Genomic DNA, 119,837 nt, shown 5'->3' on the forward strand with positions numbered 1-119,837 from the left:
ATCAGACTACCCAATAATGGTCATTGGTTCTGATTACACGTTACCTGGTTGCTGTATTCATTCTATTATTGATCAAATATATGATCATGTTCTTAAGCAGATTAATTATACATGTAACAAAGATTATACGTCCTTGATGTAACTTACACGTTTTAAATAGATGTTAAAATTGATTGACTAGCTTGTTCTTCGTAACCTTGGGCGAGCTTGTTTACAGAGTTATATGATACGATATATAGTAATCAAGGGGTAATCCATAGATTCCAGCTGTCACTGCTGTGTTTGCAGCTGTAAATTACACATATAGACCATTTGTACACGTTCAGTATTATACAACATACACCTGTAGTCGGTCATTAGAATATAAGAGGCTTTACGACATCAATGAAACAGTTACAGAAAAAAGATAGGATTTCTGCCTCACAGGTATGATATACGGTAGCCAGCTACATCTAGCTACTACATTTATACGTACACGTATACACTTGGATTCTCTTCAGTAGGCACGAGGTCAGAGGTCAAATTGCCAAAAGTTGTTTACAGCAAAAAGACTGCCGCCCGCCGGTGTGTATAATTAATTATCAGAGTAAACGGATGTACACGTAACTTCCAGGTAAGCGGAATTTAATTTGACCAATTCATGATTGATGATAATTATACCAGACATGTCGAAAGCTTTATATATGCAGGCGGCACCTACAGTCAAGTGTTATGCATGTTGAATTGGCATTGACCAAATTCTTAGTAACAGACAAGTACACACGAAGTAAGCTAAGTTTTGTCGGCACATACATACATAAAGATTTTATGTAGTTGACGTATTTTCCACTGATCCGCCATTAAGCCACGTGCATGTCAACAATTATGTATACGAAAAGCTGCACCACGTGTTATGCACGCTGCCGAGTGCGACACCTACACGTATGCGTGTTACTTGTATTTAATACAACCAGTTGTGTATCATTACACCAGAACACTTTCTAGTACACTTTGTTTAAAGTAGTAGTGCACTACAGATAAACTACAGGTAAACTACAGTAGTGCACTATACCCACAGGGACCTGGCACGAAAATTTTTAACCAACAGTGTACATATATATATTATAGTATCAAGGGTATGATACTATAATATGTATATATGTATACTGTTAGTTTAAATAAATCGTGCCAGGTCCCTGTGACTATACCCATAATTGTACATGTAAGTGATGATCAGACGACACCGTGTCATACCCCTATACAGTAATTGGCAGTACCCATTAATTAGCTGACGACATGACCTGTGATTTTCAGGTTTGGGTGTCGGGCAGCTAAATGTACCCAAAACATTTGATAAGCATCTTCAAACTTTGTTTTTATGGTAGCATAGTTTGATACTTTATTTTATCTAACTTCTTTTACAATATATGTTTGTCACTTTTGAGCATTTGAAAAAATATTAGCCTTAGAAATGTTTACTAGTTCAACTAGAATTTGGTTTTGCACATTCACTAACTTGTCATAGCAGAAGGCCTACTGTTAATCCCAATAATATTACACTGCGCTTACTGTTTACATTTATTGGTAAGTAGCTTTATGATTTACTTAAACATTGGTATAGTAGTACAGTTTACAATTTTTTTCTCCAGTTAGGACTATATATAAAAACTTTCTGTCAGCAGATTTTGTCATATGCATACATTGTATATATATACTGGTTCTTTAGGTTCAGTGTGATGTGAGAGGAAATCAGAATTTACATCAGAATAATTTTCTCCATCAAAGCTTCTAGTGAGTCATAGTGGCAGACATGTTTAGTTTGTCATAGATATATAATCATGATCATTTAAACTCTTTAGTACAGAAATACACAGAAATCTACTGGCTGCGATTGAGTTAAGCATTAATTTTTTTGATGTCACTATTTTTTAATTTCGTTGGGATATGAAAGAAATTTTGTTTGCAAGCTTTTGTGAGAATCCCCACAGCGGATTCACTCAGTATAAATTGTAGCATCAATGCTTATAATTAATTTTTCAGACTATTTGATAACATAAAACAATACGCAACCTTGACATCTCTATTGTGACGTCATGATAACGTCGGGTTTTCGTGCCATTCTCTGATTATTTTTTTTATATAGTATATGAAGAAAAGGTATCTGCCAATCAGAAAGTCGGATTTAGTATGAACGCAAATAAAAATTGATTATTATCTTGTATTCAATCAACAGAATCTTGATTTGTTAAAACTTCCGAGGGTTTGAGTTAGGTGTGTACTCGTAATATTGTAAAGTAGTGTCGTGGTCTCTCTAACGCACAAACCGAAGAAAGATCTTAGTGCTAAATAAGTTAAGTTAATGAACTTAAAATGTTATCAATATAAAAATATTTATTAAAAGGTTAGTCATAAACATTCAATAATCTTTGTATGATATAACTTCAATGACTAGTCACTTGTACAAATTGTATCGGACAGACAGATTACAGGAAATAATGACTGATGGTATATACATTTATAAATACAAATTATTCAACAGTTGATATACAAATTATCTATTAAACTTATTATATTGTACACTTGTTCACACTGGATAAGGTTACCTTGAGAATTTATCAATTTTAGGATTTGATTCTTAGACTCCAGAAGCCCGATAAATGAAGCATGATGGGTATCATCTGAATTTATCAAAATTTACTCTATATTTTTTCCAGGAACTTGTGTTGTGAATGTATGTCAGTAAAAATACATAGTATTGATTGATCACCACACATCAATCAAACTGACCATGACTTTGCATTTAGTATTGTGTATATATATCTGGTAAGATGTTTGTTTGACATTGATTATAGGTACATGTGTGTTTACAAGCTTGACACACTGCTTGGTGATCTGTGAATTATCCATGATAAAAAGCTGTCCTCACTGCCAACTTCCATTGGCCTCCTTATGTCTAAAGTTTCTAGTTCTCAAATGACTACTAATCAGTTGTTTAGTACGATGTTTGATAGAACATTATGCAAAATGAATGTAACCTAAACTGAGGGATTCAAAAAAAAAAGTCAAGTTGACGTTGATAAGTTGAAAATTATGACACATTGTTATTGCAGTTTACACTATGGTACAAAAGGGCTAATAATCCAGGGGTGCAGACCCTGCTCAATGATGCTTCACTTCAGTGCATGATCAAGATACTCAGTTGCGCATCCATAAAAACTTGCTGTTAGAACCTGCTGAAATGTTCTATTATATAGACACCTACAACTGGTAGTATGGACTGTGTAGATATAGCTCTATTCTATTATATAAACACCTACAACTGGTAGTATGGACTGTGTAGATATAGCTCTATTTATATAAACACCTACAACTGGTAGTATGGACTGTGTAGATATAGCTCTATTATATAAACACCTACAACTGGTAGTATGGACTGTGTAGATATAGCTCTATTATATATAACACCTACAACTGGTAGTATGGACTGTGTAGATATAGCTCTATTATATAAACAACCTACAACTGGTAGTATGGACTGTGTAGATATAGCTCTATTATATAAACACCTACAACTGGTAGTATGACTGTGTAGATATAGCTCTATTATATATAAACACCTACAACTGGTAGTATGGACTGTGTAGATATAGCTCTATTATATAAACACCTACAACTGGTAGTATGGACTGTGTAGATATAGCTCTATTATATATAGACACCTACAACTGGTAGTATGGACTGTGTAGATATGGCTCTATTATATATAGACACCTACAACTGGTAGTATGGACTGTGTAGATATAGCTCTATTTATATAAACACCTACAACTGGTAGTATGGACTGTGTAGATATAGCTCTATTATATAAACACCTACAACTGGTAGTATGGACTGTGTAGATATAGCTCTATTATATAAACACCTACAACTGGTAGTATGGACTGTGTAGATATAGCTCTATTATATAAACACCTACAACTGGTAGTATGGACTGTGTAGATATAGCTCTATTATATAAACACCTACAACTGGTAGTATGGACTGTGTAGATATAGCTCTATTATATAAACACCTACAACTGGTAGTATGGACTGTGTAGATATAGCTCTATTATATAAACACCTACAACTGGTAGTATGGACTGTGTAGATATAGCTCTATTATATAAACACCTACAACTGGTAGTATGGACTGTGTAGATATAGCTCTATTATATAAACACCTACAACTGGTAGTATGGACTGTGTAGATATAGCTCTATTATATAAACACCTACAACTGGTAGTATGGACTGTGTAGATATAGCTCTATTATATAAACACCTACAACTGGTAGTATGGACTGTGTAGATATAGCTCTATTATATAAACACCTACAACTGGTAGTATGGACTGTGTAGATAGACTGTATATGGCGTGAGATTAGCTCTATTATATAAACACCTACAACTGGTAGTATGGACTGTGTAGATAGATCTATTATGGCTACAATGGTAGTATGGATGTTATATATAAACACCTACAACTGGTAGTATGGACTGTGTAGATATAGCTCTATTATATAAACACCTACAACTGGTAGTATGGACTGTGTAGATATAGCTCTATTATATAAACACCTACAACTGGTAGTATGGACTGTGTAGATAAAGCTCTATTATATAAAACCTACAACTGGTAGTATGGACTGTGTAGATATGCTCTATTATATAAACACCTACAACTGGTAGTATGGACTGTGTAGATATAGCTCTATTATAATAAACACCTACAACTGGTAGTATGGACTGTGTATATATAGCTCTATTATATAAACACCTACAACTGGTAGTAAGGACTGTGTAGATATAGCTCACTATTATATAAACACCTACAACTGGTAGTATGGACTATGTAGATATAGCTATATTATATAAACACCTACAACTGGTAGTATGGACTATGTAGATATAGCTATATTATATAAACACCTACAACTTGTAGTATGGACTGTGTATAACTATAGTTACATTGTATATGAATGGTCTGATCTTGATTTTTTTTTTTCCTCGTTTGATAGTAGTATAGTCGCGTTACCTTCTACTATATACACAGTATAAACCTATTGTGTCCTGATCAGATATTCAGGTCACGTCTTCATGTCCTCTCTATAAGGATATTACCTTCGTTCAGCTCTAGTGACTGATCTGTTTTCAAATATCACTCTGAAAAACAACACGCAGGCTTTAATTTGGTTTTAAATGATAAGGATTACATCTACAATACTGTGAAATGGACTGAGGACTGCAAACTGGATCATATTGTAAGTGTATCTTTGTATGGTAAATTTAAATGTGGATGAGTAAAGGCAAGCAGATACATGTAGCTGAGAGTTCGTTTGAAAAAACATACTAACCGTGATAGACATTAGTTTTTAAGTTCATTTGACCCATATGATAAGTTTAAAGTTTAAGTTTATTGGGTGAACCAAATGACAGGTGAGGGCTTAAGACGGAAAGGGGGATCCTAGGCTATAGGGGGCTTAAGATTGAACTGACAGCCTAGATAAAAGGAGTCCTAGGTTATATATGGGGAGGGGGCTTACAGCGGAAGGGGGAGTCTAGGTTACAGGTGGGGGGGCTTAAGATGGAAGGGGGGATCCTAGGTTATAGGTGTGAGGGGCTTAAGATGGAAGGGAGATCCTAGGTTATAGGTGTGGGGGGGCTTAAGATGGAAGGGGGATCCTAGGTTATAGATGTGGGGGGGGCTTAAGATGGAAGGGGGATCCTAGGTTATAGGTGTGGCAGGGCTTAAGATGGAAGGGGGATCCTAGGTTTTAGGTGTGGGGGGGCTTAAGATGGAAGGGGGATCCTAGGTTATAGGTGTGGGGGGACTTAAGATGGAAGGGGGATCCTAGATTGCAGGTGGGGGGGCTTAAGGTGAAAGGGGGAGCCTAGGATACATATGGAGGAGGGGGTTAAGGTGGAACAGGAGTCCTAGGTTACATACTGGGGGGAGGCTTAATTAAGGTGGAATGGCAGCCTAGGTTACATGGGGAGGTAGGGGGGAGAGGGGAGTCCTAGAATTACAGGTAGTATGGGGCTTGTAAAGTGGAAATGGCAGCTAGAGATAAAGGAGTCCTAGGTTTTACAATGGGGAGGGGACTTACAGCGGAAGGGGGAGTCTAGGTTACAGCTGGGGGGCTTAAGATGGAAGGGGGATCCTAGGTTATAGGTGTGGGGGGGCTTAAGATTGGAAGGGGGATCCTAGGTTATAGGTGTATGGGGGGCTTAAATGGGAAAGGGGATCCTAGGTTATAGGTGTGGGGGGGCTTAAAGATGGAAGGGGTCCTAGGTTATAGGTGTGGGGGGGGGCTTAAATGGAAGGGGGATCCTAGTTATAAGGTGTGTGTGGGGGGACTTAAGATGGAAGGGGGATCCTAGGTTATAGGTAGGGTGAGGGGTGGGGCTTAAGATGGAAAGGGGGATCCTAGAGCAGGTGGGGGGCTTAAGGTGAAAGGGGGAGCCTAGGTTACATATGGAGGAGATGGTTAAGGTGGAACAGGAGTCCTAGGTTACATACTGGGGGGAGATTTAATTAAGGTGGAATGGCAGCCTAGGTTACATGGGGAGGTAGGGGGGAAGGGGAGTCCTAGATTACAGGTGGGGGCTTAAAGTGGAATGGCAGCCTAGGTTACATGGGGAGTTAGGGGGTAAGGGGAGGATTACAGGTGGGGGCTTAAAATTGGAATGGCAGTCTAGGTTACATGGGGAGTTTGGGGATGGCAGAGGTAGGGGGGGGGAAGGGAGTCCTAGATTACAGGTGGGGGCTTGTAAGTGGAATGGCAGCCTAGGTTACATAAAATGAGATATAGCCTAGATTACAGGTGCAACTGGGTGAAGTGGGGCAGCCTAGGCTGGAGAGGTAGGGGGGAAGGGGGAGTCCTAATTACAGGTGGGGGCTTAAATAGTGGAATGGCAGCCTAGTTTACATGGGGAGGTGGGGGGTAAAAGGCAGCCTTAAGGTAGTAGGGGGAAGGGGAGTCCAAGATTACATGTGGGGGCTTAAAGTGGAATGGCAGCCTAGGTTTACATGGGGAGGTAGGGGGGGGGGGGAGTCCTAGATTACAGGTGGGGGCTTAAAGTGGAATGGCAGGACATTACATGGAGGTAGGGGGGAATGGCAGCCTAGGTTACATGGGGAGGTAGGGGGGAAGGGGGAAGGTGGGGGGTGGGATGGCAGTTCTAGGTTACAAGATGGAAGGTGGGGGGGGAATGGGATTAGGGGGGGGGGGGAGTCCTAGATTACAGGTGGGGGGGCTTAAAAAGTGGAATGGCAGCCTAGGTTACATGGGGAGGTGGGGGGGGGGGCAGGGTTACATGGGTAGGTTGGGGGGGGGGATGGCAGCCTAGGTTACAGGGGAGGGGCTAGGGGGGAAGGGGAGTCCTAGGTTACAGGTGGGGGCTTAAGATGGAATGGCAGCCTAGGTTACATGGGGAGGTAGGGGGGGGGGGAGGGGGGGGAAAGTCCTAGATTACAGGTGGGGGGGCTTAAGAGTGGAATGGGGATCCTAGGTTACATGGGAAGGTAGGGGGGAAGGGGAGTCCTAGGGTGGGGGGCTTATGGAAGGGGGAGCCTAGGTTACATGGGGGAGGTAGGGGGGGGGGGGGAGTTAGATTACAGGTGGGGGCTTTAAAGAAGGCAGCCTAGGTTACATGGGGGAGGTAGGGGGGAAAACACCTACAAAGGGGGAGTCCTAGATTACAGGTGGGGGGCTTAAAGTGGAATGGGGAGCCTAGGATACATATGGAGGAGGGGGTTAAGGTGGAACAGGAGTCCTAGGTTACATACTGGGGGAGGCTTAATTAAGGTGGAATGACACCTAGGTTACATGGGGAGGTAGGGGGGGGGAGGGGAGTCCTAGATTACAGGTGGGGGCTTAAAGTGGAATGGCAGCCTAGGTTACATGGGGAGGTAGGGGGGAATGGCAGCCTAGGTTACATGGGGAGGTAGGGGGGGAAGGGGAGTCCTAGATTACAGGTGGGGGCTTAAAGTGGAATGGCAGCCTAGGTTACATGGGGAGGTAGGGGGGGGGGGAGGGGAGTCCTAGATTACAGGTGGGGGCTTAAAAGTGGAATGGCAGCCTGGGTTATGGGGGGGGGGGGGGGGAAGAGGGGGTCCTATTACAGATGGGGGGCTTAAAGTGGAATGGCAGCCTAGGTTACATGGGGGGTAGGGGGGGGGGGGGGGGGAAGGGAGTCCTAGATTACAGGTGGGGGCTTAAAGTGGAAATGGCAGCCTAGGTTACATGGGGAGGGTAGGGGGGAATGGCAGGGGGGGAGGGGGGGGGAAGGGGAGTCCTAGATTACAGGTGGGGGCTTAAAGTGGAATGGCAGCCTAGGTTACATGGGGAGGTAGGGGGGGGGGAAGGGGAGTCCTAGATTACAGGTGGGGGCTTAAAGTGGAATGGCAGCCTAGGTTACATGGGGAGGTAGGGGGGAAGGGGAAGGGGAGTCCTAGGGTGGGGGCTTAAAGGGAATGGCAGCCTAGGTTACATGGGGAGGTAGGGGGGGGTAGGGGGGTGGTAGCCTAGGTTACATAGGGGGGGGGGGGGTAGGTGGGGGGGGGGAGTCCTAGATTACAGGTGGGGGCTTAAAGTGGAATGGCAGCCTAGGTTACATGGGGGGGGGGGGGGGGGGGGGGGGGGGAGGGGGGGGGGGGGGAGGGGGTCCTAGATTACAGGGGGGGCTTAAAGTTGGAATGGCAGCCTAGGTTACATGGGGGGGGGGGAGGGGGGGGGGGGAATGGAGGGTTACATGGGGAGGTAGGGGGGGGGGGGGAGTCCTAGATTACAGGTGGGGGGGTGGAATGGCAGCCTAGGTTACATGGGGGGTAGGGGGGGGGGGGGGGGTCCTAGATTACAGGTGGGGGCTTAAGTGGAATGGCAGCCTAGGTTACATGGGGAGGTCCTAGGTTACAGGTTTAAAGGGAATGGCAGCCTAGGTTACAGATGGAAGGGGGTTAAGGTGGAACAGGAGTCCTAGGTTACATACTTTGGGGGAGGTTTACGGTGTGGAAGAGGGTTATTAGGGGGATGGGGGGGGGGAGGGGGGGGGGGAAAGATGGAAGGGGGATCCTAGGTTATAGGTTGGAGGCTTAAGATGGAAGGTGGAACCCCCTAAAAAAAAAAAGGGGTTAAAGGTTGTAGGCTTAATATGGAAGGGGGAACCTCGGTTACATATGGGGGGCTTAAAATGGACTCGCAAGCCTAGGTAACCTATCGGGTGGGGCTTTACGATAGAACAGGACTCCTAGGTTTCCACATGGGAGTGGGCTTTACGGTGACAGGAATAGTCTAGATACATTGGGGAGCTTAGGGTGGAAGGTGGATCCAAGGTTTAAAAGGAGGGGGGCTTAAGATGAAAGGGGGGGTTAGTTTACTTGAGGGGGGGGGGCCACATCGGAAGGTAACATATTTGGGAGAGCTTTAGGTGGATGGGGGAGCCTACTGTTACATATCGGGGCTTCATCTGAAGGGGGAGTGTAGGGTCTACAAGTTGAAGGGCTTTTAGGTGGACGTTAAATGCTATAGGATCTCAATTTGGACTGATAAATCGAAAGTGTGCGCGAGTTAATCAAGGGTTCACTGTATGTAACTAGTGGTATGTCTGTAACCATGTGTGGTTCACTGTATGTATATGGGTATGTCTGTAATGTCACATGTTCACTGATTGTAAATTGGGTATGTCGTAGAAACCCACAGTTTACTGCGCTCGAGAATGGTGTATTGTCTGTGTAACGCAGCAGGTTCTATATGTATGAATAATTGGGAATGTCCGTAACTACAATAGGATCGTCTACTGTATTGTAAATGGGTATGTCTGTATACTCACAGTGTTTCACTGTAAGTAAATGGTGTGTGTGTTCTTTACCACAGGTTACGCGGGTTTGAAAATGGTATGTCTGTTAACCACTATGTGTCACTGTGTGTAAATGGGGTATGTCTGATAACCACTGTGAGTGATTACTGTATAGTAAATGGGGTACTGTCTGTAACCACAGGTTCACTGAATGAAAAATGGGTATGGCCTATAACTCCACTGGTTCACTGTATGTCAAATGGGGTAATGTCTGTAACGGTTTTACTGTAATGTAAAATATGGCGCTATGGTGTGTAACCATCATGTTCACTGTATGTAAATAGGGTAATGTCTGTAACCACAGGTTACTGTATGTAAATGGGTATGACTTGTAACCCCAGGTATCACTGTATGAAAATGGGTTATCTTTAACCACAGTTCACTGTATGTGATATAGCGGTATGTGCATAGTATACCACAGGTTAAACATGTAAGTGTAAAAATCATGGTTGTTGTCTGATAAACCAACAGGTTGTATTGTATGTAAATGGGTATGTCCGTAACCACAGGTTTTACTGTATGTAAAAAGGGTATTGTCTTGTCACAACAGGTTTTACTGTATGTAACATGGGTATGTCTGTAACCAACAGGTTCACTGCTATGTAAAATGGGTGTGTTGTTACTGTAACCACATGTTTACTGTATGTAAATGGTAGGTCTGTAACCTCACATGTGTCCCGGATGATGTCGAATCATTGTATGAAAGTGGGTGATGTCTGTAGAACAGTAAGGTTCACATGTATGTGTATAAGGGTATGATCATGAAACCAGACATGTTCACTGTAGTGTGAATGGGTTATGTCTGTAACCACCAGGTGTACGGTAGTGTAAGAATGGGTAAAATCTGTAACCACCAGGGTTCATGTATGTAAATGGGTATGTCTGTAACCACAGGTTTACTGTATGTAAATGGGTATGTCTGTAACCACAGGTTCACTGTATGTAAATGGGTATGTCTGTAACCACAGGTTTACTGTATGTAAATGGGTATGTCTGTAACCACAGGTTCACTGTATGTAAATGGGTATGTCTGTAACCACAGGTTTACGGTATGTAAATGGGTATGTCTGTAACCACAGGTTTACTGTATGTAAATGGGTATGTCTGTAACCACAGGTTCACTGTATGTAAATGGGTATGTCTGTAACCACAGGTTTACTGTATGTAAATGGGTATGTCTGTAACCACAGGTTTACTGTATGTAAATGGGTATGTCTGTAACCACAGGTTTACTGTATGTAAATGGGTATGTCTGTAACCACAGGTTCACTGTATGTAAATGGGTATGTCTGTAACCACAGGTTCACTGTATGTAAATGGGTATGTCTGTAACCACAGGTTCACTGTATGTAAATGGGTATGTCTGTAACCACAGGTTTACTGATGTTAAATGGGTATGTCTTAACCACAGGTTCAATGTATGTACAATGGGTATGTCACTGTCAACCACAGGTTCTACTGTATTGTAAATGGGTATTCGTCTGTTAACACAAGGTTTACGTTTGTAATTGGGTATGGTCTGTAACCACAGGTTGCACTGAAGTAAATGGGTATGTCTGTAACCACAGGTTCACTTGTAAGTAGTAAATGGGTATGTCTGTAACCACAGGGTGTACTGTAATTGTAAATGGGTATGTCTGTAACGCACAGGTTTTACTGTATGGTACATTGGGTAATGGTCTGTAACCACAGGTTAACTGTGGTTGAAAAGATGGGTATGGCTGTAACCACAGGATTGTATTAATATGTTAAACAATGGCGCTTGTATCGTTGTGCCACAGGTGTTTTCGGTTGGTATATCATGGGTATGTCTGTAACCCCAGGTGTACTAGTATAAGTAAAATGATTGTTAGGTATGTCTCATTAATCGCCAGACATGTGTTCTGACTGTGATGTAAATGGGGTTAATATGTCTGTGTAACCACATGGTTCCACTGTATGTAAGTTGTGGTATGTCTTTAACCATCAGGTTTACAGTATGAAAAAAGGGAATGTCTTGGATAACCACAGGTTCACTGTATGTAAAACTGTGTGTAAATGTTTCATGTATTACTGCACAGTTTACTGTGATGTGAAATTGTTTTGTTATTGTCTGTTTAATACCATCAGTTCACTGTATTTGTTAAATTGTGGTATGTTCTGTTGTATGCCCATGCTATGTTTTCACTGTATGTTAAATGGTGTTATGTTCTGTAAGTTCACATGTTAGGTTGTTGCTGTAAAATGTGGTATGGTGACTGTAACCACAGGTGTTCCAACTGTGTGTATGTTGTAATGTCTGTTATGTCTGCTTTAAGTGCTACAGGTTTTTATGTCGTGTATTAAATGGGTATGTCCGCGTGAACCACCAGAAGAGTTTCACTGTATGATGTAAATGGGTATGTCTGTAACGACAGTTCGCACTGTATGTAAATGAGGATATGTCTGTAACCACAGGTTTAACTGTATGTAAATGGGTATGTCTGTAGAACGCCACAGGTTCACTGGTATGTAAATGGGTATGTCTGTAACCACAGGTTTACTGTATGTAAATGGGTATGTCTGTAACCACAGGTTTACTGTAATGTAAATGGTGTATGTCTGGTGTAACCACAGGTTTACTGTATGTAAATGGGTAAGTCTGAGTGGTTCCACTGTATGTAAAGTAGAGGTATGTCGTGTAAAAACCACAGGTTCACTGTATGTAATGTAAATGGGGTATGTCTGTAATCATTGTATGTAAATGGGTATGTCTGTAACCACACGGGTTCACTTGTATGTAAAATGGGTAGTGTCGTGTAACCACAGGTTTGACTGTATGTAAATGGGTATGTCTGTGAAACCACAGGTTTACGGTATGTAAATGGGTATGTCTGTAACCACAGGTTCCACTGTATGTTAAATGTAGTATGTCTGTAAACTCCCCACAGGTAAGTCACTGTAAGTGAAAATGGGTATGTCTGTAACCACAGGTTACAACAGATGTATGTAAATGATGGGTATGTCTTGTAACCACAGGTTTACAAGAGTATGTAAAAATGGGTATGTCTGTAACCAGTTCAGGTATGTAACTGGGTATGTTTTAACAAATGGTAAATATGTAAATGGTATTGTCTGTAACCACAGGTTCACTGTATGTAAATGGGGTATGTCTGTAACCACAGGTTTACTGTATGGTAAAATGGGTATGTCTGTAAACCACAGGTTTACTGTATGTAAATGGGTATGTCTGTATAACCACAGGTTCACTGTATGTAAATGGGTATGTCTGTAAACCACAGGTTTTACTGTATGTAAATGGGTATGTCTGTAACCACAGGTTCCACTGTATGTAAATGGGTATGTCTGTAACCACAGGTTTACTGTATGTAACATGGGTATGTCTGGTATAACCACAGGTTCACAGGTATGTAAATGGGTATGTCTGTAACCACAGGTTCACTGTATGTAAATGGGTATGTCTGTAAACAGGTTCACATTTGGGTATGTCTGTAACCACTGCGTTTTCAAGGTATGTAAACTGGGTGTCTGTAACCACAGGGTTCACTGTACAGGTTAGATGGGTATGTCTCGTAACCATCATGTTCACTGTATGTAAATGGGTATGTCTGTAACCACCAGGTATTACTGTATGTAATGGGATTGTCCTGTAACAAATTGGTTCACTGTATGTAAATGGGTATCGTCTGTATAACCACAGGTTGACGGCTTTGTAACTTGGGTATGTCTGTAACCACAGGTTTTACCGTAATGTAAATGGGTAATGTTCCTGTAAGCCATCAGGTTCCACTTGTATGTAAATGGTATTCCTAGTTACACACAGGTTTACTATGTATGTAAATGGGTAATGTCTGATCAACCACAGGTATACTGACGGACGGTATGGTAAAAATGGTATGTCCTGTCACCACAGTTTTACTGTATGTAAAAGGGTATGTCTGTAACCACCAATGTTTCTACGTATTTAAATTTGTAAGTCTGTAACCGACAGGTTTTACGGTAATGTAAATTGGTTATGTCTGTAACCACAGGTTGGGACTGTAAGTAAATTGGGTATGTCTGTAACCCACAGGTATACTGTTAATGTAAAGTGGTAATGTCTGTATCCACAGAGTTCTCTGTATGTAAAAGGGTAAGTCTGTAACCCCAAACGGAGTTTCCACGGTTGGGTAAGTGGTAATGTCATGAATACCAACAGGTATTCACTGTATGTAAAAGGGAATTTCTGTCACCCACAAGGTTTACGGTATGTAAATGGGTTATGTCTGTAACCACAAGGTTTAACGGTTTGTGAAAAGGGTAAGTCTGAAACCCACATAATCACCTGAATGATAAAAGGGGTCTGTCTGTAAACCCAGACAGGTTACAACGGTATGTAAATGTTTATGTTCTGTAACAAACCACAGGTATTCACCGGTTGTAAATGGTAATGTCAGAAACCCCCACAGGTTTTCACGGTATGTAAAAAAGGGTATGTTCTGTTAAACCACATGTTAGATCATTGTGTATTAAATGGGTATGTCTGTAACACAGGTGTTCACATGTATGTAAATGGGGTATGACTGTAACCACAGGTTCACTGTATGTAAATGGGTTGTGTCTGTAACCACAGGTTCACTGTATGTAAATGGGTATGTTCTGTAACCACCCAGGTTACGCTGTATGTAAAATGGGTACGTCTGTAAACCACAGGTTTACGCTATGTAAATGGGTATGTTCTGTTAACCACAGTGTATACCTGTATGTAAATGGGTATTTCTGTAACACTCCACAGGTTTACTGTATGTTAAATGGGTATGTCTGTAACCCACATGTTCACTGTAAATGTAAATGGGTAGGTCTGTAACACCACATCGGTTGTAACTGGGTAAGTAAAATGGGAATACAGTATGTCCCTGTAACCACAGGTTCACTGTATGTAAATTGGGTATGTCTGTAACCACCAAGGTTTACTGTATGTAAATGGGAAAGTACTGTCATTAACCCCACAACAGTATTTACGGTATGTAAATGGGTATGTCTGTAACCACAGGTTACGGGTAATGTACAAATGGGGTCTGTTTATGTACCGAACAGGATTATATTTTTCATTGTATGTAAATGCGGTATGTCTGTAACCACAGGTATCACTGTTATTGTAAATGGGTAAAGTGTCTGTAACCATAGGTTTACGGCTACCTGTAAATGGGTTGTCGTAACACAGGTTTACTGTCCTGTAAATGGGTACTGTCTGTAACCACAGGTCACTGTGAAATGTAGATATGGGTATGATACCTGTAACACAACAGGTTCAACCTTGTATGTAAAATGGGGGGGGGTATGGTCTGGGGATGGGCTGGCCTGTAACCACAGGTGTCACACTGTAATGTAAATAAGGTTTGTCTGTAACCAACAGGTTTCCACTGTATGTAAATGGGTATGTTTGTAACCACTGGTTTCACTGTAATGTAAATAAATGGGTATGTCTGTAACACAGGGTATCACTGTATGTAAATGGGTATGTCTGTAAACCACAGGTTTATTGTAACGTAAATGGGTATGTCTGTAACCACATGTTCACTGTATGTAAATGGGTATGTCTGTAACCACAGGTTTACTGTATGTAAATGGGTATGTCTGTAACCACAGGTTCACTGTATGTAAATGGGTATGTCTGTAACCACAGGTTCGTTCTACTTGTATGTAAATGGGTATGTCTGTAACCACAGGTTTCACTGTATGTAAATGGGTATGTCTGTAACCACAGGTTTACTGTAGAAAATGGGTATGTCTGTAACCATTGTTCAGGTTCACTGTATGTAAATGGGTATGTCTGTAACCACAGGTTTACTGTATGTAAATGGGTATGTCTGTAACCACAGGTTCTACTGTATGTAAATGGGTATGTCTGTAACCACAGGTTCACTGTATGTAAATGGGTATGTCTGTAACCACAGGTTTACTGTATGTAAATGGGTATGTCTGTAACCACAGGTTTACTGTATGTAAATGGGTATGTCTGTAATCCACAGGTTCACTGTATGTAAATGGGTATGTCTGTAACCACAGGTTTACTGTATGTAAATGGGTATGTCTGTAACCACAGGTTTACTGTATGTAAATGGGTATGTCTGTAACCACAGGTTTCACTGTATGTAAATGGGTATGTCTGTAACCACAGGTTTACTGTATGTAAATGGGTATGTCTGTAACCACAGGTTCATTGTATGTAAATGGGTATGTCTGTAACCACAGGTTCGATCATTGTATGTAAATGGGTATGTCTGTAACCACAGGTTCACTGTATGTAAATGGGTATGTCTGTAACCACAGGTTTCACTGTATGTAAATGGGTATGTCTGTAACCACAGGTTTACGGTATGTAAATGGGTATGTCTGTAACCACAGGTTTACTGTATGTAAATGGGTATGTCTGTAACCACAGGTTTACTGTATGTAAAATGGGTATGTCTGTAACCACAGGTTTACTGTATGTAAATGGGTATGTCTGTAACCACAGGTTTACTGTATGTAAATGGGTATGTCTGTAACCACAGGTTCACTGTATGTAAATGGGTATGTCTGTAACCACAGGTTTACTGTATGTAAATGGGTATGTCTGTAACCACAGGTTTACTGTATGTAAATGGGTATGTCTGTAACCACAGGTTTACTGTATGTAAATGGGTATGTCTGTAACCACAGGTTTACTGTATGTAAATGGGTATGTCTGTAACCACAGGTTCACTGTATGTAAATGGGTATGTCTGTAACCACAGGTTTACTGTATGTAAATGGGTATGTCTGTAACCACAGGTTCACTGTATGTAAATGGGTATGTCTGTAACCACAGGTTTACTGTATGTAAATGGGTATGTCTGTAACCACAGGTTCACTGTATGTAAATGGGTATGTCTGTAACCACAGGTTTACTGTATGTAAATGGGTATGTCTGTAACCACAGGTTTACTGTATGTAAATGGGTATGTCTGTAACCACAGGTTCACTGTATGTAAATGGGTATGTCTGTAACCACAGGTTCACTGTATGTAAATGGGTATGTCTGTAACCACAGGTTACTGTATGTAAATGGGTATGTCTGTAACCACAGGTTTACTGTATGTAAATGGGTATGTCTGTAACCACAGGTTTACGTATGTAAATGGGTACTGTAACCACATGTAAATGGGTATGGGTATGTCTGTAACCACAGGTTTACTGTATGTAAATGGGTATGTCTGTAACCACAGGTTCACTGTATGTAAATGGGTATGTCTGTAACCACAGGTTTACTGTATGTAAATGGGTATGTCTGTAACCACAGGTTCACTGTATGTAAATGGGTATGTCTGTAACCACAGGTTCACTGTATGTAAATGGGTATGTCTGTAACCACAGGTTTACGGTATGTAAATGGGTATGTCTGTAACCACAGGTTCACTGTATGTAAATGGGTATGTCTGTAACCACAGGTTTCACTGTATGTAAATGGGTATGTCTGTAACCACAGGTTCACTGTATGTAAATGGGTATGTCTGTAACCACAGGTTCACTGTATGTAAATGGGTATGTCTGTAACCACAGGTTTACTGTATGTAAATGGGTATGTCTGTAACCACAGGTTTACTGTATGTAAATGGGTATGTCTGTAACCACCACAGGTTTACTGTATGTAAATGGGTATGTCTGTAACCACAGGTTTACTGTATGTAAATGGGTATGTCTGTAACCACAGGTTCACTGTATGTAAATGGGTATGTCTGTAACCACAGGTTTACGGTATGTAAATGGGTATGTCTGTAACCACAGGTTTACTGTATGTAAATGGGTATGTCTGTAACCACAGGTTTACTGTATGTAAATGGGTATGTCTGTAACCACAGGTTCACTGTATGTAAATGGGTATGTCTGTAACCACAGGTTTACTGTATGTAAATGGGTATGTCTGTAAACCACAGGTTTACTGTATGTAAATGGGTATGTCTGTAACCACATGTTCACTGTATGTAAATGGGTATGTCTGTAACCACAGGTTACGGTATGTAAATGGGTATGTCTGTAACCACAGGTTCACTGTATGTAAATGGGTATGTCTGTAACCACAGGTTTACTGTATGTAAATGGGTATGTCTGTAACCACAGGTTCACTGTATGTAAATGGGTATGTCTGTAACCACAGGTTTACTGTATGTAAATGGGTATGTCTGTAACCCACAGGTTTACTGTATGTAAATGGGTATGTCTGTAACCACAGGTTCACTGTATGTAAATGGGTATGTCTGTAACCACAGGTTTACTGTATGTAAATGGGTATGTCTGTAACCACAGGTTTACTGTATGTAAATGGGTATGTCTGTAACCACAGGTTTACTGTATGTAAATGGGTATGTCTGTAACCACAGGTTTACTGTATGTAAATGGGTATGTCTGTAACCACAGGTTTACTGTATGTAAATGGGTATGTCTGTAACCACAGGTTCATTGTATGTAAATGGGTATGTCTGTAACCACAGGTTTACTGTATGTAAATGGGTATGTCTGTAACCACAGGTTCACTGTATGTAAATGGGGTATGTCTGTAACCACAGGTTCACTGTATGTAAATGGGTATGTCTGTAACCACAGGTTTACGGTATGTAAATGGGTATGTCTGTAACCACAGGTTTACGGTATGTAAATGGGTATGTCTGTAACCACAGGTTTACTGTATGTAAATGGGTATGTCTGTAACCACAGGTTTACTGTATGTAAATGGGTATGTCTGTAACCACAGGTTCACTGTATGTAAATGGGTATGTCTGTAACCACAGGTTTACGGTATGTAAATGGGTATGTCTGTAACCACAGGTTCACTGTATGTAAATGGGTATGTTCTGTAACCACAGGTTTCACTGTATGTAAATGGGTATGTCCACAGGTTCACTGTATGTAAATGGGTATGTCTGTAACCACAGGTTTACTGTATGTAAATGGGTATGTCTGTAACCACAGGTTTACGGTATGTAAATGGGTATGTCTGTAACCACAGGTTCACTGTAAGTAAATGGGTATGTCTGTAACCACAGGTTTACTGTATGTAAATGGGTATGTCTGTAACCACAGGTTCACTGTAAGTGAGTGGGTAAAACGGTAATATTACCAGTCATATACAACTAAATCAGAGGGCTTATAAATGAATATATATGGTTTACACTTTTCTTAAATGAGAGATTTTGATATAGATGTCTTAAAATATGCTTCCAGCAATATTTTATCGTTGAGCATGTGTATCTTATTAGGTTGATAGCAGATCTGTATGTGGCTGTTAACGATTCAATCTATACATGTATACCATAACCAGTAGGACCTGGGGGAAGTTATAATGGATATTGATCTCTTTATTATACAATCAATTCTCAATATCTACATTTTAGGTATTGATAAAGTAAATTGTATGTCAAATTTAATGTATTTATTATGAGGTTTTCACTAACATCAAACATTTTTGTGACCATGATTGTTTTAAGGATCACAATTATGATTTACAAAATATAAATTGTATCACGTGTTAAAGTATATAAAAGGATGCTTCAAAGAGTGATTTTATACCAATCTATCTGATATCAAGGATTTAATTGTTTTTTTACTAAAAGCATTGCCTACATTGATGAGGTATGATTTAGCACACCAGTCACCCAGAAAACTAAACATGTGATGATACTCTTTGTAATTCAACCTCAGTACACAGCTTACAGGGAATATTGTCTTACATATTTTCCTCAAATGTCAGAATAGTTTGAATTGTTAGATTAGTTTTAATTGTCAGCTTAATATGAATTGTCATGCTGGCGGTATGAATTGTCAGAATAGTATCAAATGTCAGAATAGTATAAATTGTCAAGATAGTATGAATTGTCAGAATAGTATGAATTGTCAGAATAGTATCAAATGTCAGAATAGTATAAATTGTCAGGATAGTATCAATTGTCAGGATAGTATGAATTGTCAGAATAGTATCAAATGTCAGAATAGTATAAATTGTCAGGATAGTATGAATTGTCAGAATAGTATCAAATGTCAGAATAGTATAAATTGTCAGGATAGTATGAATTGTCAGAATAGTATCAAATGTCAGAATAGTATAAATTGTCAGGATAGTATGAATTGTCAGAATAGTATCAAATGTCAGAATAGTACAAATTGTCAGGATAGTATGAATTGTCAGAATAGTATCAAATGTCAGAATAGTATAAATTATCAGGATAGTATAAATTGTCAGGCTGGTATGAATTTTCAGAATATAAAAATTGTATATTCAGTATATAAATTGTCAGAAAAGTATAATTATCAGCATAGTATGAATATTGTCTGGGTAATATGAATTATCAGAATAGTATGGATGGTCAGGATAGTATGAATTGTCAGCTTAATATGAACTGTCAGGCTGGTATGAATTGTCAGAATAGTATAAATTGTCAAAATAGTATGAATTGTCAGAAGAGTGTGAATTGTCAGGATAGTAGGAATTGTTTGGCTAGTATGAATTTTCAAGATAGTGTGAATTGTCAAAATAATATGACTTGTCAGAATAGTATAAAATGTCAGAATAGTATGAAATATCAAAAGAGTATGAATTGACTGGATGGTTTGAATTGTCAGGATAGTTTGAATTATCAGGATAGTATGAATTGACAGGATAGTTTGAATTGTCAGGATAGTATAAATTGTCAGGATAGTATAAATTGTCAGGCTAGTATGAATTGTCTGGCATGTATGAATTGTCAGGCTGTTATTTGTCAAGAAAGTATGAATTGTTGGAATATGTTTACACTAAGATTTTGATGATCCTGCTATGAAATGGGTGAGTGGAGGTGTATTGTATGTTGTCCCATCTTCTTAAGCAGGTAGTCTTTGAACAGAGTTAGTCACTTTACAGCTTTTACTACTGGACATACCTGCTTGGTTGTAAAGCTACTGGTATATGAATTGTGAGAATATGTGAGAATAAAAATATAAAAAGCACAATTTTTATGACAAACACTCATTTTAAAACACTTAAAAGTTTTAGCTAGGTCATGTAACCACAGCTACTTAGGGGTGACATTGTTTTTAAGTAGGTCACATCCTACAGCCACCGAATTACCATATATAGTGATGATACATAAGCCTGCCATCTTCACCCGTCATCATTAGAAAATGAGTTTTTATTCACACATACGGTAGATAGTGTTGTACACGTCTATACTGGTAATGAACACCTATAAATTATTGTTACTCATTTTCAGCGAAAAAACAGTGCATAACAGTTAAAAAAAGTTTTGGTTCTCTTGATGGTATTTAAAAAAAGTAAGCATGATCTGATAAGAAAATCCACATGAAGTATAGACTAAATGTAAGAGATTCATATTTAACTAGATGTTAAAGGAAAATAACAAGCCTATTCTTCAAAATTATTGGTATCAGTCAATCAGATAAAAATGGAAGCCATTGAATAGAAGGGTACTCTATATTGTACTATATATATATATTGCAGCTTTTGCTAACTTTGTCAACAAAGTGTATTAAATATATAAAAACCTGCCTTGGCGACTGCCGCTGTTGAAAACCACCTGTTTAATAAGGCCACTTTTCTAGGGTCCCAAATAACCCAATTTCAACACAACTCGACCTGTGTATAATGTCCTCTTGATTACAAAGTCCCGATCCCTTAGCTGGTGTTTGTAGACAGATTGACTGTAAATAGATATTATTTGTGTCAAGAATGACAAAGAAAATTGTTTATGTTAATTAACAAAGCTAGACCTATGCTAGACCTATGTCTATCACATTTAATAACTATGATATTTCTATAACAATGAAATAAAATTGCCTTCATTAAAAAATGTTTTAGATCGTATTAAATGTTATTTTTTTCATAATAACTTATTTATCTGCTTCAGAATAATGGCTGCTACAGAGACACCAATAATGTCAGTTGAGGACGTGGAACTCGTTTCGTAAGTAACATTCTGCCATTAGGACTTTTTATCATTTGGACATTCTTCCGAAAAGTTCAACAGTCAAAAGTTGGCAATCTGGAAACCTCAGCCAACCCTTCACAAACAGAAAATCTCAGTTTGTCAACCCTTCTCAAACTGGTAATCTCAGTTTGTCAACCATTCTGAAACTGGAAATCTCAGTTTGTCAACCATTCTCAAAGTGGAAATCTCAGTTTGTCAACCTTCTCAAACTGGAAATCTCAGTTTGTCAACCCTTCTCAAAATGGAAATCTCAGTTTGTCAACCATTATAAAACTAAAAATCTCAGTTTGCCAACCTTTCAGAAACTGGAAATCTAAGTTTGCCAACCCTTCTCAAACTGGAAATCTCAGTTTGTCAACCATTCTCAAACTGGAAATCTCAGTTTGTCAGCCCTTCTCAAACTTGAAATCTCAGTTTGCCAACCCTTCAGAAACTGGAAATCTCAGTTTGTCAACTCTTCTCAAACTAGCAATCTCAGTTTGCCAGCCCTTCTCAAACTACAAATCTCAGTTTGCCAATCCTTTTCAAACTGAAAATCTCAGTTTGCCAACCCTTCACAAACCGGAAATCTCAGTTTGTCAACCATTATAAAACTAAAAATCTCAGTTTGCCAACCCTTCTCTAACTAGAAATCTAAGTTTGCCATTCCTTCTCAAACTGCAAATCTCAGTTTGTCAGCCCTTCTCAAACTACAAATCTCAGTTTGCCAACCCTTCAGAAACTGGAAATCTCAGTTTGCCAGCCCTTCTCAAACTACAAATCTCAGTTTGCCAATCCTTTTCAAACTGAAAATCTCAGTTTGCCAACCCTTCACAAACCGGAAATCTCAGTTTGTCAACCATTATAAAACTAAAAATCTCAGTTTGCCAACCCTTCTCTAACTAGAAATCTAAGTTTGCCAACCCTTCTCAAACTGCAAATCTCAGTTTGTCAGCCCTTCTCAAACTGAAAATCTCAGTTTGCCAACCCTTCAGAAACTGGAAATCTCAGTTTGCCAACCATTATAAAAATAAAAATCTCAGTTTGCCAACCCTTCAGAAACTGGAAATCTCAGTTTGCCAACCCTTCTCAAACTGGTAATCTCAGTTTGTCAACCCTTCTCAAACTGGAAATCTCAGTTTTCAACCCTTCCCAAACTGGAAATCTCAGTTTGTCAACCCTTCTCAAACTGGAAATCTCAGTTTGTCAACTCTTTTCAAACTGGAAATATCAGTTTTCCGACCCTTCTCAAACTGGAAATCTCAGTTTGCCAACCCTTCTCAAACTGAAAATCTCAGTTTGTCAGCCTGTCTCAAACTGGAAATCTCAGTTTTGTCAACCCTTCAATATGGAATATATTACACACTGTCAGGAACACCTGATATCTGAAGTCTTTCTTGAATTAAAAAAGTTCATCATGTACTAAGCTCATGTACTATGCACTTAAAAACAAAATCTGGTCTACGTGTTGGGGAACGCTATTTAAAGCTTAAAATGTGAATTTTGTGGGTGGGAAGTTAAGAGATAACTTAGTAAAATACTTTAAAGCTAAATGAAGATTTAATTTTCCATTTCCTTAGAAATCTTAGATTCTTACTGACATGGTTATAGCTAAGTAAATGTGATCCCTCTCCACGTAGATATACTGTATATATACAGGTGATATATTCCTATTCTCACAATTCTAATTGCTCACTATGACGTAATACAGTATTTATATTTGTAGATGGCACTATGCCATGATTCTGTCTTGTGTATATATGTATAAACTTTATTATAATTCAATAAATAGAGAATACATGGTTAGTATCTTACAATACAAGGTTTATTTTGGTGCGAGACTTAGGAAAGCCGAGATGACGAGGTTTTGCCGAGTCATCTCGGCTTTCCGTGTCAAGCACCAAAATAAAACTTGTATTGTAAGATACTAATCGTGTATTCTGTTTATCCTGCAACTATTATGGCATTCAAAACGAAAGCAAATTGACAGTTATTTACTTGGTTTCGCTCGAAGCATGACGCTTCTTTGATGCGGAGGTAAATATTCATTCACTAAACCGAATGAGAGTGTACTCCTTTTTACTGCCGTGGGAAATAAATAAGCGCATTCACAAACACCATCCGTAAATCCATTCAGTGTAATATATCACTGAAACAATATGAAAATACTCAAAAAACAATATATACCCGTTTAAAAATTACTTTGCAATACATACCTTTGCCATGAGCCAAGAAAAAAACCACACCGCCATACGAGATTTTGGATACCGTAAAAATGACGTCATTCCGATGAATGTGACGTCACATTTTAGCGGGACTGAATGTCGTTTCATTCACTGGAAGGTTCAAGTTCTGGGTCAAGTTAGAAAAAGTTCCGTCAGATATGGAACAAATTCATGTGATCGTATTGACGGATAAAGCCTTTCGTATTGACGGATAAAGCACAAGTTTATCCGGCAGTAGTTATCGGTCAGTATGTGGGACAGTTGCAGGATAAAGATTTATAACTGGCTAAAGATATTATATACAGTAAAACCTGTCCTGGACCACCTGGCTTTTTAAAGTCCTCTGCCTCTTGGAAGGTCTTTATAGACAGGTTAGCCTTGTGTATAAAGACTACTTAGCTATGAAGACAATTTTCCTCAGGTTAGACTGTCTTACAGCTATAATGAACCTCTGGGAACCACAACAAGCACTTCGTTATAAGCATTGTTTCTTATACAAATTTTATAGATATATTATAGTTATAACCATGAATTTGTTGTAAGCGTGGCCGTTATACGCATGTTTTACTTTATACAGGTAGAGATCTTGTATTTGGGTGCAACTATATAGAGAATACATGGTTAGTATCTTACAATACAAGGTTAATTTTGGTGCGAGACTTAGGAAAGCCGAGATGACGAGGCTTTGCCGAGTCATCCCGGCTTTCCGTGTCGAGCACCAAAATAAATCTTGTATTGTAAGATACTAACCGTGTATTCTGTTTATTCTGCAACCATTATTGCATTCAAAACGAAAGCAAATTGACAGTTCCTTACTTTGTTTTGCTCGAAGCGTGACGCTTCTTTGATGCGGAGGTAAAGAATCATTCACTTAACCGAATGAGAGTGCACTCCTTTTTACTGCCGTGGGAAATAAATAAGCGCATTCACAAACAGTAACCGTAATTCTATTCAGTGTGATATATCACTGAAAGGAAATGAAAATACTCAAATAACAATAAATACCCATTAAAGAATTACTTAACAATACATACCTTTGTCATGAGCCAAGAAAAAGACGACACCGCCATACGAGATTTTCGATATCGTAAAAATGACGTCATTTCGGTGAATGTGACGTCACGTTTTAGCGGGACTGAATGACGTTTCATTCACCAGAAGGTTCAAGTTCTGGGTCAAGTTAGAAAAAGTTCCGTCAGATATGGAACAAATTCACGTGATCGTATTGACGGATAAAGCATATCGTATTGACGGATAAAGCACAAGTTTATCCGGCAGTAGTTAATAGAGTTAATAAGATTAATAGGTATAATATATTATTTTTATTTTGTTCTTTCCATTTCATGTTTTTGTAACCCATTCCCCACTCCAATATACTGTTATTAGCTTCATTCAAAACAATAGCCTTCTAAGTAATTAATGGCAGTACAATTAATTCTTAGTTCTATATTTCTTTTATTGAACTTTTGGAGAAAATGTAATTGCCAGACCATATTTGAACCTGTGCCCTTGTGAGCACATGAGGAATGCTCCACTGTTGAAGCTACCTTGTCACGGATGATTGACTCTGTTCTACCTCACAGCTCTTACATAGCATTCCGTATAACTTTCTACCCTTGCTGTGTGGAAAAATACAGAAAATCTACAAGGACAGTGTGTCTTAGTCAGACAAATTCAACATGCTATGGAAACTGACACTTTAAAAATGTTCTGCCTGGCTGGACCAGAAAGGTGTACATTAGTTATATCTGTATGATTTACCTGTATGATGGAGCTACCAAGATTTCTAACTATGTGTTTAACAATTTAAAAACAAGCCTTTTCCAGAGATGATGTAATATGAAGTATATTATGTGATATGTTGTAGTCAACAAACTAAACAGATCATAAATTGGTTTTACTGGGGACACTACACTATTAAAGTCAAGTCAGCAAGCATACATAATCAAAGTACTGAAAGTACTCATAGTCAGGCATGCCTAGCGATATAGGTCATATATACACGTAGCATTAATAGGTAATGTACTACGGTAATACTTTTAATTTCCTCATGCTTTTATCAATGTAGTCAGAACAAGTCAACAAAATTATTCAATAGTGTTCTTTTCACATTTGATTATCTTATACTAAAACAATATGCCGAGTGTTGATAAAATATCTTTGATATCATTCAATATCAAATACGGGGTACTGTTCATTTAATATCCTTTACAAATTAAAATTCCCATAGGCACAGTAATAGCTGATGGAGAATTAGAGATTTTCATTGCTGTTTTTATATCAGGTCATGTGGTTGTCAAAATTTGTTGACAATAAGGGTTAACTTCTTGTATTAATCACACAATGTTTCATTATATATTGTAGCATTTACTGCAGTTGTGATAGAGGTAACTTTATGGAAAGTACATGCAAGTATTTAATGAACAATTAACACTATTATTTACACTAATAGTTTTATTACAAAATTTGAAAAAGATACTGTATTGTCGTGGAACATTTAAGCAGATTATCATCATGAAACACATTTGTATAATGTAATACAAAATGAATTTTAAGATTTCACTGTTATTGCTGAATCATCTTGCGATGAAATAAAATCATTAAAGCTTAGAAAAAAGTTCAACATACATTTTGTTATCATGTCAGTGAGGCTATTTTACATGTTCATTGGAATGTTATTGCCAACACATTGCTAGTTATGTTAAATTGAGGTAACAATTGCAAATAAAAAAAAGATCTGTAAATTCCTACAGCTCAAGAGAGTGCGGTGATGCAAAAATTGGGTATGTTCCAGCTTTTTGAGAACAATGAAAATTTTTAAAAATGTATATTTTTTCTGCCATTCAACAGAAGTTTATTATCCAGTGATTAATATATGTTTTACTTGTAATTTTACAAATTGAAAATAACACAAAAATCTTATTTTGCATAAGGAGAAACCATATCTGTTTAACTGTAAAATTCTATTAAATGTTAAACATAACAATGCATCTCTGATATACTAGTTACTACACATGCAGTATCCATTTTAAATCATCTATCGATTTCAACACTGATATTATCTATATTATAAATCATGTACTGACTTCAATACTTGTAGTATCCAACATCTAATGATTTCTTACGCATTATTTGTCCAACAAAAATCATCTACTGATTGATTTCAACACTTTCTTCTATTAACTTCTATACTAACATAAATCATCTACTGATTTCTACACTAGAAGTATTCATCATAAATCATCTGCTGATTTCTACACTAGAAGTATCCATCATAAATCATCTACTGATTTCTACACTAGAAGTATCCATCATAAATCATCTACTGATTTCTACACTAGAAGTATCCATCATAAATCATCTACTGATTTCTACACTAGAAGTATCCATCATAAATCATCTACTGATTTCTACACTAGAAGTATTCATCATAAATCATCTGCTGATTTCTACACTAGAAGTATCCATCATAAATCATCTGCTGATTTCTACACTAGAAGTATCCATCATAAATCATCTACTGATTTCTACACATTAAGAATCCATCATAAATCATCTACTGATTTCTACACATAAATTGTCCACAATAAATCATCTACTGATTTCTTCACATTAAGTATCCATCATAAATCATCTACTGATTTCTACACTTGAAGTATCCATCATAAATCATCTACTGATTTCTACACATAAATTGTCCACAATAAATCATCTACTGATTTCTACACATTAAGAATCCATCAATAAATCATCTACTGATTTCTACACATTAAGAATCCATCATAAATCATCTACTGATTTCTACACATTAAGAATCCATCATAAATCATCTACTGATTTCTACACATTAAGTATCCATCATAAATCATCTACTGATTTCTACACTAGAAGTATCCATCATAAATCATCTACTGATTTCTACACTAGAAGTATCCATCATAAAATCATCTACTGATTTCTACACTAGAAGTAATCCATCATAAATCATCTACTGATTTCTACACTAGAAGAATCCATCATAAATCATCTTCTGATTTCTACACTAGAAGTATTCATCATAAATCATCTGCTGATTTCTACACTAGAAGTATCCATCATAAATCATCTGCTGATTTCTACACTAGAAGTATCCATCATAAATCATCTTCTGATTTCTACACATAAATTGACCATAATAAATCATCTACTTATTCTACACTAGAAGTATCCATAATAAATCATCTACTGATTCATCCTAGATGTCAATTCTTATTGTTTTTCACAATATTTAGGAAAGTAGGTCACACTGATCTAATTTTACAAAATTCATGTTCGGTATGTTTTGGTCATCCCAGATATCAATTCTTATTGTTCTATAACAATATATAGAAAATTAGGTCACACTGACCTAATTTTGCAAAATTCCCCTTCACCATCTATTGGTCACCCTAAATGTCAATTTTCATTGTCCTGTGGTAATTTTTAAAAAAGTAGGTCACACTGACCTAATTTTACAAATTCATGTTCGTTGTGTTTTGGTCATCCCAGTTTATCAATTCTTATTGTTCTAATCACAATATGTAGAAAAGTAGGTCACACTGACCTAATTTTACAAAATTCATGTTCGATGTGTTTTGGTCATCCCAGATATCAATTCTTATTGTTCTATCACAATATGTAGAAAAGTAGGTCACACTGACCTAATTTTACCAAATTCATGTTCGGTGTGTTTTGTTCATCCCAGATATCAATTCTTATTGTTCTATTACAATATGTAGAAAAGTAGGTCACACTGACCTAATTTTGAAAATTCAAAAATGCAAGATCAGTAAGTGTCGCACTCATCTCAAATATCAATTTCTTTGGTCCTATGATAATATTTAAATATTAAGTATTATTTAAATTTAATGTACTAACAATGACCATATTTTGTTTGTTGTTTCTCCTGAATGTCGTTTTTAGGTCACCTGAGACGAAGTCTCAGTTGACCTATTCTTGTCGTCTGTTGTCCGTCGTCGTGCGTCAAAATATTACAAGGAGTCAACTTATTTTAGGTGTATAGGTTCCATAATAATTGGATCAATATATAAATTGCCACAAGATGAATTTGCCCTTGCTTTCTCACCTTTCAGTGTGCTAGTTTCATATGGCGGCGGGGAGTTTATGTCTTAGATATTTTCTATTTTTTTTTTTGCACTTTGTTCTTTATTTATGCATCAGAACTCAGGTGACCGGTAAGGCCCTTGGGCCTCTTGTTATTGTTATGCGACAATTTCAGAAAAATAGGTCACACTCATGAGTCATGATTATAGACGTCTTTCTGTGTTATAACTATTTTTATCTATTGATCATTCAAAGATTCAAAGTAATGTCAATCAAACCAAACATAAATTCATTACAGGTTTTATATTTTGAAATTTTAAAATTTGTTAACATTTACTACACTTATGCTAAAAAATGTGCTAGGCCTCATGTTGTCTACAAAGTCTGAAAAAGACATTTGTCACCAACCAAATTTTATCAGTAACTTAAAGCTCCAGGAATGTTAAAACTGGATAGGAACCAGTGTAAACATGTACACCGGAATAAGTAAAACAATACACACAAGCATGTGCGTTTGTCACTTGGCCTCCAAATGTAACAGTACACGAGACGCATTAATCTGAAGCCGTTGTCTAAGCTATTCACAGGCTCCATTCAGCGGAAAACAATTACCAGTAATATGGGTTTTATTTCAGGGAGGGAAATTGATCAGCCATTTCTTATCTGAAAAAGCACGGATATTTGGCATATCTTTGACAAGACAAATCAAAGAAAAAATGACTTCTACCTAAAACTTTCATTTGATTTTCATACATTTTTCTTCCGCATTGTCTGACTATAAGATACCAGCTTCGAAATCACTGAAAAGCCAGGGACTATCTTCAGCAGCGCATTGATTTCACTGAAGGTAGTAAAAGGCAGTGAAAGTATTTTTCTCAAATGGTCGCTATGCCTATATTCAGGCAATGCCTAAGGCATGCCTGACTAAAAATGAGAATTTGTTACCACAGTAAAACTCATTCCCTTACATTCCCCTACTTCCTTTATAATGGATGGTATCAGTTTAGTCTGTCTTCTTGTCGTTAACCAAGATCAGGCCTATAGAGGCCTGATATTACCTGGGTCATAAATAGAAATTCTTATTAACCATCAAAGCACATGTCATAAGGCAAGTATGCACGGTGATTTCCAGGTAGTAAATGAGAGATTCGGACTCATTGGGTTCTTGTCATATTAGATATGATTATTACTTAAAATGTTTGCTATGTGCTAAATAATATAGAAATACATGGAAAATGGCTCAACTACATCATCTCTCATAACACAATGCCTGGGAATGGGGATATCACAACCGCAATATTGACTTGAAAGGGATGTGTTGATATGCTAAATATCACCTCCATTGAAGCAAGAGTCCATATGAATTCCTTGAGTTTACTGGTTGTATATACTGAGATGTGACTATCATGATTATCTGGCGGTGACATTGACCACTTTATACCCATTTATATGTCTGTACAAAATGATTTTGGCAATAAAAATGGTATCTTTTAATCTACTCATAAACATGACACGATTCTCAAAGAAATTTCTAGTTTGTATTAATCTCCACTTAATAAAGTCTTGACTGATAGCCATATATAACATAAGTTCTGGGTTTGGGTATGGGTTTAACATCCTATCATTTAGCCATGGTCATTTAAGTATATACCTGGTTTGAGGGATGTAGGAAATCCAGAGCACCTGGTGAAAAACTACCAACCTACAGTTATAGCCACTGCTCCACAGAGAGGTGGAGGACTAGAGTGGTAAGGTATGGAGATGCCTTAACCACCATAACCACAGCCTCCATTCTGTAGTCTCTCAAACATAAAATAAGATTGATCCAATGGTTAGTCCCATCTTACTGCTACCCAATCCCTTAGGATGGTGGCCAATTCTCCACCTTGTAACATCTGACTGGGAGATCAGTTTCGGCATTTTCTGTCTTTTAAAATAATTCAGCTGGGTTTGAATGGCTATATACGATGAACATGAATCCAACAAGTACTTTTGTTTGTAATGTTTGTCGGCACAAGATATCAGCTGAAAACTGAGACATGAAAACTACCAGGCTTTTCGCGGAATAAGCATTTTCCTCATGGATAAGTCTAATGTTCCGTGGCGCACATGTTTATTTAACAAGTCATCTGAAATTAAGGAAAAATCCCAAAACAAAAATGAACATTCCTAAAATTGTGTGTACCGCATACACCCGTTGATTTAAACATGAAAATAATGTCATTGTAAAAAATCAAGGAAACGACATCGTGTGACACCCCTAGGAAAAAACATTTGCTGAATGGGATGTGTTTGACAGATACGTGACCTAAATAAACTAATAAATGTTTGAACTTTCCTTATATGAATTCAAAATTCTTATCATGTCTACACATTTATTAATCAAATCAAATTTAGGAGGTGTACCATTTTGGGTACTAGACAAAACTCTCTATATATAAATGAATGAAAATTTCTGAATCATCATTTGTATGCCCACAATGCTTGATTGAAATCATCATGAACTCTCCATTGGTTGTGCACTAGACCATTCAAAGTTTGATCTTTGTAGAGAGCAGCAGAAATAGATTTTACAATTGCGTGTATATTATAAGTAATGGCAATGCACATAATGTGATAATTATATTTAGGAAATCGTGCTGGGAAAAGGAAATTCTATACATATAGTTGTTCTTTATTACTGTTTACTGGTGTATAAACTGCATTTGAAACAGATTGGAATCAGACTTTCACATTTAATACTAGAGTATTAGTTGCAGTTTTACATAATACTAGATTTTATTTTTGTGAATAATAAAATCAGTGGAGTCTCAGCTTGTTGTACAAGTAAATATGAAACCAAAATGCCATATTTGCTATGATAGTTGCTCCTCCTATAAGTATCTAGTAGCTGTTTGTGCAGGAATTGAAGTGGTTTGAAAGCAGGTATTTTCAACAGATATATCACATCCAAATAAAGTTTGGTTTTGGTGTGAACATTTTATAAAACTTTTGTATTCTGAATGTCCATAGAATTTTGTTTTGACATATTCTTGATATTGGCTTTATAGAAAAAATTTCACCCAAGGACCTGATTTGTTATCCTTGTGTCCCACTGATATCAACCCTTAGGTGCTTAATAAGGAGAATACATATTGTAATAATATCTTGTAAAAGTTACCATTACTTTGAACTACAATCTTAATCTAACAAAAATATGATACTTTTTACCCTAAGCTCATGATCAATATCCAGCTGGGACTAGAGCAATTACAAGTATAATCACAAAAAATACTTTAATTAAGTATGTGTACCTTCCTTTGATGGTTTGTGTTTTTTGGAACTGAATCTGAGAAACAGGCGGGACTGTGCTGATGTCGTTGAAAATCCTTAGAACATAGCTTGTTACTCTGTCAGTGGATAGCCTCACCATATGTTGGCTAGTGTGACGGCCTTCTCCATAGGAATGATCTTGAATTTAAATCTCTTTGCAATACAAATTTATCAAAATGAAGAAAGTCAGAGGTTTGTGCCATCAAGTTTTGTTCCACAAACATTTCAGCTGACTTGAAGTTTTTATCAGTAAAGTTGTAACTTAGACCTGTGTTTGTTAATGTGGCTTTCTATTGGTTTTGTCCTAAATACTTTCATTGGCCTGAATATATTTACAGAGATGACCAGAATGCTGCTCCTAATGGTGGAGACATTTCTGCCAATAACAACACAGAACAGAAACAGGGTGCTGGGGATAGCATGGCTAATAACAACAAGGAAGAGGGATCTCAGGCACAAAGAAGTAGGTATTCTGTTACAGTAAGGGTGCAACTTTTATAATGTCATCACATCATTTGTCACTATCGCATTTAGATTCAATTTATATTAGGTACAAAATACAGATTATATACTAGACAGCATTCGGAATTAACGCCTGTCTGTCTGCCCATGACAGACAACTTTATAGTCGGGCAGACAGTTTATTCCATGTAGCTGGTCCTTTGACCTGCAAGTTTTGGTCAAGATAGAGGATATATATACAAAACAAAAAAATAGCAGTTAAATTGTAGAAAGATTGAGGATCAAACTGTACCAAACTAATTTTTCGTAATATTCAGGTGTTCAGTCAACTTTATTGAGAGCGCACGATACTAATGCAGATATACTTCGCTAGTTTACTTTTGTAATTATATAAACTACAAGGATGAAGGATGAATTGCAACTTTGTAAGGACCAGTAATTTTCAGTCAGGACTAGTAACTTTTAGGGTCAGCCAGTCCTTATGACCAGCAGTAAAAAATCCTTTAGGTAGAACACTGACGACCTACAGTCTATGTTTCATTATGATCCTTTCTTAATTATAAACAGAAATTGATGAATGTCTGCCTGCGGACAGCCTGTGGACCAGTGACCCAGCTGTCCCAGTAAAGCTGAGACTTGGTGACAAACCTCCCACTACAGATGTTCCTGTTACAGTCATGACTGTGTTCGAAAATACAGTGAAAAAGATTCCAAACAACACAGCATGTGGTAGGTTGTATAGTCTGAGAGACAGTAAAGTAACTGTCAATGACATAGCTAATGGTATGTTGTATAGTCTAGGAGACAGTAAAGTAACTGTCCAATGACATAGCTAATGGTATGTTGTATAGTCTGGGAGACAGTAAAGTAACTGTCCAATGACATAGCTAATGGTATGTTGTATAGTCTGGGAGACAGTAAAGTAACTGTCCAATGACATAGCTAATGGTATAGTTGTATAGTCTGGGAGACAGTAAAGTAAACTGTCCAATGACATAGCTAATGGTATGTTGTATAGTCTGGGAGACAGTACAGAAACTGTCCAATGACATAGCTAATGGTATGTTGTATAGTCTGGGAGACAGTAAAGTAACTGTCCAATGACATAGCTAATGGTATGTTGTATAGTCTGGGAGACAGTAAAGTAACTGTCCAATGACATAGCTAATGGTAAGTTGTATAGTCTGGGAGACAGTACAGAAACTGTCCAATGACATAGCTAATGGTATGTTGTATAGTCTGGGAGACAGTAAAGTAACTGTCCAATGACATAGCTAATGGTATGTTGTATAGTCTGGGAGACAGTAAAGAAACTGTCCAATGACATAGCTAATGGTATGTAATGTAGTTGTATAGTCTGGGAGACAGTAAAGAAAACTGTCCAATGACATAGCTAATGGTATGTTGTATAGTCTGGGAGACAGTAAAGTAACTGTCCAATGACATAGCTAATGGTATGTTGTATAGTCTGGGAGACAGTACAGAAACTGTCCAATGACATAGCTAATGGTATGTTGTATAGTCTGGGAGACAGTACAGAAACTGTCCAATGACATAGCTAATGGTATGTTGTATAGTCTGGGAGACAGTACAGATAACTGTCCAATGACATAGCTAATGGTATGTTGTATAGTCTGGGAGACAGTAAAGTAACTGTCAATGACATAGCTAATGGTATGTTGTATAGTCTGGGAGACAGTACAGAAACTGACCAATGACATAGCTAATGGTATGTTGTATAGTCTGGGAGAGTACAGTACAGAAACTGTCCAATGACATAGCATAATGGTATGTTGTATAGTCTGGGAGACAGTACAGAAACTGTCCAATGACATAGCTAATGGTATGTTGTATAGTCTGGGAGACAGTAAAGTAACTGACAATGATATATAATGGATGTTGTATATGGGAGACAGTAAAGCTAATGACATAGTAATGGTATGTTGTATAGTCTGGGAGACAGTAAAGAAACTGTCCAATGACATAGCTAATGGTATGTTGTATAGTCTGGGAGACAGTAAAGAAACTGTCCAATGACATAGCTAATGGTATGTTGTATAGTCTGGGAGACAGTAAAGTAACTGTCCAATGACATAGCTAATGGTATGTTGTATAGTCTGGGAGACAGTAAAGAAACTGTCCAATGACATAGCTAATGGTATGTTGTATCATTTATAGTCTGGGAGACAGTACAGAAAACTGTCCAATGACATAGCTAATGGTATGTTGTATAGTCTGGGAGACAGTAAAGTAAACTGTCCAATGACATAGCTAATGGTATGTTGTATAGTCTGGGAGACAGTAAAGAGTAACTGTCCAATGACATAGCTAATGGTATGTTGTATAGTCTGGGAGACAGTACAGAAACTGTCCAATGACATAGCTAATGGTATGTTGTATAGTCTGGGAGACATACAGTATGTTGTATAGTAACTGAAACCAATGACATAGCTAATGGTAAGTTGTATAGTCTGGGAGACAGTAAAGTAACTGACTCAATGACATAGCTAATGGTATGTTGTATAGTCTGGGAGACAGTACAGAAACTGTCCAATGACATAGCTAATGGTAAGTTGTATAGTCTGGGAGACAGTCAAGAAACTGTCCAATGACATAGCTAATGGTAAGTTGTATAGTCTGGGAGACAGTAAAGTAACTGTCCAATGACATAGCTAATGGTAAGTTGTATAGTCTGGGAGACAGTAAAGTAACTGTCCAATGACATAGCTAATGGTAAGTTGTATAGTCTGGGAGACAGTAAAGTAACTGTCCAATGACATAGCTAATGGTAAGTTGTATAGTCTGGGAGACAGTCAAGTAACTGTCCAATGACATAGCTAATGGTAAGTTGTATAGTCTGGGAGACAGTCAAGTAACTGTCCAATGACATAGCTAATGGTATGGAGAACAGTCAGGGTTCCTAGATTAATATTAGTTTACATGTAATAGGGCTGGAAGGTTTAAATCTTCACCATTGAGGTATCAGATGTAATTCTTTATTATTTGCCTACTGGTATTTAATCACATTTTGAACTTTTTTGTCCATTGTGTTTTTTTGTACTTTTTACATTGTTTTGTACATTTTATATACCTTAGGAAATATTTATGCACAAAACTTTTCCATAACCTTGATAGATAATAGCTTAATTATTCTGTTGTGTAATAGGATACTATTAATAGAATCAAATCTTTTAAATCAGGTGTCTGATGGGTGACAATGTAATTTCATAGTCTGTATACCCTCGTTAAAAGTCTAGGTGTAGCTAGGTCATTTATGTTGTGTTAAAAGTAGGAGAATCAGATAACTACCAGATATATAACGCTATGAAAACACCATAAACAAGGGTCAGCCCTGAAAATCCAAGAAATTATGAAAAGGATTGTCGTTCAACAAAATACATATAAACCCAAGTGATAAAGTAAAGCTTTGAATATCGCGAAGCTAACTTTAATATCCTAGTGGTCTGTATACACATGTCAAATTGTATTGAGATTTGTCATTTGGGTGGGACTTCAAGATATGGTCTCTTTATGCAGGTTGTTGTTATACACAGGTGGTTATAGAGAGATGGTTGTTATACAGAGGTGGTTGTTATACAGAGATGGTTGTTATACAGAGGTGGTAGTTATTACAGTAGTGGTTGTTTATGCAGAGGTGGTGGTTATACAGATTTGGTTGTTTTTCAGAGATGGTTTGTTAGTATACACCACGTTGTTATACAGAGGTGGTTGTTATACAGAGGTGGTTATACAGAGATGGTTGTTATACAGATGGTTGTTAATACAGAGGTGGTTGTTATACAGAGATGGTTGTTATACAGAGGTGGTTGTTATACACAGGTGGTTATACAGAGGTGGTTGTTATACAGAGGTGGTTGTTATACAGAGGTGGTTGTTATACAGAGGTGGTTGTTATACAGAGGTGGTTGTTATACACAGGTGGTTGTTATACAGAGGTGGTTGTTATACAGAGGTGGTTGTTATACAGAGATGGTTGTTATACAGAGGTGGTTGTTATACAGAGGTGGTTGTTATACAGAGGTGGTCTGTTATACAGAGGTGGTTGTTATACCAGAGGTGGTTGTTATACAGAGGTGTGGTTTAATGTTATACAGAGGTGGTTGTTATACAGAGGTGGTTGTTATACACAGGTGGTTGTTATACAGAGGTGGTTGTTATACACAGGTGGTTGTTATACAGAGGTGGTTGTTATACAGAGGTGGTTGTTATACACAGGTGGTTATACAGAGGTGGTCGTTATACAGAGGTGGTTGTTATACAGAGGTGGTTGTTATACAGAGGTGGTTATACAGAGGTGGTTGTTATACAGAGGTGGTTGTTATACAGACATGGTGGTTATACAGAGGTGGTTGTTATACAGAGGTGGTTGTTATACACAGGTGGTTGTTATACAGAGGTGGTTGTTATACACAGGTGGTTATACAGAGATGGTTGTTATACAGAGGTGGTTGTTATACAGAGGTGGTTGTTATACAGAGGTGGTGGTTATACAGAGGTGGTTGTTATACAGAGGTGGTGGTTATACAGAGGTGGTTGTTATACAGAGGTGGTTGTTATACAGAGGTGGTGGTTATACAGAGATGGTTGTTATACAGAGATGGTTGTTATACACTGGTGGTTATACAGAGATGGTTGTTATACACTGGTGGTTATACAGAGATGGTTGTTATACAGAGGTGGTTGTTATACAGAGGTGGTTGTTATACAGAGGTGGTTATACAGAGGTGGTTGTTATACAGAGGTGGTTGTTATACAGAGGTGGTTGTTATACAGAGATGGTTGTTATACAGAGGTGGTTGTTATACAGAGGTGGTTGTTATACAGAGGTGGTTGTTATACAGAGGTGGTTGTTATACAGAGGTGGTTGTTATACAGAGGTGGTTGTTATACAGAGGTGGTTGTTATACACAGGTGGTTGTTATACACAGGTGGTTGTTATACAGAGGTGGTTGTTATACAGAGGTGGTTGTTATACAGAGGTGGTTGTTATACAGAGGTGGTTGTTATACACAGGTGGTGGTGGTTATACAGAGGTGGTCGTTATACAGAGGTGGTTGTTATACAGAGGTGGTTGTTATACAGAGGTGGTTGTTATACACAGGTGGTTATACAGAGGTGGTGGTTATACAGAGGCGGTTGTTATACACATGTGGTTATACAGAGATGGTTGTTATAACAACAGGTAGGTTATACAGAGATGGTCAATTATACAGAAGTTGGTTGTTATATACAGAGGTGGTTGTTATACACAGGTGGTTATACAGAGGTTGTTGTTATACACAGGTGGTTATCAGAGATGGTCGTTATACAGAGGTGGTTGTTATACAGAGATGGTTGTTACACGAGGTGGTTGAGTTGTTATACACAGGTGGTTATACAGAGATGGTTGTTTTAAAGAGTGATGGTCATTATACAGAGGTGGTTGTTATACAGAAGGTGGTTGTTATACACAGGTGGTTGTTATTACACAGGTTGTTATACAGAGGGTGGTTGTTATACAGAGGTGGATTCTTACAGAATATGGTCGTTATACAGAGGTGGTGTGTATATACAGAGTGGTTGTTATACAGAGGTGGTCGTTATACAGAGGTGGTTGTTATACAGAGGTGTGGATGTTAGGCAGAGTTGGTCGTTATACAGAGGTGTACATTGTTTATCAAGTTGGGGTTGTTAACAGAGATGGTTGAATTATATACAGAGCGTGGTTGGCTTGCTAGTTCTTCTGATGCTTGCTGTTATAAATTGCAATTGTTGTTGATATCTTTGGTTGTTCTACACAGTTGGTTGTATTACACAGATGTTGAATATGTTGAGAGGTGGTGTTATCCCCGGTTGTTTAATTGACTTGTGGATTCATTGGTTGTTATCCCCAGTTGGTTATATTGACTTGTGGTTGTTATGTACCCAGGTGGTTAAACACAGACTTGTTGTGTATACTTGTGTTTGTTATTAGTTGTTTTAAATGACTTGTTTATTCTTGTGTTGTTCCCCAGTTGTTTATTTGTTTTGTTTAATTGGCTTGTTGATTCTGATGAGTTGGCTGTTAATTGTTTAGTTTATTGACATTATTCATTCTTGTGTTGTCCCCAGTTGTTTACAAAGGTGGTTGTTGATTCTTGTGTTTTCCTTATTAGTTTTAATTGACATTTTCATTCTTGTGTTGTACCACAGTTGTTTAATTGGCTTGTTTAATTGGCTTGTTATTACAGAGATTGTTAGTTGTTTAATTGAGCTTGTTGATTTTGTGTTGTCCCAGTTGTTTGTTGTACTACGTGATTCTTGTGTTACACTTAGTTGTTTAATTGACTTGAACGTTATTCTTGTGGTTGTCCCCAGTTGTTTAATACACAGGACTTGTGTTATACGTTGTGTTGTATACAGTTGTTTATTGACTTGTTGATTCTTAGTGTTACCAGTTGTTTAATTGACATGTTGATTGTTGTGTTATCCCCAGGTGTTTAATTGACTTGTTGATTGTTGTGTTTAATACATGGTGGTTTAATTGGTTGTTGATTCTTGTGTTTTTCCCCAGTTGTTTAATTGACTTGTTGATTCTTGTGTTGTCCCCAGTTGTTTAATTGACTTGTTGATTCTTGTGTTGTACCCAGTTTGTTTAATTGACAGTTGTTGATTCTTGTGTTGTTCCCAGTTTGTTTATGCATTGACTTGTTGATTCTTGTGTTTTTCCCCAGTTGTTTAATTTGTGGTTTCTAGGTATTTTCCCACTTGGTTTAATTGGCTTGTTGATTCTTGTGTTTCCCCAGTTGTTTAATTGACTTGTTGATCTTGTGTGTGTTGTCCCAGTTGTTTAATTGACTTGTTGATTCTTGTGTTGTCCTTCCTAGCTAGTTTGTTTAATTGACTTGTTGATTCTTGTGTTGTCCCCAGTTGTTTAATTGACTTGTTGATTCTTTGTGTTGTCCTCAGTTGTTTAATTGACTTGGTTGATTCTTGTGTTGTCCCCAGTTGTTTAATTGACTTGTTGATTCTTGTGTTGTCCCCAGTTGTTTAATTGACTTGTTGATTCTTGTGTTGTCCTTAGTTGTTTAATTGACTTGTTGATTCTTGTGTTGTCCCCAGTTGTTTAATTGACTTGTTGATTCTTGTGTTGTACTTAGTTGTTTAATTGACTTGTTGATTCTTGTGTTGTCCCCAGTTGTTTAATTGACTTGTTGATTCTTGTGTTGTCCCCAGTTGTTTAATTGACTTGTTGATTCTTGTGTTGTCCCCAGTTGTTTAATTGACTTGTTGATTCTTGTGTTGTCCCCAGTTGTTTAATTGACTTGTTGATTCTTGTGTTGTCCCCAGTTGTTTAATTGACTTGTTGAAATTGTGTGTTTGTACTTAGTTGTATAATTGACTTCATTGATTTCTTGTGTTGTCCCCTGTTGTTTAATTGGCTTGTTGATTCTTGTGTTTTCCCCAGTTGTTTAATTGACTTGTTGATTCTTGTGTTGTCCCCAGTTGTTTAATTGACTTGTTGATTCTTGTGTTTTCCCCAGTTGTTTAATTGACTTGTTGATTCTTGTGTTTTCCCCAGTTGTTTAATTGACTTGTTGATTCTTGTTGTTGTCCCCAGTTGTTTAATTGACTTGTGGATTCTTGTGTTGTCCCCAGTTGTTTAATTGACTTGTTGATTCTTGTGTTTTCCCCAGTTGTTTAATTGACTTGTTGATTCTTGTGTTTTCCCCAGTTGTTTAATTGACTTGTTGATTCTTGTGTTTTCCCAGTTGTTTAATTGACTTGTTGATTCTTGTGTTGTCCCCAGTTGTTTAATTGACTTGTTGATTCTTGTGTTGTCCTTAGTTGTTTAATTGACTTGTTGATTCTTGTGTTGTCCCCAGTTGTTTAATTGACTTGTTGATTCTTGTGTTGTCCTTAGTTGTTTAATTGACTTGTTGATTCTTGTGTTGTCCCCAGTTGTTTAATTGACTTGTTGATTCTTGTGTTTTCCCCAGTTGTTTAATTGACTTGTTGATTCTTGTGTTGTCCCCAGTTGTTTAATTGACTTGTTGATTCTTGTGTTGTCCCCAGTTGTTTAATTGACTTGTTGATTCTTGTGTTGTCCTTAGTTGTTTAATTGACTTGTTGATTCTTGTGTTGTCCCCAGTTGTTTAATTGACTTGTTGATTCTTGTGTTGTCCTTAGTTGTTTAATTGACATTTTCATTCTGGTGTTGTCACCAGCTGTCTAATTAACTTGATGTTTCTTCTGCTCTCTCACCAGCTCTTTAATTAACTTGATGTTTCTTCTGTTCTCTCACCAGCTGTTTAATTAACTTGATGTTTCTTCTGTTCTCTCACCAGCTGTTTAATTAACTTGATGTTTCTTCTGTTCTCTCACCAGCTGTGAAGCGGGATGGAGTCTGGAAGAAGTGGAGCTATCAGGAATATTATGATGATGTCCGCATGGCAGCCAAAGCTTTTATTAAGGTTTGTTGGCCACAATTATGTCTTTATGATTAAAACAGCATACTGGGTTACACGTTTTGAAATGTGTCCATAGAAAATAAAGCAGTCAATCACAGTGTCCCTGTATGCTGGATTAGTTTCCACTTGGTATTGATAAAAAATTATTGCTTAGCATAGAAAGATTGATTATTATAATTAACAAAGTCTTTATTAAATCTTTATTTGTTCAGCATCAAAATTTGTTTTAATTGGAGAATAATATCACATTTTCTTTTTTCCAGCTTGGTTTAGAGCCGTATCATGCTGTCAGCATTTTAGGATTTAATTCGCCTGAGTGGGCAATGGCAGACCTGGGTGCTATATTTGCTGGGTAAGTGTAGGTAAAACACATGAAAGGTTTTTAAGGTATTGAGTACAAAGTCTACCAGTTATCTAATGTTGAAATCTTTATTGGATAATTACAAAATCATTTAATATTCTAAAGCGTGATGCATGTCAAGGCCGGGTTTTCCAGCATTTTATAATCTAGAATATCACTCATATCCTCACAAAAAAGTTTAGTATTGAAAAAAAATTAAGAATCACCTAACATCTATCCCACTATTTGTGTACTTTATAGCAGTAAAACTTCCATATTTCTGAGAATTAATTGCAATTATACCTGGGGAGACACCAAATTTGTGATCCATAATGTTGACCAGAGAGACACTCATTTTGAGATCCATAATGTTGACCAGGGAGACACTCATTTTGAGATCCATAATGTTGACCAGGGAGACACTCATTTTGAGATCCATAATGTTGACCAGGGAGACACTCATTTTGAGATCCATAATGTTGACCAGGGAGACATCCATTTTGAGATCCATAATGTTGACCAGGGAGACACTCATTTTGAGATCCATAATGTTGACCAGGGAGACACTCATTTTGAGATCCATAATGTTGACCAGGGAGACACTTATTTTGAGATCCATAATGTTGACCAGGGAGACACTCATTTTGAGATCCATAATGTTGACCAGAGAGACACTCATTTTGAGATCCATAATGTTGACCACAGGAGACACTCATTTTGAGATCCATAATGTTGACCAGGGAGACACTCATTTTGAGATCCATAATGTTGACCAGGGAGACACTCATTTTGAGATCCATAATGTTGACCAGGGAGACACTCATTTTGAGATCCATAATGTTGACCAGGAGACACTCATTTTGAGATCCATAATGTTGACCAGGGAGACACTCATTTTGAGATCCATAATGTTGACCAGGGAGACACTCATTTTGAGATCCATTAATGTTGACCAGGGAGACACTCATTTTGAGATCCATAATGTTGACCAGGGAGACACTCATTTTGAGATCCATAATGTTGACCAGGGAGACACTCATTTTGAGATCCATAATGTTGACCAGGGAGACACTCATTTTGAGATCCATAATGTTGACCAGGAGACACTCCACTCATTTTGAGATCCATAATGTTGACCAGGGAGACACTCATTTTGAGATCCATAATGTTGACCAGGGAGACACTCATTTTGAGATCCATAATGTTGACCAGGGAGACACTCATTTTGAGATCCATAATGTTGACCAGGGAGACACTCATTTTGAGATCCATAATGTTGACCAGGGAGACACTCATTTTGAGATCCATAATGTTGACCAGGGAGACACTCATTTTGAGATCCATAATGTTGACCAGGGAGACACTCATTTTGAGATCCATAATGTTGACCAGAGAGACACTCATTTTGAGATCCATAATGTTGACCAGAGAGACACTCATTTTGAGATCCATAATGTTGACCAGAGAGACACTCATTTTGAGATCCATAATGTTGACCAGGGAGACACTCATTTTGAGATCCATAATGTTGACCAGGGAGACACTCATTTTGAGATCCATAATGTTGACCAGGGAGACACTCATTTTGAGATCCATAATGTTGACCAGGGAGACACTCATTTTGAGATCCATAATGTTGACCAGGGAGACACTCATTTTGAGATCCATAATGTTGACCAGGGAGACACTAATTTTGATCCCATGAGATCCATTATGTTGACCAGGGAGACACTCATTTTGAGATCCATAATGTTGACCAGGGAGACACTCATTTTGAGATCCATAATGTTGACCAGAGAGACACTCATTTTGAGATCCATAATGTTGACCAGGAGAGACACTCATTTTGAGATCCATAAATGTTGACCAGGGAGACACTCATTTTGAGATTAATGTTGACCAGGGAGACACTCATTTTGATGATCCCATAATGTTGCGTTTGTAGAGACATGGTTTTTATGATTCATTGAATTCAACCTTAAACGTATTGAAACAGGTACCACTCATTTATAGGGAATACATTCCTGAAAAACTAAGTGAAAATTAAGACACTCATATAACAGTGATTTGCTCCTTGTTTAACGTGCCTAGCTACACTCGTTTTGGGTCCCATGACCACTAAAATCCCATCACCGCAAGCCTGTTATTTAACAGTGATTTACTCCTTGTTTCAGTGGCCTAGCTACGGGGGTTACACACTTAAACATTGCCCAAGCCTGTATATAACAGTGATTTACTCCATGTTTTAGTGGTCTGGCATTGTACACCACCTTCACACCCCAAGCCTGTTATATAACAGTGATTTACTCCTTTTTACTAACGGGGTGTTAACAATTAGACAATATAACAGTGATTTACTCCTTGTTTAGTTCTAGCTACGGGGGTACACCACCTAGCTGTTATATAACAGTGATTTACTCCTTGTTTTAGTGGTCTAGCTACGGGGTGTACACCACCTACACACCCCAAGCCTGTTATATAACAGTGATTTACTCCTTGTTTTAGTGGTCTAGCTACGGGGGTGTACACCACCTACACACCCCAAGCTGTTATATAACAGTGATTTACTCCTTGTTTTAGTGGTCTAGCTACGGGGGTGTACACCACCTACACACCCCAAGCCTGTTATATAACAGTGATTTACTCCTTGTTTTAGTGGTCTAGCTACGGGGGTGTACACCACCTACACACCCCAAGCCTGTTATATAACAGTGATTTACTCCTTGTTTTAGTGGTCTAGCTACGGGGTGTACACCACCTACACACCCCAAGCCTGTTATATAACAGTGATTTACTCCTTGTTTTAGTGGTCTAGCTACGGGGGTGTACACCACTACACACCCCAAGCCTGTTATATAACAGTGATTTACTCCTTGTTTTAGTGGTCTAGCTACGGGGGTGTACACCACCTACTTGTTTAGTGGCTAGCACACCCCAAGCCTGTTATATAACAGTGATTTACTCCTTGTTTTAGTGGTCTAGCTACGGGGGTGTACACCACCTACACACCCCAAGCCTGTTATATAACAGTGATTTACTCCTTGTTTTAGTGGTCTAGCTACGGGGGTGTACACCACCTACACACCCCAAGCCTGTTATATAACAGTGATTTACTCCTTGTTTTAGTGGTCTAGCTACGGGGGTGTACACCACTACACACCCCAAGCCTGTTATATAACAGTGATTTACTCCTTGTTTTAGTGGTCTAGCTACGGGGGTGTACACCACCTACACACCCCAAGCCTGTTATATAACAGTGATTTACTCCTTGTTTTAGTGGTCTAGCTACGGGGGTGTACACCACCTACACACCCCAAGCCTGTTATATAACAGTGATTTACTCCTTGTTTTAGTGGTCTAGCTACGGGGGTGTACACCACTAACACACCCCAAGCCTGTTATATAACAGTGATTTACTCCTTGTTTTAGTGGTCTAGCTACGGGGGTGTACACCACTAACACACCCCAAGCCTGTTATATAACAGTGATTTACTCCTTGTTTTAGTGGTCTAGCTACGGGGGTGTACACCACCTACACACCCCAAGCCTGTTATATAACAGTGATTTACTCCTTGTTTTAGTGGTCTAGCTACGGGGGTGTACACACGGGGGTGTACACCACTAACACACCCCAAGCCTGTTATATAACAGTGATTTACTCCTTGTTTTAGTGGTCTAGCTACGGGGGTGTACACCACCTACACACCCCAAGCCTGTTATATAACAGTGATTTACTCCTTGTTTTAGTGGTCTAGCTACGGGGGTGTACACCACTAACACACCCCAAGCCTGTTATATAACAGTGATTTACTCCTTGTTTTAGTGGTCTAGCTACGGGGGTGTACACCACCTACACACCCCAAGCCTGTTATATAACAGTGATTTACTCCTTGTTTTAGTGGTCTAGCTACGGGGGTGTACACCACTAACACACCCCAAGCCTGTTATATAACAGTGATTTACTCCTTGTTTTAGTGGTCTAGCTACGGGGGTGTACACCACCTACACACCCCAAGCCTGTTATATAACAGTGATTTACTCCTTGTTTTAGTGGTCTAGCTACGGGGGTGTACACCACCTACACACCCCAAGCCTGTTATATAACAGTGATTTACTCCTTGTTTTAGTGGTCTAGCTACGGGGATGTACACCACCTACACACCCCAAGCCTGTTATATAACAGTGATTTACTCCTTGTTTTAGTGGTCTAGCTACGGGGGTGTACACCACTAACACACCCCAAGCCTGTTATATAACAGTGATTTACTCCTTGTTTTAGTGGTCTAGCTACGGGGGTGTACACCACCTACACACCCCAAGCCTGTTATATAACAGTGATTTACTCCTTGTTTTAGTGGTCTAGCTACGGGGGTGTACACCACTAACACACCCCAAGCCTGTTATATAACAGTGATTTACTCCTTGTTTTAGTGGTCTAGCTACGGGGGTGTACACCACCTACACACCCCAAGCCTGTTATATAACAGTGATTTACTCCTTGTTTTAGTGGTCTAGCTACGGGGGTGTACACCACTAACACACCCCAAGCCTGTTATATAACAGTGATTTACTCCTTGTTTTAGTGGTCTAGCTACGGGGGTGTACACCACCTACACACCCCAAGCCTGTTATATAACAGTGATTTACTCCTTGTTTTAGTGGTCTAGCTACGGGGGTGTACACCACTAACACACCCCAAGCCTGTTATATAACAGTGATTTACTCCTTGTTTTAGTGGTCTGGCTACAGGGGTGTACACCACCTACACAGCCCAAGCCTGTTATATAACAGTGATTTACTCCTTGTTTTAGTGGTCTAGCTACGGGGATGTACACCACTAACACACCCCAAGCCTGTTATATAACAGTGATTTACTCCTTGTTTTAGTGGTCTAGCTACAGGGGTGTACACCACTAACACACCCCAAGCCTGTTATATAACAGTGATTTACTCCTTGTTTTAGTGGTCTAGCTACGGGGGTGTACACCACTACACACCCCAAGCCTGTTATATAACAGTGATTTACTCCTTGTTTTAGTGGTCTGGCTACGGGGGTGTACACCACTAACACACCCCAAGCCTGTTATATAACATTGATTTACTCCTTGTTTTAGTGGTCTAGCTACGGGGGTGTACAACCACCTACACACCCCAAGCCTGTTATATAACAGTGATTTACTCCTTGTTTTAGTGGTCTGGCTACGGGGGTGTACACCACCTACACACCCCAAACCTGTTATATAACAGTGATTTACTCCTTGTTTAGTGGTCTGCTACGGGGATGTACACCACTAACACTGTTATATAACAGTAATTTATCTGGTCTAGCTACGGGGGTGTACACCACTAACACACCCCAAACCTGTTATATTAATAGTGATTTACTCCTTGTTTTAGTGGTCTAGCTACGGGGGTGTACACCACTAACACACCCCAAGCCTGTTATATAACAGTGATTTACTCCTTGTTTTAGTGGTCTGGCTACGGGGGTGTACATATAACACACCCCAAGCCTTTATATAACATTGATTTATCCTTGTTTTAGTGGTCTAGCTACGGGGATGTACACCACTAACACACCCCAAGCCTGTTATATAACATTGATTTACTCCTTGTTTTAGTGGTCTGGCTACGGGGGTGTACACCACCTACACACACCCCAAACCTGTTATATAACATTGATTTACTCCTTGTTTTAGTGGTCTAGCTACGGGGGTGTACATCACCTACACACCCCAAGCCTGTTATATAACAGTGATTTACTCCTGTTTTAGTGGTCTAGCTACAGGGATGTACACCACCTACACACCCCAAGCCTGTTTATATAACAGTGATTTACTCCTTGTTTTAGTGGTCTAGCTACAGGGGTATACACCACTAACACACCCCAAGCCTGTAAGTTTATCCTCACGGACTCCTGGACCAATATTGCTGTAGTGGAAAATGACATACAGCTCCAGAAAGTCCTCAAGATCTGGGATTGAACTTCCACATCTCAAGGCTATCGTACAGTATACCGGTGACATCAAGGAGCCAAGGGAAAATGTTTATACGGTAGATATTCAAATGAATGTCCTTGACATCAGGCTTACAATTGTTTTACTGAATTAACATCAGAATTTTCTGCAAGAATTATTTTCACTTCCTAAGATGTAAATTTTCTTGTGAAATGAGTTATGGAAATTTCTAATAATATATCGATCCATATAATTGATTTATGTAGACATAGTTTACAGCCATTATAATATAAGATTGATTTATGTAGACACATTACAGCCAATATAATATAAGATTGATTTATGTAGACTCACATATAAGCCAATATTGATTGATTTATGTAGACATATTACAGCCAATATAATATAAGATTGATTTATGTAGACACATTACAGCCAATATAATATATGATTGATGTTATTTATGTAGACATATTACAGCCAATATAATATAAGATTGATTTATGTAGACATATTACAGCCAATATAATATAAGATTGATTTATGTAGACACATTACAGCCAATATAATATAAGATTGATTTATGTAGACATATTACAGCCAATATAATATAAGATTGATTTATGTAGACACATTACAGCCAATATAAGATTATAAGATTGCCAATATACTATTTATGTAGACACATTACAGCCAATATAATATAAGATTGATTTATGTAGACACATTACAGCCAATATAATATAAGATTGATTTATGTAGACACATTACAGCCAATATAATATAAGATTGATTTATGTAGACATATTACAGCCAATATAATATAAGATTGATTTATGTAGACATATTACAGCCAATATAATATAAGATTGATTTATGTAGACATATTACAGCCAATATAATATAAGATTGATTTATGTAGACATATTACAGCCAATATAATATAAGATTGATTTATGTAGACACATTACAGCCAATATAATATAAGATTGATTTATGTAGACACATTACAGCCAATATAATATAAGATTGATTTATGTAGACACATTACAGCCAATATAATATAATATTGATTTATGTAGACACATTACAGCCAATATAATATAAGATTGATTTATGTAGACATATTACAGCCAATATAATATAAGATTGATTTAAGTAGACATATTACAGCCAATATAATATAAGATTGATTTATGTAGACATATTACAGCCAATATAATATAAGATTGATTTATGTAGACACATTACAGTCAATATAATATAAGATTGATTTATGTAGACACATTACAGCCAATATAATATAAGATTGATTTATGTAGACATATTACAGCCAATATAATATAAGATTGATTTATGTAGACACATTACAGCCAATATAATATAAGATTGATTTATGTAGACACATTACGTGTAATGCCAGTGCTTATCAACTGTATTTAACCAAACATTTCTTGGTATTCAGAAACTCCTTATCTTCTGCTTTTACATTCAAATCTTTATTATACATTTTTCTCCTTTTATTGAATTAGATTCGAAGTCTTATTGTTGATATTAGCTCTTTCTGACGATTTCTTCCTGTGTTTTAGTCAGGAACAACAGGTAACCCTAAAGGTGTGATGCTGAGTCATGACAATGTAAGTATCTCATTTACCATCATTTGGTTTATGTAGATTTAGTCAGGCTTCAGTTTATACATTGAGGTCAAATGTTGACTTAAGGTTGTATTCTTCTGAGGTTTCAGTCCCGTTGAAGTCTTGTTTCGACAAAGATCAAAGAAGTTATGAGATTTTCAAACACAATTTATCAATACCTGTAGCAAGTTGCCGGTTTCAAATTTTGTCAAAAAATTACATTTCTAACTTCAGCAGATTTTTTTATACGGGGATTTTAAGAAATGGCCCATTTGGCGGCCATTTTGAAATTGTGTCTTTTTTCGCTTTGAGTAGAGCCAAAGTTTTACCATTTTTTACTGAAATTGTTTTTACTTAAATCATCACTGCACCAGCATTTTTAGCTGTATCGAGCTAATTTTTGCTGTAAATCTTTACTTGGTTCGTGATAATTAAAATATTGAGCATTAATGTATGAAATGATTCACTTTTTTACTTTATTTTTACATTTAATGGTAATTTGAGCACTTTTATTTTTTACTCTAAAATACTGAAAAATAACAAATATTCAAGTGGGGCACACGGACCCCCCATTTTTCTGCCTGATTCTGAAAGAACAACCCTTTCCCTATTGATATGCAAAATATTAAACAAAAGTTTAATACCAGAACTTTTTCTATAAAGGGTTAGATTTGGCAAAAATGGCTGAAAATGGTGCATTTTGTAGTTCAAAATTAAGGGGTAGGGGTAGCATATGTTGTTATTATGAGAAAAAAATATTAGTCTTTTTGATCAAAACTGGTATATTTTAAAAGAAGACTACTGGATAATAAATTCTACAAACATAAATACATATCAATCACCTCATTAGGAAATTATAGCTTTAAAATCTTGTGCATATGGTCAAAACGGCAAAATTCCCATAAACAGTAGCTCAAAAACGAGCACACGGACATATGTTTTTTCTTTCATTTTCTTTCATGGTATGAACTCCTCTTTCCAATAATTTTTATGAGAAAAAAAAGTTTAATACAAGAAAATTTTGACTTCTCAGAGGAGTACATCCTTAAAAGTCTCTATTGTGAAAAGCTAAAGCAGAAAAATATTTATTTACTTACCTGTCAAACCTCTGTTAGGCAAAGAACTGAATGGTCTGCAAACCTCCAAATGGCCTACATTTTATACATAAAAAAACCCAAAAAATATATTAAATATATATATTATAAAGATAATCTAGGTAAAGTATTGTAAGTACTTGTATTAGAAATTGTTCTCTTTGTGTTATTCCAGATTACCTGGATTTGCCAACAGCATGGAACCAATGTAAATTTTAAGTTTGGTGTTGAAGTCGCTGTGAGTTATCTCCCCCTGAGTCACATTGCCGGTCAACTCATGGATATCCACATTCCTTTGTTATTTGGTGGCAACGTCTTCTATGCTCAACCAGACGCACTTAAGGTATGGAAAATGTCATCACACAATGCATTATCAAAATACACCTTGATCTAATTTCATCTTCAAATTTTTTATAGCTTTTTATCAGCATTTGTTGCTATCAATCTAATCACTAGCATTTTTGAACTGATTACAGGGAACATTGAAGGATACACTGAAAGAGGCTAGACCCACTGCTTTCTTTGGTGTCCCTCGTGTGTGGGAAAAGTTTATGGAGAAAATGGTAGAAAAGGGGAAAGCTGTGACAGGTGTGAAGAAAATGATCGGCACCAAGGCTAAGGAAATCGGCCTTAAAGGTGTCTACGCAAAAATGAACAAGTAAGGATCAGGCAATTCTGTAAAAGATATTGTACCATTAATATTTTGTCAAAACTATTTTCAGTGTTATATTCATTTTGAGGTATTTCCCTTTGTGACTTATTTACAGACAGTGGATGCCCTTTGGATGGACGCTGGCCAATGTTTTAGTGTTTAGCAAGGTCAAGGCCGAGCTCGGACTAGATAGGTGTACCATAACTTACACCGGAGCCGCTCCAATTTCTAAGGAAACCATTGAGTACTTCTATAGTCTAAACATTCCCCTGCTGTCCGTGTTTGGACTTAGTGAGTCAACAGGTAGGTCACACTGGTATAGCGATCAAGTCAACAGGTAGGTCACACTGGTATAGCAAGTCGACAGGTAGGTCACACTGGTATAGCAAGTCGACAGGTAGGTCACACTGGTATAGCAAGTCGACAGGTAGGTCACACTGGTATAGGGAGTCAACAGGTAGGTCACACTGGTATAGGGAGTCAACAGGTAGGTCACACTGGTATAGGGAGTCAACAGGTAGGTCACACTGGTATAGCAAGTCGACAGGTAGGTCACACTGGTATAGCAAGTCGACAGGTAGGTCACACTGGTATAGGGAGTCAACAGGTAGGTCACACTGGTATAGGGAGTCAACAGGTAGGTCACACTGGTATAGGGAGTCAACAGGTAGGTCACACTGGTATAGGGAGTCGACAGGTAGGTCACATTGTTATAGGGAGTCAACAGGTAGGTCACACTGGTATAGGGAGTCGACAGGTAGGTCACACTGGTATAGCAAGTCGACAGGTAGGTCACACTGGTATAGGGAGTCGACAGGTAGGTCAAACTGGTATAGGGAGTCGACAGGTAGGTCACGCTGGTATAGGGAGTCAACAGGTAGGTCACACTGGTATAGCAAGTCGACAGGTAGGTCACACTGGTATAGGGAGTCAACAGGTAGGTCAAACTGGTATAGGGAGTCGACAGGTAGGTCACGCTGGTATAGGGAGTCAACAGGTAGGTCACACTGGTATAGGGAGTCAACAGGTAGGTCACACTGGTATAGCAAGTCGACAGGTAGGTCACACTGGTATAGGGAGTCAACAGGTAGGTCAAACTGGTATAGGGAGTCAACAGGTAGGTCAAACTGGTATAGGGAGTCAACTGGTAGGTCACACTGGTATAGGGAGTCAACAGGTAGGTCACACTGGTATAGGGAGTCAACAGGTAGGTCACACTGGTAAAGGGAGTCAACAGGTAGGTCACACTGGTATAGGGAGTCAACAGGTAGGTCACACTGGTATAGCAAGTCGACAGGTAGGTCACACTTGCATAGGGAGTCAACAGGTAGGTCACACTGGTATAGGGAGTCGACAGGTAGGTCACGCTGGTATAGGGAGTCAACAGGTAGGTCACACTGGTATAGCAAGTCGACAGGTAGGTCACACTGGTATAGCAAGTCGACAGGTAGGTCACACTGGTATAGGGAGTCAACAGGTAGGTCAAACTGGTATAGGGAGTCAACAGGTAGGTCAAATTGGTATAGGGAGTCAACTGGTAGGTCACACTGGTATAGGGAGTCAACAGGTAGGTCACACTGGTATAGGGAGTCAACAGGTAGGTCACACTGGTATAGGGAGTCAACAGGTAGGTCACACTGGTATAGGGAGTCAACAGGTAGGTCACACTGGTATAGCAAGTCAACAGGTAGGTCACGCTGGTATAGGGAGTCAACAGGTAGGTCACACTGGTATAGGGAGTCAACAGGTAGGTCACACTGGTATAGGGAGTCAACAGGTAGGTCACACTGGTATAGGGAGTCAACAGGTAGGTCACACTGGTATAGGGAGTCAACAGGTAGGTCACACTGGTATAGGGAGTCAACAGGTAGGTCACACTGGTATAGTAAGTCAACAGGTAGGTCACACTGGTATAGGGAGTCAACAGGTAGGTCACACTGGTATAGCAAGTCGACAGGTAGGTCACACTGGTATAGCAAGTCGACAGGTAGGTCACACTGGTATAGGGAGTCAACAGGTAGGTCACACTGGTATAGGGGAGTCAACAGGTAGGTCACACTGGTATAGCAAGTCGACAGGTAGGTCACACTTGCATAGGGAGTCAACAGGTAGGTCAAACTGGTATAGGGAGTCGACAGGTAGGTCACGCTGGTATAGGGAGTCAACAGGTAGGTCACACTGGTATAGCAAGTCGACAGGTAGGTCACACTGGTATAGCAAGTCGACAGGTAGGTCACACTGGTATAGGGAGTCAACAGGTAGGTCAAACTGGTATAGGGAGTCAACAGGTAGGTCAAATTGGTATAGGGAGTCAACTGGTAGGTCACACTGGTATAGGGAGTCAACAGGTAGGTCACACTGGTAAAGGGAGTCAACAGGTAGGTCACACTGGTATAGGGAGTCAACAGGTAGGTCACACTGGTATAGGGAGTCAACAGGTAGGTCACACTGGTATAGGGAGTCGACAGGTAGGTCACACTGGTATAGGGAGTCAACAGGTAGGTCACACTGGTATAGGGAGTCAACAGGTAGGTCACACTGGTATAGTAAGTCAACAGGTAGGTCACACTGGTATAGGGAGTCAACAGGTAGGTCACACTGGTATAGCAAGTCGACAGGTAGGTCACACTGGTATAGCAAGTCGACAGGTAGGTCACACTGGTATAGGGAGTCAACAGGTAGGTCACACTGGTATAGGGAGTCAACAGGTAGGTCAAACTGGTATAGGGAGTCAACAGGTAGGTCACACTGGTATAGGGAGTCAACAGGTAGGTCACACTGGTATAGGGAGTCAACAGGTAGGTCACACTGGTATAGTAAGTCAACAGGTAGGTCACACTGGTATAGAGAGTCAACAGGTAGGTCACACTGGTATAGCAAGTCTACAGGTAGGTCACACTGGTATAGGGAGTCAACAGGTAGGTCACACTGGTATAGGGAGTCAACAGGTAGGTCACACTGGTATAGCAAGTCAACAGGTAGGTCACACTGGTATAGCAAGTCGACAGGTAGGTCACACTGGTATAGGGAGTCAACAGGTAGGTCACACTGGTATAGGGAGTCAACAGGTAGGTCACACTGGTATAGGGAGTCAACAGGTAGGTCACACTGGTATAGGGAGTCAACAGGTAGGTCACACTGGTATAGGGAGTCAACAGGTAGGTCACACTGGTATAGGGAGTCAACAGGTAGGTCACACTGGTATAGGGAGTCAACAGGTAGGTCACACTGGTATAGTAAGTCAACAGGTAGGTCACACTGGTATAGGGAGTCAACAGGTAGGTCACACTGGTATAGTAAGTCAACAGGTAGGTCACACTGGTATAGGGAGTCAACAGGTAGGTCACACTGGTATAGTAAGTCAACAGGTAGGTCACACTGGTATAGGGAGTCAACAGGTAGGTCACACTGGTATAGCAAGTCAACAGGTAGGTCACACTGGTATAGGGAGTCAACAGGTAGGTCAAACTGGTATAGGGAGTCAACAGGTAGGTCACACTGGTATAGGGAGTCAACAGGTAGGTCACACTGGTATAGCAAGTCAACAGGTAGGTCACACTGGTATAGGGAGTCAACAGGTAGGTCACACTGGTATAGGGAGTCAACAGGTAGGTAACACTGGTATAGTAAGTCGACAGGTAGGTCACACTGGTATAGGGAGTCAACAGGTAGGTCACACTGGTATAGGGAGTCAACAGGTAGGTCACACTGGTATAGGGAGTCAACAGGTAGGTCACACTGGTATAGGGAGTCAACAGGTAGGTCACACTGGTATAGGGAGTCAACAGGTAGGTCACACTGGTATAGGGAGTCAACAGGTAGGTCACACTGGTATAGTAAGTCAACAGGTAGGTCACACTGGTATAGTAAGTCAACAGGTAGGTCACACTGGTATAGGGAGTCAACAGGTAGGTCACACTGGTATAGGGAGTCAACAGGTAGGTCACACTGGTATAGTAAGTCAACAGGTAGGTCACACTGGTATAGGGAGTCAACAGGTAGGTCACACTGGTATAGGGAGTCAACAGGTAGGTCACACTGGTATAGGGAGTCAACAGGTAGGTCACACTGGTATAGGGAGTCAACAGGTAGGTCACACTGGTATAGGGAGTCAAAGATAAAGAATATAACAGGTTCATAATATGATTCTTTCTTGAACCACATCAACCATCTGCAAAATTAGTATAAAAATTTAGCTATCAAAGAAAGTTAGCTGCAAAGGATGGGATAACAACTGTGTTCCCCTCCACTTCTCATTGTACATCAATAACCATTACTATCACTTCTTTGATAATAAGAAGTTAGTATAATTATGTTGCAGGTCCACACACGGTCGACACTGAGAAGGAGTTCAGGATCAACAGTGTCGGTAAAGAAACTCCGGGTTGTAGTACAAAGATAGATAGTCCAGATGAGGATGGAAACGGAGAAGTAAGAATTGAGATGTTTTAATGGCATTTTCTTTGGTTTTACTTGCCCTAGAGTCAGTTACCAATCAGTCCTCCCCCTCTAGGTCACAAGTTCAAATCTCACAGGAGAAGGTTGCCAGACATTTTCCTCCACCTCTTAGAGTAATCTGGCAAGTCTGTGAATCACCCTGGCTTTTAATAGGGGTATTGGGTATGGGCAACGAAGAAACAACAGTATTTTGATAGCTTAAAGAAAGCCAAAAGACCAAATCTAATGGGTTAAGGTTTTGATGCAAACTAACATTGATTTAGGCAATCATTTCTTGGGAGAAAACACTATTGTAAGAATTTTAAGGAAGACATATAGGAAAAAATGTAATGTTATAAAAGTGCTTGTCAGTAAAAGTTGTAATAGGCAAGCTTTTTCTGTTCTATAAATGCTCTTGTATGTTATTTCATTTTAGCACTATTGTTTAGAAAAAATTATTGAACCCTAGGTGCTGTGCTAGTAATAAATATATACTTATACAGATCTGCATGTGGGGCCGACATGTTTTCATGGGCTACATAAGGAATGACACGAAGACAGCAGAGACATTTGATAAGGACGGCTGGCTAAAGTCCGGAGACATCGGCAGGAAAGACAACGACGGATTCCTCTTTGTAACTGGCAGAATCAAAGGTCTGAGAAATTACTGATTATATAATTTGGTTTCTTTTAAAATGAAAAAAATATTTAATTGGTGAACAAATCAGAGAGATTTTGTGCCCAAAAAACTATAACATTTCTATTATTTTTATGTAAATTGCAGTTCTAAACAAAAATGTAAATGTAAATCAGTAGAGTGTAACCTGTCAAAATCGATCCATGTCTAACCAAGACCCCTCTCAACTTAATAACATTGTATTTACCTTATTAATCATCATAATTAAAACTTGTATAATCTGGAAACCTGTCTATAGTCAACTTAATAACATTGTATTTACCTTTTCAATCATCATAATTAAAACTTGTATAATCTGGAAACCTGTCTATAGTCAACTTAATAACATTGTATTTACCTTTTCAATCATCATAATTAAAACTTGTATAATCTGGAAACCTGTCTATAGTCAACTTAATAACATTGTATTTACCTTTTCAATCATCATAATTAAAACTTGTATAATCTGGAAACCTGTCTATAGTCAACTTAATAACATTGTATTTACCTTTTCAATCATCATAATTAAAACTTGTATAATCTGGAAACCTGTCTATAGTCAACTTAATAACATTGTATTACCTTTTCAATCATCATAATTAAAACTTGTATAATCTGGAAACCTGTCTATATCAGCCATATTATTGATCCTGATCTTGAATTAGAAAATAAAAATGATCAATAAATTGCACTCACTGGACATAAGGTGACAGGTAAACTCTACACATGAAGTGATAAAATCTTATTAAATGTGAAGTCAATGAAGTACTGAATGTACAATAACCCATGTGATGTGTTAACAGAGTTGATTATCACGGCTGGAGGAGAGAATGTGGCCCCAGTACCCATAGAGGACAACGTAAAGGAAGCCCTCCACTGTGTGTCCAACTGTATGTTGGTCGGGGACCAGAAAAAGTTCCTCACCATGCTGATTACACTTAAGGTCGGTAGTAATATATTAACTCAGTCATCTACCTAACAGTTGCCTTTTATGATACAATGACCTTTCTCCAAGGTTACAAGAGTGAAAAATTAAAGGCTGGCACTTCAGCAGCAAAGAGACAATTCAGGCCAATTGAACCTTTTATAAGTATTTATTGTTTGTTTAGTGCAGTATTATAATTATAATTGAAAAGTCAACAGGGTGTTTAAGTATTTGTGATGACAAGATGTGTAATTTTCTTGTCAGCAATGGTTATTTTCTTCAAGGTACTAAAAATACATCAGCAGTTCCTTCTATACTACGTTCAAGGTAACTTAATTTGGCTGTATGGCCTAGAGCTGTTTGCTGTATGTATGAGAAGACATGATGACAATGTTTGCCTGACGACTGTAACCTGTATGTAGGAGAATTCTGAGATGACAATGTTTGTCTTACGACTGTAAACTGTACGTAGGAGAATTCAGAGATGACAATGTTTGTCTTACGACTGTAACCTGTATGTAGGAGAATTCTGAGATGACAATGTTTGTCTTACGACTGTAACCTGTACGTAGGAGAATTCAGAGATGACAATGTTTGTCTTACGACTGTAACCTGTATGTAGGAGAATTCTGAGATGACAATGTTTGTCTTACGACTGTAAACTGTACGTAGGAGAATTCTGAGATGACAATGTTTGTCTTACGACTGTAAACTGTATGTAGGAGAATTCTGAGATGACAATGTTTGTCTTACGACTGTAAACTGTACGTAGGAGAATTCAGAGATGACAATGTTTGCCTGACGACTGTAACCTGTATGAAGGAGAATTCCAAGATGACAATGTTTGTCTTACGACTGTAAACTGTACGTAGGAGAATTCAGAGATGACAATGTTTGTCTTACGACTGTAACCTGTATGTAGGAGAATTCTGAGATGACAATGTTTGTCTTACGACTTTAAACTGTACGTAGGAGAATTCAGAGATGACAATGTTTGCCTGACGACTGTAACCTGTATGAAGGAGAATTCCAAGATGACAATGTTTGTCTTACGACTGTAAACTGTACGTAGGAGAATTCAGAGATGACAATGTTTGTCTTACGACTGTAACCTTTATGTAGGAGAATTCTGAAATGACAATGTTTGTCTTACGACTGTAAACTGTATGTTAACTAGGTTGAAATGAACCCAGACACAGGTGCCCCGACAGATAACCTGACACAGGAGGCCAGGGACTGGTGTAAATCCATTGGCAGTAACGCCACAACGATGGCCGACGTTCTGGACAACAAGGATAAAGAGGTGCTGAAGGCCATTCAGGCGGGGATTGACCAAGCTAATACTAAAACTACGTCCAGGGCCACAAAGATACAGAAGTGGTCGTTACTACCTACAGATTTCTCTATCCCGGGCGGAGAACTGGGTTAGTATGTGTGTGATTCGTAGAGTTGTCTACCCTTCTTGTATAGCGGAATACGAGATATAGATTTATCTACTCTTTAGGACTTCATACAAACTCAAAATATACTAATTTTAAAAAGTCAGCATTCCGAAACAAAGAAAGATTTTATCTGGGTACACAACAAAGTAATACAAGTCTCTGAAGGATATTCAAATGATGGTTTCTAAAATGAAAGTGGTTTGAGAGCTCCTGTCAACTCATAAAGATATTAGATACTGTATTACTGGTCCAGTTTATTTTCACTCTTTCCCAGAACATTGCAATGATCATGAAAATTAGATCCACGAAATATACAAGTATTGAGAAATGGTTGAACCATGAATGCCAAATCGTGAAAATTTTAAACTGCTAAAATTTGATTTCTTTGATTTCAGTTAATGTTAATTCTTTTTACCCATATAAGTAACCAGATAAACAGTATCAAATGAAACTGGAGAAATGTTGACGCCGTCTGAATACTGATGTTTTTGTTGCAGGACCAACTCTGAAGACAATGAGGCCAAAGATTATGAAGAAATATGCAGAAACAATTGAAGCTTTTTATACTGAATCATAGCTGGGGATTACTGCAAGGTTTTACAGGGACGGAATGTTACTGTATGGCTTGGATATAAAGATTTTTATAGAGACAAAATGTTACTGTATGGCTGGGATATAAAGATGTTTATAGAGACAAAATGTTACTGAATGAATTATAGCTTGGGGATTCTACAAGGAAGAAATATTATAAACAACTGTGGGAACAAAGCACTTAAAGCCTTGGGAGGCAAAATATTATTTTTTGACTATACAATAGCAACCAAATGTCTGAAAGCAGAGGAAGTGTAACATTTCCTATTTAGCAGTAAACTACTGAATCCGATAAAAGAAATTTTCACGATACAGGGAAAGAAATCTTTTAGAAAAACATCTACAATATCTACTCTTATGATGTCTTCATTTGATGGAGCTGGTTTTAGAAAATATTGCTTTCATCAAGACCAGAATTTCCTTGGAAAACTTTGTTGAAAAATGTATAAATCTTGTTATTATGTTTGTTTAACCTAATTATTCATTACGTGTTGACACAATGAAATGGTTCTATATACAGTGTGAGTTAAAACAATAATCTATGCAAGAGATTTATTAAAATCAATAAAAAATGTATTATGTATTAAGATATTATGTAATTACTATTTAGAATGAGATTAATGCACTTAAAAATTTATATATATCATATACTCGAAGGTTCTAAGACCTTTATCTATATACAAAAAACTATTTTTGTTCTATGTTTCATTACTTTTTTAATATATGTGCATAATATTTGTTGAGTGTACATTTTGTGAGGGTTAAGTTTGACAATTATTTGACTTTTGTTATCGCTTAAGAATGAAGTTTTATGTAATGTTTGCTGCACCATATATATATTTACAAATTATCAGGAAAATCTCGCACCATTTTGGTTGAAGTTGTGAAATGTGTTTGTGAGAGTGATCAATGCCCAGACAATTGTCATTACGAATCTCAGACCTTCCAGTTTTGGTAACCTCCTCTATAAGTGCCCAGACCTTATCACTTTTGTGAGTTTCCCTTGATCATTATGCTAGAAATTTAGATATTTCATACTTCCAATTTTATACTAAAGACTTATATTTGTTTTGAGAGTGCTACCGGTAAAAGTATTGGCATATGAGAATTATCTGCCCTTGGGTGTAGGTATCAATTGTGATGTCATATGTTTGTGACCTATAAATCATATGTTTGTGACCTATAAATCATATGTTAGTGACCTATAAATCATATATTTGTGACCTATAAATCATATGTTTGTGACCTAAAAATCATGTTTGTGACCTATAAATCATATGTTTGTGACCTACAAATCATATGTTTGTGACCTATAAATCATGTCTGTGACCTATAAATCATATGTTTGTGACCTATAAATCATATGTTTGTGACCTATAAATCATATGTTGTGACCTATAAATCATATGTTTGTGACCTATAAATCATATGTTGTGACCTATAAATCATATGTTTGTGACCTGTAAATCATATTTTTCAGAAAAAATGATTCAAATTTCTCTCACAAAACAATGACATCACAACTTATACCGACCCACAACTAACTCACAGATGTTAGGTTAGGGTAAAGAGAGAATGTTTATAAAACAAGTGCAACATGTACTTATAGAAAATGACAATGAAAATCAAGGATATTCATGATATAATGATAATCAGGGAAAACAGATATTTAATGTGTTACATGACAGTATGTCGGTGAGCCTGTATTTCCTACTAGAGTTATCGGAATCATTTAGTTTTCTTACAGATAATTAATCATCAACAGTGTGGTTCTATGATAATTTTAATTAATTACATGTATGTAAGGTTTATTGAATGGACAGCAAATAGAAAAGTTTACACTTGTTTTGGCCTAGCCATTATTGATTAATGTGGTCCATAGTCCAGTTGTGTGAAGTTGTTGACAGGTCTGTATGATCTATATTCACATTGATTGTAAAACAAGAGTGAGAGAGAGATTACGTACATAATCCGGCAAGTGACCCCTGACCTTTACACATTTGTGCCATGGAAACAGGTGGGATATATTTTACATATCAATATATTACCTATCTACATTATCCTTTGTAAATTTTGCCCTACTGTTAGTACTCTATTTTACCCAATAAGAGCCCAAGACACTTAAAGACTGAACAAAATGATGAGATGCTTATTAATAGGATCAAATATGGACCAACTATTCTAAAAAGTAAGCCATACACAGCAATTTACATCCGTTAACATTACTTGTTACCGCTATTTCTCAGAAAGTACAGAAGGGAGCTTTCTCAAATTTCACATGTAGGTTTCCCCTAGGGCCCTAGTTGTGCATATTGCATTTTGGGACTCAATCGGTCAACAAGATGGCCGACTGGCGGCCATCTTGGATTTTGATAGTTAAAGTTTGTTCTATTTCTCTCAGAAAAGTTTTTGAAGGATCTTTTCTCAAATTTCACATGTAGGTTTCCCCTAGGGCCCCTAGTTGTGTGCATTATTGCTTATTTTGGGACCAATCGGTCAAACAGATGGCCGACTGGCGCCATCTTGGATTTTAGATTCAGAGTTTGTTACCGCTATTTCTCAGAATACCTAAGGAAGTCTCAGATTTCAATGTAGGTTCCCTAGGCCCTAGTTGTGCATATGCATTTTGGGACCAACGTCAAGCAAATTTGCCGACTATTTTTGCATAATGCATTTTGGGACCAATTCGGTCAACAATGATGGACCGGACTTGGCGGCCATTTCTTGTGGATTTTGATAGTTAGTAGTTTGTTACCGCTGCTATTTCTCAGGAAAAGTATTGAAAGGGATCTTCTCAAATTTTCATTATATAGGTTCCCCTATGGCCCTTATTGTTGCTCCATGTTGCATTTTGGGACCAATCAGTCAACAAGATGGCGAACGACTGTACGGCCATCTTGGTGTTCTGATAGTTAAAGTTTGTTACCCGCTATTTCTCAGATGTAGTTACTGAAGGGATTTCTGTCTTCAAATTTGTGTCACATGTAGGTTCCCCTAGTGGCCCTAGTTGTTTGTCATATTGCATTTTTTTGGGATCGAGAAGTCGATCAACAAAATGGTCGTACTGGCAGGCCAGATTCTTGGATGGTGTGTATAGGGTGAAAGGTTTGTTACCGGCTATTTCTCAGAAAGTTTTGAAGGGATCTTTTTCTCAATTTCATCATGTTTGGTTCCGTATATAATTTAAGAGAAGTGAAATTGGGGCCTCAAAAAGAGAAAGGGGCACTTATAGGGATCAAAAAGGGGTTATTGGTTATTGGGTTGAATATGGTATGTAATATAAGTAATATAGTACAATACTCAATACAATATTCTTGTTGACTTCATAAAACTTTTTTATGTTCAGAACTTTTTGTGACCCCTATAAGGTAAAATATTTAGATTCACTTGTCACTTCTATTATACAAACTAACCAAGGCAATATGGCGTATATGATAGTATAACTGACACCCGAAACGTTATGATGTCACTAATGTTGAAGTGGTGACTTCAACTGATCACGGTCAAAAGGGCTGTTCCATCTTGTGGACTAAATCGTCATTGATTAACAGTTTTCCAGGGCCGTTTTCGATTATACGGTTTGACTGGTTGGACCTAGTTGTTCGTTTATTAATTAAAGATGGACCTAGTGATTTTATATTGTTTTCAGGCGAGCCTAGCTTGGCAAAGCCCTCACAGGCCTGTATCAAAAACTGCAGATCCGTCAGGTTTTATACTTGAAATAATGACTTTAACCAACGGTCGAACCGGTTGTTCCGAATAAACGAAAACGGCCCTTGTCTAGCTTAAACAATGTTAATGCAGAGACCCTAAAATGAGTTGATAATGTTAATATAAGCATTAAACTATCTTCTTATGGCATCTATGGTCTAAATTGATGCCAGAGCTTTGCAGACAATCATCTCATAATCACAAGTGCACATTATTAAGATTGTCTGCAAAGCTCTGGCATCTATATAGACCATAGATGCCATAGGAAGATAGTTTAATGCTTAAATATACCACACTTTCAGCACTCACTTTAGCAAATACATTGCCTATAAAGCTATTGAATCTAGAATGCACATTTTATCTTTACTGTTTGTCGAAGATAAAAAGAAAATTTATGAAGCATATCTATGATATTTTAGTTTGAAATTTACTCACATACTAATATCATAATTATACACTACATTATGAGAATTTTTATCTATGCCTACCATGGTACAGTAAGATGGACTGTCGTAAAAGATCTTTATGCAATATAAATGTATTTACATGTATATTATATATGAAAATCAAATATTTTTGTAAGAAAAATAAAACCTTGAATGTCATTCAATTGTCTTTGTCGTTTCATTCAGAGAAATCAGTAAGTAGATTTGTAAGGTTCCCAGGTATAGCCTAACAATGATTAGATTTGTCAGTGTGAAATAAAAGATCAGATTAATGTTTAGGAGATATGATAGAGTGCTAATTAATCAGGTGTTAGGATTGAAAAGTTTAACTTAACTTCACATAAGCTTCTGCAGTTAGACATCAATTTACGACAGTGACCTTAAGTGACCACAATGGATAATTGATAGTTTGTTTTGTTTTATATAGTTTAGTATTATATCAACTTACAATGGTTCTGTTCTAGCAACCTACAAGTCTTGAACCGACAATGTTATTCAGACTCATTTTGTCCTTTCCTGTCCGTGATCTGTTGTACGTGTGTCATAAGTGCTGGTAGCTGGAGTTTTGAGAGTATGCAGCATGTTTTGGGAGCCTGTAGTATGTTTTGGGAGCCTGTAGGAAATTTTGGGAAGAGTCTGCAGTATGTTTTGGATGAGTCTGCAGTATGTTTTGGGAGGAGTCTGCAGTATGTTTTGAGAGGAGTCTGCAGTATGTTTTGGGAGGCGTCTATAGTGTGTTTTGGGAGGCGCCTATATTGTGTTTTTGGAGGAGTCTGCAGTATGTTTTAGGAGGAGTCTGCAGTATATTTTGGGAGGTGTCTGCAGTATGTTTTGGGAGGAGTCTTCAGTATGTTTAGGAGGAGTCTGAAGTATGTTTTAGGAGGAATCTGCAATATGTTTTGGGAAGAGTCTGCAGTTCGTTTTAGGAGGAGTCTGCAGTATGTTTTAGGAGGAGTCTGCAGTATGTTTAAGGAGGAGTCTGCAGTATTGTTTAGGAGGAGTCTGCAGTATGTTTAAGGAGGAGTCTGCAGTATGTTTAAGGAGGAGTCTGCAGTATGTTTTAAGAGGAGTCTGCAGTGTCTTTGCAGTGTGTTTAAGAAGGAGTCTAAAGCATGTTTTGGAAAGAGTCTACAGTATTATTTGGAAGGAGTCTGCAGTATGTTTTGGGAGGTGTCTGCAGTATGTTTTTGGAGCCTGCAGTATGTTAGGGCAAAATCACCTTATTATTGCTCTTCCCATATTTAGGTCATCTGACCCAAAGGGTCATCATGCACTGTCCGTCGTCGTGCGCTGTGCGTAAACTTTTCATTCAAACAACTTCCTATGATTTACCGTAAAGCCTTAATTACTCATATTTGTCCTGAAGCATACTGGGATGAAGGGCTACCAAAGTTGTGAAAATGAATGACCTTGACCTATTATCAAGGTCACAGGGGTCAAATAGGCTAAAATCTTTGAACAACTTCTTCTAACTAACCAAATGGTCCATATAACTCCTATTTGGCCTGCGGTATGCCGGGATGAAGGGCTACAAAAGTTGTAAAAATGAATTACCTTGACCTACTTTCAAGGTCACAGTGGGCCAAATAGGCTAAAATCTTTGAACGACTTCTTCTAACTTACCAAAAGGTCCAGAGTACTCATATTTGGCCTGTGGTATGCATCGATAAAGGGCGACCAAAGTTCTGAAAATGAATGACCTTGACCTAATTTCAAGGTCACATGGGTCAAGTAGACTAAAATCTTTGAACGACATCTTACTTACCGAAAGGTCCAGGGTACTCATATTTTGCCTGTGGCATGATGGGATGGAGGACTAGCAAAGTTGTAAAAATGAATGACCTTGACCTACTTTCAAGGTCACAGGGGGCCAAATAGGCTAAAATCTTTTAATGACTTCTTCTAACTAACCGAAAGGTCCAGAGTACTCATATTTGGCCTGTGGTATGCTTGGATAAAGGGCTACCAAAGTTGTGAAAATTAATGACCTTGACATACTTTCAAGGTCACATGGGTCAAATAGGCTAATAGCTGTCAAGGTCTACTTTCAAGGTCACATGGGTCAAATAGGCCAAAATCTTTGCATGTACCATATCTAATTTCCAATATGGTTATTGCCAAGGTAGTCAAATGACCGTTAAGGCCCTTAGGCCTCTTGTATAGTGCTGTCTCAGGGATGTGTACTGTCAAAGAACTGTCTGCCCCATCCTGCCAATAGTAAGCTAGTTGTCCCACTCCTTATACTGATCGAGTATGTATGTTCTCCAACTGACCATTAGTTATGTAGAATGTTTCACACCAATTAAAAAGGAACCGAACCAATGGGACTTTACCTCCAAACCAATAGTATGTGACCCAAGTTAAATACAAGAGGCCCATGGGCCTTAACGGTCATCTGACTATTAGTACAATACAACATAGTCGTTTAAAGATTTTAGCCTATTTGACCTCTGTGACCTTGATTGAAGGTCAAGGTAATTCATTTGAACAAACTTTGTAGCCCTTCATCCCAGCATGCTACATGCTCAATATCAGTACCCTGAGCCTTCTGGTTCTTGAGAAGAAGTCATTTAAAGATTTTAGTCTATTTGCCGCCCGTGACCTTAAATGAAGATCAAGGTCATTCATTTGAATAAACTTGATAGCCCTTCATCCAAGCATGCTACATGCCCAATATCAGTACCATGTGCCTTCTAGGTCTTGAAAAGAAGTTGTTTAAAGATTTTAGCCTTTTTGACCCCCATGACCTTGAATGAAGATCAAGGCCATTCATTTGAACAAATTTGATAGCCCTTCATCCAAGCATGTCAAAGGCCCAATATCAGGTCTCTAGGCCTCTTAGTTATTCACAAGAAGTTGTTTAAAGGATTTTAGCCTATTTGACCCCTGTGACCTTATATGAAGGTCAAGGTCCTTCATTCGAACAAACTTGGTAGCCCTTCATCCCAGCATGCTACATGCCCAATATGAGTATCCTGGGCCTTCTGGTTCTTGAGAAGAAGTCATTTAAAGATTTTAGCCTATTTGACCCCCGTGACCTTGAATGAAGATCAAGGTCATTCATTGGAACAAACTTGGTAGCCCTTCATCCAAGCATGCCACAGGCCCAATATCAGGTCTCTAAACCTCTTCATTATTCACAAGATGTTGTTTAAATCATTATAGCCTATTTGACCCTTGTAACCTTGAATGAAGGTCAAGGTCATTTATTTGAACAAACTTGGTAGCCTTTCATCCCAGCATCCTACGGGCCCAATATCAGTACCCTGGGCTGTCTGGTTCTTGAGAAGAAGTCGTTTAAAGATTTTAGTTTAAAATATTTTTGACCCCTGTGACCTTGAATGAAGGTTAAGGTAATTCATTTGAACAAACTTGGTAGACCTTCATCCCAGCATGCTACATTCCCAATATCAGTACCCTGGGTCTTCTGGTTCTTGAGAAGAAGTCATTTAAAGATTTTAGCCTATTTGACCCCAATGACCTTGAATGAAGATCAAGGCCATTCATTTGAACAAACTTGGTAGCCCTTCATCCCAGCATGCCACAGGCCTAATATCAGGTCTCTAGGCCTCTTAGTTATTCACAAGAAGTTGTTTGAAGGATTTTAGCCTTTTTGACCCCTGTGACCTTGAATCAAGGTCAAGGTCATTTATTTGAATAAACTTGGTAGCCCTTCATCCCAGCATCATACAGGCCAAATATCAGTCTCCTGGGCCTTCTGGTTCTTGAGAAGAAGTCATTTAAAGATTTAGCCTATTTGACCCTCGTGACCTTGAATGAAGGTCAAGGTAATTCATTTGAACAAACTTAGTAGCTCTTCATCCGAGCCTCCTACAGGGCAAATATAAGTACCCTGGGCCTTCTGGTTCTTGAGAAGAAGTCGTTTAAAGATTTTAGCCTTTTTGACCCCTGTGACCTTGAATGAAGGTCAAGGTCATTCATTTGAACAAACTTGGTAGCCCTCCATCCCAGCAACCTACAGGCCAAATATGAGTACCCTGGGCCTTCCGGTTATTGAGAAGAAGTCGTTTGAATGAAAAGTTTACGCACGGCGGACGGCGGACGGCGCACGAGGACGGACGGTGCATGATGACAATAGGTCATCCTGACCCTTCGGGTCAGATGACCTAAAAACCCTGATGATTGTTAACAAATATAAAACCCTGATGATTGTTAACAAATATAAAACCCTGATGATTGTTAACAAATGTATATATTTTTATTCTTCCATAAAGTTTATTAATGTACATAAATGTTAAAAAAAATATAATATATATGTAGATTATATTTACTGCAACATTAAAATAAAACATGATTACAGTTCATATCCCAAAATACTTTAAAGTACAAATTTATATGAAAATAAACGTATAAAGTTTGTGACTATTCCTTCTCATAACCACTGATAGCCAGTATTGTGAATGTTACTTTTGTTAATAGTTAAAATTGTGTAACCCCACACATTTAAAGTTGTTATGCCAGCCAGTAAAAACAGCATGTTTACTGATATGGTAACAAAACCAAGTTTTCTGTAGAAATCTGGGCATCTTGTCTGTGGAAACATAATTTCTACCAAAACTGTGTATCTAAAACATTAAGTCTGTAAACAATAAAATCTATACCAACATCATTACATCAAGGTATAATTTCATTAAACCCATATAAAAATAGATCTTTAGATATCATGCCCACATTTTCCCACTGTAATACAGTAGACACATGTGATATTTGGTATAATTAGAAGAAAATAATATGTGTATAGCGTATATAGATGTGTAAGCTGAAAACTCACTAATACATTTTATTATAAATTCTAAACTTCATATTAAAAATTTGAACAAAAAAAACAGTACTGGAATGAGTCTTCTTGCTGGGCTTTTTCAATGTTTCTTTTCCTCTGTTTCTCTCCAAAAGGGCTCAACAAAATACATTTCAATGCCATATAATATCTATCATGTAATTGATTAATTACTGTTGAACATTTTACTGTAAAACTGAAAATTTAGAAATTTTGGAATTGCTGCTTTTTATTTCCTAAAAAAAGTTTGGGGATAGGGTCTTGAAGTATTACCCAAACCCATTCTGTCCAGTCTAGCTATGTTCCAGTTGATATGAATATAAGAAATGAACTTTTCTACTTATGGCACAAAAGAGCTTTTGATTGAACCTAAATATCCTTAAGTATTACAACAGAATATCAACACTGACACAGGTATACAGAATCTCCCCTGGGGTCTTGTTCATCCATTAATTCTGAACATTACAAACCCTGCTATTCACAGCTGCCTTAATATAGGTCTACATAATAATCAAAAATGTATATCATAAAAACTGTCCTTTCTTTCTAAACTTGGATCTTTACAATGATGATATTGTGGTTAAAACAGGGTTCAACCACACTATTAGGGAAATAACATAGAACAATAAACAGATATTGAGATTTCTAGGATACCGTAGTCAGAGTTAGACATAAGATCTGTGTACAGAGTAACCTGTCAAATCCGGCCAGCATCTAGTCCATATCTCTGTCTATTAAAATGTGTCATTTTCCTTCTTAATCATTAGTAATTACAATCTGTATAATCCAGAATCAACCAAAAAAGCTGGTCCCGATGACATTTAGTTTAGATAAATTATGCTGTATTTAGTTTATGTATTAAGAAAACAAATCCTCATTGTGGTACAAATTTTCACACTTTAGAGCAAATAGAAACAGGAGCTGAACACAGCAACTGAATTTCCTTCACTGTATGATTAAATAGTTGGTGTTCTGTCCTTTATTTCACATCATCAAGGTTTTTATTAGTTTTTTTCCGGAGATTCACGTTTCTCCATAGAAAGCTTTAATCGTCTTGTCGTACATCTTTACTACGATTGGACGCCTCAGCTTCAGAGTGGGACCTACAAAATTAAAATAATCATGATAGCAATGAAGTCTTTAAGACAACCATTTGTTTTACTGTTGAAGTTAAATAAAAGGTTATAAATTACTAGATCACCAGGGAGCATATTTACCTGTCACATCTACCCACAATAATCATTAATGCCAAATTAAGTATACTGTACACAAAAATGTATAAATTATTTGACCTGATAAGCACCCCCTAGCCTTACAAATGCATACTGAAAATATCATAACTGTGTAGTTTTTTAATTATATCTATTTACCAATTGGGTAAAATAAAATATGATTATCAAAGTGTGGAATGTCTTTGTTCAACTGTACTATTATACTTCCATGTTTCATTCAAACCATAACATGGCTTTAATTTTAAACTACGAAATTGCATTTGCAGAGGTAAAATGAAGCCTAAACCATTTCTGCGGAGGTAAAATGAAGCCTTAACCATTTCATTTTTACACCAAAAAATATTTGTTTCTATAAAATGAATATCTAAATATGAATCTGTTTTAAAGAGAGGCAAACTTTTTTTGTATCAAATGAATATATTACTATAAATTTGTAAGAGAAGCTCACCTAACTCGCCACCGGGAATGGAGAAATCTCGCGGGAGTAATGACCATTTCTGGACCTTGGATGCCCGTGAGATGGCTCGGTCATTAGCCTTGTCTATCCCAGTCTGTATGGCTTTGAAGAGGTTTTGATTCTTCTCTTGTAGTACCTGTGACATAGTTGTGTAGTTACACCCCAGCGACTGGCACCACTCCCGTACCTCGGCTGTCAGCTCATCTGTAGGTTCTCCTGTATCTATGTCTATTTCAACCTGGAAAAATTGTATTGTTTTATTATATTGTTGTATAGAGAAACTCTTTAGCAACATTACAATGACGTAAACAAATTTTAGACAGTCCTTGTAAATTAAATATTTATTATTAAGTTATTTATTGGCTGAATATTTTCCTGGGTGAATGAATTACAACTGGACGTGATTGGATAGCTACATAACGTTTGGTTTGGTTTGTTTAGTTTTACGTCCTATTAACAGCCAGGGTCATGTAAGGACGTGCCAGGTTTGTTGGTGGAGGAAAGCCGGAGTACCCGGAGAAAAACCACCGGTCAGCGGTCAGTACCTGGCAACTGCCCCACATGGGATTCGAACCCGCATCCCAGAGGTGGAGGGCTTGTGGTAATATGTCGGGACATAGAGTAAAACTACAGGTTATATGTTTATCACCATTTCAACATATTAAAGGGTTTACCTTGAATGTGATGAGCATACTGAGGAATTTCATTTTGTCCCCGATCAGCATACAGTTGGAGACGACATGTAGTTCCTCCTTTACATTGTCCTCTATTGGGATTGGGGCTATGTTTTCACCGCCTGCTGTGATCAGCAACTCTGAGGAACAGAATGAAAATTGTTATTTTGAAATCATTTTTGCTTGAAAGATGATTGTGCATCTCTGATGCATTTTGATCAATCTATGAATGAAAACTGTACACAATTACACCGGAAACCATCCTTAAACTTAACACTAAAGTTACCATAGAAATGAAAAGGCAATGTGTAAGATGATCACTGTAATAGCTAGGAAATATCGGGAAAACCCCAGTTCTAATGGAAATTAGATCAGTCGGTTTTACTGTGATATGCCTGAAAATCCATGGTGGTGACATGTGTGTGAAATGTTCAAACTTGCTCGCTGTCTGCCATTACACATTGTGGTCGAACTTCTTGTATGCCGAACCCTGTCCCTTGCTTGTAGAGTAATGCAACTTTTGTCTAGAACTGCTCAAATCGCTCTGACAGTAGTGTATTTACCTTATTAGGTGAATTGTCTTGCATAAAAATAATTTCATCACCTTCTCAGTGGTTATGTAGTTCATTTGTTTAACGTGCGTGACTTTGGCTCGGGTATGGGTACAGCGTCTACATTCTACCTGCTTAATCGTATTGATCAACGATTTGATATTTCAACGATATTAATTAAAATACTTAACAATGTCTTGGAATTTGTCAATGTTTTACGTTATATGTTTCATAAGAAATGTAGAACAATACATTTATACCATATTTTGCTTCATGGTTATGTAAAAGAATTAGCCTGAGTGAATTGTCCATTTAATAATATTTTAACTTAATTTAATTTTGTCTATCCTACTTCACTACAATGCTTTACCTTTGATTCTGCCTGTGATGTATAGGAATCCGTTACTGTCGTGTTTACCGATGTCACCGGAGTGAAGCCAGCCATCGTCATCTAGAGCTTCTGTTGTCTTTTCTTCGTTATTCAGGTAGCCCATGAAGACATTCCGGCCCCACATACACACCTAAAGAGGCATGAACATTAGTCAATAAAGACCAAGTATACTGTAAAAAAATTGTGCACAAGTGAAAACACATAAAAATGGGTTCTCTCGACATTGCAATAAATTTTCATTCTCAACCAACATTTTGTTTTATTTATCACTAAGTCTGGGGTAGAACATACTGGTTCAATATAACATGACTAAGATTAAAGTATTTAAAGAGCTAGTTTACACATCACAATTTTTGTTTCAAGCATAAAGTCTTCATGCTAATAGTAAAATATGAAGTGTTAGCTCTCAAGTATATAACTGAAAAAATGACAAATACAAAACTTTAGATCGCTAAGTTAAAATAAAATCTTCTATGTTGCTCCCTGCAGACCATCGGATGGTCTATGGGAAGCGGCAGTTAAGATTTTAACTAGATCGACTAAGTTGATGACTATATTACAATCTGCTGGTTGATGTATACCTCTCCACTTCCGTTAAGATTTTAACTAGATTGACTAAGTTGATGACTATATTACAATCTGCTGGTTGATGTATACCTCTCCACTTCCGTTAAGATTTTAACTAGATTGACTAAGTTGATGACTATATTACAATCTGCTGGTTGATGTATACCTCTCCACTTCCGTTAAGATTTTAACTAGATTGACTAAGTTGATGACTATATTACAATCTGCTGGTTGATGTATACCTCTCCACTTCCGTTAAGATTTTAACTAGATCGACTAAGTTGATGACTATATTATAATCTGCTGGTTGATGTATACCTCTCCACTTCCGTTAAGATTTTAACTAGATTGACTAAGTTGATGACTATATTACAATCTGCTGGTTGATGTATACCTCTCCACTTCCGTTAAGATTTTAACTAGATTGACTAAGTTGATGACTATATTACAATCTGCTGGTTGATGTATACCTCTCCACTTCCGTTAAGATTTTAACTAGATTGACTAAGTTGATGACTATATTACAATCTGCTGGTTGATGTATACCTCTCCACTTCCGTTAAGATTTTAACTAGATTGACTAAGTTGATGACTATATTACAATCTGCTGGTTGATGTATACCTCTCCACTTCCGTTAAGATTTTAACTAGATTGACTAAGTTGATGACTATATTACAATCTGCTGGTTGATGTAAATACCTCTCCACTTCCGTTAAGATTTTAACTAGATTGACTAAGTTGATGACTATATTATAATCTGCTGGTTGATGTATACCTCTCCACTTCCGTCCTTCTCTGAGTTTCGGCCTCCACTAACTTTGTAGTAACTCCAGCAATGTCACAGCCCACACTCCCGATTCGGAAGTTCTCTGGCTTCTCTGAGATGTGAGGACCTAAAATAACACAGTATTTATGAACTTCAATGACTATGATAAAACTATGATATTTACTTTTTATACATTTCCCATTAAATAAGTTTACTACTATCATTTAGTGTCTAAGTGACCATTACAAGTAAGACTGTTCCGACATTATACTACCACAGTGGTCTGTATAGTGTTTCTCTGTGTACTCTGACTTTCCCCCTGCTCCTATATCAGGCAAGTCCTTAAATGGTGGTGTGTGACAGGATTGGATATAAAACTGAATCATGTTTTATGATGGAGTTTTAACACTGACAGTTTTGTTTTGTTCAGTCTAACAGACTTACCTGTACTCTCACTCATTCCGTACACTTTATCACTAACAGTTTTGTTTTGTTCAGTCTAACAGACTTACCTGTACTCTCGCTCATTCCGTACACTTTATCACTAACAGTTTTGTTTTGTTCAGTCAGCAGACTTACCTGTAATCTGGCTCATTCCGTACACTTTATCACTAACAGTTTTGTTTTGTTCAGTCTAACAGACTTACCTGTACTCTCGCTCATTCCGTACACTTTATCACTAACAGTTTTGTTTTGTTCAGTCTCTAACAGACTTACCTGTACTCTCACTCATTCCGTACACTTTATCACTAACAGTTTTGTTTTGTTCAGTCTAACAGACTTACCTGTACTCTCACTCATTCCGTACACTTTATCACTAACAGTTTTGTTTTGTTCAGTCTAACAGACTTACCTGTACTCTCACTCATTCCGTACACTTTATCACTAACAGTTTTGTTTTGTTCAGTCTAACAGACTTACCTGTACTCTCCATCATTCCGTACACTTTATCACTAACAGTTTTGTTTTGTTCAGTCTAACAGACTTACCTGTACTCTCCATCATTCCGTACACTTTATCACTAACAGTTTTGTTTTGTTCAGTCTAGCAGACTTACCTTTACTCTCACTCATTCCGTACACTTTATCACTAACAGTTTTGTTTTGTTCATTCTAACAGACTTACCTGTACTCTCCCTCATTCCGTACACTTTATCATAAGCAGTTTTGTATTGTTCAGTCTAGCAGTCTTACCTGTACTCTCACTCATTCCGTACACTTTATCACTAACAGTTTTGTTTTGTTCAGTCTAACAGACTTACCTGTACTCTCCATCATTCCGTACACTTTATCACTAACAGTTTTGTTTTGTTCAGTCTAACAGACTTACCTGTACTCTCACTCATTCCGTACACTTTATCACTAACAGTTTTGTTTTGTTCAGTCTAACAGACTTACCTGTACTCTCTCTCATTCCGTACACTTTATCACTAACAGTTTTGTTTTGTTCAGTCTAACAGGACTTACCTGTACTCTCCATCATTCCGTACACTTTATCACTAACAGTTTTGTTTTGTTCAGTCTAGCAGACTTACCTGTACTCTCCATCATTCCGTACACTTTATCACTAACAGTTTTGTTTTGTTCAGTCTAACAGACTTACCTGTACTCTCGCTCATTCCGTACACTTTATCACTAACAGTTTTGTTTTGTTCAGTCTAACAGACTTACCTGTACTCTCACTCATTCCGTACACTTTATCACTAACAGTTTTGTTTTGTTCAGTCTAGCAGACTTACCTGTACTCTCCATCATTCCGTACACTTTATCACTAACAGTTTTGTTTTGTTCAGTCTAACTGACTTACCTGTACTCTCCATCATTCCGTACACTTTATCACTAACAGTTTTGTTTTGTTCAGTCTAACAGACTTACCTGTACTCTCACTCATTCCGTACACTTTATCACTAACAGTTTTGTTTTGTTCAGTCTAACAGACTTACCTGTACTCTCCACTCATTCCGTACACTTTATCACTAACAGTTCAGTTTTGTTCAGTCTAACAGACTTACCTGTACTCTCACTCATTCCGTACACTTTATCACTAACAGTTTTGTTTTGTTCAGTCTAACAGACTTACCTGTACTCTCTCTCATTCCGTACACTTTATCACTAACAGTTTTGTTTTGTTCAGTCTAACAGACTTACCTGTACTCTCACTCATTCCGTACACTTTATCACTAACAGTTTTGTTTTGTTCAGTCTAACAGACTTACCTGTACTCTCACTCATTCCGTACACTTTATCACTAACAGTTTTGTTTTGTTCAGTCTAACAGACTTACCTGTACTCTCACTCATTCCGTACACTTTATCACTAACAGTTTTGTTTTGTTCAGTCTAACAGACTTACCTGTACTCTCACTCATTCCGTACACTTTATCACTAACAGTTTTGTTTTGTTCAGTCTAACAGACTTACCTGTACTCTCACTCATTCCGTACACTTTATCACTAACAGTTTTGTTTTGTTCAGTCTAACAGACTTACCTGTACTCTCACTCATTCCGTACACTTTATCACTAACAGTTTTGTTTTGTTCAGTCTAACAGACTTACCTGTACTCTCACTCATTCCGTACACTTTATCACTAACAGTTTTGTTTTGTTCAGTCTAACAGACTTACCTGTACTCTCACTCATTCCGTACACTTTATCACTAACAGTTTTGTTTTGTTCAGTCTAACAGACTTACCTGTACTCTCTCTCATTCCGTACACTTTATCACTAACAGTTTTGTTTTGTTCAGTCTAACAGACTTACCTGTACTCTCACTCATTCCGTACACTTTATCACTAACAGTTTTGTTTTGTTCAGTCTAACAGACTTACCTGTACTCTCACTTCATCATTCCGTACACTTTATCACTAACAGTTTTGTTTTGTTCAGTCTAAACAGACTTACCTGTACTCTCCATCATTCCGTACACTTTATCACTAACAGTTTTGTTTTGTTCAGTCTAACAGACTTACCTGTACTCTCCATCATTCCGTACACTTTATCACTAACAGTTTTGTTTTGTTCAGTCTAGCAGACTTACCTGTACTCTCCATCATTCCGTACACTTTATCACTAACAGTTTTGTTTTGTTCAGTCTAACTGACTTACCTGTACTCTCCATCATTCTGTACACTTTATCACTAACAGTTTTGTTTTGTTCAGTCTAACAGACTTACCTGTACTCTCACTCATTCCGTACACTTTATCACTAACAGTTTTGTTTTGTTCAGTCTAACAGACTTACCTGTACTCTCACTCATTCCGTACACTTTATCACTAACAGTTTTGTTTTGTTCAGTCTAACAGACTTACCTGTACTCTCGCTCATTCCGTACACTTTATCACTAACAGTTTTGTTTTGTTCAGTCTAACAGACTTACCTGTACTCTCGCTCATTCCGTACACTTTATCACTAACAGTTTTGTTTTGTTCAGTCTAACAGACTTACCTGTACTCTCACTCATTCCGTACACTTTATCACTAACAGTTTTGTTTTGTTCAGTCTAACAGACTTACCTGTACTCTCCATCATTCCGTACACTTTATCACTAACAGTTTTGTTTTGTTCAGTCTAACAGACTTACCTGTACTCTCCCTCATTCCGTACACTTTATCACTAACAGTTTTGTTTTGTTCAGTCTAACAGACTTACCTGTACTCTCACTCATTCCGTACACTTTATCACTAACAGTTTTGTTTTGTTCAGTCTAACAGACTTACCTGTACTCTCTCTCATTCCGTACACTTTATCACTAACAGTTTTGTTTTGTTCAGTCTAGCAGACTTACCTGTAATCTGGCTCATTCCGTACACTTTATCACTAACAGTTTGTTTTGTTCAGTCTAACAGACTTACCTGTACTCTCACTCATTCCGTACACTTTATCACTAACAGTTTTGTTTTGTTCAGTCTACAGACTTACCTGTAATCTGGCTCATTCCGTACACTTTATCACTAACAGTTTTGTTTTGTTCAGTCTAACAGACTTACCTGTACTCTCACTCATTCCGTACACTTTATCACTAACAGTTTTGTTTTGTTCAGTCTAGCAGACTTACCTGTACTCTCACTCATTCCGTACACTTTATCACTAACAGTTTTGTTTTGTTCAGTCTAACAGACTTACCTGTATCTCTACACTTATCACATTCCGTACACTTTATCACTCACTAACAGTTTTGTTTTGTTCAGTCTAACAGACTTACCTGTACTCTCACTCATTCCGTACACTTTATCACTAACAGTTTTGTTTTGTTCAGTCTAACAGACTTACCTGTACTCTCACTCATTCCGTACACTTTATCACTAACAGTTTTGTTTTGTTCAGTCTAACAGGCTTACCTGTACTCTCCATCATTCCGTACACTTTATCACTAACAGTTTTGTTTTGTTCAGTCTACAGACTTACCTGTACTCTCCATCATTCCGTACACTTTATCACTAACAGTTTTGTTTTGTTCAGTCTAACAGACTTACCTGTACTCTCCATCATTCCGTACACTTTATCACTAACAGTTTTGTTTTGTTCAGTCTAACAGACTTACCTGTACTCTCACTCATTCCGTACACTTTATCACTAACAGTTTTGTTTTGTTCAGTCTAACAGACTTACCTGTACTCTCACTCATTCCGTACACTTTATCACTAACAGTTTTGTTTTGTTCAGTCTAACAGACTTACCTGTACTCTCACTCATTCCGTACACTTTATCACTAACAGTTTTGTTTTGTTCAGTCTAACAGACTTACCTGTACTCTCACTCATTCCGTACACAGACAGGATGTTGATATTAAAACAGTAGAAGTATTCGATGGTTTCCTTGGTGATGGGAGCAGCCCCTGTGATGTGTAAATGACATCGGTCGAGACCGAGGGTCTTTTTTACCTTGTTAAACACTAAGGACTGAGCAACACTCCATCCTCTTGGTTTGTGTTGACTGGATAAAGAGAAAAACTTGGAAATTAGAAACTTTAAATCCATTTTTTGTTGTTTTAATATTAGTAAAATGGTTTTATACCATTTCATCTTTTAGTAATGTTTTTGTTCAAATTTGCTCCCATAGGAGGTACAGAATGAGGATAGCATATCAATAACTTCTACTACAACAAGCATGGTAAACAGACATTCGTTTCTTTTCTAATGCCAATGCAGGACCAAGAAGATGAATACGAGATACTGTGCTATAATTACTAGTTATCAATGTCTACATTTCCTATAAACCTGAATTTACTATCAATGATGAAAATTGCCCAATAATATCAAAAGCCTGACATGCCCTCTGATTCATAACTGAACAGGTTTTTTTTCCCTATAAGGGTTTTGGCTGACTCTCTCTTCTGTGAAACCTTTGAATTTGAAATGAAACTGATGACTACTCCAATGTGTTGATTCTGTAATTTTTTTCTCTATTGAATAATTCACAGAATAATGAGTTGACAACTTATCAACAAATCAAAAGATCATCCTATCATTGTTTGAGTCTTACTGTTTCATTGTAGCATAGACTCCTTTTAATCCCAACTTCTTCGCCTTAACACCAATCGTCTTTTTCAGCCCAGTAACAGAACGAGCTGTCTCCTGCATCTTCTCCGCAAACTTCTCCCAGACTCTTGGTACGCCCAGGAATATGGTAGGACGACACTCCACAAGGGTGTTCTTCAGGGTCCCCTAACATTACACACATTATAGATTACATAACAACAGATTCTATCCACAAATGCTGAGATCACACCAGTCAGTGTGAGCATTTATCATTTGCAGTGGTGATATTTTCACTATTGCACGGGTCATCTACTATTGCACGGGTCATCTTCATTGCTGCAAAAATTTCATTGATGAAAAATCATGAAATGGTTGAAATATATGTTATTATTAATTTAAACTATGAAATTTTGATACACTAGGACTTAATTTTGATCCACTGAAATAACCAGCTTTACAATAGTCTGATTTTGAAAAACATTGTAATAACAATGTCTCTATACCTTCAAAGCATCAGGTTGTGCAAAATAGACGCAGGCTCCACAGAAATAGGGCAGGTGAATGTCAAGCAACATCCCCGCACTATGACTCAGGGGCAGATAACTCACGACCACTTCCTCTCCTTGCCTTAAGTTATACACACTCAATCCTGACCGGCACACAAAAGTTAGCTGTAGAATAAAATATGTCAGAACTCTTACAAGATCGCAGTCTGAAATGGGGCAATTTTGAAATTATTGATTTTTTTTGTAATGGTGGCCTAGTTTTCACAGCACAATGTTGACTTGTTCAAAATTCTGTCTATTTCTATTTATAGTAATGGTAACCTAGTTTTTGGCTGAACACAATCTGATGTCTAGATACTTTTTGATGGTACAAAATATTATTATATAAATAATTTAAAATGTTTATCATCTTACTTAGCAAATTAGATTACCATAAAGATTACATTTACAAGATACATGTCCTTTAAACCAATACAATTTTCATCCTGTAATCACTGTGTTAACAGTACACTCTATAGTAATACTCACACTGTCATGACTCTGCATCACTCCTTTTGGGTTTCCTGTTGTTCCAGACTATTCAAGATAAAAAAAATGTTATCATATATTTATCTCATGTATATACATATCCATGTAAATGTCATTAACAATGCACCATTTTTCCATATTCATTTTTTTTCTTTTGCTGAATGATCAAAACTTTTTTAACATAATTTTTTCCATACAAAGAAATATGTTTTCAAACAATCCCGTCCCAGTTTAAATTCCTTTCCCCAAAAAGCCTTCCCCATACCTATCTGCTAGTCCTAATACTCATCTGATACTCCTCTTTACAAAGCCCTGCCCTTGTTAGCACATACCGTCTTTTATCACTGATGTAGCCTTCTTCTCTTTACTTAGTCCTCTTTTCTCCCCCTCTCTTTGTCTCCTGAAAGCCCTACCTAATCCCTTTACCTTTCTCTTTCCTAAACCCATTTCTCCTTCTTCCCTTAGCCTCCTTACCCTTTTCTCTCCCTCTCTTAGTCCCCTGAAAGCCCTACCTAATCCCTTTACCCCTTCTCTTTCCTAAACCCATTTCTCCTTCTTCCCTCTAGCCTCCTCACCCTTTCTATATTCTCATTTTCATAAAATTCCTCAGTCTGCTCTTTTCTATATCTTAACAAGTCACCCTTCACTTCCTGTAAAAAACTCCCAACTCCTTCTTTCCTTCCCTCACCCTCCTGCATCCCCCATCCCAGCTCACAGTTCCCTGATCTCCCTCCATAACCCTTTTTCTTCCACCATCTAGCATTACTGTCCCTCCTTGCTACCTGTCCTGACCCCTTAACCTTAATTCTCCCAACCTTGCCCCCCATAATCCAATATCCCCTATATGACACTTAGCATACTCCCATCCATTTTCCCTATAAAACACCCATGTCTTCTCTTTGCCCCTATTCTGTATTTACACATAGAGTTATCTGGTAGATATTAATTGTTAGGTCATGTTTTTGTGGATGTTAGATCACATCTTCCAGGCAAAATGACGAAAATGATGACATCACAATGGAGACCTCCTCACAAGGGCAGATCACTCTGTATTATGTAAAGCTGGAACAACCAATTATTCCCTATGTCCTGGCTTACAATGATCCTGACTTACGGTATATACAAGTGTACAGCAGTAGTTTGGTGCTTGGTTCTTCAGACGTTCACTCAGCACAGAGTTGGGTACATCATTGGACAGATTCATAAACTCTTCCCACTGAAACACATAAGTTATGTAATTGATACAAAATCAGTAATCGGTCTACCCTCTTCATGCTGCAGAAAGTTATGATTTTATTTCATCACAGAAGGGAAAAACAATCTGGCTCTGATCTCCTGAAACAAAAGTGCAGAATTAGGTCAAAACTTGAGGTTTTCTCCTTACAAACTTATTTAAAAAATTCTGATATAAGACAGTTTTTGTTTGCTTCTAGAAATTGGCGCCGAGTAACTTTCACCACTCAACAGCAGAATCCATTCATCATTGAACCTAACCTTTATTATGTATTTACATTCAATGTGTGTATACTAAAACTTATATACTTACTGTGTATATGTTATCTTTGCGTACGGCCACCTCTCCTGTATACTGTATAACCGCCTTTAAATGAGGAAGATTGTCCCAAACTGCCACGATCTTCTGTAGCTGAGCGTTATTTTCGACCACGACGATATTACTTTGCGAGTCCTCCAGTACGTACTGACACGCCTCGGCTGTGTTGGTTGTGTATATACCAGTACCCAAACCACTGCAAACAGCAAAACATTGAAAACTCAAAAATTATTTATTATAAGACAGACATATAAAAATTTTGAAAGAACATTATAATTATTGTCAGAGCATTACAACTACTTTCTTAACAACATAACATAAAAGTTGATAAAGAGATAATTACGCTTATGGATCATCTACTACAGCCATTTTGTTGTAAAAACTAAATGCAAAAAGGATGTCGTACCCAGCATATATGCTACCTAGGTAGGATATGTGCCATTCTGGAGCGTTGAATCCCAAGATCCCAACACCATGGAAGGGCTGCAGACCCAACTGTTAAATAAAACAGGAACATTATTGATGTTCTGTCTTTCCAGCAAACATAAATTTCAAATATTTTAGTTTGATAAAAGACTTTTGAACATTCGTTATCAACCTACTCTTGTTTTGCCTTAAAAAACAACTTTTGCGGCCCTCTGTTTTTATCAATTATTTACAATGATAAAAAACTTCCCGACCCCGTATATCTACATATTTTTTAACCATTCCGCCTGTGAAGGCATGCAGATAGGCCTTAAACAAAGTCTTGTTTTTTTTTTTTTTTTATATATATACCTTTGCAAGGAAGCGTTGATTTTTTATTATATATTTTTGTCTTGATAGACTTACTGCATTTATTTCAATTTTACCTAGACCAATGATTTTGCTGAGTTCTTTATTTATTTATTTTTACCTTGATGAAGGACTTAGCAGCCCGCTGTACATCTGTATAGTACTGCTGGTAGGTCCACCTCTTCCACTGTCCACCACGTTTTACACCTGTAACATAACACAATAGTCTCTATTACACATCATAGACCATTTACTACAGTAAACCAATGTGTAACATAACACAATAGTCTCCTTTACACATCATAGACCATTTACTACAGTAAACCAATGTGTAACATAACACAATATTCTCTATTACACATCATAGACCATTTACTACAGTAAACCAATGTGTAACATAACACAATAGTCTCTATTACACATCATAGACCATTTACTACAGTAAACCAATGTGTAACATAACACAATATTCTCTATTACACATCATAGACCATTTTACTACAGTAAACCAATGTGTAACATAACACAATATTCTCTATTACACATCATAGACCATTTACTACAGTAAACCAATGTGTAACATAACACAATAGTCTCTATTACACATCATAGACCATTTACTACAGTAAACCAATGTGTAACATAACACAATATTCTCTATATTACACATCATAGACCATTTACTACAGTAAACCAATATACATTTACATACAATAAACCAATGTGTAACATAACACAATATTCTCTATTACACATCATAGACCATTTACTACAGTAAACCAATGTGTAACATAACACAATATTCTATATTACACATCATAGACCATTTACTACAGTAAACCAAATTGTTTGTGTGTGTAACATAACACAATACTCTTGTTTATACGTCATAGACCATGGTTTTACTTCAGTTAACCAAATTATTTTTGTGTGTGATATAAATTATGAAACAAGAGATCCCAGAGGGATCTTGGCGTCCACTAAAGAATGATCTTTGTCTGACATATGACAGAGGATCTTTTCTCTACTTTTTAAACTTTAAAACTATCAAAATTCAAGATGGCTGCCAGTCGGCCATCTTGTTGAGTGATCAGTCTTAAAATGTGATATGCACAACTAAGGCCCTAGAGGAACCTACAGATGAAATTTGAAAAAGATCTCTTTAGTACTTTCTCAGAAATAGTGGTACCAAACTTAACTACGAAAATCTAAGATGGCGGTCGGTCGGCCATCTTGTTAACCTAATGGTCCAAAAATGCAATATGCACAACTAGGGTCCTAGAGGAACCTACATGTGAAATTTGAGAAAGATCCCTTAGGTATTTTCTGAGAAATAGCGATAACAAGAATTGTTAATTGACGGACGGACGGACAGACAGATGGACGGGCCACGGACGAAAGGCAATTTGAATAGCCCACCATCTGATGATGGTGGGCTTAAAAGAAAACAAAAATTATTTCATGTTGACGACATTGCAGAATTTTAAATAGCAATAAAATGGAATCCTCTTAATATCATATTCTATCTGTGAGGTTAAAAGTGTTATAAAGAGGATGTTACATTTACAGTTGAAAGTATTCATGGAAAGTTGCATATAAATGAAGGTTGTTTTGAATAAGAAAAACTTTCATCCTCCCTTCCTGTAGTTACATGTATCGGCCAGCATATGTACCAGTTGTAGGATGAACCATGACCTTACACTACGGTGACCTACCGAGGGCTGTATGATTGGGCAGTTTCTGGACAGTACGTTCGAAGGCCGTCGGAATTGTTATAGGTGGTGCTGAGTCTATACCCTTCCCGGTGCCCATCCGCAGCTTCACAGGCTCAAATGGTTTGGTTGTCCATAGATTTGTGGCAGGGACGGGTGTGTCACGAGCTTAATGGAAATTCATAGAACACGAGTTGGAAAAATTCTGCTATAGACACATGTTGAAGTTTTCATTAGTACTTATAATTACACTTAGTAAATGTATGTAATTCTTCCCAAATGTCCGTGGTCAAAGGAAAATTCTAACTTAACCAAATCAGCCATTTTTTTATCCTATTTCAAAAGCTTTTCTTCAAGTTACAATTATCAGTTCACTATAAATAATAGGAAACAGATATTTAATTTTGGCTTTAAACAGACAGTTTCATTAACACTTTTTGAAAAATGAATTAAAAGTTGATGAAGTTTATAGAATAATCTACAGTTGTAGGAGGCGGCTTACATCTCTGTGCTGAGCCATTCTGTGGGGCTCCTGTCTTCGGAGGAAGGTCTGCATCCACCGGCCTGAAACATGGAGGTTAATGGTTAATTGGTGGTGTGATATATCAGTCACAATAATTACTTACTTTACAATAATATCATAATTGAAAAGTTCGAGCTTCAATATTTTACTTCAATACAAAATGTTTAAATAATAATTGCATCCCGAAAAATATCCTTGATACTACGTCCTATATGGAATGAAGTATTGATTGTGCAGGCAGCAAAAGCAAAACAAATTATTTTATATGTATTTTTGTGTTAATTAGACATATATATATATATGATAAAACATCAATTATTGTCCCAATGATACATATCATTCAATGACATGCTCTTTCGGCGATGGAGCATCTTTAATAAGAGAAAATATCACAGGAAAGAGCTCCTGAAAAGAAAGAATGTATACAGCACCTTTCCAGTTTAATCATACGAATGCATCTCTTACCCTGAATTTAAAGCTGATATCTCCATTTTCCAGAGAAATTAATTTCTGTTCCCAATATCAGCAGATAGTTCTAAAAAACAGCAACGAAATATTGCATGTAAAATTCAGCACAACAGCCAAATGGCAGATTTTAAGTTTTATCAATAAAAGTAACACAATGTGCAATAAGATATGAAAAATGACATGAAACAGTTTTATTTCAGAGTCAAAAATTGCTCTGAAGGCAAGTTTGATTGTACATGTATTCATACCTGTATGCCCTCACTATTAATACAGTGTGTATGAACAAAGTCACACAAAAATGCAATTTTACCTTGTTATCAAAGACAACAACTAAGTGTGAGGATATACTGTTACATTAAATTGATACAGGTATATATATGAATGTAGCACAGTAATGGAGACAAAAGAAGGATATCAAATATAATCTATAGAAAGAACATAAGCAATACATGGAGGAATCACACATCATCTTCAAGGTCTTGTATATAACGATGTCATTTCATTTCAGAAATATTTTATTAACAATACAAATATAAAGAAAATTACAAGGTATTGTTAAAAGAATTAGACAACAGGCGCAATGCCTATATCAGTCTTCTTCTATTACTTCCGGTTAGGCTTGGTAGAAAGATATTATGTATCAATTGATTATTTCTACAGAAATTGTATATCATAACATGTAAAGTACATCTAATTTATTATGGATTAAGGAGTATTATATATTCATCATGAAATTAAATAGAATAGGTGATATTATTTTAGAGATAACTACTATTCAAACTTACTTAGAAAAAAGAAAACAAAAATATTATTTGATGAAAGTGTAGACACAACATAAAACAAAAAATAACCCAAAAGTTTGACATATTCATTTGACATATTCAAACTAAAAAATGAGGTCATATGACTGTGGGCAAATGGGCAAAGTGAAAATAGAATTACTAATCTAAAAATCAGAAGGAAAATAATGTAGAGAAAAAACTGCCATAATCAAATAATTTGTTTTGCAAGTTTGTTTATAACTAATTATCCTTTAATTTCTTTTCTGCATTTTTTTAAAGTTCATGAATTATTTAATGTATATGAAACAAAATCAAACAAAATTTATAAATTATAACATGAATATGTTCACATCAATACCTCGGCATCAATAAGTATTAGACCCAATATGCTCCCAGTGCGCTAAATGATAAAACCAAATTTGGACAACTTTTTTGGAAATTTAAAGTGAACCATACAGTAATATACAAAGGAAATTAAATAAAGAAACTGTTATATAACTGTGGCTTTCTTTTTACTTGAAAATCAGGCACGAGGCTTAATATCCAAATAAAGTTTTCATATTTTCAGTTTGATTTTAATTTTAGGTAGGCAAGTGAGACGGAGTTCTTATAGGGGTGGGACCCTTATTAGTATTGAGTCAAATACAGTATTCAATAATAGATTTATAATTTACCATTAAGATAGATCTAACCCCTGTTTACAGCAGTGTAACATGTACGAGTTAGGTCAGACTTTTATTGATGTTTATCACTACCGTCATCAACAAACTTTTATGTCGTGTTTATTACAAAGGAACAACATGTTATAACCACAGGGTTAAATGTGGCCACAAACATATGAGTAAGTCGTGGTCCACATCCTATACCCATATTCTTCCTTTATGACCAAGGGTCAAGACAATCCCTTATACAGAGACTTACTTACATTGATGCTATAGAATGAACTGCCAGTTCAAAGGTCATGTTAAATATGTATTGTTTTTAAACAATTCAAATAAGAAAGCTACCTTAAAGAAAGTTCTTATAGAATGGATCCATACAGCAAGTCATTTTAAAGTGCGATCCCACTGAACTGTCAGGGACATACAAATGTATTCAAAAATTACTGGCACACCAGCAAAACGGACCTGGCTCCGATTGCTCAAAATACACTTTGGTAAAAAAGACTTTTATGATGTTAGTTACACTTTGGTAAAAAAGACTTTTATGATGTTAGTTATATAGAAAAATGAGCTTAGTCTTAACACTTTTATGATGTTAGTTACACTTTGGTAAAAAAGACTTTTATGATGTTAGTTACACTTTGGTAAAAAAGACTTTTATGATGTTAGTTACATTTTGGTAAAAAAGACTTTTATGATGTTAGTTACACTTTGGTAAAAAAGACTTTTATGATGTTAGTTACACTTTGGTAAAAAAAGACTTTTATGATGTTAGTTACACTTTGGTAAAAAAGACTTTTATGATGTTAGTTACACTTTGGTAAAAAAGACTTTTATGATGTTAGTTACACTTTGGTAAAAAAGACTTTTATGATGTTAGTTACACTTTGGTAAAAAAAGACTTTTATGATGTTAGTTACACTTTGGTAAAAAAAGACTTTTATGATGTTAGTTACACTTTGGTAAAAAAGACTTTTATGATGTTAGTTACACTTTGGTAAAAAAGACTTTTATGATGTTAGTTACACTCTGGTAAAAAAGACTTTTATGATGTTAGTTACACTTTGGTAAAAAAGACTTTTATGATGTTAGTTACACTTTGGTAAAAAAGACTTTTATGATGTTAGTTACACTTTGGTAAAAAAGACTTATGATGTTAGTTACACTTTGGTAAAAAAGACTTTTATGATGTTAGTTATATAGAAAAATGAGCTTAGTCTTAGGTCAACAATTTTTGTTTTGAAAACTGATGACCTGGTTCTTTCTGTAATCATTCCTTGACCTCTTGACCCATCTTTTTCCTATTTCAGTATGTATCTAATTTGAGGGAAGTGAAATTAAAGCCACAAAAAGGGTGGATAGGGGCATTTATTGGGTAGAGTTCTGTATACTGACTGTACGGTATAAGTGGACAAAGTTCAACATTACAAATGAATGAATATGGGATAAGAACATAATGAAACAGACATACATTGTATGCTAGGGGCTCTGCAGTATTGACACATCTATAATAACACAATGGTTTAAGGATTCCAAGATAAGATTGTAAAAAGATACAGGATCATATATGGATCGTCCAAGAAGGTTCACAACAGATTGAATTTCTAGTTTTATCAGATTTCTAGGTTAATTGTCTTCTTTGGACATATTACATGGGGACTTTTATTAGCTGGTGGCTACTTCATTGAACAATAAATAGAAGAAAAAGCTGCCATCTAAAATGTTTGAGCGAAATGAAAATTGTTGTTTATACACTAATTGTACTAGGAGGAAATTAACTACATGTGTTGTAGATATTAGGGCCCCACCCACCACATCTATGTATACTAAACTGACTGATTGATACATATGTCTGTGTTGCCATTATATGTTAACAGGCAAAAACCACTTCATCAATTACAAAATCCATCACCACATACTTGTAAGGTTAAAAGATTTCAACACCACTGAGGTATAACTAGGATTTTAGCAGGTATGCGTGACGAGGGGTCAAATAGCCTTTAATGGTGGTGTTTATATCTAAGTAAACAGTCCATGGGAAACATCTTATAACCATTACTTATGTCTGTGTTATAGTATTACACGAGTTATTGAACACTCTATTGGTACATCATACAAGCAGCGTTTGAAATTAACGCCTGTTCGTCTACCCATGACTGACAACTTTATAGTCGGGTAGACAATTTTTACCATGTACATTGTAGCTGGTCCTGTGACTGACAACTTTATAGTCGGGTAGACAATTTTTACCATGTAGCTGGTCCTTTGACTGACAACTTCCAGATAGAAGATATACAAAACAAAGATGGCAGTAGAATTGTAGAAAATCGAAATTCAAATTGTACAAAACAAATTTTCGTAATATTCTGGCTTTCATTCAACTTGGTTGAGAGCCTATGATACTAATCTGGATATTTTTGTTAGTAAAACTATTACTTTGCTAGTAATATGAATTGTAACTTCGTAAGGACCAGTAACTTTCAGTCAGGACTAGTAACTTTTAGGGTCAGCCAGTCCTTATGACCAGCAGGAAAAAATCCTTAAGAGAGAACACTGCGTGTAAGTAGAAGTATTTGAAAGTTACAGAAAATTTCATTTCAGTGATTCAGCAACAGCATCAAATAGAGTGGGCGAAATAAAAAACACTTCTACTAAAGGGCCAATAAATTAGTTTAACATCCTATAAACAGTAAGGTCATGTAAGGATGTGCCAGGTTTGTTGGTGGAGGAAAACAGTGTACCTAGTGAAAAGCCAACGACTAGCAGTCAGTTCCTGGCCACTGCCCCATATGGATTCAAACTCACGACCCAGAGGTAGAGAGCTTGTGGTAATATGTCGAGACATCTTAACCACTCAGCCACTGTGGCCCCCATTTGACCGAGAAACTAGAGGTTGATCCTGTATATAATATATTAATAAACCTCCCCAATAAAAGCTTAAAAGTAAAGGGCCAATAACAACACCTTACCAGTTACCTAAGAATGCTTGATATTCTTCTTCCCTACTGACCTTTGGTTTTTGCCGAAATGACCTAATCGCATTGCAATGAGTCATCTCTATGTAATTCGGTTATATTAAATCTTTCATCCATTTAATTACCACATATTTTAAATGCTTAAACAGCAAAATCAATTGTGGACAGTTAATTGTTTTTATCCGCAAAATTTGCAGGAAGCCAAGGGAAGACAATTCTACCAAGGAGACAATTCTACCAAGGAAAGACAATTCTATTGACCAAGGAAAGACAATTCTATCAAGTGAAGACAATTCTACCAAGAGGAGACAATTCTATTGACTAAGGGAAGACAATTCTACCAAGGGAAGACAATTCTACCGAGAGGAGACAATTCTACCAAGAGGAGACCATTCTATTGACTAAGGGAAGACAATTCTACCAAGGGAAGACAATTCTACCAAGAGAAGACAATTCTATTGACTAAGGGAAGACAATTCTACCAAAGGAAGACAATTCTACCAAGAGGAGACAATTCTATTGACAAAGGAAAGACAATTCTACCAAGGGAAGACAATGCTATTGACCAATTAGGGAAGACAATTTTTCCAAGGGAAGACAATTCTATTGACTAATTAGGAAAGACAATTCTACCAAGTGAAGAAAATTCTATTGACTAAGGGAGACAATTCTACTGACTAAGGAAGACAATTCTACCAAGGGAAGACAATTCTATTAAATAAGGGAGACAATTCTACCAAGGAGAGACAATTCTATTGACTAAGGAAGACAATTCTACCAAGGAGAGACAATTCTATTGACTAAGGAAGACAATTCTACCAAGGGAAGACAATTCTATTGACCAAGGAAGACAATTCTACAAAGGGAAGACAATTCTATTGACATTAAACCAAGGAAGGACAATTCTCTTGACATAAAATAATTGGGAGACAAATTTATTGAAAAAAAAGGGACTTCAATTCTTATGGACTTTGTTACGAAAACTTTAAAAGGAGTGCTTATGACTATGTATGTGTGTATACACTTATTCTCCCTATTATAGTAAAAAAAAGAGTTTAAGATTACAGTAATGACAACATTTAACATTGACACAGATAACACTGGCACTGCTCCAACCAAGTAAAATAGTTATAGCATTGTAACCAGACTTTGGTTCAATGTCAGACTGGTACACAAAACTGTGGCACTACAGTTCTACCACAAATATGTGTCAGGTATTTCCTTTTGTATAACAGGCAGATCTATCCATAAACAGACTTTGAACCCTGTATATACATCTGTATAAGTCTATACCAGAGACCAGAGGTACCATGCAATAAGTACTAATTTAAAAGGTAAAATTAGGATAATATACCCTTTTTACACCTGTGCTTCTGCAAATCCCACCTACGTAATCATACTGCATGTATATGATGGTATGGTTTAGAGAATAATGTACATATTATTAAATGTGGTATTGAATAAGTAGGTTGAAAAATTCAGTGTGATTGCATATTTAAACATATAGTATGCCAGAAATATTCTACAGGCAATACATCAATGTATATAGACAGCTGTAATACACATCAAATCGCTAAAGAATACTGACACAAACACACCAGGTTCTTTTGTATTATTATATATAAACACACTAGGTTCTTTCATATATTATATATAAACACACTAGGTTCTTTCATATATATATATAAACACACTAGGTTCTTTCATATATTATATATAAACACACTAGGTTCTTTCATATATTATATATAAACACACTAGGTTCTTTCATATATTATATATAAACACACCAGGTTCTTTCATATATTATATATAAACACACCAGGTTCTTTCATATATTATATATAAATGTTAGTGATATTCCAGTTGATCACTTTCATAATGCTAGGTAATAGTCAGATACAAGTCAATATGATATTCCAGTTGATCACTTTCATAATGCTAGGTAATAGTCAGATACAAGTCAATATGATATTCAAGTTGATCACTTTCATAAGGCTAGGTAATAGTCAAATACAAGTCAATACACCAACTACACTTGACGGCCCTGTCAAACCTGATCTTTCCAAGCTATATTTAGGTATTTTCACCTGTCAGAATAAGTGAGAGTAAATTACCTACTGTGATTGCTCAGACTTAACAATTATGTGCTCTTTTCCTTCACAACAAAACAATTAAGAGCCAAGTTTACAATGATGACATATTAGTTACACTGTAAGCTGCTATGTTTTAATATCCAGAAACCTGTTTATCTGTTTTTATGCCAAGAAAAAACAACATATATCAATGTTATTACAGACATTGTATTATTCATAGTCAGACATAGGGATGTACAGACATTATGAAGCATATGAAATCTGAGGCATGTTCAGGATGGCGAGCGCTCACGCGACAAGACATTTTCTGAACGACAGCAGGTGCTCAGGTGCGCATTCAATATGGTGGTCTCTTGTGCACTTGCTTTGGCACTATTATCAGAATCAATATGTATTTTAAAAAAATCCCTAAACAGGGCTCTGTTCATGTCCATTTAGAAGCAAGCGCCCGCTAACGCTCACGAGCGCTTGCCATCCTGAACACGCCTCAGGATATGATAGGACAGGATGGGACATACTAGTATTTGACATCCCTTTTTTCTTTCTCACTTAATAGGAGCAAGAGTAGCACTATGGGTCAATGTACCCACTGCAGTCTGAACTAAAGAGACAAAACCCCCAGCGTGAAGGCGACCAAATCACTAAGTACACTGATAGTATCTACACTGAAATCTGCTCAAAATTCATGGTCACCTGTATATAAATCAACTACATATAATAAATGTGAAATCAGTATTTACTACAGGAACCCATAGACTTCATATAAATTACATGTATGAGCATTAACATTTGAAGTATCTAATAAAAAAAAATCTTTATTAAGAGTCAGTTGAACACGAAAAAATAAATTGAAAAAAATAAACCCCAAAGAACTATCACATTTTTTTCTATTTAAATCAGCTCTTTTCACACAGTTGCTGGAAAACAGCTATGATAGTATGACATCCAAATTTTCTTTAGAAATGCAAAACATGGCCTAGTTTAAGATATTTGCATAAGGTACCTGGTACTTTAAAATTCACCAGCGAGATGGCACCTAAACACAATAAGAGGTAGATGGATAGGATAATACCGGTTATACCATACACGACTATAAATTAGGGAACATTAAATGCTAGCCAAGAACAGCCAGAAACACTTAGTTTTCAAGAGTATACCAAGGGAAACCTATGAGGCCAAGTAGGTGACCACATTGTGGTGTGCCTTATATCACATTCGATCACATTAGAATCAAACCATGGCTGTCTTGGTGAAGGAGCCACAGTGGCCGAGTGGTTAAGATGTCTCTATACATATTACCACAAGCCCTCCATCTCTGGGTTTGTTACTGACCGTAGTCTGGTGGTCCTCTGACTTTCCTCCACCCTTAAATGACCTTGTAAATGTCCAATCAAACAAAGTCTAGGTAAAGTGCATTACCACTGCATCACCTGTCACTAACCATTCTCAAGCTTACAGTAAATACAGTCAATATCACTGCATCACCTGTCACTAACCATTCTCAAGCTTACAGTAAATACAGTCATTACCACTGCATCACCTGTCACTAACCATTCTCAAGCTTACAGTAAATACAGTCAATATCACTTGTCCTTCTTCATTTTTAAATTATAGCTACAATGATGATGCATCTAAACTAAATAAATGCAAGATCAAGTAACAAAGAATTCACATTCTGAAATACATGTACAAACTGTTTTAACTGTTTAGGGAAGAATTCCTTGTCATTTACATATGTGTAGAATGTGTGTCTGGTATGTACCAGTTGGAGTACTGTTTTGGCCACAGATGTATTCTCAGTAGATATATTTTATCCTTGCTACACTTTAATGCCATAACAGCCTTGAATAGGTACATTGATATTAATTGAAAGGCTTCCATCTATTCTTTCCACATATCTTGTCAAAATTTACAAAAAGCTCAACATTTAAGTGACAGAAAGACAGTAATAAGACCTATGGTTATCCTTGATGTAAACATACTTCTGATCAAGTTAATTCTGTGCACTAGAGAAATGATTGACATACGAAATAACACTACATTTACCTTAAAAGTACTTTATAGTTTTTTCAAACCTTCTCACCTGCTCAGCTTGTATCACTATAAGTTCTGACAATATTAGGTTTTGTAACTGGGGTACACCGACCAAGCATAAGACAGTTTTATAGTCTGGGTAAAATGGTGTACACGGAAAATGGTGTAACTGGGGTACACTGACCAAGCATGAGACAGTTTTATAGTCAGGGTAAAATGGTGTTATATTTCTTTTTAGTGACTGTTATGGGTGAGGTCAGGTAATTTCACACCTTCATATAAAAATATTTGTCCCAAATAGCACGATAAAGTGGACTCTCACACATTCCAAATACAGATGTATACGAAATTCGCTCAAAAGAAAACTCAATGTCAATGTCTTGTATCAAAGTAATGCTGACAATTTTGTTTTCAAATTGAACAAAAAACAAACAAAACAAAAAAAGACAGAAAAAACACCTAACCTACTGTATAATGACTCGATTTAAAGAAAATTTAACTAATTAACTCCAAGCAGAATAAATCATTAATGTATTTCAAGTATCTCTATGAATACCTGTAGATACAAATTTAAAGGCCCACTACCTAATGGCTCTAATGTTTATAAAAAAAGAAATGTAAAACAAGATTGATCATTTTTTAGAGCCGAGAAAGTTATTATCTTACCGTTAACACAGTAATAACATTTGTTATCACCTTCTGAACAATTTAATTAAAATAGATTAAATGGTATCTTACGTTTCCCGCTGTCACCCTAACTACTACCCATTGCTTGACTATCACTGCACCAGACGGCAAAATTAATCTTCACTGTCAACATAGATTACGGAGGGAATCTTGCATTTATCTGGTATTGTAACCTCATCTTCAGCCATAAATATACATTTTTTATGTTATTGTTGTTTTTAAGAAACTTTAAATTTTGTTTCGGATAGGTAGTGGGCCATTAAAGTCAAAATTTATGAATTTTTATGAGATAATTTAAAGATACAGGTTTATGCTTTTATTTCATTTTAATAACAAATCACATAAGAATGACATATGCAATACATAGAAGTTGTACTAATAGGAAATTGTTCATCCTAAAACAATCATATTTAGACAAGTCGGGCCAGCTTATTTATTATTCATTCTGACAGGGGTGAAAAAGTACACCACATGATAACATATACATGTTCTGTACATATAGCTATAATTAATTATTGTCAACCTGTTTCTATTTATGATAGACTACAACCATATACTGATTTATAATTATAGACGTCATTAAGTTTTATGATTGGTCGTGTCTGGTAGTCATAATTTCTTACACAAATATGTATAATGTTATACAAATAAATCGTAAGGAGAGGTATAGGATTGGTGTGTTAGTCAAGTAAGACTCACAGAATGTCTAGACCGATTTCTACTATACAAATTAGGCAATCAGTGACTAAGCCAAACCCGATGTATATTAATTCACTTATATACAACATTACAGACTTTAACACTTACAAGATAAGTTTCCAGACTTCAACACTTATAAACACAAGTTTTCAGACTTTAACACTTACAAGACTCAGACTAAATCTATAATCCCTGCCAAGGTTATCCAGCCATACATTCATCATATCCAGCAAAGCAACTCTTTATCTCTGACATTGAAATGCAGTTACTCGGGATAAAAGAATACAAAAAGAAGTTGTCTGTCATATGGTTACAAGATGTACCACGGAATTTAAGACAATTCCCATCCTAAGATATGCTGACATTTATGGATATTAGAAATATACATGTGTGTATACTGGGCACTAGAGTCCATACAAAACACCATAATTATATATGACGGACATGAGTACATGTACACAGATCAAATCATCAACAGAGGTACACATGGTGACCAACAGCTTTGAGACGAAAAATTAGACGAGTTGTACATGATTTATGATAATCTTAATCTTAAAGGTGATAAACTTTTATAGGTTCTTTCTTTACAACATTTGCCTACTAAGCTTCATTTTGCATTATTCAGAAATTCTTTGAGACTAAGAAAATAATACATTTTGCAAATTTAAACTGGATGAAGGTTTTTAAGGGGATCATTTACTCATGTAAGATTGTTCTTTAATGACATTTCCTTAGCTTAATTAAACATTCTTCAGAAATTCTTCTGCTGTGGGCATTGGAATGACAAAGTGACATTCTTCAGAAATTCTTCTGCTGTGGACATTGGAATGGCAAAGTGACATTCTTCAGAAATCTTCTGCTGTGAGCCATGGAATGGCAAAGTGACCAACTTAATTACATGGTCAAGGTCGTGTGGCACCTTGAGCGCACTCTTATTATTAAGACATTCAACTAACCATGAGTGCTTACATCAATTCATTTATATATATTTGTTGTAATTATCATTTAATACCTGCATTATTTTATTTGTAGGAGCATTTTTGTCAGTGAGTGTCATTCACAATCATACAAATGACTAAAATCTCCTCTGCTATGAGTAAGAGATACTACAGTGTTTTTATGTCTCTGATCACTCTCTGAGGAATGTTATTACGAGAGTTTGTACAACTTGAGGCAGAAGACTTTATTGTCCCAGTTGTAAAGACTTATAAACCATGACTATAGATAAACATGTCTGCCCCCTAGGTACTGTGATCATCACTTTATATCACTTACACTAGTAGGAAAAATAACCTGCTAGGTCTCCTTCAATACCTGATTGATCATCACCATTCATAACACAACATAATTGAGGAGTTTAGTCAAAAGTGGGTGGGACGGGGTACACACTGAGCTAAATACAGCGTTACCGAGGCCATAGAACCTATGTTTATCACAAAATATAATCCAGATTACAAATAGTACATCTCCGTAAATTACCCTTCTTCCACGATTTTAGCTGATTTTTCTGGCAATAAATAGTTATGCAATGAATATGAATTCAAATACTTGAGTCAAATATTAGATGCATAGTGAAGGAAATCATTTGAAACTCAGAGTAGGTCCAACAGGTAAGAGAACTTTTTATAGCCATAAGGGGATACTAGTACTAAGTGAAATATCTGTAATATGTATTGTAAGTGCAAATATGCAGTAAACATAGTTATATTTGAATAATTTCTATGTTTGACAAATTATTGCATTAATTTTTTTTCTATTGACTGGGGTACCACCATGTAATCATATTAAAATTTAAATTTCAAAATGGCCCCAGCGTTAATGGTAGCCATATTAGAGTCAGGATTTGACTGGATAGATTTATAAAGCCTTAGTTAAACCTAATTAATCTAGCTGCCAGTTTTATATATAAACAGAACACATGCAATACACATACATTTCCTACACATAACAAACATGTCTGCAGACTTCATATACAAACTGTGGTATATAACGCTTAATATTCCTTATTATAGCCAAATGCATGCAATTATTCTAATGAAATGAAGATGTCTCTGAAAAACAAGAGATTCATTAGCATTATTTGTACCTGTGGAGTAAGAGATAAACATGTATACTCACCGCTGGCCCTTAGCTTTACAATCCTCTACCTCTCATTTACTACCACCATAACACAATCCGTAGGCAGAATACCTGTACAGGTATGGGATGTCAAGGTTCACCGACCACACATAGGACGTATACCTGTAACGCTTGAGTGACTCCCATTGATGGACGAGTCCCTTACATTGAGAGGACGACACCTGGCAACTTAGCTTCCAATGCCTGCAAAACTTAAATCATTGTTTCTTGTCGTCTGCTACTCAACTGTTACCAGTGTACAGGTGTCGTCGGCTAGCAGGACATGTTTACCATTCCTGATTCCAACTCAAAACACCAGATTTATTGATACAAAGTCTTGTATACAGTTCCACCAAGGGTAGTCCTTTCAGACCTGGAGTCATCAATTATTTCTTTCTTTTAGATTCATGGGTATCTGAACTCAAAAATAAAATTGCATTCTATATAACAATATTTTTAAAATTCTGTGCCAAGTAATGTTTACACTCTTTTTTTTTTATTAGTGGTAAATTTGGTTGTTTTAAAAAAGACAGTTTTCTGGAATCAAAGATCATATTTGTTACCACTGTATCTGTCTGTAAGAATTAGAATTCTCTACTTTCATATATATAACGAAACAGGACGGAATAGGACAGCTAGGGCAAGACAGACATGGGTATGCCCCTGTATTTTCATGATGAATATTTAATAAGCTGAACAAAACTGAATAAGTTTTGAACCTGACATAATCAAACAAAGCCTCTGTACCTTAACAAGTTCAATGACACAGGTATTTGTAGACAGTCAACATCTTACACCCATACTTGAGCCATAATTAAGTAGGCCATTCTAACCCCCCACCCTACCTGGGTCATGATTTAAGTAGGCCATTCAGACTGACTCTTGACAAAAGATCACATAAAGTTGAAGGTCGAGTAACAAGTAGAATTCCTTACCATAATACTATTCAGTTCCACATAAACAGCTCATAGCATTAAGTGTTACAATCTATACCAGTGAACCGAGTATGTTCAAAACTGTGTAGCTATAGGTGTAACAGAATAAGACAGGTAATCACGGAGTTCACAGGTTAAAAGTTTCAGTACACTGCAGAAATAACCAGAGATTTAATATTTTAAAATCAAGCAAATAAAACATTCCCTGAAGGTGTTGTAAGGTTTATCACTGGTATTACAAACTAGGCAATGTGCAATGTCATACTGGACTACACTAGTGAGAAGGAGTCTTCATGGATCATAGTTAATGGTCAGTTTCCACACTATATAGATTTTACCAATAATAGTTAAGGAAAATGCATGGCCTATATATGAATGCTTCCATCTTCCAAGTTCCTGATAATTATGTGTCTCTTCAAACTAAAGATTAAGAGGTTGAGGACTAAGGACTAGGCCTAGTGCAAGAATGATCTCACCTTAAGCAGTGCACCACCTTTTACCTTATCAAATTTATGTTCACATAATCCGGATAGATATCAAATCCATCAGAGATTTATATCTGATACAGTGGTACAACACTGCCTTCATCTTTTTCCTTCAAGTTTAGAGGTCACCCTTGTGAGGAAGGCTTTGAATTCTGTGTTTATAGGAATGCGGTGGCCGAGTAGTTAAGATGTCTCAATATATTACCACAAGCTTTCCACCTCTGGGTCGCAGGTTCAAATTCCATGTGGGGCAGTTGTCAGGTACTGACCATTTGTAAGTGGTTTTTTCCTCTGGGTTCTCTGGTTTTCTTTCACCAACAAAGCTGGCACGTCCTTACATGACCCTGGTTGTTAATAGGACATAAAACTAAACAAACCAAACCAAAGTTCTGACATTCTACAACGTCCTCCACCTCCAGGTTCTGAGTTTGAAAAAGGCAGGTGGCAGGCACAGACCTGATGTGAGTGGTTATCAGCATACTGTGACTTTCTACCACCTAAATCTGGCACCTTAAATGATCCTGTCTCTTGATAAGTATTCAACAAAATAAACCAAACATAAATGTGACCTGATGAAGTTTGCTGACTGGTGTCAGTGACCTAAGTTAGTGTCAGTGAGTAGCACTATAAGTGAGAGTTCAACTATCACAAGGGGACACAACACAAGTACATGTAATCAGTACACAAACATTTCACCACATGCATATTGGCCCCTTCAACAGTTGTGTAAATAAAGGATCTTACATGAGTGACTCTGTGATGTGAAATTAATCAAACTAGTTCAATAATTTGATATGCCACGAGCCTTTAGGTGAATGGTATATCATATTATTTAACAAGTTTGATAAATTTCATATCACATAGTCGCAAGTGTAAGATTCTATTCATCAAATAACTTTAAATAATACAAATGTAAGTAAAACTTAAGCCCTCGTCACAATATAAAACAGTAGAAATCCGGTTCAGATGTTACGGTCCGTCTACTGAGACAATCATGCGACGTCATATATATATTATAACTTCATAATAACTACCTGTGATGTCATATTAGTGTTATTACACATGTGTATTACGATATTTATGACATGGCTGGACAGGCTAGTTATGTGATAAATAAGAATAATGAGGTAAAGCAAAAGTATGAGATCATGCTCACATTATTGATTTGATATTACAAGAAGCAACAACTGTATGCTCATGAAGCATTGCAAGTTTATTTGTGTCAAAAAACTTACAAAATACAAAATTACTTATTTGTTCATTACAACTCTACAATGTACTTTGTTCATAACTCAAAAAGTGATCAGATCTAAATTCATTATTTGAAATGCATAATTTATAACTAGATTCGATGTGAAAAGCATAATATTCATAACTACATGTAGTAATCATTACATAGTTATATAATTATATATATAATGAGATGAAGATTGCACAATTTCCTTATGAAAATGTATAAGATTGATGCCTCTATGATATTGTACTCTTACAAGGGCAATTCTCTGGAAATTACCAGGTAGCATGCATAGAATTGTTTACATGTCCGTTGTGTAAATTATGACATAATTTTAGAGTTAAGACATTTTCAGAAATTATTGCCTTTTACAGATGTTATTGTGATAGAGATATTCTCATAACATTCAATCTTTCATTTAATATTCCCAATACAAAACCATTACAGATTTGAAGGAAGGTTCCTTAACTTAAGATTTTTCCTTAACTTCTGTAATACTTCCCTATGTGGAATTTAAAGTTAGGGAATTACTAAAATTTAAGGAATGTTTGTGAAAGTGTATGCATAGGCCCTTGGAAAAGCATAATCTATCTAACCCAGTCATCCTCCTTTCATGATCAGGGGTTCATGCTCTTTCACAATATATGTTTCAAGACAACTAAATAAATAATTAGAAATTAAAATCTAAGTTGATTACAGAGTAATCTAAACAAGAAATGATGAAATGCGAATAACATGCTATTTTGTTAGATATAAATGAATGTAAATTATATCAAGCAGATTAAAATAATGAGATTCCTTAAATATCTGCTTATATATTGAGAAAATTAGGACACAAAAAAAAGAAAAAAAATACATTTGTATATTCATTCAATTTCAAAAATGTGCTATCCATTACACAGTATATATACTGCATTCAACCCAACAAGCCCCCCCCCCCTTGTTTTTCAAGGCCTCAAGTTCATTTGACCTTAAATTTAAATATTTATTAAGTGGAAATTGGAAATATGAATTCCATGTAGAGTAAGACCTGACATAGATCACTTTACAAAGATCAAAATATCAATTTCTGAAGGTCCCAAATGGTCCATTTCAACACAATTTGACCTTGAGAGGTCTTTATAGGACAGGTTCCACAGATTGGTTTTCTTTATTTTACTATTTTCAACATCTGAATTTGGTTCATCATGTGCGATAAGTTTGTAGAATGTCTAAAGGTTGTCCCAGTAAGTGTCCCAGTAAGTGATCCCTCAATTTTCTCAATTTTCAAACACCCCTGGTACTCACTGGGTTGAATTCAGTACATGTAACTATAAAGATACAATGTGTATTCATTTGTTTCATTAACAAATATTGAAGTTTCATGCACATACTTACCAAACAGGTATGGCAGCACTAAAGAAAGCACTTAGTATGTAATATACATAAGTTTCAACATAATATATGGAATGACTTATCACAGACACAATTCACAGAGAGAAATTAAACAGATTACTGTCATTGGCAAATAAGTTTATAATTATATGTCTTACATGTTGGTCTTAAATCAAAATGACGACAACAATTTGATGTGAACAATAACCAAAAAAGAAAACGCTGTGAAAAATATTGCGATGTAACCATGGCAACTTGAAAGCTGTACTCAGTTGACCCCTTATATTACTAAAGCAGAATAAATCCAGTACATACAAACTACATGTAATACCCTGGGTTAAAATATAATGAACTGAATTGATTATATTTCATTCAAATATACCCAACAGAAATAAAATTATGTATTAATTGATTTTTATGGTCATACATATTTTGTTACCAGCTCCAAAGCAAGAAATATTTCTCTCCCTGTTCACAATCAGGAATGTTCCAATTCATTGTTTTACAGTCAGGAATGTTCCAATTCATTGTTTTACAGTCAGGAATGTTCCAATTCATTGTTTTACAGTCAGGAATGTTCCAATTCATTGTTTTACAGCCAGGAATGTTCCAATTCATTGTTTTACATTCAGGATTGTTCAAATTCATTGTTTTATATTCAGGAATGTTCAAATTCATTATTTTACAGTCAGGAATGTTCCAATTCATTGTTTTACAGTCAGGAATGTTCCAATTCATTGTTTTACAGTCAAGAATGTTCCAATTCAATGTTTTATAGTCAAGAATGTTCAATTCATTGTTTTACAGTCAGGAATGTTCCAATTCATTGTTTTACATTCAGGATTGTTCAAATTCATTGTTTTATATTCAGGAATGTTCAAATTCATTGTTTTACAGTCAGGAATGTTCCAATTCATTGTTTTACATTCAGGAATGTTCCAATTCATTGTTTTACAGCCAAGAATGTTCCAATTCAATGTTTTATAGTCAAGAATGTTCAATTCATTGTTTTACAGTCAGGAATGTTCCAATTCATTGTTTCTCAGCCAGGAATGTTCCAATCATTGTTTCACAACCAGGAATGTTGAAAACTATTCCTTTCTTTGAACCACCCGCATGTTAAATATCATGTCTAGGTTGTTGTCTTTGAAGTACCGTAATCATGTTTCAGCATAAAAGGATTCAATGGTCTTTTGGTAGATCTTGTTCACAATAGGTCTTCGCAGTTTTAATGTAGGCCCTGAAATCAATATACGCAGTTTTAATGTAGGCCCTGAAATCAATATATGTATATTCGTGAACTGATAACTAGAAAATATCTTTCAGACATTCCTCTGCAACTATGATAAAATTTTTATTTAGAAATCTAACCAAGATCAACAATATACTTCATCAATCAAAGTCTACAAGATTTGACCGACAGGTGCAGTTAAACTTACCCAGTTCACCTCCAGGAATGGAGAAGTCCTGAGGCAGGACTGACCACTTGGCAATCCTTGATGCCCGCGACACGGCTTTGTTATTGGCGCGGTCGATCCCAGCCTGGATAGCGTTCAGGACGACGGTGTCTTTATCGTTGATGATGTCAGTCAACTTTGTGGATTCACTGCCTATAGACTGACACCAAGTCTTCGCCTCCCTGGTCAGATTGTCTGTCGGCTCACCTGTGTCTGGATCTACCGTTACCTAAAATCATTGATCAGTTGTATTTAATGGTTCATTAATTATCGAATAGTGTGTAGACAAGGACTGTTTTGAAATGGTTTATAATTCACTTGGCTTTCTTTTCTGTGTTTTGGAAATATAAACATAGTGTAAATATTTTCTTTCTTTTTTTCATGATGAAGTAACTTAGAGCATATCTTGAATGTAGAATAAATAACATCATTAAATACTTGAGAATTATTTTTTCATTCCTCACAAATTAAAGCCACTCCTCACAAGCAAGTGGAATCTGTTCACAAGAGTAGATTACTCTTGTCTTATACTTGCTCAAAAGGATAGATATCTCTGCCCAGATATATGTTCTCAAGAGTAGATAACTCTGTCTGATACCCAAACAGAAGAGCAGAAAACTCTGCTCAATACATGTTCATAACTTCATATATCTTGAAATAACTGTCTGATACCACGACATCACATCAAACCTTTTTATGAGCTCAGATATTGGTTCTTATAACCATTATACTTGTATCTAATTAACAGGATTTAAACAAACTTATGTTGTACAGTGTGAGAATTACCATTAAATATTATATGGTATAAGTAACTATGACAACAGATACAAATGTTCTCTGAAGTACTTATATACCTTTAATGTGATCAACATAGACAGAAACTTGCGTTTGTCCCCAATCAGCATACAGTTAGACACGACTGGTAGTTCTTCCTTCACATTATCCTCGACAGGTACAGGGGCAACATTCTCCCCTCCAGCAGTGATGATCAACTCTAGAAAAAAAGAAATTACTTATATAAACTGTTTATTCTGTAATGATCCAAACAGGCTTGGCTTCTTTGTTTGCAATGTTATCATTCATATGCACACTCAAGGTCATTTTCATGCCAAATGTCCTTGCAGCAGATGGTACCATGGCAAAATCAACGACAAAACATAAGGCACAATCATCACTTCTTGTTTAGAGCAATTACATCACAAGTTTCACACAGTTATGTACACTTAGTCATGGACAAAAATTGCTTAAAGAAACAAATCCAGAAATAGAAGAATCAATACAGTAGCTATAATATATCTCATCTTATAAATGTTGGGGAACAAAATTTAAAACTGTTACCTCAAAGATATTTACAAATATATCCTCTAATTCCTATACCCTACTTCCATCATCTTCAGTTTGATAGGAAGTAACCTACCTTTCTTGCGGCCTGTGATGTAGAGGAAGTCGTCTTTGTCCTTTTTACCAATGTCCCCTGTCTGTAGCCAGCCATCGGAGTCGAAAGCCTCAGCATTCTTTACCGCATTGTTTAAGTATCCCATGAACACATGTCTACCTTGCATGCACACCTGAAAACAGGGGTAACATGAGGTTATTTTAAAGGGACTGTTCAGATCAAACATTAACAACAAACATCTTTACTGAGCATTTTCAACTTAATAATGATAGAAATCCATATTAATCAGAGGCAAATGCATGAGCATAAACTTGAGTTATAGAAATACACTCTATCTTTTTGCCGGTAACTACCTATAAAGTACTGTGTAGCAGGTATGTTTCGTGGATGGTCTATTTGAGCTATGTTCCATTTACATAGAAATCTGCTAATTCTAAACACCACTGAAATATTCAGAAATTCGCATATGTACCTTAGAACAATAGTTTAAAGAATCATAGGAATAAGTGAACCAGGAAATTTAACCTCCGGTAATATTAAACTCTATACAGTACACTACCTCGCCATTGCCTTCATCGTCCTTGTCAGCCAGTTTGGTGTGTACCCCTGGAATTTCTTTACCGACACTGCTCAGTCTAAAGTTGTCATTGGTACCAACAGTATGGGGACCTGAAGGAAAACAAAAGTGCATTTGAAATGCGGTAAAAACACTTTTAACAGGGGATAGAAAACTCGGTAATTAGAAAGTTATCTTCTAATGACAGTAGACCATGTTGAGGATTCCTTCTCCAAGTTAAAAAACTGCATAAGTGGAAAGTATTATGATTGGTTGATATATTTAGACATAAAACGATGATTCCCGTCTTAAACCCAGGGTGTAGTGGAGTTTAGACACTGTGGTTTGCGAGGGTGATATGAACACAATTTCTAAGATTATCCAGAAAATGAATGTATTACAAATAGATCCTTGTGTAACTTTATTGGTACATTACCTGTACTTTCACTCATGCCGTACACCTCCAGTACTGTAATATCAAAGCTATAGAAACATTCAAGGGTGTCTCTCATGATGGGGGCTGCTCCAGACACACAGATCCGACACCGATCCAGCCCCATCTCCTTCTTCACTGGTCGGAACAGCAATGAGTTAGCTAAACCCCAAAACCAAGGCATGGAACGACTGAAAAACAAAACAATTCATCATCAGCAACGAGTTGGCTAAACCCCAAAACCAAGGCATGGAACGACTGAAAAACAAAACAATTCATCATCAGCTACGAGTTGGCTAAACCCCAAAACAAGACATGGAACAGTACTGAAAACAAACAATAACAAGCACAGTGCTAACCCAACACTGCAACAAGTTGGCTAAACCCCAAACCAAGGCATGGAACGACTGAAAACACAAAAATTATATCAGCAACAAGTTGGCTAAACCCCAGAACCAAGGCATGGAACGACTGAAAAACAAAACAATTCATCATCAGCAACGAGTTGGCTAAACCCCAAAACCAAGACATGGAACGACTGAAAAACAAAACAATTCATCATCAGCTACGAGTTGGCTAAACCCCAAAACCAAGACATGGAACGACTGAAAAACAAAACAATTCATCATCAGCTACGAGTTGGCTAAACCCCAGAACCAAGGCATGGAACGACTGAAAAACAAAACAATTCATCATCAGCAACGAGTTGGCTAAACCCCAGAACCAAGGCATGGAACGACTGAAAAACAAAACAATTCATCATCAGCTACGAGTTGGCTAAACCCCAGAACCAAGGCATGGAACGACTGAAAAACAAAACAATTCATCATCAGCAACGAGTTGGCTAAACCCCAAAACCAAGGCATGGAATGACTGAAAAATGAAATAGTTCCTCTTCATAATTATTAAATTTTATTTTTGCTCAGAAAGAGAGTATGAATAATATTAATTTTGCAGCAAGAATTTCTAATTTATCCAGGTTTACCATATAACCAATCCACATTTTGACATACCGTAATCAAACCAATAAAGGCCTATGTCCCTAAAGCGCCCTTCCTTTTTTTGAGGCCTCATTTCAATGACCAGCGATAAGACCTAAACTATTTTGTCTTATTAAGCAACTTTTCATTTTTTCATTTTTTAAACCCCATGGGCACTTTTTGGGTTGAATATGGTAAATAATATTTTTTTGAAAATTGCAAAAACTAAAGTACAAAATAATAAACAATGCTGTCATCCTAGCTATAATCTTACTTCTCCATTTTAGCCATAACACCTTCTTTGCCTTTCCCTTTAGCCCATGCTCCGAGCTTTTTTTTAATCCCCTTTGCTTCTCGACTTTTCTCCTGTATCTTCTCTGCAAACTTTTCCCACACTCTGGGTACTCCAAGGAACGCAGTGGGACGGACCTCCTTCAGGGTATCCTTCAGGGATCCCTAGAGATACATAATAGTCTAAAAATTATAGCTCTGGTTTTGAAAGTGGAATTTAGTTGAAGTAATTACCGTAAATCAGATTTTTCAAATTTATATTAAGATTATTTTATGAATATGAAAGGACACATAATATTATGCAAAAGCATACAAAGACAATTTTTTTTTTTACTACTGCATAACTTTTAAATGATTATGTATGCATATCTTCTATTGAACATAGTATATGAACATAATATAGGCCCCAATTCAAATTAAACCTTTAGATCAACAATACATACTAACATAGTGTATATGATACATTGTGATTTAAGTAATAATGACCTATCAAAGAAACACAATTTAACAAAGGATGACAATTTATTGACTCATGCCCTATCTTGGCCTTAGACTCAAGATCTACGGCACCCAATCAATTAGTGAAAAATACCTGCGCTTTTTACCACCGCGCAACATCCACATGTAAAAAAATCAACAGACATACCTAAAGAGTTGGGAACACTAACATAATCTACGTAAATTAAATATGAATCGTTATCATGCCAGACAAACAGTAAGTGACCTTCAAAAAGAAACATTTAGTGTCCAGAATCGTGTGTTTTAACTATCAATATAATGTGCGTTATTTCTCAAACCATACCATTTAAACAATAAAAGAACCCATGCAATAAATATTCATAAAATTTTAATGAAACAAAACAATTCATGTTAGCGCTAACCCACATGCAGAGCCACTCGGTAGTCCATGCTGAGAATGAATGTCAAACCTTCAGAGCATCAGCCTGAGCGAAGTACACACTCATAGCATGTACTAGGGGAATGTAGATATCATTTATTTGTGCTGCTACATGGCTCAGGGGGAGATAACTCACACCAAGATCTTCCACATTAAAACCCCAGTTTAGAGCCTCACCGACTCTCTGTGTTGTCCAGACCAACTGTCAAGGGATACAAGATACTATAATGAACAAAGTATAATAATTGACTGTTAACTGCTATCCTTTCTGTACCATCATGGCTTGTAGCTGGAATTGCTCATTTTCTAGACAGCTTGATACTTCACACATCATAACAGAATTTCCTGCTTTTTTTAAGCTTAATGTCTACATAAAATAGACGAAATTCAACAGAAAATTTTCTTACCAAAATTTCTGCTGCATTTCACATTTTTCATTCAAATAAAAATTTCCAAATGTTTAAAAACTGTACGATTGCCAGGCGGTATGTAGTTATGCCTTATGTTCGCACATGCATGTGTATCTTTTCAATATCAAAGCCAAACATCACATGTGCGATACCCAGGGTGTTTGACAGTTAGAGAACTATTAATTCATAGATTTTATACCTATAAATGAGAATGATGATAGAGTAAAGTTACATATAGATTCATCACTGGCAACTTTCCATTCGATACTGTATGATGGTACAGCAAGGAGAACAGTTTAGTCGAAAATCATGGCATTACAAACCTTGAGAGCATCGCGATCTGCAAAGTACACAGCCACAGCGTATGCCATTGGGATATGGAGGTCAATCATCTGGGCCGCTACATGACTCAGGGGCAGATAACTTACAAACACCTCGTTTTGAAAAACAGCTCCTTGGTGTCGGCCAAAGTATTTTGCAGTCCATGTCAGCTATAGGATTTGTTATGTTAGTAAGATGTCACAAGATATAATAAATGTTAGTATATACACATAAATATTTCTATCTTTAATATAAAGTATTTACAAATATAAAATAAAATCTGATTGCAAAAGCAATGCATCAACTTATTTAAATTTTAAACTTTATATTTTCTCATTTAAAAAGTACCCAAAACTTAACAGAACTTTGAAATTAATATGATGAAATACATACATTGTCATGACTCAGCATCACACCTTTTGGGTTCCCTGTTGTTCCCGACTACAAAACAGATAAACATCAATAATAATAATCAATCTATTTATTTCTAGAGTCCTTCAAATTTTATTCTAAAGGGAATCAATGTTTGTCTTGTAAACTATAATTTAATGTTAGAGATAAAATGTGATAATGTGAACTGTTATACTCTGTCAGCCATACATACTGTATATATCAGTGTACAGGCTTTGTTTGGGGCCTGAAGCTGTAGTCTATCTTCAAGCTCTGCATCTTGAACCTGATCAGCCAAGGCCAGCATCTCACTCCACTGAAACGGACAAGTATACAATATCAATTTTGTAATCGTACACATAATCACATTAAAATTGCCCCCATATTTCCCAACTATGTTTCAGCAATATTTCTGATAAAAAGTTTCAGTCCTTACCGAGTAAATATTATCTCTCCTCTCAGCCACCTCCCCATCATATTGGACTATGGCTTTGAGATGAGGTAAGTTGTCCCACACTTTTAAGATTTTCTTGAGCTGCTGGTTGTTCTCAACGACCAATATATTAGCTTCACAATCGGCGGCTACATACTGACAGGCTTCGGGGGTGTTGGTCGTGTAGATTCCTGTCGCAAACCCCCTGTTAAAAGTGACGGCAATCAGAAGTACACATTTGATCAATGTTTTCAATAGGAGTTTGTAAATGTTTGAAACAGACGTTGCGGACCTAAGAATTAATGTCAATACTAAAATTGTCTAATGATACTAATTCACATACCACGTGATACTGGATAAAGTTTGTGCAGGACTATTGTTTCTATTGCTGATGGAATGATGTAAAAAAAAAATGATATCCCGCGCTTGCATCATTTCAGCGAGAAGATTACAAAGAGTATGTTCCATCTCCACTGGAGATACTTGTCACAAACATTATCGGGTATCAGTGGTACGTGAATTAGTCTTATTACAATGCATTGCCTATCTACTGTTTGATTAAGGTAATGTCAAACTCATTTTTACCAACCAATTATCTACAAAAGATGAAAGTGACACCTCATAAGCAGCAAGAAAGCAATGGATTGTTTAACCACTTTTACACAACAAGAGGCCCATGGGCCTTAACGGTCACCTGAGTTAGAATATATAATGAAGCAAATAATGAAACAAATTAAAGACATATATACACTATGTGCTGAGCCTTGAACTTGGTCAGTGATTTATAAATTTGACTCTTTAGACTATGAAGAGTATTTGTTTCCATCAAACCTGTGAACTTAGAGGTATTTTTTGAAATTTTAATCATTTTGACCCTGTTTGATCCTGCCCCTCTGGTCCCCCAGGGGGTCATTGAGGACGGAAATGGATGTTAAAATGCTATATCTTAGGTTAATAATTCTAATCAAGTTTGACTAATTTCCTACGAAAATTTGGCAAATAATGTTCAAAATGTAACATAACTGTGAATAGGATATTAAATATAAGTAAAAAATATATTTTAGCAAGTAAAAATTTATGGTACTTGCTATTTTTAGCAAGTGGCAAAAAATGTAAAATTCGAGCCCTGTCCACTGTACTTGTCCCGCACAAACATTATCTGGTATCAGTGGTACGTGAATTAGTCTTATAACATTGCACTGCCTATCTACTGTTTGTAATGTCAAACTCATTTTTACCAACCAATTATCTACGAAAGATGAAAGTGACACCTCATAAGCAGCAAGAAAGCAATGGATAGTTTAACCATTTTTACACAATAAAAGCAGACTTGAATTACACTTGCAAAGTAAAAAGTTAAAAATTGTGTACACAATATTCATTATTACAATAATGAGGACTTAGGTTCTGCTTAATTCTGTGATAGCTACAATTACTGGTTTTGAAAAACCATAATTTGATAATTACCCCGCAAATATGGCTCCTAAATCTGCAATAAACCATTCAGGGGAGTTGAATCCAATAATTCCGACGCCATGGTAAGGTTCAAGTCCAAGCTACAATGTATCAATAAAAGAGGAGTCCTGGTATTAGTGTATAATTAAAGTGAATAGTCGGGCAAAGAAAACCAGTCTAAATGCATTAATTGGCCTTCCAAAAGCTCTCACATATTAATACGACGGTCAAGTTCTGCTTACGTTTCCCAGTTCTGACCATCGAAATAAAGAAAAGTTGAAAGCATTGAAAGCGAGGCTGCGTGGAAATGTAACCACGGACATAGTCAGCTGGGAGGACGTTTTAGGATTCCTAAACTTTAAATTAATTTCTACGTACGCAGACAGATTTTGACGAGAAATTTCATTTTTCTATTCCATAAGAAATTATACTAGATACGTTCACATCATTTTTTTACCGACTTTAGCCATCCTTGCCCGACTGGTATTAGTGTATAATTAAAGAGGATTGGTGCTAAAGTGTCAGAACAGTGTACAACCTAACAATTTTTTTGTATCTCGAAAATAGGAGTTTTATACTGAAAATATATTAGTACCACTTTGAAAACAAAATTGACCTTTAAAAAATTTATTCTAGATATCAAAGTCAAGACATAACCGAACTTCCTTCTACGTTAACACTAACATAAGGTATCAATCTCATTACACATAATTTGTATGCATTAATTTATCTATTTAATTTCTTCTTAGTGCACTATAAATCTCCTTTGTACAATTGCTAACAATAATCTATACTACTGCCTACCTTTATAAAAGCCTTGGCTACCCGGCGGACATCATTATAGTATTGTTTGTATGTCCACTTCACCCAGGCTCCTCCTCTCTTCACACCTGTAATGGTAAAGAATTATACTGAGTTGTCTCCCCTAGTCTGAAACAGATTACAGTGACCAAAATCACCCTGATCAATATTAATGATAAATCTCAATTCACTGCGACTTGTAGTTGAGAAGAAGGCAATCATTTTATCAAGAGCTGAAAGTGCAGTATGATGAAATGTATCTGCCTCCCTAGTGTAGGAAATGTAACATTATGGACACAACTGGACTTGAGTGTGAGATGACCATTTGTCTCCCCGCTTTGCGGGGTAAAAATTTGACAAAATGGTGGAATAAGACAGGACAAGCCAAAGCATTAACTGACCTAATGGTAGTGGGCCTTTAATAAACATATATACAATGCTAAATACCGAAACCTACTGATTGTCATTGAGACTCGTACCAAGTGCTATAGCATTAGGGGCCTTGTCTGCAGTGTTTTTGAACACTGATGGAACAGTCATGGGTTTCATGGCCCCAGGTCCTGTGTCGTCCATCTGCAGCCTTACTGCTTCATCTCTCCGTGTTGTAAACTGTGTAGTGGCTGGCATCAACTCATCAATATCTAGGGTAATATTAAAGCATTAGTGTTATTTCAGAAAATAATTTCATTTTTTCTGTCTAATGTGTCATCTTAACCCATGATCTTCCAGAAGCAAAATGTTCACATCATTAAATATGTTGTTAGAAAAACCTATGTAAGGATCACCATTCATTTGAATGTTGATATTATAGACTTTACACAAATAAGGAATATTACCTATCTTATTACCTCGTTTTGGTGTTGGTTCTTTTTTGGTTATGCCTCCAATAGAGGATCCATTCACCTTAACCTCTGCATGAACATCATCCTTGACATTGACCTCCACTGAAATATCTTTCTCCTTAACCTCTATAGGAGTAAACTCTTCAACCTTGACTACTGGAGTAGTGTCTTTAGCTATGACCTCTGAAGCAATATCTTCATTTTCACCATTAGACACCCCATTGACCTTGACGTCGCCATTAATGGCTCCGTTGACCTTGACATCATCAACGGTGTCTCCATTCACTGTTACTGTACCATTGACCTCACCCTTTTTTACATCTGTAACCATTGCATTTATGACCTTGACATTTTTTTCAATTGGCTCTGAGGGTGGGGCTGATATATTGTTGTTTTCCGTATCTTTTGAATCATCAATCTGAACTCTGAAAGATAACCAAATCAAATATGACCAATTTTTAATTTGCTTATATAGTCAGTCAAAATATACAAAGCCAGCTCTGACTATTAACTTCTTTCAAGTTAACCCCAGCCCTGGTACATTCTTAGAAATAAAACCAATTAAAAGATTTTCAGATGACAGTGTCAAGATCACAGTCTTAGTAACATTACTTATCTTATCAATCATCAGATTAAATAACAAACACAAATTCCGCAGGCAGACCATGAGAAAAGTTCAAAATGTGTTTTCAAGATGGTGGTTGTGGTGGCCATCTTCGATTTTAGATCAAACCAAAAAATAACGACATTTGGTCGGGACAATGTCATAATAATATCAGGCAAGTTTCAGCTCCTTCCTACAGATGGAACTTGATAAGAAGTTTACATGTGATAAGTTTACTGACGGTGCACTGTCTGCAGATGACGACAGAAGTACGATGACCTTAGGTTATCTTACAATTTCTCCAGTATTGTAACAATCTAATGTATGTATCTATGTGATCATAAGCATTATTGATACTTACTCGACATCTTCCACACCAGTGGTACTAGGCGTGGATTCTATGTCTGCCATTCTTTGTTATATCTCTGGTCTGTAGGTCTGAAAAGATAAATGTATGGGTACTAACTCAATTAATACAGCACATTATTAGGCCCTATTCTGTATTTGCATATTAAAGAGAGTTATCTGCCCTTGCGGGCAGGTATTGATTGTGACGTCATGTGTTTGCGAGCGTAATGTCATACTTTTTGGAGAAAGCAACGCGAATTGCGCTCACAAATAATAATGTAACAATGATACCTGACCTACCCGCATTTAACAATGATACCTGACCTACCCGCATTTAACAATGATACCTGACCTACCCACATTTAACAATGATACCTGACCTACCCACATTTAACAATGATACCTGACCTACCCACATTTAACAATGATACCTGACCTACCCGCATTTAACAATGATACCTGACCTACCCACATTTAACAATGATACCTGACCTACCCGCATTTAACAATGATACCTGACCTACCCACATTTAACAATGATACCTGACCTACCCACATTTAACAATGATACCTGACCTACCCGCATTTAACAATGATACCTGACCTACCCACATTTAACAATGATACCTGACCTACCCACATTTAACAATGATACCTGACCTACCCACATTTAACAATGATACCTGACCTACCCGCATTTAACAATGATACCTGACCTACCCGCATTTAACAATGATACCTGACCTACCCCACATTTAACAATGATACCTGACCTACCCACATTTAACAATGATACCTGACCTACCCCATTTAACAATGATACCTGACCTACCCCCGCACTTTAACAATGATACCTGACCTACCCACATTTAACAATGATACCTGACCTACCCGCATTTAACAATGATACCTGACCTACCCACATTTAACAATGATACCTGACCTACCCACATTTAACAATGATACCTGACCTACCCACATTTAACAATGATACCTGACCTACCCACATTTAACAATGATACCTGACCTACCCACATTTAACAATGATACCTGACCTACCCACATTTAACAATGATACCTGACCTACCCGCATTTAACAATGATACCTGACCTACCCGCATTTAACAATGATACCTGACCTACCACTACATGATACCTGACCTACCATTTAACTGATACATTTAACAATGATACCTGACCTCCCACATTAACAATGATACCTGACCTACCCATGACCTACCTATTTAACATTTAACAATGATACCTGACCTACCCACATTTAACAATGATACCTGACCTACCCTAACAATGTACCTGACTACCCACCATATATTAACAATGATACCTGACCTACCCCATTAACATGACCTACTACCACATTTAAAATGATACCTGACCTACCCACATTTAACAATGATACCTGACCTACCCCCATTTAACAATGATACCTGACCTACCCACATTTAACAATGATACCTGACCTACCCGCATTTAACAATGATACCTGACCTACCCGCATTTAACAATGATACCTGACCTACCCGCATTTAACAATGATACCTGACCTACCCGCATTTAACAATGATACCTGACCTACCCGCATTTAACAATGATACCTGACCTACCCACATTTAACAATGATACCTGACCTACCCGCATTTAACAATGATACCTGACCTACCCGCATTTAACAATGATACCTGACCTACCCGCATTTAACAATGATACCTGACCTACCCGCATTTAACAATGATACCTGACCTACCCGCATTAAATGGAGCTAACTCTTTAATATGCAAAGATGGAATTTGTGCACCATTAACAGCTAGAGTTGAAATCATTGAAGGAATTTAAGGAATCTAGAGAAATATGTCTGAGAGCCCAGACAGATCCCTCCCTTTAACAAAAGGAATTTTTTTATTATCAAAATCCATTTATCACTCTTATTTTAATGTGTTTCTGTCACAATGAATTTCTACCTTTAATCAGCTTCAGTAATTGATCTAAAAACAATCAAGAAAAGATTTGGCATTTACTTTCACAGTCTCTATCTATTGCTAAACACAAAGCAAAATAGTTTGTAACTGTTTCAAATGTTCCAACCCACATTCTTACTAAATTCAATGTAATAGTTCTGACACCAAACACTTGTTATACATCACTGTTTAATAGATACCATATTCCTATACAATAAGCAACCCCCCCCCCAAATCTCTATAATTGATACCATATTCCTATACAATAAGCAACCCCCCCCCCCCCCCAAATCTCTATAAGTGCCATTCTCCCTTTTAGAGGCCTCAATTTCATTTACCTTTCATTTAATGCAGACTGACAATATGAAAACGGTGTACATCTCTTTACGGATTTCTTTTAAAAACTAATTGTGCAATGATTTAATGAAAAACTAGTCCAAATTTGGTTCTATCAAGTGTCCCCATATTTGATTAATTTTCTAAACACCCTGAGCAAATATTGGATAAAGTGTAGTATTAAATTTAACATCTTAATCTATTAATTTTCATGAGTCATTGTAGCTGTGATCTAGTTGTCGTAGCATTTCACAACTAGCCCTTCATCTCTATGTTGTGAATTAAAACCCATGTGAGGTACTTGTGAGTCTTTTTACCACACCAAGGTTCAAGTTATATTCCTCAATCTCCCACATCAGACATGTCCTCAAATGACCCAAGCTGTTCATACTTATGATTTTAGACGTAAAACAGCCACACAAAATCAAGTCTTCTTGATTATATAATACTAGATACAGTAACTGTATTTTAACTTCAATATGTTCCAATGGAGAGGTTTATATTTACAGTTGTAGGTTCATCTAAACAGATATCATTTCACATAATTATTCTACGCAATACATATACATACCTGCTGTACTATGGAAATATGAAATGTCCTTTTGTGAAAGCACAAATTATAATCCCTCAAAGTCTCGTAATTATTATGCAATAGAAAATTAATACAGAACTATTTATCTAAACTGTTCAGTTAACGTAACAGTTGTATGTATGACACAATCATAATCAGTTGTAAATATTTAGATGTTAATTGTACACTATTTCTCCTGATTGTAAATGTAGCTTTCAAATCTTAGACAAGGTTTACGATAATCATGTCACTTCCAATATCTGAATATCCTCATAGCTTTAGGTGTCTCGAGTTGACCACTGGTCATTTTCAGAGTAGCTGTATAAACCTGTACAGAAGCTGGTCAACACCCGATAGATCCCAGACTGTTTATATGACTGGGATTGAGTGCACTTTGGACTAAATATTATCTCTCATACCTACGGAGTTGGGCATAGAAACTATCTTCCTCATGTACACGAACAAAACACCCACCCACCCTGTGAAAGATAACACAGGGATCACAATATACAGGCCATTTCTCACGTGCACACCGTGCTTAAACCTATAACCTCATATAGGTGGTTTTCTGTTCTGATAATCCTACTGGTATGCAATTTTATCATATGTTTTTAAAGCTATAAATTTGCCTTTGAATCACAGAATCAGGGTATATTTATTTTGACATTCAAAAATTCAAGTGAGGCATTGTTGGTGTTCCCAAATTGATTCAGCTTTCAAACTAAGTAAACCCAGGTGATTTTTTTCTGTGAAAAAATATGTAAACTATAAAGGAAAATGGTAAAATAAGATTTCTTTTATTTCTTGCAACTTAGAATATAGTGAATTTAGTAATCATGTGTATATTTCATCTAAAGTGTATACATTCATGAAGACACAAAAAAATTAGTATGAATTACTTCAGTACCAAAATTCCAACTAAATCAAAAACACCTTGACTATTCAACTAAGAAAAGTTTTTTACAGATATGTTGATGCCAGTATCTTCAGCATATTTTATACATATTTGTGATTTTTTATGATAATGATTGTAACAGGTAATTGTTCCATTAAAACGCATGAATATATACTCCTATCCACCCCTGGACTATCTCACAGTAAAACTGAAAGCAACAGAAGACATGTAGGTAATGTGGTCCTTTGATATACATCAAAAGTTTTGTTATTATGGTTCACTGTGGTTGACTGCGTAGCTTTGAAGTTAGGTGTCAATCTCACTGTAATCTTCAAAGGAAGTCTCTGTAGGCCTGTGATGAGTCAGTCTTTTTTCTCCTGAACGGTCTCTAGTTTTATTATGAGATAGTCCAGGGGTGGATATAAGGTTGGTGATAGTAACCCCTGAAGCATCGAGGTACAAATGTATACTATGTTACTTCTTTGCATTTTTAATCTAAATAGAAATCTGTGTGTACCTTTACTGTCATTAAGTTATTTTTTTATCCCACCTGGTTTAAGTAGCTGAGCTACATACCTGCCTCCGACACAAATTTGTTAGTCCCTAATCAGTGGCCGCTAATACAGGTCTGACCGACTGTTAATAAAATTAATTTTTTTTTAATTTGCCAGATAATTAGGCCTACTTATTCATTATACCTATCAGTCCTTAGTGGGTTTTAGAACGCAGCAATGTTGTCATCCAACAAATGTAATCAGATAGTTGTAGCAAAGCATGCTGAAACGGTGAAAACTAACATTGACGTTAACGTGAAGTATAAGCTTATATATGTTACATAATAGTGTAAGCTTAGTCTTCTTCTTTTTCTTCTTCTTAATGGTTTAAATAGTGTAGCAGGATTGGACTGGGTCAATCATTGGTGACCAGGTTGCTCAGTCTGTAGAGCACTCGGCTAGTGTTCAGAGAGTCCCAGAATTGGTGCCCAAATAAATAACACACGGTTGTTTGGAAGGGTCTTATATGTCTTCGGGGGCAAAGACTTCAAAAAAGGAGGGAGGAGTGTAGCAGGATTGGACTGGGTCGATCATCGGTGACCAGGTAGCTCAGTCTGTAGAGCACTCGGCTGGTGTTCTGAAGGTCCCGGGTTCGAATTCCCGTCTGGCCGCTACATTTTCTCCTCTCCTGTTACAGAATTGGCGCCTAACTAAATAACCCACGGTGGTGGTGTTTGGAAGGGTCTCGTATGTCTTCGGGGGCAAAGACTTCGAGAAAGGAGGGAGGAGTGTAGCGGGATTGGACTGGGTCGATCATCGGTGACCAGGTACCTATCAGTCGGTAGAGCACTCGGCTAGTGTTCTGAGGGTCCCGTGTTCGAATCCCGGTCTGGCCGCTTACCTGTTCGGAATACTAGGCCGTTTTCGTTTATTCGGAACAACCGATTCGACCGTTTGTAAAAGTCATGATTTCAAGTATAAATCCTGATGGACCTGCAGTTTATGATACAGGCCTGTGAGAGCTTTGTCAAGGATCGTCTGAAAGCGATAAAAAATCCACAGGTCCGTCTTTATTCATAAACGAACAACTAGCAAAGCACATAATCGAAAACGGCCCTTGTCTATTGTATTAATAGTTACTAGGTCCATTTGTAACTCATATCATTGACAACTTCCTAGTATTTTAAATAAAGTTACACGTGACAAGCTTAGTTAATGTACTTACAATCAATGACAATATGATCTCCTAATGTGACGGATTCTTTCTACATCAATGATTTCATTCCTTCTCGGTCTCCAATTCTCGCGCGAACACGTGCAACAAATTAACACCCACTTCCGGTTTTCAAAGAAATTAAGGCCGTTTTCGTTTATTCGGAACAACCGGTTCGACCATTGATTAAAGTCATTATTTCAAGTATGAATCTTGACGGACCTGCAGATTTTGATACAGGCCTCTGAGGGCTTTGCTTAGGCTCGTCTGAAAACAATGAAAATTCCCCAGGTTCGTCTTTAATTAATAAAACGAACAACTAGGTCCAACAAGTCAAACCGTATAATCGAAAACGGCCTTAGTGTCAGAAAATTTATTTGAAAATAGCCTATCATTCAACATACGACTCTATTCTAACATGATGACCCATTCTAAAAATGACGACCCATTAGGCCTAAAAGAAACACAAGGACCAAGCGCCGCGTACAGTCCTCGTGGTGTCAGGATTATCTCCCTTGACTTTTATTTTGTCTCCCCCTGCCCCGCTCGAAACGAAATCACAGGCGTTGGTTTTAACCTGACAGCATGTCTTGGTAGTAATATAACATCTTGTCTTCGGAGAATATTACTAAGGCATCTATAATAAAATCTTTATGAAAACAAAAATGCGCGCACATGTGAACGAAAGTAAAATTTAATTATAAATATTTTTATTTGAAATAAGAGATACACAGATTACATCAATATACTGAAAAATATAAACAAGGACGTAAATCCTTGATATAAATAATATTTTCCATAACGAATATTTCAATGATGATGAAGATTGAAGATGGAAACATAAATTGGTCTGAAGAGATCGAGGAAAAATACATCTGAATGTGACGCTAACCTATAGTTACGTTACCCATGATTAGAACGCTTCAAAATGGAACACTTAAAATTTTGAAATATGGGATACATGACCTTCAGTTTTCAATCCTAATCGATAACAATAGGTGGGTACGTGATATCGCGAGAACAACCCTAGTTACTTGTCCCAATTATATATAATCTCTGTCCAAAATAACAACAATTGTCATGAACAAAATTTCAGGTGCGAAATAAAACATTGTGACGTTGGGTTTTTTTTTCCCTTAAATCATTTCATATCATTTATTGATCAAACCTTATTTATAAGTTTATGTAAGCACTACCAAGGATTTATAAGTGAGAAGGATTCGTGACTGTCTCTTTACATTACTAAACACCACGCGAGACGCCTATGAACCAGGAATAAAAAAAAAACATTTTTCTCAACAAATAATTATCTTATCGAGTCAAACGAAACACCAATGTAAAGTTTATTAAATTTCACAACAACGTTTATTGCTTGCTTTTAGAACGAATATTTCGAGGCATGATATGTCTTAAATTTTCGTTAAAAAAATACGACAGCTCTCAGTGGCGTAGGAAGATGAAACGTAATGGGGGGGGCAAAATATATACTTTATATACTTTTTTCATATATCATTAAATATAATCCTTGTACACATTTATAGACAGTGGGGTCGCTAAAAGGAAATTAACGAAAACTGGCCAAATTAGCGTGTGAGCGCCGAATGCGCGAGATTTTGGGGTCTGGGGGTCGACCCCGGGGAAAAATATTACGATTTAGAATGGCTGAGATGAATTTTACAGTGTATTTTGATGATTTCGCGAGCGCCCGAAAGCGCGAGATTTTGGTGTTATGGGGGTTCGGGGGTCTTTCCCGGGAAAAATATTACGATTTAGAATGGCTAAGATGAGTTTTACAATGCATTTTGATGAATTTGCGAGCGTCCGAAGGCGCGAGATTTTGGAGTTTGGGGGGTCCGGGGGTCTCCCCCGGAAAAAAAAATACGATGTTAGAAAGTTTAACGATGTATTTTAATGATATTAAAGCGTTTTTACCATGGTAATTTTGCGATTTAATGTAACCTGCATTTAAAAATGATAATTGTGTCGTCATATCATTGTGCAGCCCTGCTCGATCTGAACATACCGGCTTCACACCATCGGCACATTGTTTTGTAACTCAAAATAATAATGAATTAATTGTCTTGCTAAGACATATAAACAAAGTAATCTTTTAAGAGACATTTTTGAAATACAAATGCAGTACGTAGAATCCCTTAATGGACATTTTTAGTGTAGTCCATGTGTATTGAATTACTACTATTAAAGGTTTGAACATTATATGTGCTTGAACGTTTTAGGAAATGCGTCGCGCAGCGAAAATTTTTTTAGAATGAAGTACGAAAATTATGCAGGAGGACTCTTTTTTCTTTCAAATATGCATTTTTAGAACATTTCAGTCGGCGAAAATGGGGGGGCAAAAAGACATGTTTGCCCCCCCGTCCTGGGGAACGGGGGGGGGGGGGGGGGGCAGATCCCTGTGAGTAAAAGATG

The 119,837-nt window shown here is 37.0% G+C and overlaps 2 protein-coding genes and 1 pseudogene across 8 annotated transcripts; 1 reads left to right on the forward strand and 2 right to left on the reverse strand.

The window, feature by feature from the left end:
- The first annotated feature begins 457 nt into the window (after positions 1-457).
- On the forward strand, positions 458-60,226 carry LOC138332948 (long-chain-fatty-acid--CoA ligase ACSBG2-like; annotated as a pseudogene).
- Positions 60,227-67,446: 7,220 nt separating this feature from the next.
- On the reverse strand, positions 67,447-96,589 carry LOC138332950 (long-chain-fatty-acid--CoA ligase ACSBG2-like). Its single transcript, XM_069281009.1, is given in 18 exon segments — positions 67,447-69,150; positions 69,728-69,974; positions 70,411-70,550; positions 71,332-71,482; positions 72,696-72,718; positions 72,721-72,813; positions 77,431-77,618; positions 78,168-78,349; positions 78,667-78,834; positions 79,198-79,245; positions 80,312-80,413; positions 80,744-80,945; positions 81,156-81,244; positions 81,645-81,730; positions 83,239-83,403; positions 83,738-83,799; positions 84,224-84,293; positions 96,280-96,589. Coding segments are annotated over 17 exon segments (2,052 nt in total). The 5' UTR covers positions 84,250-84,293; positions 96,280-96,589; the 3' UTR covers positions 67,447-69,070.
- A 2,302-nt stretch (positions 96,590-98,891) lies between these two features.
- LOC138332949 (long-chain-fatty-acid--CoA ligase ACSBG2-like) lies at positions 98,892-117,570 on the reverse strand. 7 transcript variants are annotated; one of them, XM_069281002.1, is made up of 17 exons: positions 117,420-117,570; positions 111,936-112,012; positions 110,977-111,395; positions 110,608-110,769; positions 110,132-110,217; positions 109,340-109,428; positions 107,876-108,077; positions 107,654-107,755; positions 107,443-107,490; positions 106,350-106,520; positions 105,404-105,585; positions 104,153-104,340; positions 103,720-103,829; positions 103,182-103,332; positions 102,619-102,758; positions 101,747-101,993; positions 98,892-101,580 (listed from the first exon to the last, which is right to left on the reverse strand). In XM_069281002.1, the coding sequence occupies exons 2-17, from the start codon at positions 111,983-111,985 to the stop codon at positions 101,468-101,470; spliced, it is 2,460 nt and encodes an 819-aa protein (XP_069137103.1). In that variant the 5' UTR covers positions 111,986-112,012; positions 117,420-117,570; the 3' UTR covers positions 98,892-101,467. The 7 variants fall into 7 exon arrangements, with proteins under 7 accessions (XP_069137103.1, XP_069137108.1, XP_069137109.1 ...); XM_069281007.1 differs by having other exon boundaries at positions 98,892-101,547; positions 117,420-117,569; XM_069281008.1 differs by lacking the exon at positions 106,350-106,520 and adding an exon at positions 107,052-107,219 and having other exon boundaries at positions 98,892-101,547; positions 117,420-117,569.
- Between the last annotated feature and the right edge of the window lie 2,267 nt (positions 117,571-119,837).

This window comes from Argopecten irradians, chromosome 10 (genome assembly GCF_041381155.1).
Source record: "Argopecten irradians isolate NY chromosome 10, Ai_NY, whole genome shotgun sequence".
Classification (NCBI taxonomy): domain Eukaryota; kingdom Metazoa; phylum Mollusca; class Bivalvia; order Pectinida; family Pectinidae; genus Argopecten; species Argopecten irradians.

Excerpts from the sequence above, each read along its gene's own strand:
- LOC138332949 (XM_069281002.1), bottom strand. The coding sequence starts at position 111,985 with ATGGCAGACATAGAATCCACGCCTAGTACCACTGGTGTGGAAGATGTC. Across the intron at positions 109,429-110,131 it reads TAGCCAAGGCTTTTATAAAG|CTTGGACTTGAACCTTACCA; the intron begins GTAGGCAGTAGT and ends GATACATTGTAG. Across the intron at positions 108,078-109,339 it reads TTAGGAGCCATATTTGCGGG|GGGGTTTGCGACAGGAATCT; the intron begins GTAATTATCAAA and ends CACTTTTAACAG.